The sequence below is a fragment of the Simochromis diagramma genome, unplaced genomic scaffold, assembly GCF_900408965.1.
Source record: "Simochromis diagramma unplaced genomic scaffold, fSimDia1.1 OVJJ01000421.1, whole genome shotgun sequence".
NCBI classification, from domain to species: Eukaryota; Metazoa; Chordata; class Actinopteri; order Cichliformes; family Cichlidae; genus Simochromis; species Simochromis diagramma.
This window is the reverse complement of record NW_024387250.1, coordinates 5,751,079-5,892,750: the sequence shown is the minus strand read 5'-3', so window position 1 is coordinate 5,892,750 and position 141,672 is coordinate 5,751,079. Positions and strand designations below refer to the sequence as shown.

Here is a 141,672-nt window from a genome sequence, read left to right as displayed (position 1 = left end):
TTTTTCTGCTCTTAAATACACGTTAAAAATATGTTGGAGCTGGTTAAATACAAATAAAGTTTTCACATTCAGAAACTGCCAAACCTTATTTACCCATATGTGTGCGTGTGTGCGTGTGTGTGGTCAGAGAAGTGGTGTGTGAGGTGTGCAGGGGAGCGTCAGTCAGCAGGCCATCATCATCACCATCATCATCATCTACTCCTGGGCCTGTGTGCAGCACCGCTCTGTAGATGGCGCTCATACAGTAGGTTACACAGCCCACCACGCTCATGGAGGCAGACAGGTATAGGAAGGAGGGCTGACGCTGCTGAGGCTGGTCGGGTCAAAGGTTGGTGTGGTAAGAGTACTGCCAATTACGCACTCGTAATCTTTTCTTTGGAGGAACTCAATCCGTCAGAAAAGGAGGGGAAAACATGAAATCAAAGGAGATTTAAAGCGTATTCACCTGCATGAGCTGCAGCGTGAGGTTAACATTAACTTCTACGTGTTAATGCATTTTTCAGGTTATCCATCAGAATGGTGTCACTTTGTTTTCTATAAATAGGCTGGATGATAGTGAACTGTAAGCTGTGTTTTCCAGTCAATGGTGTGCCTGAGCAGTCACCTTGCATTCAGCTGAATTTTTGTACGTTTGTTTTTGACTGGCACAGCAAGCACAACAACCGCAATCTTTGGCTGTTATTTAGAAGTTTTGTGGACTTCATGGCGGCAGTTTGTGTTGCGTCCAGCTGCCCTCTGGACACGTTTGAGAACTATTCCTCTTTTTTCCACCTTTTTTCCCTCCACGTTTTTTTTTTTTTTTGTTTCTGCATTTTTTGGGAAGGGAGCTTCTGGTACAATATGTAGCACCATGGGCTGTAATTTCACACATCGATGCACTTTTGCCCTAAAGCTGCTGCTATTTCGCCCACAACACCCCTATTTGCCCCCATACTTCTCTGTAGTGCCACGATGACGTCCCCGTGTCACAGCACTACAGCAAAACAAACGGCGTGATAATTAAGAAACTGTTAGTCCTGACTTCACCCCTTTTAAAACCACAGCCACCAAGGACCTAATACGATTATTGTTTTCGATTTTCCTTTTTTCCCCTTGCCTGATTTACACAGTAAAGAATCTCTGAGCTCGTGGAAAACAACATAAGAACATTTAATTTGAATATATTTCAGAGAATTTTTGTCAGTGTTTTTAAATGATGCTGGTAGAGGTTAAACTGTTTACACATCCTTTAGGTTCGTTATCAACAAATAGGCCCTACACGCTATTGGGAATGTAAATATCAAGCTTGTGTTCTACAACGGAAATTACAGGCTAATCTTGATAACTATATTTAATACGTTCACTGTGTGGAAATGTAAAGACACAGAAGAGAGAGACAGAGGGAGGGTCTGATGGTTTCAAAAAGGACAAGACAAACCCCTCTTCTTCTTCTTCTTTCTTTCCTTCTTTCGTTCTTTCTTTCTTTTAATAGCACATGAGCACCACTATTTTCAGATTGCTGCTGTATGGGACAATGTAAACACACACACACACACACACACACACACACACACACACACACACACACACACACACACACAAATAAAAAAATAAAATAAAAATAAAATAAGTAAGCGTCGATTGCCCACGTCGTATGTTTCTATATAGTCTAATTTCAATGCAAAAATATCTGATTGTAAATTTGCATCTATTACCAGTTGAGAATGAAATAACACAGAGATTGATAGAAATGTGACAATTTTCATCTTCATTAATTAGGCATTTGAAATATACTCGAGGAGTCCTAATGTGCCCCATGACACCACTGCACAGCAACTCCCTGCAAGCGTAAAGCTTGTTCACTTCCACTTCTGCGCAAGCTCTAACTCTAGTTTATTGAGATTTATTAGATTTTATCGAAAATAAATCAATAAAAATCTTACAAATCCCTGTTTGCACAGCGTACATGTCCAACTTCACTTTTTTTTTTCTCAACTCAATGAAAAAACCCCAGGAGTCAGTGAAGTAAACGCTGAAAAAAAACAAAAACAACCTCAAGTGCTCAAGTGCAGTACGCACGGTGCACTTAAAACTTTTACTTCCATCTTTTATCTTTCTTTTTTTTCACAATTGTAATTTAATTTTTCCCCATGAATTCATTTCCTCTTTATTTGTTAACACATCAGCATCATATCGAGAGCCACGTGCAGCATCCCACCATGATCTGGAGTCTCCTGACACCCAAAGCCATATGGGTAGGCTATGCCAAACTGCAGGATATCAGCTGCGTCCTTAGATTGCTTATTCATGTGCTTTATAACAGGAGCAGATGGATATCAATTTGACTCCATTCTCGACACCACCACAGATTGATTTTGTACTTGCTTTTAATTTTTCCATAATTAATTAGATCATTACAACTGTTTTCCATTGATCTTCCCATCTAAACTCAAAATTGAGAGGTGAATTAGATTGTGATCTATGTTTTCAATTAGAGCCTCGAGCATGTAGGTGATGTTGATAGGCTATTTAGCAAAATGGTGCAATAATAATAATAATAAAAATAATTTAAAAATAATAATAATCATAATAATAATGAATTTCATTAAAATACAAAGTTCTTACCTTAATTTCTGATATTTTACGAAAACAAAAACGAAATATAAATGCGTAAAAGCAGTTCACAATAACGAAAGAAAAGCGCAGATTGGTTAAATAATAAAGAATACAAATCCAGATGAGTATTAGGAAGAAAGCTGCATCCGCCAGAGACTGTCCCGCACAGCGCAACCAACACACCTGCAAACAAACGCTGACATTAGTATGAGGCAGAGGGAGAAATCCTTACCTGATCGACCCGCGCTGTGAGGCATGGCTCTCCCTTGTCTAATGGTGCGTCTCTCCGATGCAGACCAGTAGATCTGTCCGGCCTCCTGCGCTGTCTCCCCGGCTGGGCGTCCTGCTTCTCCCCGCTGGTTGTCAGAATCTTTGACCGATCATCCAAAACTAAACGGTTTAGGCGACAACAAAAAGAGGAAGCAACCCTGCTCCAATGAGCTACGAATTGATAAAGGAACGAGGAAGAAAAAAGCAAAGAAATCAAAGAACAAAACAGCGTTGCAGGTGCTGAATTAAAAGAAACTGTAAAACTTGCCCATTAATGTGTATCACCAAAAATAAAAAATAAATAAATAAAAATCGATTTGAAATTGCAAACAGCTGTGCCTTTCACTGTTTTATTCGGCAGCACTGATGTAGATTTATTAACATCATGTTGCAGACTTTGTTATAACTGGACACACTGTGGACTACATATGATTTTCTGTGGAGACTTTACAGTTTATTCAAAAATGTAAGAAGTGACTTGTCAGTCCTACCTCTTAAACACTAAGTTGAGTTAATAAAATGTTGAATTTATGTATTAATCCTATAGAAGAAAAATACTTAAAATTATAAGAGGGAAAAGGCCATTATCTAAAAATAATGGTTAAATGTCAGAATGTGTTGGTAAGTAGGCTGTTTATGGTACAGGCCCCTCTCCCTCTCCCTCTCTCTCTGTGTCTCAGAGTGGGGGACAAACAGGAAATATGATAGTGTGGCTCTAATTGTAAACTCTACATTTTCAGTAGTTGTTTCCACCTGCCTGTCAGACCTAACCTAAAGTGAGATACTTAATGCAGTCAGGTGTCACGCAGATAAACTTTGCCCAGGAAACTTTCTCTGTGTGTTTAACAGTGGAAAGAAATACAAAAAAAAATGTATAAGGGAGAGTATAAAACTTAGTAACTGGAACATTAACAGATGAATAACCAGTAAAAATGCAATATTACAATATCCACAAGAACGACAGAGCGTGGTAAAGCTATAAAATCCAACATTAAAAGATTATGGCGTCTCTATCGGCTATTTAACAAACATTTTGTATTATAAGACTCTTTACAGTGCTTGAAGTTCAGAAATGGCAATAAGACTGCCACTGGACCAAGGACCAGTAATGGATATTATGGAAGCCTTTATACGCAGCTCTTCCTCGCTTAAAATGTCATTTAAACAGGAACACACTTTGCAGCTGGGTGCTGTCTCCTTTTGAAAACATTAGATCTTCATGACACATCATTTAAATGTCTCACATAAAGAAAATATATTGTTTCCAAAAAACAATTGCACCAGATAAGGTGTAATAATTAAGTGAAAGCATTGATTTAGAAGCAGAAACTATTGGCAAATTAATCAAATAATCAGATTTTTTTAATGGTTTTTCAATAGGAAATAATAAAACTATCCAAATTTAGGAAGCTCATTTTTAATTAAATATCTAGAAAATGTGTTTATGTATTAAGCTTTCTGTTATTATAATGATTTCATCATCCCTAACAGTCTGCAGACTGACGCGCGCACACACACACACACACACACACACACACACACACACACACACACACACACACACACACACACACACACACACACACACACTATTGTCTTGTTTTCACAGTGCTATTGTTTATTGCTGAGTATTAAAAATACATTTCCAGCAGCAAGAGCTGAGTCTGCCTTGGTAAGCTTGACATTAACGATCTCACTAAGTGTTTTTTTCCCCTCTCTGTCTGTTCAGGCGACACACTAAGGGTCTGCAGGAACATCCAAATGGGAGGAACCCAAATCGAGGATCTTAAATGGCCGTAAAGCTGTGTGGGCTGTCAGTAATGGAACCTAAGCTCTTCTCAGAGCCACACACCGCATTTACGGGTTATGACCGGCGTCTGCAGGAGAGGCAGATTGAAAATTGAGGGAGAGGAGTGAATTTTGGTTAGACGGAGGTGTGAGGGGGAGAGAGATCTTATGGCAGAGTCCATTAGACTGGTCAACAGTATCTACTCTGTCCAAGACTGCCAAGATGCTGAAAGCGAAGAAGTGTGTGTGTGTGTTTGGTGGTGAGGAGTGCATGTGTGTAGGTGCATACATGTATATGTAAAGGTTCTCCTCCTGTCTCCTCTCCACGGACAGCCAAAGTTTCCACTTCCACTTCCACCCTTCATCCTAAAGCCCCCACCACCACACTGCCACTGCCCCCGCCACCTCTCCTTTCCCGTTTTTAAAAAATAGCGTCCCACTTGCTCATGGGCTGAACATTAAATAAACCTCGCCCCCTTCACCCTTCATGCCCCCCATCCCCCATCTCTCCTTGGCACCAACTCCCTCTCCTCACTCGGAGGCCATTGTAACTCCATGCACCAGGCTGCGCCCATCATTTATCACACCACACTCTGTCGTTACAGTCACATATATTTCTTTCTTGTTTTTTTGTTTGTTTGGGTTTTTTTTTTAGTTTTTTGGAAACTAAAAAAACTGTAATCTTACAGTTTCATCTAACTATTGTTACATACCTAAACAGTAAAAAAGGATCAAATACACAACGTGTATCTTGTTTCTTTTCACCGGGGCGGGGGGAATGGACGGCCAAACTAAGACAACATCGTGACAATATGTTTCCTGCCTGGTGTCTGGATGGTTTGTCGGAAATCTGGGCTGAGCGACAGCCAGTATCATCATCATCAACTCTTGCCAGCTTTTCATATTTAAAGCCAGCAAGGGTTTAATTACCAAATGATGACAGTGTCATATGGTACCATGATGGCACAGAACGAGTGTGTGAAACGTGCGTACTTGTGTGTCTCTCCCTCTCCCCGCTGCACTCATTTGTTTGTGGCGAGTGCGGGAGTGTGAACACCTTTGTGTGGTAGCAGGTAGCTGAAGGGCCTGAACGGATAAAAACACAGTGGGCAGGAGATCTTGTGTGTGTCTGTGCGAGAGAGTGGGAGAAAAAAGAAGCACAGTAAAACATCTGTAATTTGTAATTCCCCAGTATTCAATGGCTGCTCATGGATTAAAGATTAAAATCTATTGTCTTGACAGATGGGAGAGAGAGGGTAAGAAGAGGGGGACACTCATGCACATCCCATTTCCATTTGTATATGAGCTGCACAGTTTGGCTAATCACAGTAGAAAAATAAGCTGTCTGCGTGCCTTTCTGTGGGCAATGCCACCATGAGCCTTAATTCCAGCTGTGGAGACATTAGAGACAGACAGAGTGCTCGTTCTGTTATGATGGCACTGTGTCAGCCGATGAGCAGTATTTGTTTATTAATATTCCAGCGGGAACAAAGCACAGAGGCGCACTGCGATCAGCAGGTAGGAACGGCAGAATAACACAGTACATCCCACCTTCCAATGCTATCAAACCAGCTGTGATGCAATGATCTATCAAGGTGCTGTAGATTTCATTAAGATACAGCACTTAAGTCAAATCTCAAAAGCCCAGCAAAATGGCCAGTGAGGTGTCTATGTGGGTATAATTAGACTTTTCTTGAAATTTTAACTGAAATTTTACATTAAGTAGTTAGAAATGTTTATAATTGTACAGAAAAAGAGCTGAAAATACTGAATGGGTGAGTTAGAGTTTCTTGTTTAGTCTGTGTGGTCTGCACTAAGAGGGCTGTGCATGTGTGTGTGTGTGTGTGTAGGGGGGTAATGGTCTGGTCAGTGGAGTGAAGCAGACCACCTGAGAGTTGTTTTTGGGCATTAGTGTGTGTTCTCTGTCTCTCGCTCTCTCTCTTTCTTTCTTTCTTCCTGTGTGTGTGTGTGATATATGACACTGGCCATCTGAAGGAGGTACCATGCTCTCCCTCTCCAAGCTGCATGAAAGGGAGCTGAGAAGCCTGATGAATTAAAGCCTCTCTTCAATAAAACATCAGAGTCTTTCAGTAACACACGCTTGAGATGCCCCAGTAATTGACTTTTGGACTTTAGAATTTACATGAACCCTCCAAAAGCAGCTTACCTGTGCAGTGATGCCCCTTGAGTAGGCATCCATTCCCCGCTGATGTGGATTTCCATAAACTAGTGCAATCTTTTTTATTTTGATTTATTATTTCATATTTGATAAATGCAAAACTATCCACTGTAGATAATTTGAGGGATTTATTGAAGTGTTTGAATTTGTTTATCATGGCTAAATCTTGCCAAATGAACCTTAATCCATAGATATTTGGCACGGCTCTATTCTAATGTAGCTGCCATGCAGATTTCCCCTAATGTTTGTTTGCTCATTATAGAATTAACAGGGTTTTATTTATCTATTTGGAAGCAAGTATACATACATATAGTGCAGGCTTGCGTGATTTAAATGATTTGAAAGTAAGACACTTTGAACATGGTTGACTAAATAAAGCCTGCACATTAATATTCATTTTTTTTCTTATTGGATATAATAAGACACTTGCACATAGTAAACTGCTACAGTATAATAGATGCCAGAAAAAAGATTATTCATTGAAGTCAGCCAAAGCAGGGAGAACCCAGAAGCTTCTAAAGAGATGAGGGCTCTTGCAGATTTGCACTGAATGTTTTTAATCCTTTCCTTAAAAGTTTCATGTAAGAATCGGTCCTAGTTTTCATCTGAAATGGAAATTCTAGAAGCAAACAGGACAGCAGAAATAAAATATCACCTATCAGGTTGAACGTTTAGAGAATCTATGCCTTGAAGGAGCGTTCCTGGAGTTGTTGTGAAAGTTGTGAATCTTGCACAGCACATAATAAACTCTTTAACAAGATGGGGAAAGTAAGAGTGAAGGAAGATCTATGGGAGGGGCAGAGGAGCTTGGCAGATTTAATTAATCACTGCATATTAAAATGTTTGTTTACAGAAGTGAACAGCTACAAGAGGTCCGATGTTAATTAATTTAAGGCGTACTTCCCCACAGCCTCAGCGATGTGTCACATGCTGCAGAGCTACTCCCTTTGGCAGGGACTCTGCGTCTCATTGGATATCCATCAATTGCTGTGAGGTGTGTAAGAAACAAAGAGGCACGGTGCACAAATTAGACCCAATGTTAACATGATTGCATATTAAGATTTCTAATTAGCGGGCAAAAGGAAAAGGTGAAGAAGTTGAGGAATACTGTATGTGGTGCACGAATGGTCAGCTGAAAACGTTTTTGTCTGTGGAGTATCTATTTCCTGCTTCACTACTGAGATCATCGAATTTCACTCTTCAAACATACACCACTCAGCCCAGATGCTTTATGTCCTAAAAACCGACAGATGCAGTTTCTGGTCAGTCAGAATCCTTAACACATGTGCTGCTTCTCTCTGGTCTCTAGAGGCTCCTCTACGGACAATGATGTATCTAATGCCCCCTCGAGGTCAGCTGGACTGAGTCCAGAACATCACCTGCAATCAATAGTGTTGGTAAAGCAGGCCCAACTGAATGCATGTGAGGGCAAAGACTCCACTCAGAATCCCACTGTGGAAAAAAGGCCTGCATGGCCCATTGCCTTCCTAAAACCAAACCATAGCCAGGCTGTGCACCTGACACAATGGTGTCTTTAGGAGAGATGTGCAAAGGTGGTGTGAAGAGAGACAGAGCTAGAGGGAGAGAGGGAATAGGAGTAAATGTCTTCTATAATATTTTAAAGAGATTTGCCTGTCACGAGACAGCATGTGCTCAAAAACAAACATACAAACAAAAAGCTGTGAGATAAATTATATAGCAACAGAAAATAATTCTCCATGTGAAATATTAGGTGTGTTTATTTACACCTAATGATTTTACACCATGCTTCATTCTGTATTTATCCATCATATTCAGCTCGGGATATTTCTTCTTAATCAGTTTCTCTTAGATTTATTTAGTTGGAGAGCAAGCATTAAGGAGCTGACAAAAAATTAAGGCAGAACGAGAGGCGATGTGCAAAATGATCTTGAACCAGTTAGTGATAGGAGAAGTTGCATTTTATAATCAATAAATAAATTGCAGCATTCAAATATAGTGAAGCTGGGAGCTCAGGTGTCCACTAATTAGGAAGTACGTGACATAGACGAGTGTCTTCTCCATATTTACCCCAACCTCCACTTTCCTGATGCCTGCAATAAAAATCAAAGTGCTAAAAGTTTAGTGGCTTCGCTGATCAATCAGCAAACCAACAAAATAACTTTAAATTCACCTGCAATATGTCAGGTCTTTTTTGTTCTCTCTCATTTTTCTTCAACAACAAAAAACAACAACTTGTGTTGCTTCTGCCCAAACAACCAGAGTATGCTGACAAAGCTGCAACTGCTTCCTCAATCAAGACCTAAGAGTGCCACCGTGCACTCTCCACTGCCACAGACCCTGATGCCTGAGACTAAGAGGCTGAGGGAAGTGGCAGATGCTCTGCAGTGTACGGTGTGCGTGTTTGTGCGAACTCCTACTGTAAGTGGGATTTGAAGAATTGGCACAGTCATCTGAGCAGCGCTCCGCATCTCTCACAAACAAATGAAGGCCCAGAGCCTCAAAGTGAGATTGATATCTCTTTCTGAACTTCACAGGGAATATTCTGAATATGGAGAGGGGTTCCTCGCTCCCAGGGGAGCCAAAGGGCGCTTCATCTCTCCTCTTCTCCCCACCTCCACACCAACAATAACAGAGAGCGGGGGAAAAATGGCCTGGGTACATCTTTTGTGTTCATCAATATTCACTCATTCATCGTGCGTCCTGGCAGCTGAAATGTCAACAACCGTGGGTCTGAAATCCACTTTGTTGCAGCGTGGAGGACGTCTGAAATTGAGTCTGGAATTAAAATAGAACAATCCCCAATTTTTCTGGAGCGGAGGCAGAGCCATACATTTCACTTAGTGACTGAAAACTTTTCAATTTGTGCAGCGGGTCTTCGACAGAACCCAGCCATTAAATAGGTCAAGGATGGATGTACGCAGGCTACAATGCTCTCTGAGTCCAAGAGAGAAAGTTGGGAGTACAAAACATCATTTGTTTCACAGAAGGAAATGCTTGCAACTATAAGAGGTAATGCGCATAAGCAAACGATGTATTGAAGACATAAGTCAGGCCTTTCAAAAACAAACATTGTGCAATAGCAGCAGATAGCTATTTTCAAATCTTTGACTGGAAAGATGACATAAGATGACAAAAATGCAAAATCCAGATGCCGGCACACATATTGGCTGTTCACTGTGTAGTCACATGAAGCAGATTCTTGGGTGGGAATCATCACAGCCAAATGTAACAATTATCAGCCCCCATGGTGACTTTGACAGAGCTGGCCCTGCTCTGAGTCACTGACCTGCTCCTGCATGGGTCACAAACAGGCAAAAGTTTACGACACCGAGGCAGCGGACCTCTGAACACGTCTCTGTTAAAATCTCTCCCTGGAAAATGTGGCGATGTTTGCCAGAATCGATACAACTCTGAAAAACACTTTTAATCATTCATAACTGATTATTTGCTTACTGTTTTCATGGTGGAAGTACGTAATTCATGACACATACCCACTCATGGGGTCAGTGATTTCTACAATTCAATATTAAATAGTCCATTTGTTGCTTTCATGGTAGTTCTTTGTAAAGGATATTCAATCACATGTAAATGGTATATGATATAGCTTTATTTCAGGCTGTGTAACTACTTTATTCATATTTGTAGACATATTTGGTTTGCACTTTTATGACACTGAGGACATGTAAAAGTGAAGCTAATCTCCTTTTGCCTCCTTTTAATCCCACCCTCCCAAGGCCACTTAATAATGATCTCCCCCTGAAAGGTAAATCAATTATATAACCACAAAGAAAGAACCATTTTGTCATAAAATGGTAATTAGTTTGGGTCCTGACCTCTCTCTTGGCACCTCGACTCCCCCAGCTGAGGACCGGGGCAGGTCCGCAGCCCGCACTTAACGATAGGCAGGCGTAACACACTGGCTGAGCATTGTGGGGCCTTTGTCTTCATTCAGGGGGAGATGAAGTTCTTGCCGCCACGTTTATCAATCATTGAGAGGCTCCAGCTGTTCCACGAGCTTCAGCCTGACTTCAACAGCCGGCCTTACAAATTGTCTGTGAATAGTAAGGAAAAGGGACCCCCGACACACACACACACACACGCACACACACACACACACACCACTATGCACATCAAGATGCAGGACACACACACACATAAGGCCATTTACTATAACATATACCAGAATCACACGTATAAACAACACATTTACCTTCATTTACCACCTCCAGACACACACACACACACCACACCACACCCTCCCAAATACATACAAAAGCTTTCACTGCACATGCAGATACACTCAAATACACAATGCCTCCTATTGTTCACGTCTGGTGACAAATGCTTCTCTGCAGCCTTTTCACAGACACGTCCAACCCTGCAATCTGCTCGGCACAATTACAAGATGGATTAACAGCTCTTTCTAGCACTGTCATCATCACCTTGCGTGCCTTGGAGGAATCCGAGGATGCCGCATTCCTGGATGAGAATCATGTCCAATTACAACTTAATGAATGAAGGAGAGACATATACTACTGAACAAATCAGGCATGCTGAAGCTTGTTTGAAATAACTTAGTGTGCAATTCGCAAATTCAAACTGCACTAAGAACTATTACTGGATATTTTGCATTAATGTTCACGTGAATTTTGCTGAAATGAAAAGGAAAGTTAGGTGTGTCAAATGGATGGATGAACATATGAATTAGTTGTTCTCCAAGGTCAAATAGTGATTGGTTTGTTGCTCTCACGTGCCACGGTGTCAGAGCCATCTGCACTCTCACTTTTTCATCATATTCTGCACATCAACAAAATAGCAAGAGGATGAAGTGAGGGAAACAGAAGGAAAGAGATGAGAAGGAGGGAAAGAACAACGCAACGCACACGTAGAAAAGAAAAAAAATGGAGAAAGACAGAGCAAATACAAATTGATCGTTTGGTGGCGAGATCAGTCATAGTCATCCTGGGTGGATGGATGAATGTCTTTGATGGCCACTGCAGGTTCAGGGAGGGAGAGTGTCTGAAAACAAGAGAAATTGGTTTGGGCCCTTGGGAAAAGGAATCAATGTGTGAGGGGCATTTAAGTGCCCTGCTGCTGTTTTTTTGCAGGGTTGTGGGGGTTGTCTAAAGTTTGAGGGGTCTTGGAAGTGACAGCTAAATTTTCTTTTGAAATGTCCGTGTTCTGTTTGCTTCTGTATGGCGAGGATTTTGTGAACTGGGGTCAGAGCTCAGTCTACACTTGGGTCTAAAAAGCTGGTGGATGCTGAACCATCCTCCAACACTGGGCTCTTGTTTTCATCAATAGTAAACTCCATCCTGTTGAAAGTATTTAGAACTCTGGGAATTAAAATTACATGTTTTATGTTTCTCTCTATTTGTATTTCTGGACTTGCAAATTCCCCCATTTTGCCATCCCCTAATCTAAATATTTTAGCTCAATCCAAAGGTAGGATAAGCTTGATACGACTTCAAATTTGCTGGAAGCTAACATAAAAAAGTTTTATTTTTAAAATATAGGTTGTTAAGCTTAAGCTTAATTGAATGACAGCCCAAGAAAAACAACAATTTCCTTAAGTATGACCTGTTGTGCTTATGCAGTGTTTGAATGTAAAGAGAAAAAAAAGGCAGATTTTTCCCACAATTTTTAAAATCATGAGCTTCATCTCGCAACAGCAATGTTTAGATTCATTATTTGACAAATGGGCCTCTCTTGTGTCAATCTAAATACATCCAAAGGCTATTTAAGTATAAAATAGACTGCGGGGTACTCATTAAGTTTGACTCTCACCATGCTTCTCTGACACCTGCTGTCCAGGAGGCCCGAGGAGGTCAGCAGCTGTCCCGCTCACCACATTTCATTTTTTCCCTCTTGTGGAAAATCTTGAAGCTCCAAATGATGTCCTTTCATCATCTTGGTAGGCTTCAGTTTTTAAACTTTGACCAGAGGTAGCTGGCAGGGGAGGTGGTGCGCCAACAGAGACATAGCCGCGAGACAGCCTGCCCGCATCTGTCTGTGGAAAGCCCTCCTTTAAGCTGCAGCATGGCACCAGCTCAGGCCGCTTTACTCACAGGGTTTTTCCACACTAATGACAGCAACTATCTCATTCATGGTGGCAGTAATAGAATTTTATTAACTGATTAGTCTCTATTTTCAGGGTGGAAACAAGAATCAAAATCTCATGCTACTTAATGGAGCCATTGTGACTTGAATAGTTATATGTGTTGGATTATGATTTTTCTGCCAGACAGCCTCTTTGAACGATGATGCAACCAAGTCGACTGTGCTCTGGTAATGAGTCATATGACAACTCCTGGGGTTTCTCCTAACTATCCAGGCAAATGTCAGCAGTCTACCCCCCATTCCCTTTGATGACCTATTAAATATTATGAGGACCCCCTCCTGTGTGCACTGTAGTCTCACTCATATCAAGATGGTGTTTAATGCCCATGAGACAAACAACAGACAGATTAAAGCTATTATACCCTGCTGCACTCCCACATTCACCCTCCACAAAGTGGAGTTGAGATGAGTTGTTTAATAGTTTTGCAGCTTAAAAGCAGTTTAAATGGTAAAGCACGATGTTGGACTATAAATGATGTTGGAGAATTTATAGTTTAGTGATCTTTCAAAATAGAGCAGGCTTACTGACCTTTGGAGCAATTGTATCTCACAGCATGTCAGACGTGGAGTACTTATCTCCTACTGAACCAGTAGTTGTTAATAATAAAGCCATTGAAGCCTAATCAACTTCAAATATTCCTTGTCAGATAGACAATATATTAAGACAAATTATGATTTTTTTTCCCCCTGAAACAAAAGACAGTCCTCAAATTTTTCAAACATGGTCATTTTCTGGCTTGTAAGTCAAGTATAAGGAGATAATTATGTGACGATCTGAGCAAAAATAACTTCTCATTTTCAAGAATAATGGGAGCGCAATGTTATAGATTAATGGCACTATTTATCTTTTTTAAATTTCTGTCTTTCTCTTGCGACGGCAGCGCTCCCCAAGGAAAATATTCATAAAATGAAATTGAAGTCATAACTTAATAGGTTATTAAATTTTTCGAATGCATATCACTTCTCCTTTTGCGGTGCAGTAAATTTAAATTGAAGTTTGTGGCATTCCAAGACACTGGCAGGAGTTTTTTATGGTGGCGCAAGAGAGGGAGGACATGCATCTCTGTCAGTGGGGTATTTGCTATTCTAATTTTATGGCAGGGCAGATTATCAGGCAGGAATGTCACTGCACCCAGGCTGACAGCACCTTAGCCCACAGCTATGTGTTTAATTCAGAGATGCCCGGCATCCAGGGCTTTGCTCCCTTTATTGTTTTCTACTTTTGTCCTTTTTTCTTGACTTAAACTGAGACCCTCTGCATATTAATCTCCTGTCATTTCTCGCCATCTTCTTCCTCCAACCCCACTCCACATATTCTCCCTCTTCTGTCAGTCCCTCCCTGAAGATCTTCTGTATTCGCACTCCCCCTATCTTTCTATCATTGCTCCTTGGGGGGTGGGTTGGGGTCTCAGCAGAGACAGAGGAGACAGAAACACTCGCTTGCACAAATCTCAGGGGGTCGAAGTATAGAGCTAGTGAAGGTGCGATACCCATCTTTAGCCTATGGACACAGTGACAAAGAAGGTAAGATGTATGGAGACGATTGAAAGAGAGAGAAGGGGGGTGTGAAAGAGGCAGAGGGGTCCATCAAGTCAAGCTGGATGTGTGGGAGGTGATTTTTCTTCAAGGTCAAGGGCCAAATTTATTTATTTCCCTGGAAGTTACAATGAAATTTTACTGAGTACTTTGCTCTGATGATGAGAAGAGATCAGTAGCCATAAATTTGTCTTGCCATTTGGTTGCAGTGATGAACCATTTATTATGCTGCCTTCAAGGACACAGCATGGTATTTGTATGATAGTGCTATTCTATATAATGATATCCATTTCATTGTGCCATATAACACAAATGAGAAAATTAAGAGTAAAACTATGTGGCGCAGAGGAAGTCTGGCTTTATTCATAGCTATCTAATGGGATATGTACAGTAAATGTCACATGATATTTGTGATGTCCTTGTCCTGGTTTTACAGTATCGGTTAAAATGTTGATGTTCCCTTTGAAAAGACAAAGGCTTCTTAGACATGAGAAGAGCTTGAGTACCGTTGTGAGCTTGTTCTTTGATAGATTATAAGAAATTACCCCCGCAAACGACAAATTAAGCTCATGTTTGGTTTCTCACATTCATCACTCACAAAGAATAGGGCGTTTGACAGCACACTTCTCCCTTTTCTTCTCTCAACACACGGCAAACACCTCTAGGGTCCCTCAGAGGGCATGATGAACGAATGCTCTGTATTGATTGGCCATTTAAAAGCCTCTTGTAGCCTTGGGAGTATGTTAATACCATGAGGCCCTTTCTCCCGCTGCCACATGGTCCCCAGGGCCTTTGTGTGTATTCCTCAGTGGGCTATCACGGGGAGTTCATTAATGGTCAATTACTAATATCTGATGAGACTCATTGTGTTACAACGGTGCTGTAAGTGGGCATCTGTCTCTCCTGGTTTGCAACCAGACGACACGCGGGCTTCTGCCGCAGCAGGATCGCACACTTCTGCTTAGAAAACGCATGCTGGAGAGACATGTTAGCGATGAGGAGCAACATCCTGTTATTTATGGATCTACAGGCTCTTATGTGGATTTGATCTTGCTTATTTGGCTTCTTGTTCACAGCAATTCATCTTCTCTGTAATTTTCAATTTCTGTTTAGTGATTCTGCAAGGTGAAAACCTTAAAATATAACGTACTGAAGTGCTCACACAATCCTGACCTATTTATGCGTGGAGACTTGATAGGCTGTCAGGCCCCAAGTGGGAAGGGACCCCTAGACGAGGCGAGCCATTCTTTGACTGCCAGCCTGATATTTGTGGATAATAAAAGGAATAAACCAGGCAATCGGGTTGAATATTTCATTTGTTATCCGTATTCCTTATGGGAAAATGATACAGAAATGTAAAAACGGCAATTTCCCCCCCAGCTCCTGCTGGGATTGTGCCAGAGCGGTAGGGTTGTTTTCATGTCTGAAGATAAAGTGCATCTTTACCATCCTATTCTCTCTGGTATAAATCTAACAGGCAGCTTATATATTACCTGATCCAAAGCAGGATCGTTCATTATAAACAGAATAATATGTTATTGTAATATGTTATTATTTCCATTTTTTCCCTTCTGCTCAATTCCTGTCTGTCAACATGTCTCTTTTCCTCTCTGTAACTGTCCCTTTCTTTGTTCCTCTTGCCCTCATGTCCTATATTTGTGCTCCAGAGGACATTATTCAGTCTCTGTGACTTCGGGGTCAGCAGGATAACTTGTGATGACATTATAATGACCTTCACTTTTTGCTCCTTCTGGTGAGAGACCCCTCGAGTTATCTCTCCCTCTGCTGAGAGGTGATACTTATCTGAATGAATAGTGCCTGCGAAGTAATAACCACCATGCATTGTAGCCACTCGGCTACTTTACAAATGGCTGAAATTAAACACAGCGGGGTAAACGTACTGTGCTCAGCAGGCTTTGGTCCTTAAGTTTGGAATATAGTATTGAATGTCACATTGAATGACTCCTTAAACTAAAGGAGTCACTTCAAAGGGCATGACTCCCCAGTTCAACATAAATTAATTAGGGAATAGGCAAACGTTGAACTTAATTCAACAGTGAGTGGTTTTCCAGCACCTTTATCAAATTGTGTAATCAGTTTGGAGTGATCTTTTAAAGTTCAATTACATAATGTTGTAAATGAAACATCTTGTCTTTCTAAAAAAGTGAACTTTTGATTAAGTTCAAAGTATCTACATGGCAAGGCCGAACACAGCCTGTAATGGTCTAAATGGTAAACTATTTGCGCAGGCCTGTGGTGCCAAGAAAAAAGCCTGTTCTGCTGTGTTTTTATGCCAGATCAGCACTCTGTCCCACAGTGCCCCGTCCCATCTGTCAGTGAACCCTTTAGTGGCAAGGACCATGGGGGTGGCAGGGGCTGAAAGCAGGGCAATTGGGATCAGTCTGTGTCCCACAACCATTATCAGTTTTGCCCTGACAACACATCTACTTTTCACTTTCACCCCAGAAATGGGGGAGGCAGGCTGGGCTTTTCACAGAGGCAGTGGCAAGAGCAGGAGATGATGGACATGAAAATGAGCTTCTTTCCCCCCTTCACTGAGTGAATGGGAGAAAATGTGGTGTCATATCTTGTCAGAGCTTGGCTCTTGGCCAGGAGAATATTCTGGCTGAAATACGTCCACCCACTTTTCTGCTTCTGATTTGAGAGCTGAACGAGTTGAACAGGCAGGGAGCGCTACCCTACACGGCAATATGCCGAAAGTTGCAGCAACTATCAGAAGTCAGCAAAAACTTACACAGATGCAGATGTCTCCATGGTAACATATGCTGAAAACTGCAACAATGACACTCAGTTTTCATTTGTCAAACCCTGAAAAAATATTTTATATTTTATTTATATTCATTTTTACCCTGAAATAAATGTATGCATTTTTGAAAGATCTGTCAAATAGGCAGAGCGCTGTGTCTACTTTCCTATAAGGGTAAAGAGTTTAACATACATATTTTGAAATATTATTCCTTTACACCATAGAGGGGAAATCATCATGTGCATCATGCATCTACTTTAGGAGTTGTTGCAAAGCAGAAATGTTGGTATATGGCAGAGATACGATGGGAAGAATAAAGTAGAAGCAACTATAGCAATGTGGCATTTACTGTACAAAGCCAAGAAGAAAAAAATCACAGCGATTACTTGACCTTAGGTGTAATTTTCTGACCTATTATGACTAGTAAGACTGATAAGCCAAGAAGCAAACATGGGTGGCTGTATCATAGTTTTCTAAAAGGATCAGTGAAAGAAAATCTTGGAGATTTCTGCATACAGGCTCTCTGTTTTAGGTTCCTAAAAAGTCTAATCTAAGAGCAGTCATAGTTAAAAGTGAATGTTTTTTAAATGAGTCTGGATCTACTTAGAACCCACTGATTTATTTAAAAATGTGATTCTGTTAAACTCTCAAATTGTCTTTTTCAGCCACAGATGTACAAATCAGACTCAACTGTGTGCCATAGAATCAGTCTTATCTCCTGCAGGGGGCTGATTCAAGTCAAAAGAACAGTAAACATCTGCAAGGCAGTAACAGATGTACTCCGGCGCACCTGATAAAGTAACCATTTAGGCTTTTAAACACGGTATTATTTCTGCATTAGTTTAATTTTACTGCAATAATTTTAAAAGAAAGTGCTGGAAAGTGCTCGGATTAGCCGTGATAATCACAGCTTTACAGCCCAGTAAAATCACAGCATCTGAATTTGTATAGCCTATTTTATTAATTTCTTCACTGAAAGCCTGATTTCATGACTACTGCTGTGAGCACAAATTCAGAAAAAATGAAAGCACAGCCATTTTAACATAAACACCACAGATGAGGCTGTTTTGCATTGTGACTCTGCTGAAATTATTCTTCATGCGGGCAGAGGTGTGGGCGAGGGACCGCTCTTCTGATCATTGATGACCGTCAGCCAGCCCAGGCCTCTGGTGATATGTGGGCTCTCCAAGCTCCGATAGCCTCACCGTACCGCACCCTGGGGTGCAACAAATATCAGCATTGTAATTTCACGCCTGTGATTATTATCGCGAGCTCTATCTCTGACTGGGAATCCTCCACCCATCCTCTTTAGTCCTCCCAGCTGAGATACTGTTTAACAGCCTCTCCTCTGGACCAGCGTACTCTGCACACAAACACACAAATGCATACACTAATGCGTGTACACACAAATGCACAAACTCACACAATATTTTAATGTGTGCCCTCCGTGGGCCCATTTTAGGCTTTTCCATTTCTTCTTCTCCCATCTTCTGTTAATTCACCACCATCTGCCTCAGCATCTGCTTGAGGACCCAGAAAAAAGTGTCAGCCATGGAGGAGAAACTCTGTTTTTTCCTCTCTCCTGCCTTTTTTTTTAAACGTTTTTTTTATTCCTCACTCTTTTGCCCATTTAAATGCCACTGGCACATCCTTTTCAGTCTTTGTCTGGCCTTGGGCTCCACCCCCTCTCCTAACTGGCCTTGATTTAGCATAATCTCCAAAATACTCTGTCCCTCCCACTCAGCTCTGTTCAAACCAGTTTTTTACTGTTTTATATTGCATGTTTTTTTCATATTTTTGATTACAATTGTTTTTTTTTTAATTACATCTACTTAATTAATTAATTTTCCAGTTCAGGCTGTGTCCTTTCAGTTTAATTTTTGGTTTTATATTATTGCATGGATGTGTTTGTTTGTGGTAAAATGTAAGGCTTTCTGAATAAGTAAAATAAAAAGACTTATAGTAATGTAGACACTGCTGTTGCCTTAAATATATCCACCAAACACATCTGGTCTATTTATTTTTGTTAGTTTTGCAAGCATACAATATCTTTTCCATTTTTATTTCTTAATTATAGATAACTAAAATGCTTTTTTTGCTCTTTACTTTTTAGTTCTGTTTGTTAACTCTGTGCTTACACACACTACTTTCATTTCATCTCCTATGAAATAGTAGAAAGTAAACTTCATGCCTAAAAACCCCATTAACATCCAGCAAGAAGGAGTTTTTTTTTTACAAATAAAAATCTCTGCTAATTTCATTGTCAGAAAGCCATTGAAACCTAATCAAACTAAAACTATTATAATATTGCAGAAACGCTACCGCAGGTACAAGTTGACAGATACCAGGTTTTATGATGAGGATTAAAGGAATTTGCTACATGCTCCTTACCGTCAGTGCCCCACCATTAATCCATCGATCCCTGCTCTATATTTAACTGCTTCCACGGTCCTCTCCTTTCAAGTCTTTTCTTTTGGCCTCCTGCTTGCTGTCCTATCTTCCTTCTCCCCTTTGAGGTTTTAAGCAACAATAGGACTGTCCACTCCACAGCCGGCCTGAGCCCCAGGATCCGTCCCCGCCAGAGGAGATTACAAGCATTCTTTCGCCATGCCAAAGTTGTCAAGGAGACTTGAGATGTCGGAAGATTCCCGAGGATGCCTTTTCCAACATGTTTGTGCTTTTTAGTATTTCCCTCTGGTTTCGATCATGTAGTAAATCATGTGTCATGCCATCAAATCTCGCTGTAGCACATTACAATAATATATGAACACTAAGCACTTGGCTAGAAGAGACTGAAAAACTGGTAGATTGCCATAGAATGAAAAAAAAAAGAAGAAAATATTGAAGTAAGTCTTGAATTTTTTAATATTTGTCACCCAAGGTTAGCTGTTTATTCCCTGCAAAAAAAAAAGGCATCAATTTTATCGCTTTCTTTGTCTATATTGCTTCGCTTGATCATTGTATTTCAATTATTATAGCAACTTGATATTGAAAACAATAGGAACACACACCCACACAGCCACCCTTTCTTTGTCTGCCCCCTTTTATTTTTGGCTCCTATTGCATTCAGTATCCTCCTGATGTGTTTACATCTTGAGAATGACATGCATCCTCTCATGATCTCAGGCCCACTGGGAAAGGCAGTGTTTATTTAGCAGCTCTTACAGACCCTTATACTTACACTTGAGGCCCTGCCGCAGGCACGGGGTATTGAAGTCATTTAATTAAATACAGGGCTGGACGTCCCCTGCTCTCTGCCTCCCCTCAGGCCAACATGCATTGGGCAGCTTTGTGCAATATGTTAAAACATATGGGGAACGCTTGGGTCTCATGTGATACTTGACACTGCAGCCGCTTCAGATAATTATGATTATGATACAGTTTCCTCTTCATCATCATATTATATTGTTCTGTCCGTGGGCAATGATGTCTTCCTCCCGCCTTCCCTCTCTCTCTCATTTCCCCGTTCTCTGTGGGGAGCTTTTGTCTGATAAGTTGTCACATTAAGTGCTAACTTTTGGGTGATCGCTGGGCTTTTCTTTCTATCTCTTTATGGCCAGACCCTCTAATAGCTGTCCTCCGGCAGCACCCGAGGCAATCATGTTACAAATAAACAGTCTGACACAGTCATTTACTCAAATCGTCCCTACACTATTCACAACCCTCCCCTGGTGATGATCCTTCGAACAACAATTATTTCAAATGTCAAAGATCCAGGCCTTCAGGGCGTAGACAAATGAACATTAAAAATCTATTACCAAACACTTTAAAATATATATGTAGGTTTTCTTTACTTTCCCAATAAAAGATTAGAGTAAAATGAGCTTCTGCAGGAGAATTTTTAAAAACAATCGAGCAAGTAAGACATTATAGAGCTGAAACAAAATGAGCAATTGTGTCAAATTCTTTCTCTTTTTATGATGTCAGAATGAGGCCACAAGTCACTTATGCAGCAGAAACATCCGCGGTAATGGAGTTTTCCCATTGAGGTTTGTGTGTGAGTTTCATCTTCTTGTTTCATTTTTTGTTTCATGTGACCAAGACCAGAGGGGTGGCCTCTGATTTGTTGTCACACTGAGCTGTTCTACATGACCTCTCATAACCTCATCCCATCTCTCCGAGGACTCCCAGAACCTCCAGCCGACCCTGCTGATGAGATGAAGATATTTCCTCCCCAGCCAAGTGAAACCTCTGGTGGTTATAATGGTTTTTGAGTAATCACAACACTTTGAGTTTGGCCTGTTTCATTCTTTGTTTTAATGTAAACATTGAGAGAAATTATTAATTGAAGAGGGTTTTTTTGGCCTAAAATCTCCCTTTAGCTAACATGATGATTGGCTCAAACACTTCCTGTTTTGCCTTCTAGTCACTGAGCTGTCCAGTTAAAATAGAGTACATAAGCCTAATATGAAAGTATTGCTTGCAGTATCAATCTATTCCATGTGATTGAACCTCATGATGGGCACAAAATCCATTCAGTGATAATGGCATCCATCTACACCTTTATATTGCATGTATTTGTTACCTTTGGCCCACTAGCAATAAATCCAATCTAGTCTCCTGGATGTGGACCGCTGACCACTACGAAGTGGTCAAGGAGAATGGCTACAGTTCATTTCACACCGGCACCTGTCATGATTACAGAGAGATTAAATGTGGGCTTTAAAAATATATCTTCAGTCATATGATATTGTCTCTTGTTGACCTTCGATTCATAATTTCCTAAAATTAATTTTATCAGAAAGTCAACTCTTTTTACCAAGTGTTACACAAATACTTCAATCAATTATGTAAAGACTTTTTCTGACAATGTTAATTTACTAAAATTAAAAGCCATTGCAGAATTTGAATGTCAGCATGTGGCAACAAATGCACTTAATAGGTATACCTGTTCAACTTCTCGTTAACAGAAATATTTAATCAGCCAGTCGCATGGTTGAAATTCAGTGCAATGAAGCGTGTAGACATGATCAAGACGACCTGCTGAAGTTCAAACCGGCATCAGAATGAGGAAGTAAGGTGATTTACGTGTCTTTGAATGTGTCATGGTTGTTGGTGCCAGACAGACTGGGCTGAATATTTCTGAAACTGTTGATCTGCTGAGATTTTCCCACACAACCATCCCTAGGATTTACAGAGAATGATAAAAAAAAAAAAAGTAAAATAGGTCAGAGTGCTTTGAGCTGATAGGAAGGCAGCAGAAACTCAAATCACCACTCGTTACATCCAAAGTCAAATGCAGAACACATCAAACTGTGAAGCAGATGGGCTGCAGCAGCTGAACACCACACTGAGGCCCACTTCTACTGGCTAAGAACAGGAAACTGATGCTAAAATTCACACAGGTTCACCAAAATGGGACAAAAGAAGGTTGGAAAAATGTTGCCTTTCTGCTGTGACTTCTGCTGCAACATTCAGACAGCAGGGTGAAAATTTGATGTACATAATATAAATGCATGGATCCATCTTTGGTATTTTTTTTACATCCCCTTAGTACCACCTGAGCATCTTTCAAATACCACAGCCTACCTGAGTGTTGTTCTAGACCATTTTGACCACATTGTACCCATCATCTAATGGACGCTTCCAGCAGGATGATGCTTAATGTCATTTCAGATCACTTCAAACTGGTTCCTTCAACATGAAATCTAGTTCACTATACTCAAATGATCTCAGATCTCAATCTGATGGAGCGCCTTTGGAATGTGGCGAATGTGTAGCTGACAAAATGTGATACTATTGTGTCAGCTTGGACGGAATTCTCTGAGCAGGGTTTAGAGCACCTAGTTGACTCTATGCCAGAAAGAACTGAGATAGTTCTCCATCCAGTACTAGCAAGGTGTACCTAATAAAGTGTCTATTACATGTTTTGAAATGTACTTACAGCAAAAAGTTCTATTCCATTTCTTTTATTTTAAAGTTGCGTTATTGCTTTGCACCAGATACTGATATTGGTGGTACAAAAGTTTAGTGGTACTAAACTTAACTTGTGAGCATTCGAGATTCTCGTCAGCAGTGATTTTAACCTATCATGACCATCCCCAAGGGATGTGGAGCAGATGGTAGACAAATAGCATGTAGGGGGAAAATGAAGGGGTTTTGCAGGATTTTCATCAATTAGCTGAGCTAATGTATCAATAAGGAGGAAAAAATTTGATTTGTAATGTTTTGACAGGACCATCAATATATTAATAATAGCAGTGTAAGACATCAATCTTTATTTTCAACTTCAGGATGTTTCTCAATGGCATCACACCTGAAACTTCTCTTCTCTTCAATGTATATCACAATTATTGCTGTCACAGCCCTTCTGTTGGACCTCCAGTATATTCCACATTAGCAGCCAACGAGAGAGGTGCTGTTCTGCATTAACACGTTACGGTACACAGAGTACCATATGATGCCATATTCATCTCAGCCCCACATCATCTGATGAGATTGGTTCTGATGGGCTCCACTGTTAAAATGCTGGCTCCTGGATTCATGAATGCTGATATGAATGTGTCATGGCGTCGTAAAACAGTGAGACATGCTTGGAAAGATTAATAAATTCAGACCTATTACAAAGCGATTCCTACTTTTTAAGGCTGTGCCTACAGAGAGGGTGTTTCAGCTGTGGTTTAAAGTCATCTGCCTCGCGTGAATCTGACAAAGCAGATATGCTCCTACCTAAATCAATCCAGCTACCTCCACAGGCAGTGCATCATCTTATGTCTCACTCAGCCTCGTGTGCCTGTAAAACAAAGAAAAGCCGTATCCAGCCTACAATTTCCAGCATTTTGCACAACGCTACAGTGATTGTTAATTTAGCTTGGAGTATTTAAATAAATGCAAATGACCTTTTGCTGTTGATTTGTTAAAGTACTTCTCATGTTGGCCTTCTGTGTAGACATGTGTCAGCCTTCAAACATTGTGAGTGAAACAGACTGGGAAGGGCGCAACTATTTTTTTTCATTCAAGCAGAAAGCCTGCTGCATATAAAGGCGAATTCAAATGATTTATTCAATTCACTGGCTGTAGATAAGTGCCTGTAAGACATGTACTGTTTGTAGAAGTAGCAGAAGGTTGGAGCTGGCCAAAAAATGTGCCGTTAACAGGGCTTCATCAGAATACAGATAAATGAAATATTTAAATACTGACAGAAAATGCAGAGCATAATTGAAAATTACTCAGGCAGCGAGGGGCTAAAAGTGCTTAACAAATACAGTAAAATATATTTTGCTAAGCATGGGGCATGAATGCACTTTGCAAAACCAAATTTGTAATTGAAACAATAACACTGTCAATATTTTAGCTTAAATTAGATATAATTTTACGCACATTGTTTTCTTTTAAGCAGTAATTGGCAGAAATGGAAACATAAGACAATACTTTACTGTATTACCTCATCATTCATGTTCTCTTTAATTGAACGTGGCTTTATTGAGCTTTGCTGTTCTTGTCCTGTTACATGTCTGCTGTATCAGTGTGTTGTGACTGCTCTCTGTCTTGCCCAGGACCTGCTGTTAGGGTTTCCTGTGTTTGACCCTCCGTGTTGTCTTGCAGGTTACTAGTAGGAGGAGTTAATGACTGAGAGCACCTGGTCTCCCTGGAGCATTTAAGAAATGGCTGCCTCAGCCATTCCTCTCTGTCTGTCCACCGATCACCATTTTATCAGTTTGCTTGACTTTGGATATACAAACACTCATCCAGCTGTTCATTAATAGCTTGTTTTTTGAAAGTTCTGGTTAAATCTGCATCTCTCCCATTGCTGGTCATGGCTCATGAGCTGGGCATGAAAAAAACAACAAAAATACAGCAGAGTTTATACATGGACGTAGAAACTTCTCCACATATGGATGATTTCTATATTAAAGAAGCTATAAACCGTAAAGCTACAGATGATTCAAACACATATCAGGACAATCACATCAGTTTTAAGGTGGGCAGCCGGGAAAACAAAACAAAGGATAAAAATGATTAGAATCTCTGCCTAGTTTTTGTTTGCCAATATCATCCAAAATTGTGCACCAAAATCAACGTCACAAATGCTGCTGTGCTTGCTTCAGTTTGTTGTGTACCTCTTCATTTTTCTTTTTTTAATCCTTTTTTATAACGGTGCCATATTTCAATAATGTTGTCAGCACAGGAGCTCAAAAATTCTCGGACTACACAGCTGGAAAGATTAGACTTTCTGGAGAAAACCTGAAAAAAACTTCTTTGCCTCCTATTTATACTCTTCGACTTCTGTGTTGACACTGATGTTTTTTTCTGACCAGCGACATCTATCATTCAGGAAATACAAGTCAGGCATTTCCCCAAACATCACAATCACAATCACAACCACTGCAGTGACTATAAAATAGGCTTTACGGTGTTGTAAACTGTGTTGTTTTGTCACAAGAACATTAAGATGTCACAGTGAATGTGGCTTTTGGAAATACTTGAGATACTTATATTTTTTTATTAACATCATTTGTGTTCATTTAAATTCTTCAGTTACGGGGAAAAGAGTTTTGGGAGTTACAGTAACCATGATCTCTTACAACCAATCTAATCAGTTTATCTTTAAGCAGAAGTGAATCTTGGTGCCGATTTTAAGGAAATTCCCTCGAGACGTTACTGAGATAGCAAAGAAGCGAACTGACAATTGAAAAAAAAAAAAAAAAAAAACGAAAACAGGCATACTTCAAACTCTCAGTACAAAAGTAATTTTTCAGGTTTTCTAAATGTTATGCTCCTTCCGAGTCCTAATTAATATGTTAAGACTTCTGTAATTAAAATGCTCCTGGTCTAAATGCAATATTCAACAGTTCTCCTGACAGTGATGTATTCTACATGGATTATCCTCAGTGATTTTGACTTGCTAATTAATCAACATTATTTATGATGATAAAAGAGGGGGGGGGGGGGGGACTTACTGATGAACAGACTGCCTCAGCAATCATGATGTACTCTGTCAAGAAAACTTCAGAAATATTTATTATTCAATGTTAGCGTTCCAGTGTAGCTGTTGCCATCAGACTAAGACTGTTATTGTCACTGGACTCCTGTGGATTCATGATCACATGACTAATTTATTTATTTATTTATTTTCCCTATGAGACTAAAATATGTTTAATGTGCAAAACTTTTAGCATTTGAGCCTTCCATAATGGGTAATGCTTTAACAACATCCCTGTTTTTGTCTATGTTAACTGTATGGACATTTTATACGTGTTTTCATTCACTTCTAACTCGTTAGCACCTGCAGTTGGCGTTAAAAAATCATGAATATTAATACAAGTTTCTCCAATCATATTTAAATACATATTGATATAGTTAAAGACAGGAAGGAACTTGGTTATAAACTTTTTGAAGTCTGTGAAGTTCATCTTTACCAAGAAATCAACTTAAGTTGAGTTATCAGACATGCTTTATGGTCTTTTTTGGTGGCTTATTGTCATAAAGACTAAACATACTATGGATACAAACAGAGCACATAACTCATGTTATACACCTGAAGTGATTACAACAATTCTTTTGTTACAGATGCTTTTTACGATTAGTAATCATATCATTTTACAAATATATAGATAACAAGCACATTAAGGATCCTGTACTGTCTCACAGTAACAAAGCCAAACAAATAAAGGAGTCCTTAAGTTAGTTAAACAAAATAAAAAGTATTTTCAATTGCCTGTTCCTGGATTTTTTTTATGGCTCCTTGGGATCTTTAATTATGCCAACATGACAAGGGTTAATCTACAATTTTAAGTTGTTCTCCATGAAATAAAGAAATATGCACACCCACTTCCCAAGGCTTCCGGGCTTAGCCCTGCCCGTTGTGTTTTTTCGGCAGTTTGTCTCTATTCATTTGCATTTTTATGCAAGGTTAGTCGTGAGGGACTTCTATTACTGCCGTGAATACATTAAGAAAACCATTAATCACGTTCCATGTAATACAGAGTGAATCAGCGACACACCTGTCCTGCTTGCTAGGGGCCACGCTGCTGATCACTCACACTGGGCAGGACAGGGACGTGAACCTAAGGCCGACACATCCAGACCTGCCCACTCCAGCAAGATGGATTCAGTATAGTCTTCACTGTTTTAAAATGTAGTTAAAATCGATGGAGACAATCATTCATTTATTTCTCTTTTGCAGATGTTCCAGCTTTTTTAACTTCTCTAAGTTTTAGAACAATGTTTTGTTTTCTTATGCAAATTGCATATTATTGTACTGATCAAATCAGTCAGGTGTCTTTTAAATAATCATTTTGTTGTATGCACAGTGATAAGTTCAGATCAAATATGAGGCATTAAATAATTTAACCTGTTGTTGGCCCACTAGTCAACATAGAGGCTACTTTTGAACATCAAAGCATCAGTTACATATTGTTAAAATGCACTTCCACCAAAGAGGAACTAACTAACTGACAATCAAGGGAAGAAGCAAATAAACAGACAGCATAATGAAATAGTCATATGGCTAGTTCATGTTACACCTGCTTTTTCTGTTTTTGTGAAAAGGAACATTAATCTGATGCACCAGTGGAGCTCTGTCTAATGTGAAAATGTAGTTTTTTTTCCTGCTTCTGCAAGGAAGAGGCTTCTATCACACTAATGATAATAAATGGCAACTAATGGGATGACCAAACATAACAAATGGAAAGTTTTAAAGGTACGGGGGCCACATTAAGTCTGCGCTGACATCCTCAACTCAGAGCTGTGTCTGCGCTAAGCAAGAAAAATTGATCGTGGTTATGAGGAAACTTTTGGAATATCATTGTTCACACTAATGTGCATAATATACTGTACATCCTACATAGTGCATCTTTTTACATTTTCTGGAGCTGTGATGAAACCGTGGCACACAATAATGTGGAACTACATGGGAGCACACTGGATGATGCAGATTTCTGTGTTCTAGTCATCTTCAGATTGAGGTCAACTGTGTTAGACCGCTTAAAAAAAAATTCCAGTTTGTTTTTTATGTCAACTTTAGAAAAAAAAGAAAGAAAGAAAAGGTGGCTGATTACTGGAACCACTTGATAAATTCCTGCAGATCATTATCTTTATTTCTGATCCAAGTCATACTTGCATGAAATAAGAGTATTATGGCACCAATAAAGTTACTTTCAGCGGCTCCCTTATTGATTGTGGTGAAGGTGTTTTGGTAGATTTTCATACCAGATGCCCTTCATAATACATTTTCAAGATTTCAAGCACACTTTATTTCACTTTGTCATTATGGGGTATTGTGTGTAGAATTTTGAGGTGAAAAATAAATTTAATCCATTTTATAACAAGGACAATAAAAATTAATTCTTATATATTTTCACTTCACTGTGATACTTGTATTCACATCAGTTCATTTGCTTGTGTGTTTTTAATTTTTAGTGTTTAACTTAAACTAATAGAAAAAAAATCCATGGAAATGGGGTTTTCCGGTCCTTTTAGATGCCACAATACACTGTGTGTACTTGTGTGCACAGAGGATTTTTGTGTACCTTCTGAAGTCCTGTAGTAAGAGTTTCAGGTCCTTGTGCATTTGGCATTGAGTGGAACTGCATTTGTCTTAATGATTGTGCTCCTTGAGCTGATTTTAGTTTCACAATAATCAATATCAGAGTCGCCAGTGGCAGCGTGGTCCAAGAAAAGGGGAGTAAATGTAGAGAGACATTCTTCCTTTGCGTCGGCCTTGTCAATGTAACAATGCTTTTAGAGTTTGGCCCTGAGCATCGAAACACACTCTCAATCACTCCTGAAATCCTAGTAGGCCACACTTGGCTGCTGTTGTAACTTAGATACAGTCTCAATTTGTATGTTGTCTCTCAGTAGACGGGGGGAAAAAATAAATGGATTGATCTCTCGTCCCACTTCAACAGTTACAGCACATCTGTTTTCAGACAAGATTTATAAAAATTGTTCCTGCTGACAAATAAGCAGGTATGTTCACTACTTATGGACTATATTGTTTTGATAGTGTAATACAGTTTGGATGCTGTTCTCTCTTTGGAACAAACTGCCAAACTCCAGATGTTCTGGATAATATCCGAACTTTTTTTTAAAACAATACATGCACATTTTATACAAATGTATATATTACATCAACATGTCAGGTAAAAGACTGGTGAAGGATTCAAACATGAAGAGAAAATGGAGACTAAAAAAGCTGAAAAATTATCCCTTAAATCAGCTTCTTATTTGCTCAGTTTTTGCTACTGATTCAGTAAAATCCTACTTAATCTGCCAAATTCACTATCTTACAAAATCAGACCAAAAAGAGGCTAATCAGACTATTTCATCTGTTATTCGGTATGAAGTGATTCATGTGAATGCTGAATGTGCAAAGCCTTTGGTACTGACACTGAAATTCAGTCCCATTTCCATGCTTTACGATTGTAATCAGGCACATTTGTACCGCGGTCCACCGAAAAAAGAGTGTAAGGGACATGGAGCCCTGTTTGGCCCCTCAGTGACCACAGAGGAGGTGATAAATGACTACAACACTTATCCCTGTCAGTAGCGGGAGGGGGGAGAAGCAGCCCTCCTACCGTGAGCTACATCATCCTAACAACATTATTCTTTTCATGCAGCTTGTCGATAGAAGCCCTGTATGATTGGCATGGGGATCCGCTCAGGTTAATTGGAAGCCTGAACTGTGTAACGGCACGGGAAGCTGAGCAGACATTGTCCCCCTTGTAATAACACAGGAGGCCTGTATGTCTGTGTATCGATTACATCTTAGGTTCATGGCTCCCGTATGGGAATGAAATATCAGAGGACAGGTTATGGATGTTGCCATCAGTGGCACTAAAGAAACGGAGATGGGTCACTTGCACCGAAGGAAAAATTCCTAATGAAACGTTTTTAAAGATTACATTGTAATAGTTACTTTAATTATCATCCCTCATGCTTCCCACCTAAAGCAGAACTAGCACAACTTTTCTTTGAAGCTCAAAGTAAAGTTTTAAGGTAACGGAGCGGATGTGATTTATCAGCTGAGATTCATGCACTTGTTTGGTATGTGACAGGTGTATCTGCCCTCATGGCTGAAGCTCGGTGCTGCAGGAAAACTCCTTGTGTGCCCCCACTCTTTAGTCTCCTTTTGATCAAGAGCCCATAGCTTGCTTTAGATGAGGGACACTTGATACTCCATATAGGAGGTAACCTAAAACATTGCTCCCTCCATGGAAGCATGGATTGCAGTCCTATGGTACAGGCCACCCTGGTCAGGGATGAGATTAGGAACAGAAGGAGTGAATGACAGTACTAATAATCAAGAGAGGGGAGTGAAGACACTTTTTTCTATTTGTTACTGTCAAAGATTTCTTCAAAGAATAAAAGATCATCTTTAATTTGCCCACAGCTTTGTTGCATTACTCAAAACAACCTGCCAAGTCTTTGAAGGGTTCACATCTTCCCAAAGTCACATTCTTGTTATCGTCTCGATCAATCCAGGTGGCGCCTTGATGCATTATTTAGTGACCAAGGTTTTTAAAGGGTTTGATGCCATAACTCAGAATTTTGCTTATTAATTTAGAAATTAATTACAAACACAAAGTGACATTTTACAAGAAATGTTTAGCATAGCATGAATTATCGCTGCTGTAAATTGGATGCAAGCGACGGAGTGCAAAGCCTTGACTTGAGCTCTTTGTGATTAATAAAAGAAGCTTTCACTTCAGTTCTAAAGTCAGTCATGATGAACGATATGAAAGGATGAAACAAAACTCCTCCTCCTGCTGAAGGACAAGCTATTTTAAGCGTGGATGTACATTTAAAAGATGTATTAGATTAAGAGGAATCAGGGCTATCATTTATTGTATTTGTTGTTCCGTCAGACAGTTCAGTGACTAATAGCCACTGAAGGACATAACTTAGGATGAAGGTCACATATTCTCAGCAGATTGTGATTTCTCCCTTTTAATATGCTAAACAAGTCAATGTATGTCAGTTAGTTTTCTTTTCTTTTGCTGATGATCACATTATTGCGTGACATTTTGTCATAGATGAAATGCCTGCATTAGCAACTGTGCAAGCAGGCAATGACTTGGACACCCTCACTCTGTTCTGTGGAACACAAACAGGAGGTCCAGCTTCACCTCCTGTGGAGCAGAGGATCTGGATTCTACATGAGTGACTGAGACACAGCATCCTCCATCCTGCCTCTCATAGCCCCCTCATAGAGCCCCACAAGGCCCACCACGTGGCTCTCAACACTGAGGTCCAGATTGTGCCACTGGGCTGGTACCGGACTGGAGGTGGGCGATGGAGCCCCAATCCATCTCCCGCAGGAGCCCAGTGACGGGAGCATCGGTTGCCCACTCCTCTGCTCTGAGCACAGTCACTAAGATGGATTGGTTGGCCAACTCACCAAAGGAGGCAAAGCATGCCGTTAAGAGCTTGTGCATCACTTGGCTGCTCATATGCAAAGTTTGATGAAAGAGGTTTTTCTGGGAGCGATGAATTAGGGCTCCACTGTGAAATTAGATTTCTGGTGAAAACCTTGCAAGGTTTACAAGTAGCATTGTTTCTTTACCACCACATAGCCCAATGGTAGATTGAAAGTGGGTATTCAGTGATGAATGGTAAAGATTAATGTCAGAATAGCTTTATGGATATTTTAATGATTCATGTAAAATCTGATAAGAAGATGGCGCAGAAAAATAAGCTATATCTGTGTAGCATGTAGTTCTGACATCAAAGAAGGCAACAGCGCACTATTAATGACTTTTATTTACTATCTACTTTATATATCCATCTCAATTAATGAGGTGAAATAAATGACTAACAACTGTCCATTACTTTTGAGCTACACTGCACCAACCTTGTGCAGTATATAAGAGGGAAAACAATAGCAAACACAAACAAGTGGAGGGAATATGAAATATTCCCCTCTGATGAAGTAAATCTTGTGGAAAAATTGTCTCATCTTCAGAAAGAGTCCAAATTGGTCGGCACTTTAACCCGATACACTAAGGATCCCGCCTCCTCCTCTCAGTGACCCAAACCCACAACGGCAGCATGAACACTGACAAATTTGACAAAGGGAATTTGCTCAAAAAACATAGCCTCTATTTGATCAGCCAAGCGGCAAATATGTTGGATGATATGGTTTATTAGGCAATCCATTTCTCCACAATAGTGGGGCCATCTGCAAAGGTTAGCGTGCATAAGGTTCGTATGGCAAATTCTATCTAATCTGCCTTCGAAGGGCCGCCGCAAAAACTCAGTGGCAGATTTTTCATGTACGTACGATTTGGAATGCAAATAGAATAGCTGATGAAAGAGGTGACCTTCTAAGTGCAGAGCAGCAGGGGCTTTGCGGAATATGCAGAGACAGAATAGAATAGAAAAGAATGAGTTACTGCCACTGCCACCTCAGCTGCATTGTAATATACGACTGTGGCTCGGATACAAGTGAACCTGGCCTCAAGAACACCTATGTTAATCTCAGGGGATGGCACATCATGTACTCAGTACAAAAAAAATAGCTGGCTCGGAGAACTGTGTGCCTTTACGCAATCCATAAGGCCTCCAATGTCAAATAAAATACCCCAAAAAGAGTGTATTGCATAATGTGTATTCAAGTATTACATATGAAAATGTCCACATATTGTTTTGTAAGTTTTTGCACAGCTCAACTGATGGCAAATATTGCATGCACTTCTCACTAGATTTATTGTTTGACTTTTGAGAAAAAGTTGACTGACATTAAGTTAGATTTATGTCCTCGTAGCACATTTTGCGTAATAAATAGCGGCCTGTAAGGAACATTAAGTGGCCAATCCAGTTGATGGATGCTCTAACATGTTCAGAATCTAACTCAAAATGAAAGTTGTTACAGGATATTCCAAGATATAAAGGTGAGACTATATGTCAATAGTGTAGTGTACGGACTCCTTTGTCATAGGTAGTGCAAAGCTTGAACACATAGACAAATGGGTGAGGTGTACCATGTTCATTCAGCCGTGCATGTCTCATCTGTAGCCAGCTTTGGCAGAGTAGTCATCTTCATTCCCTTTGTCCTTACCGCAGTAGGTAATCTATCAGTCTCGAGACATGCTGGAGAGTCCGGCTGGCCTACTCGCTCTCCCATTTGAATTGAGAACCCAGTTTCAGTTATACCCACGGTCCCAGTTAGACTGTGCTGCAATTGAGAGTGAGTGAGCTGTCCTTGATTCATATTACTGTCCCAATATGATTGAGCTTCTTTGGTATTGCCAAAGAATGGAGGGAAAATTGAGCACTTGACTTTGCAGGGTTGAAATCCCAGTACTGCATGTATGCATTTTCTCAGGGTTTTTCATGGGACACGCATGAGGTGCATTCCTTAAGTTGTGCTCAATGAGACAGAAGCAGGCCGAGTTTAGGCTTTCGTTTTTGAACACAGCATAAAGCAGTTTAAAAAAAAAAAAAAAAAAAATTTAACTAAGAAATATGAAAAGGTAAGAAAACCAATTTTACTTCAAAATTAAAGCTCACATTAGTCCAGAAAACAGAAGAAGGAGAGAAAGAAAACAGAAAAATGTGTGTTTCTCATGTTTTCTTTCATCTTTATGCTATGATTCATACTGAAAGCTAAGCAGCCTAAAAAATATATGATGTGGGATTTAAAGAAAACATTTTACTGAAAAGAACCCAGCGTAAAGTTGTGATTAACTCTAACCTTTGCTATGCATGGATATTAAAGTTGTTAATAAAAACATAAAAAAGTTATGCAGTGATTATCTTTAAATTAGATAAAATCAGATAAAAATTCTCTATTCTGAAATGAATACGTGCCATTCGGCGTGTGGATTATCAGTACAAATGATCTGATCGTAGATGCACGTGTGACTTGGTTGTCATGTAGCAAGAGAACAACAATACAGAGGTGTTAAGGTTAAAATGTAAGCCATTGCAGTGCATCAGGTGACTCAACCTTTCTGTTGATGAGTAAATCAATACAAGTTTAAAGCAGACTTGTGGGAACACGGCTGTCTTATTTCCAGCAGCACCTCTTTCTGCGGCTGGCTGTTGGATGCGTCTCTGTCACCTGATGGAGAAGGGCCTTCGTACGGGTTTAGACTGAGCGAGTCGATTATGATGCATGTCAATAGCTCCAGCAAATATTGACATGGAAACAGTGAAAGAACAACCCCACGGCTCATAGCCCTTTCTTCCAATATTGGCTTCTTCACTGGCCAAGTATCACACAGATGTACGCTCTCAAAACACGAGGCACCAGCACATACACCTTACAGATATTTTCACAATTATACAGTTGCTTACACTGTGTGCACACAAACCTATCATTCCAGTCAGTGGTGTTAGCCTTATTACCCTGGTGTTTGTGTGGGAGGCTTATTGTTTATTTATGTTTATTTACTTAGAGGGAGGAGGAAGAGACCATTTCCCCTGCCACACTGCGCTAATACTGTCTCTTAACCACCTTGCTGTCTCTCTTTTATCTCCACAGAATCACAGTGCTTCTGCACCTGTCCCTGGGATCCAAGAGGGTTAATGATGAAACACAAACAGTGTTTGCTGTGGGGGGGAAAAAGCAAAGGCGGTCTGTCAGGACTGTGAAGACAGTGCAGAGAAAGACTGGAGGAGTGAGAATGAAAAGACAGGATGGAGGCTGTGTGGGGGAAAGGAGGGGGGTGCTAATGATAGGTGTGTCTGTAAATTCTTCATCCTGCATAGACTGCTAGGGAAACTGCTTGGCAGGGCACTCAACCTTGACTTTACAACTAATCCTGTTTGTAAGTTATTATTTATCTTCGGCAAAGTTTGTCAAACTCAGGCTTTGATTTCTCCCCCTGAGTTCCCTCTTGTGGCCCGCTCCTGCACATGCTCCCCACATAATTTATGACTGCCTCTGGTCCTGATGACAGATTATTAAAAGTAGAATTAGTTTTTTGCTGGGGATTTTTCCTGTGGGAATTGGGAAGGCAGGGCTCTCGGAGGAAGGTCTCTGACGAGGTCTCCATTACTAATAGGCGGATTTTTTTCTTTCCCTGTGTGATGGCAGAGTGAGAAGACTAATGATTTGAATTTACTGTGGCAGCAATCACGTGGTCTGGAAGCCAGCATCGGAGGAGTGGAGAGGTTAAGTTCTTCCCTGTGGAGAGGTTTATTGGATTGTTTAGCACCAGAAGGATAATGTTTTTGTCATAGACTGCTGGTGCTTCTGCTGTCAGACTAGAGGGAGGCCCGGAGAAAATCTTCTATTTGTGTGGGTGCTTGTGTGTGAACTGAGATCAAAAGTATGACTAGATCAGAGAAAAGAAAGGCGGATGCACCAGGAGTTTTTTTTTTTTAACTTAGAGACATTAGAGAAAGGAGGAGGGCACATTTTATGATTATCACTGCAGTAGTTACTACGTGTTGACAGAATTGCAGATATTCACTTTGACTACATCCAGCAAACTGATACAAAAACCACTTCATTCTTTTTCTCTGAAGTTCCAACTCTCTGATCCTCCCCTATCAGCAACTCTTTTGCACCAACTGCACACTTTTCCTCCTCTGCTGACACACAAAGAGGATGCAGGCTTTCCCTTTTCCCCTGTTCACCTGATGGCCGTTTGGAGCCTGTTCCCCCAGCGTGTGTCTGCAGCCTGGGAAGCAGAGGGGAGTCTCAGCACAGCTGAGAGGCTCGGCTTAATCTTATGCATCATTAAGCACTCAGCGGCACGCCGCAGCTCCTCATATACATCATCCACGCTTAATAAACATAATGATGACATAAGATGTAATTCCAGATGAATTTTCATTTTATAGGGAAATGGAGAATTCCTGTAGAAAGGAAAGTAAAAAGAAAAGAGGCACGAAAGAGGGAGAGAAAAAGTAAATTATCTGGGAAGTACAGAATAAATGATGTTTTTTCTCCACAAGATGGATTGTGGGGTTCTGGGGGCAGTTGAAGTGGGAGAGGAGCGTTGGAGGAAGGGAGGGTTAGAAAGGTGAGGGGCCAGAGGGCTACAGTGGTGGTGGCCTGAGAGTAAAGGGGTGGCATGGGGGACAAGGGGATGTGGAGTGGGGTAAGGGTGAGGAGAGGGGAATGTTGGTCATTCCAAGTGTTTTAATCGCGGGGCTTGATGGACAGGCTGAGAGGACCTGAGGTGCGGCCATCCATCATATGCAGGCGAGAATGGAAGAGTGAGGGGTAGAGTTTCAGAGGGGGGGGGGGCTTCTGGGCTGTGGGGGGAAATGGGATTCTGATGAAAGTGTAAGAGAAAGGCGGCTGTACACAGTAAAGGCCAATGAGGGCAAGAGGACCGAAGATTAGCGCCGTTCTTCTGCAGTATGTCGGGAAAGGCAGGCAGGAGGGAGATTTTAATAGCACTGCACACATGTGAAAGTATCCCCGTCCATGTTTTTGTGTTCATTTAGGTTCTGAACAGGTTTTTACTGATGATGGCTCATGAACCAAACCTCATTCACACTTTCAAAGATGTTTGTGCCAATATAAATATACCAAAAGAATTAACAAACAAAAGGAAGGGGAGTCACACGTCGTGTTTGCTGCACAAACATCTGTGTTTGTCTATAATTACTGCAGTTTTTCATCTTTATCTTTCATGTTTATTCTAGTTCTGTATTACATGTGACCCCAATCAGTCGTGGCAAAGTTGGCTGTCTGCCAAGTTAAACTTTAACATAACCCCGACCTCATCCTAAACTTAAAACACATATTCCCCTTAAAATTCAGTGGGGAAGACACATTCCCATAATGCGCCTGTCTAAACAGATTTAGGTCCCCGCAACATGAGTAATACCTTGACCACACACTCACACACACCCTCTGATGCACTTTTCCTGAACTCAGCCCTCACCCAGACATTTACTCCTGCAGACAACACAGGCCAGACACCCATCCAACAAACTAACCAGCCAACCAGGCTGAAAAAAAAAAAACCCAGGAGGGGAGGAGAAGATGAATAGTGAAGAATAGTGAGGTAAGATTTGGAAGTGATCATGTCTCTTACATTCCAGTGAGATATACTCCTCCCACCTTATCAGTGACTTCTGGCACAGGTGAGATAAGATGTTAAAAAGCCAGTCTACAAATCACAGCGTAAATATGAACATTTGAGTCGGAGGTTATAGTTTGATTTTGCACCCCCCCCCCCCTTTTTTTTTTTTTTCCAGTGATTTGGAAATGAGGAACTATTTAGCTATTGCCTGTGAAGCCAGTTTTGTTGCGGGAAAGCAGCATCCCATGCATGCTTCCAGCTGGACCCTGTCCCAGGCTGCCATGCCTGGTTAATGTGGCCACTCTGGGCTGCCAGAATTAGAATTCATGGATTATATTAAACAAACAAATGCACAAACAAGAAAACAATGACACAAATTGACCTTGTATGACCTGAAATACAGTAAGTGATTCTCTAAATTGCTAAAATAACAAATAAATTGAACATTAAGCAAAATATGGATGTTTAACATTATGTCCTCTTACTTCCGGATGATAAATCACATTGTCAGATATAAGCTTTTATATATGTTTGTAGATATACTAGACATTTGATCTGTGGGTTTAGCTGGGGAGTCATGACGGATGTGATACAGTTCAGGATATTAATGGGGCCTCCCACCTCTCCACTGTTGGCCTGTGCTGCACAAAGGCATTTCTAGATTCAAACCTCAGCATGTTCAGAACCAGTGGAGCATACCCAGCTGTGTGCCAAGGTTAGATGAGTGCCAAGGGTGCCACTAAACGGAATCTCATCTTCTGTTCTCTCCTCTCATCTCTCCCAGCACAAAACGCTACAATATAACACAATGCCATATAAAAACTAAAACTATGCAGCAGACACAGTGGAAGCACAAAGCACCCAAACAAAAAGAACTGCACAATGTATCGATTCTGCTTTTTTATTAATCCAACTCAAAGAATTAGTGCTATTGAAAGACTGATAATGCACACATCAGTGGCTAGCCTTGGTAACAGCAAATGCCCACTTCATTTGTCACTTTGTCTTGTGGTTCCTATGCACTCCTCACTTCCATTTTCTGAGCGAATATAACTCACGTGTAATGTCTTCATCAGTGATGTACTTGCAGTGCTATGTTTGCATTGACTTACAGGCCGCACTCCCTCTCTCTCCCACATGCACGCAGCCTCAGTCCGCTCCTGGCACGAAAAGCAGATTACATCTTGTTTCCCAAACTACTAAAAGTGTCAGATGCTGTCTGGCTTATCTTTTATATAGTGTTATTAATGGCAATGAGCACCCACCGCCCCAGTCTTTGTATATGAATGCTTGTGTCTAATTAAATGACCCCTGCTTACAGAAGCAGAGAATGGGTTTGCAAGATAGGAAATAATAATTGCAAATATTATCATTATTGTTTTCATGGCTTATAGAGAACTGACACGAGATCAGAAGGCTGTATTTAAACTGAATTGTGAACTTGCGCAGCAATCATAATAGGTTGCCAAGGTTAGGTTGTAATAGCTGACCAAAGCCTTATGTGTGAAAAAGAAAAGAAGGGCAGTTCATTTCCTTGGTAAGACTTTTTGCACTGGGTGCTTTAGTATTGTGGCAGTTCTTAAGAAATTGGTCAACAGAACTTCTCCGAATGGTGAAAAAAAAGGGTAGTTATTTCTACCACTTTTATATATCAACTGATTGTCGGGGATGTTTGGAGCTGAAACTAAGACACAGTTTACGACACCAAGACCAACAACTTATTTGTAGTTTTTTGTGTTTCACTGAACATGATATATCAGACAGTTTGGTGCACACAGATGAATTCCTACCCATTTTAGCTAAGCCGAGTTGCATTCATATGCGTTTCTATTTGGAATTGTTCTTGACCAGGGTCTGCGACCTTAGGCCAATTGTATACCGGAGCCTTTTCTCAGACAGCTGTGGCTTGGCTGGCTTTCAGCTCCCCCTGTCTTAACCTGAAGAATTATGTGCTCAGATAATTAGCTCTTATAGGTACACTCTCCATTTCTCCACTCCACTGGGCACATCATCTTCCTCGCCTCTTTATTGTTTGGTTTGCTTTGTCAGATCGATGTCTTGCTACTGCGTAACCAGCACTCATATCTCAGGCTGCATAAATCACAACAAGGTTTCTGTCGCTCGGGAGAGTGGTGTGGCTTTGCTGCACACATGCACGCTCATAAACACACACACATAAACAAGTGGGTGGACCACTTTATGCTTCCCATCCAGCAAATCCTCTCCTCTCCTCTCCTTGTTTCCTCCCTGTATCCTTACTACTGCTGAGCGACCACTGAAGAGGAACCCATCAGATTATCCTCTACCCGGTAGCGATGGGTAGGGTGGGTGTAGCAGAATGGAGGGAGGGTAGGGGTCTGTATTACGGCTTATGATTGCAGCACCACCCATGTAATGAATTCAAAAAATGCAAATGGCTCTCCCCATGTAAAAGTTGACATTGTCTCCTGTGATAAATTTTCTGCTGAGGTAAGAGACAATTTAGATGCGAATTACAAACAGGCTCTTTGTCACTCTTCAGTTCCATTTACATCCTTAATTAGCCGATTCTCTCCCGCTTTCAGTAGAGGATGGACAAAAAAACAGACAGACAATAAGACAGAGCGACACTGACATATACTGATAGTACTGGCATCTGTGCTGAGCTCATGTTGCACAAAAGGAATTTTTCATGTCTAAACACTCACACGTCTATCCAACTTCACATAAAGGTGCATAAGCCTTGATTATGGTGCAGGAAATGAGCCAGAAACACCATCACATGTGTTAGGACCTCAGGGTTGATCAGCATCCTTGGGTCTGTGCCTCTGTTAATGCCATCCTTAACAGCAAAATAAACATTGGAGGTTTGTAGACACTGGCTACGACTGTTAAAATACTCATTTACGAAGCCTACTTATCACACAACGGTCCTTTGCTGTGAATGACAGGCCTAAACATGGCATTCTATTAGGAGGTTTGCTCAACAGAGCAATGTTCAATCATTCGCGTCCCTCTCAAGTGCATGGTATGTCTGCAAGACTCCACAAAGAATGTGTGCAACGCGAGGTCATATACTACAGTTTACAATAAGTGCTTGGTCTCCATAACAGTGGAGATTCACTCAAAGCATGACATCAAAGCGCAGATTGGCACGCATGCTACGGCTCCTAACGATGTAAACCAAAGCATGGGGTGAATGTGCATGTTTAGACCAAAGGGTGATGATGTCCTGATTTCATGGTGCAGAGTAGGCCTTGGTGTCTGATTTTGTTCTGCTAACTTTAATGTATACATTTGAACAGTGGGGACTAATAGAGCATGTGGCAGCTTTACAATGCAAGGGATCTGTGGGTGGCCAATTCATTCTGCAAGCTGACTATCTCTAAATATAGTCTGCCAAACACAGTCTGGTTTGTGTGAATAAAGTGACAGTGTAACTTATACTTAGTTCTTTCATATATGCACTTTGCTACTGTAAAAAGGGTTTACTTAAAAAGAGGTTTTGAAACATGAAAACAGTCTCTGACCTTTTAAATGTTAAAATCCAACAACCCCCCCCCCCCCCCCCCCCCACCACCACCACCTGAAATTGATTGGTCCCCCTGGTGCCCTCCCCACCAAAGCCATTGGAGTAGACTACAGTCCCAACACTATAAAATGAGGGCATGGCTAGGGTACATGGAGTACACTCACTCAAGTATTTTACTGAAGTTTAATGTAACTTTATGTACTTTGCTATATTTTGGATGTAGCAACTGTACTTTGGTTTTCAACACAGATTTTATTTTTGTTTAAATAATATGGGCTCAAATTGTGGTCATAAATATTTTGTACTTGTAAATCAGTTTTGTACTTGTAAATCGGAATTTATATGTGTAAAAAGAATTTGTGTGTGCGTAAAAAAATTTGTATGTGTAAAAAGAATTTGTGTGTGTGTAAAAAAGATTTGTGTGTGGACCAACAAAATACATGTGAAACTCAAGTTTCAAGTTACAAGTACGAATTCTGACCCAGTTTTTCTTCCTTTCATCTGATTGGCCAATGTCATGTCATTCACAAATGTAACTATCCAATCAGAGAACAGATGGGTTTGGCTGTCGGAGGGGCGCTGTTTTTTTTTTACTTTTTAAAAACATTTTACACCCTGAATAGGTAATGGAGCGATAGATCTTCAGTCGCTTCAATCCCAATTCTACTTTTTCTGCATAATCCATCATATAAAATGTAATCAAATGAAAAAGTCTCTTTTTAAAACTTATTTTATTAGTTTTAATCTTTTAACTTTATGCATCAAGCAAAAATTAAATTATATGCAACATTCTCTGACTGGAAGAAATTTCTTTAACATTTAAACCTATTTTCTGCACATTCCAGCATATAAAATAAAATATTTTTTTTGTGTTTACACTCACTCTTTCAAATAGATGCAAGTAAAACACAGCAGAAAATAAATAAAATCAAAGAATCAGCGGTCCTGTTGCTCTATTTTCACCTGTTTAGCAGGAGTGAGGCAGGCGGAGGTGTGTCATGGTGCAGGTTGTGTCGCAGCCGTCATGTCAGTGGAAGAATCCGGGAGTTTCTCTGGTGGCAGTATAGCCTACTCCTTGCTTGTGCAGAAGTTTAAGGGTTTTTTTCGCTGTAAAAAGAAGTTTTCTTCGAACAGCAGATGCTTATGTTTTTGTCACTTTTTACAGAATCAAACTCAAAGTAAGGTCAGTACTTCCACGCTTTAAACGCTGCACGTCATACTCTCTCCCACACTCCAGATATTATCCATTGTTGATCTGCACACAGCTGTTGCCACGAACGTCGCACTCGCTTACGTCATTGTCATGAGACGCTCTCGCAAAAAAAATCACGGTTTTAGTAACGCAGCGTGCTCACGGGAATGTAACAGTAATTACCTTTTTTTGCAATAGTAACAGTAACGTGTTACTTGTAACGCGTTGCTGCCTCTCTGCTTATGAGCGAGCGTTAGGCAAGACAATAGTGGGAACAAAATACTCTGTTTTCCTTTTAACAGGAAAAAACCTCCAGCAGAACCAGGCCACCCATATGTATATATACCCCCACCCCCACAGGTCATTCTTTGAGTAGTTTATTATAACCAATAGCTATGTTTCATTGTGACAGCACCCTTTCATGGCTTTATTTATTATAGTGGAAACCAAGGAAAGTGAGTGTCATATAGAACGAGGAGGTCAGAGGAAGGGTTTACACTGAGATCACTATTCTTTTTATCTATTTTAAACTAAAATAGAAACATGCCTTTGTCTACTCATTCATTATTGTCACCATAATGACAAGATTCTTCTATTTTAACCCAAACCCATTCCACACACCCAACCAAGTTTGGCCTTTTTTAAATTAATTTTTTTAACCTCAACCTAACCAAACAAAGTTAGCACATACCTGTGTTATAATTTTGTATAATTGTAACAATTAAAATGTTATATAAAATATAACTTTTGTACTTCTATTGAACATCCACCTGGACATTTAAAGCAATGAACTTTCCTTGGCATGTGATCATGATGAGAAATTTGATGAAATTTAATATATTACAATGGCAACCATGGTGAACACACAAATTATAACAAACAATACAGATATATAGTATACTGATTTCTTAAAATAACTACAGTTACCCAGTTTTTGGATAAAAACTGAACTGATTGTTTGCCTCTGCCACTCTTTGCAAGACCCCTTCCAAAGTAAAGTACCATAACTGGAGGAGAAAATATGGCTACGTGAGCCACTTTCAGATCCATAGCTTGCCAAATTTTTAGTCAGAGTTCATTGGTTTTGTCTGGAATGCAGCTTCCTCCTGTAAGCTGCTAAATGAAAAGCAACTTGTTTGTTATTTACTGTACACACAATCGACCAGAGAGACAATGCCATAATTGACCACCCACTTGACCTGGCGTCATAGATGTAGCAAATCAAGTGGGCCTATTTTTTGAGACTCATATGTAAGTGGTTTATAATTGTGGTTTTCTCACTAATAGGGCTGGGGATGCTTTTGAAGCAAAGACTTTGTTTATGCTAGTGCCTCATTGTGTGGTACTCCTAATTGATTTGGAAGACCAGCACGTCAAAATAATTAATATGATTCATTGTCTCTGATAGCTTGTCTCCCATCAAGATGTTCTGAGAATTTAACTACATGTTTCAAATACTTCACAGCTGACATCATTGTTATCCCTCTGTTTCGTTTCTTTGTCATCTTTTGTTGATGTCAGGGATCTGATATTTTCTTTTCTTGGGGGCTTTAAGTGTGGAGAAAAACCACATAGATGACTAACATGGTGAAGAAACACTGTCATTACCAACATCAATCATCTATAATATTTTCAGACATATTGCTTTAATGTACCATTTTAAATGCAAAGTCTGAGGGGCATGCTGCTGCTGTCCTATCATGGTGTAGGTACATGTTTTTTAGCCAATGTAAAATGTGTATGAACAGAGAGAAGCACGGAAGAGAAAGGATGCATTGTCTGTCTTTTGCTGTCATTAGGCGGCGTCTGGAGGATGATGTGGAAGCAGCATGGGGTCTGGGGGAAGTATTTATGACCCCGCAGGAAACTCGTTGGACTGCGGTGATCGCGGAGAGATAATGGGAGGGAATGGGATGCAGCGAGGTGTTCTGAAGGCACCAACCAGACAAGAGAACAGCCAGGATAAATCAATGTTGGTCATTTTCTCTCCTCCGCCCCCTGGCTCAGTGCACCCACCCAGAGTCATTTACACAATTTATCATTAAGGTCCATCCACGAATTTTTAATGAAACTGCAAAACAACAAGGAAAAAAAAGGGGGGGGGAAAGCAAATTTTAAGTAAAATTGACTGAATCAAACTGTTTTTACTTGAACGGTTTGATGTAAAATGGCAGCATAATAAAGTATAATAATGTTAATTTGATTTAATTCTGACACAGCCGCATGAATGACTTTTCCAGTGACATTGGGAGGCATACAAACAAGACTTCACCTCATTAAACAGGAACAAACTGAGGGGAAATTGCACTTAGTTATGGAAATGGATTTTAAGCATGCAAAGCATTACTTGCATTGACTTTAAGCTGAAATATGAAAAACATCAGTGTTGATGCGAGCTTGGCTGTTATGCCAGCACCATTAAAGGGAGTCAGGATCAAGGTGCAATCTAACCTTTGATGATCAAAAGAGACAACTCATTACAGAAGTATATTGACCTTAAAGATGGCTTAATTTAATAAAGTACTACCTCCAAAGGTAGGAGTGCATTTATTGTTGCTCGAGTACAATGCACACACTGTCATACAAGCGCAGCTAAAACAGATAGATGAACTACTGTAGTGAATTTAGAGAGGTGCTTTTTTATCAGTGGAGCTGAGATAGTTTGCTGTCTAAATACAGCCTAGAGAACAAGAGTGTGGGCTATCAGAATAAAAAAAAAAAATTAAATGTGGCATACAGTACATTAACTTTATGGCCAAGTGACAACATTAAATGCTGATGTCTGTTGTACTGCTGAATTGTTTAAATTGGGTAAACAAACTGTAATGTACCACCAAAATACATATCAAACAATGGTATACAATTTAGGTTCTACAAATGGCTTAATGGGTGACTGTGTCAAATTATAAAGCAAAAAGAGATAACTCTTTTTACACTGATAAGACCAGAAGATAGATCTCATTATTAAACTTAAGATAAATGTACTACGTAGCGTCACTGTGTTTGTTCTCTAACCTTGTGGCTCTTCTTTACTTCTGCTGTTGCCTAGTGAGAGGCAACTTGTCTCCAAACAGTAGCAGTAAAACGCAGACTGAGTGCAATCACTCTCAGATTGCGCAGACTGGCAAAGGTTTGCAAATAACTGCTGTCTTATTTATAAACACAGACAGCTTGCCAACACTTTGCAATCAATCTGAGTCAGTCTGTGCCGATGAGTGAAGCTCATCTGTGACACGTCTTTGTGAGAGGGGATACGACTTAACCAGTTGCCATCCTGCAGCCACTACGTGCTGCAAGTTGTAGTTGAAGATAGCAAATAATTGTGGGTCTGGGCTGTTCTCCGTCTTCAAAGCGACCATTTCAAAGGCAACGTTCATTCTAATTTGACCGTTCTGTGGTCTCCAACCATTGTTTTCCCAAGTGTGACCGCAGTACTAAAATCACAAATTCAAACCATCACCAAAAGTCAGTGCAGAGTATTAATATCTGTTTTCACTGCCTTCTTTTATGACTTTCCTTTATCTGATTTATATGCGTAGGGTTTGTAGAACAAGATAATTTGCATTTGCAAAGAACCAAAATTATTATTTCAATTTTATTTAGGTCAAAAATATTAGAGTGACAGCATACCTTTAAAACGCCTATTGCCATGAAGACAAGCTGTGTTTTTCTCTTTTTGTCCTTGAGCTTGCTTTTGTTTTCCAAGGCACTTAAAGGTGACATTGAACAGGACGGGTGTTTATCTGTTGTCTTCAAACTAATCTGTTTGCATTACCGCTTGTATTCCAATGGCCCCATTATGTATTAGAAAAGCAATTAACAGTTCATTAAACTTCGAAGGTGTTAATACAAGTCATAAGACTAAGCCATCTGTTGGATTCTCTCCCAAGCCCGACTTTGATACCATCCACTAAACAACGTTTCAGACCAATTAAGGTTAGACTTGGTAATTTAAATTTGAAAATAGAACATCTTCTGCTGGTTGTCTAATAATAGGGATACATATGGTGTGGGTTTGGAGAGTGATAATGAGAGAAATAGCCTCCTTAATTTGTCTGATAAATATTAGGGATGGAGGCAGATTGAGGCCTCAGGACATAACATATGTCTGCCTTCAACCTCCATCCTATGTTTCAAGTAAGACAAGGAGGATAAAAGAGAGTAAATCAGTGCTATAGTATCCTCAATTTAATATGATTTTTTTTTTAAAAAAACAGACAATGCATGAACAATGAGGGATCCACCTACTCATTTGCTATTTGTTGACTAGATAAATGTTGCATTTTGTCTCATCTGTGAACACGACAAATGAACAGGGTGAACATGATTCAATTCATCACGTTTCTTGAGGATTTTGTGAGATTTGCTCTCATTAGCGGCTCATCTGTCAGGGAGACACTCTGATCCTGGGGAGGAAAAAAACTGCCTCTCCTCACTTAATTGGAAGCCACACACACAGTGAAAGAGACACAGCAGCTATGTCAACCTTTTACATCCCAAATTTATCTTCCAAAATCAATCCGTCAACATCCTAATTGGCCCTCACTTTATGATTGCTGTGTTGGCTCACTCTCTGAGGATCTAAAACTAAATGGAGTCATAAGCTCAAAGATAAAATGTTGAAATATGCGATGCTTAGCCATCATCTGTTTATATAAATCTTAAACTGAAAGATCGGGTTTAGATGAGTGTGTCTGTTGATGTTCAAGGAAGAGTAGGAGGAGGAGGAGGCAGCTTTAAAGCCCTTCAGAGTTTATCAAATGTTGCCGCTGAGCTTCTACATTACAGGAATTTTAAATTATTATTGCAATATTAGCTTCCTGGACAGTTTGTCAACTGCTGGAAATATGCCTCAAAGAAAGAATCTGTAACACATCAAATGACAGTAAAGCAGGTAGCGTTCAACGTAGCCTGAACGAGTATTGACATATTATTCTTGGTGCTGGAAAAAGAATGAGTCTCATTAGTCTTCTGTGAGTCAGTAATGGCAGATCACCTTTTAGGGTCACGGGATTGACAGGCTCTGGTCTCCCTCTGTAGATATCTGAGAGCTTTTTATTGGCTTCCCCTCCTAACTCGCTCCCACTAATGCTGCCCGATGGCCTGGTTAACCTTGGTGATGGCTCGGAAGCTGGAAAGGTTTCACACAAAGTTCACTGAGTCATTAGTAAAGCAGAGGGGTTCAATTCTGCATGCTCTGAAGTTCATTGATATTTGTATCTGGATTAACGTGGAACTAGAAAGTTTTTTGGAAGCCTGCAATTCTTTACTGTAGGATAAATTCATACTGTTTGTCTTGTGAGTGCAGGAAAGCCATTGAATCTGCTATTTTGTATAAAATACACTGCAGTGAGAAAAGTTTCTTTCTCCTACTTAATGAACAGGTGTCTACATAACACAGCCCACCTCACAGATGGCAGCATAATTAGCAGTCATTATGGTGGTCTTCAAGAAGGCTGGGATCTGTGCGGCCGCACAGAGCGCCTAACCTCTTCACCCCCTGACAGGGCCCACAGGAGGCCGCTGACACGTGTTGTTCTCCAAGTGAAGCCAAAGGTGGAGTTCCCTTTTTATGAGGTGTCATCCTGATGTGCTGGAAACTCGGAGACATGCGTTAAAGGATCAGAATGTCAAGGGCCTCTGTCTGGTCACGGCACCATAGGAACAATGAGCAGAAAAGTCCAGGGCCTTCAATAAAAGGCATTAGCGTTGTCTGGAAGGCTGCTTTATGGAGAGGTCTTCATTCCGAATGATTTAACGTTTACATGTGTATTGTCCTCCGGTTTGATGTTTTGGCATTAAGCAAATCAGAAATGCTTTTCTTTAAAAAAAAACAAAACAGTCTATTATTTTAATTCAGCTGCAGTGTGGCGGTGTATCCAAGCAGCAGACATATGCTTCTGCACCTCACACCGATCTGACCTTTAAAACAACATAGCCTTCTCCTGCCATACAGAAGGTGGCTACAGATGTGGTTTGCGGGGTCATTCCCTGTTCATGTCACTGTTCATGCCCGACTACCCCTCTGTTGTTGGGCCACTAGTGGGGTTGAGCAGAGGCTGCTGTCATGAGGGTTTGGGGGAGGCATGGTTGCCAATAGGCTTGTAATTTCCCCTCACTTAGAAATGAATTCCATCTAATCTCATTCCACCATGTCAAATAGTAGCGCGACATGCTGTTTTATACTGTAACATTTGGTTAAACTGAAGCAGCTGAGTGCTTCTCGCTTCAGCCCGACACCCTCTGGATATTAAAACTCTGTATAATATTTCACAGAGATCTGATGTGGCTTAAACACTGTATTTAGTGTGCCCCTGATAAATACCTCCAAATTTGCTGCCTTACATCTCAACTGTCCAATAAACTTGTCTGACTCTGCCTGTGATTTACAGCTATCTCCAGACATTACGAATCAAGGATGAACTTATAGAAGACATGACCTCTTGCTTTATTTATTTATTTATTTTTGCTTTTTACCAAAGCAGTCTTATTTTAAATAATAAAATCTTAGGAAAAAGAATAGAAAAAATAATTATAAAGATATACTCAAGTCCACTAAATCTAGTCCTCTGCAAGTATTCTTTGAAAAGAATAGTAAACGTTTACAGCATTTGGTGCAGATGCACATTTGCAAAAGCATAGGTGCATATATGTATGATGACATCCTGCAGTTTATATCAGTCATCCCAATCATCAGTAAATTAAGATTACAAAATAAGCTAAATATTATGTTTGCAGTTACTGCATTATTTTTTCCCTTACCTTGAAAAGAGATCTATTTTTTTTTTTCTTTTGAGCAAAATGAAGCCCTGCAGGGATTTAAGATTCTGAGGTTGTTTGCAGCAATAATTTATTCCTTTAAAGTCATAATCAGGCAGCATCAGAGGAATGTAAGAAGTTCAGCTCCATTGCTACCCTCCCATCAGTGAGTCATTATTACAATATTGCTGCTCTTAAGTAGCTCACTGACTGGCTGACCAGCTTTGAAATACACACTAAACCACTTGCAAGTCTGAACAAAATGGCCAGTCGGCTCATTGCTTTCAGGAATAAAATGAAGAAACTCACAACAAGGAGAACACTGACACCTGCTAACACAAAGTTGTTTGTCAGCTCAGACCCGAGGCATTTTGAAATAAACCCTTTAAAATGTGCTACTCAGTAAATTGCATAACAGTAGAGCTTCTATTTTGTTTGGACGGTAGAGTGCAGGGTGGTATGCATATTCACATATTTGTATGTAGAAAGGGCTATTTAGTATTAGTCATGATAGTATTAACAGATCAGCTCAGTTCACATCTTGGGTGAGGATCCTAATTTTCTCCAAACAAAACTGCTGGGACAATATTGGTCAGTTAAATTCAATTTGTGCACAATAAAAGCTTCTTTTAGTTAGCATAATTGCTGCAGGATCTTATTTTGTAAATTTACAAGCTTACATTATTTTGTGGACCTACAGTAAAATTGTTAATAAATTGAAGCAGCATTTGTTGATATAACTCTTCTATTTACACAGCACAGATCACCAAAAGTAAAGGAAGCAACTAAAATGAATTCATTTGTCCTATGTTAAGCTTATTTCCACAAGATGAGGAAACGGAGTGGATTTTTCCTTTTTCTTCCTTTTAATCTTTCGATAGGATTTAGGAACCATGTAAGTGAGGTTTTTCTTTGTTATTTATACCAGGGCCAGGGCCCCTAAGTTTATCCTGCCTCATATGGAGACAGCTTAAAGGAGGCGGTGAGCCCTGGGAACAATAGTTCTTAGTGGAAGCAAAATGACTCCTGTGTTTCATCTGTTGTTATGGTAAAAAGTGGTGGCTCTAAATGACCACTTCTATGCATATGTGGATTGGTGTTTGCCTTTGCTCTGGCAGGGAGCCAGTGGCTGATCCTTCTGTTCCCCATATGGCAGCATTGTGGTGAAAATGCTGGACAATCGCCCCCTTCCTGGGAGAAGCCTCTGGGTCTCGCTGCTGGAAATGAAACTGTTGGTTTCACTTTCTATCAAAACCCCCATAGTGCTGAGACAGCCTGCAGGCATACACACACACACACACACACACACACACACACACACACACACACACACACACACAGTCATGCTCACAATTGCAAACAATCATTGGCAGATATGCATTCGTCATGAAGACAAATAATTTGCGTTAAAGGAGAGAAAAGTTATGAAGGTGACAGAACAGTGCCGCGAAAGTGAGCGTTAAATGTTTTCACTCCATATTCAAAGAATTAAAAGAAATCAAATATACATACGAATGGTGTTTCCTACAAAAAAATCAAATCTATTTCTATTTGTAGTAATCCAATAAGGAGATATTTGAGTTCAATTCAATCAGTTCATAGGCTTACAAATTTGATCTGAGACTTTCCCTTCCTCTGATGAACATCTAAATAAACATCATTACACCACTTCTGTCTTCATGTAATAAATCACTTTGTTTCATTTGCGCCGTACTTGATTAAAAAGGGGAAAAAAAGAAAAAACTAAAGGGAAAAACAGAAAGTGTAAAACTTACAATTCAGTGAGGCCCCTGGTGGAAATACCCACAGGCTCTAATAGCTCACTTGACTAATTTGGAATGAATTTTAAAAAGTTCATTACTATATGTAAATGCATAGCCACGATGAAATCTGCCAGATCTGCAAATATGCTGATGATGCCACGACAGACAATGTAGCCCGTGTTGTTTTCTTTTAATGAACAATGCTTTCCCTGCAGACGGATAATGTGATTACCCGTTGCTCCTCCTCGGCAGTTGGATTGTCTCAGTTTGCTGAAGTTATTGTGTCCTCCCTGTCACTGCGCTCTGTTTGCATGGCTGTCACATCGGCCACCCTTAATGGAGAAATTAATTACCACTGGTGTCATCTCTCATGACACAGGAGTCAATTTGATCATGTTAACCAAATGAAAGGACCACTTGATAAACCCGTCCGTTGTAATCACGATTTGATGGAAAGGATTAAAATGCATTTAGGCTATTTAACAATATTCATTAGATACAACTGCCATTATGTGATGTGAACTATTAATTGATTAAAGAGGTCACATTCTCACTCTTTAACCTTGATAAAGGTGCAGGATTGAGACATCAGAATCAAAAAGAGATCAATTTGGAAGGCGTCAACATTGGAATACAACTTCAAGTAAAACACTGAAAGCTCAGAAAATCTTTTAAAAGTTGTTGCTAAACTGATGCCTTACGGCAGCTAAGGTAGATTTACTAAAAAAAAACCCTATGTAGTTCAATTTTAAATTACTTTAGTACTTGATGTATCTACTGCATATTACATTACGCAACCTCCCTGCAATGTACTTGAAAGCTATAGTTAATAGTTGCTTTGCAAAATAAGATCTATAAAAACAATACGTTTTAGGCAATGTTAATATTATCAGTAGTGCTCATTCTTTAGGGTTCGTGATAACTAAAAAAGCAGTGCAGCTCTTTGTCGCCTTGGACCAACAAAAGTCTAATATTTCTTAAAGAATAATGTTAATAATGACTCAAGTATAATAAAAACATCTTTAATTTTTTCTCTTCCACTTAATTATGACCACCAAGACTTACCTGATGAACCCACAGTGAAGGTCTGACAGTTGGATCATATACGGCTTTAAAATGCTGCTTATATAAATACTGATGCAATTATAATGTAAATCTAGTAAGGATATAACATATAACAAAATATCAGCAATTGGAGAGATTTAAAAATTTAAGTTGTTGCTTTAAGTTTATTTTTCCTACAATAATTTTGTACTTTTACTTGAGTGGTTGTTTTAATGCAGGACTTTTACTTGTAACAAAAAAAGTAAAGTATTTTATTTTGCTTTTGTTGTATTTTCACTTGAGTAAAGCATCTGAATACTTCTTTCCAGACTGTTTGCAGTCCTAATGTATCTTGTTAACCTACTTCTCACTTAAATGGGAATCCCCTGCCTGCTTCATGAAAACAACCAGTACACACACATGGGAAAGACACACACACACACACTAGACCTGTCAAAGGACTCCTTTGTTTATCATTCATTTCTTTTTCTGCCAAAGTTCACCTCTAAGCCTACGCTGGACTTCTCTGACTAGAGCCATCTGAATGTTGCTTTGTCGCTCCTCACAGGATCTTCATAGAACTCAGGCGAAGCTTAACTAATCACTCATAAATGTCGCTGAGCGGACGGCCGCTGCACACGGCAAAACAAATCACCCGGCAGGAACACGCTAATTGGCCTCAAGGTCAGAGGCGAGTTTAAAGAGAAAAACACATTACTGTTTCTGGAGAAAGAGATGTATCATTTTCCTTTCTTTATTCCCCAAATGCTAATGCAAACCAACTTGCAGTATGTGCACACTTATAACCAGCTCTCTCCACAGCCGTACAGCCGTGTGAATTGTTAAAGAGTAACAAAGCTGTTTTGTGCCCGGCAGATAAAAGACCTGTGTATCAGCGAGGTCGGCCACTCCATAAATATGTTGGCTCTTCTTATTACAAGCTGTGTCCATGACAAAGGACAAACAGCTGGGGAAAGAAATGCTACATGGCAGGAATGGACAAGGGCCATTTTCAGCCTGGCTGGTCAGACACCAACCCCTGAGCTGTCCCCGCAAAGGCTGTTTACTTGACCCACAGGAGAGAGGAAAGAGAGAGAGAGCGAGAGAAAGTTGACACGGTAAGCCTTTAGCTCTCCTTCCTCCATCTCACATGCACAATCTCTCTGTCTTTCTCTGATGACAAAGATTAAGCCTTGGAACGATATTCCCAGTGCTGAAAACAGGTCATCAATTACCCTATGATACTCTTCATTACCTTCCACCTGTTTCATCCACCACATCCTCTCAATGATTCGCCTGGCCATGCAATGTTAGCCACACCATGAAGAAATGTTTAAAACAACATGCAGCATCAGGGAATTACAATTTATATTAAAACAGTTTACACTGTGTTTGGGAATTTGGATCTGTAAAAGAGTTTAGAGTCTACACTGATACACATGTTGTACATGGCCTTTGAAATTAGGTAGGAATTTTTGAAACTTTAAATGTATTTGAGTAGTTGAATAGATTAATACTTGGCCACCAGCTAGTGTTTTTTTTTATTGTTAAAAATCATTTCTCCGGGGCTTTCTTTTGATAGGATGTGTCTAAGATCAGAATTGTCTTAAATCCTAAATAAGGCCTCAAAGCTCCATGGATGAACACATTAGTGACTTCTTTTTCATTAATAGCTATTTTTATTTGTAATGTGATAGCAGTTAAGCAAAAATGATGAAGTGACGCAAATAAAAAAATGCGAGCATCTAGGAAACATTATTATTTTTGATGAACTGTTTTGATGTGTTTATGCTGCAAATCAAATCAGATTATTTATTTTCCCCGAGTGGTTTTTCATTTTACTGTGAGATTCTTGCTGTGATTTATTTATTTACTTGTTTGTCTTCTGAGTTAGAATCTAATTTTAACACACGTAAGTAACAGTTGAGGAACCCCTTTAATATAAAGAAATGATTTCTGAAAGAAAACAAACTAATTGGGGGAGGTATGGCTTCAGAAAATGTCAAATGCTAAGCAACTTGTACATAATGTAAGGCTTGAAAACAGAGAGATTGGTGAAACTAGTCAATCAATATACCTCGAAAAATCCATGTTTAACCAGTTTATTAACACACTGCTTTTCATCTGCTGTACTTTCCTTGAGAAAATCAGAAGGATTAGCTACAGCGAAGATTATTTATCGTCTTGTTGCTACATTTTTTTTTTTTAATTCTCGTTATGTTTATTTGTTGTGGTTTGCGTAAATTGAACAACCAACAGATGAATTTACCATAAGTAGATTTTTGGTTTTAGCAGCTGTCAGATAGAAAGTCAAGTTTTTCAAAGTCTGTTTTTTTGGCATAAGGCATCCTGCACAGGGGAGGACCCCTGCTGGAGACTGCCAAATCTTCCCCTATTATATATTCATGTAAAGTATGATCTTCCTTATCTGCGCTGACCCTCTGTGCTTGCTCTGTCTCATTCTGGGTATGACAGCGGGGATTTGTTTATTCAGTTGATTTTGGCTGCAGTGTTTCTCATTTTGTTTCGGATGATGTTCATCAGTGCGGTGCTCTCTTGGGAACTGTGCTCCTGCTTCTCGCTCTTTCTGAGATAAATAATATTTAAAAAGACTTTGAAACCCCTACTTATAAATGCTAATTAGCTGTTCAGATACTGCTTTTAAATCACATGAAGTAGCACTCTCCCAGATGTGCAAACGTCAGAATTACATATAACATTATGTCTCAATTTATGGTGTATATTTCAAATATTTCTCCTTTTTTGTCAGCTGGTGGATTAATGGCAACCAAGCTTTATTATTTTCAAGTGATTTTTTATTGCATATGTCAGTTATTAAATAGCTTACATGAGCTCTAATGGCTGCTCATACTTTTTCTTTTTTTTAAATTTTTGCTGTCTCAATGCTATCTGTTATCTTCAAAGGCCGAATGCAAAATAAGGGGTATGGAGGACACTTCGTTCCTAAGGGAGGGGGATTTGTCAAGGAGTATTTAAAAAGCAATTCTTGTAATTTATTAGGTTATGTTTTTTTTGTAATTAAATACCACCTGAATAGTTGTGGCTCTGCAGCAAAATGGGTGCAATGCTGTTTGGACTAACTGTCTCACAAAATGAGATATTAACTGAATTGAAAACCATCCCCTGTCGCATTTGATAATTTATTTGCATAATTAGGTCTTAATTTTAATTCACTATGCAAATATATGCCCCTTTTAAATTGCATTTAAATGTGAACTGGATCCACTGTCAGGCCTAATGTGAATGTATTTAATTTTATTATCTGGAAAGCATGAGAAATGGTTCAAGGCATAATAATGGAAAAAAAGAAGACTGCTGATGATTTACCAGTATTTGAAATGAAATAGAAAAGTGTTTCAGAACATTTGAGTATTTTAATTGTTATGCCTCAGAAACATATAATGTTTTCTCCTGCAATAATCTTGTTTTCACATGTCCCACAAGAAGTCTGTGTTTGAAACTAGAGAGAATTATACTGTATCCGTTTCTGTTTGGATGTCCTTTCCTTTCAAGGGAGTGTTATCTCTTGTTTCACATTTTAAAAAGGAGTTGTGCTTAGGAAGCATGTATTGCCATCTATTATTCTGTGAATCAAATGAGGGCAGCAACAGGGCAGCTGAGAGAGAGTGAGCCTCCGGTTCAGTCCAATGGTGGCCTTTGTGGACCGAGGGAATACAAACTCTAAGACAGGACAAAGTCAGAGGAAATTGACCTGCTTGATCCTTTCCTTGAGAGGGAGGCGGCTCTCCTCCTTTCATCTTTTCCCAAGGGCCCAGATCTTTGTGCTACACTTAACAAACAAAATACTGTCTGGACCTAACTCTTGGTTGTGGATGTCTTTGGAGCTGGGAGATGCTGATACCCAGGGTGGCAGTGGGCTGGTAAGGAGGAGGAGGGGGTAACTTGAGACAGACAGGCCTCTGGGGTAGGGAAGTAGCCAAAAGGGACAAATTAGCTTTAGACAATAGGGGACCTTTTCCATCACAGGATAATCAAACGTTTCTTCATCAAAGCTGAGACAATTTGCAAGCTGCTCATTTTGTAATTCTATCATGTTTGCCCCTGAGATATTCTTTCTGTATTTTGTCTACCCCCACCACTTAAACCCCTTTTTTCAATTCATCTCCATTAATTCAGATTCTGTTTGATTACACTGTTGGGGTTGTTAATTATACAGAGTTAACAGTGGTCTAATTGAGCTCAGAGGAAACAGAGGGTCTATTGGAGTGGCAACATATATGCTCCCTCTTAGCATACTGCAAAATAGACCTTTGTTAGAACCACTCCTCAGCCCATACTTGTTGTGTTTTCCTGTTGTTACAGGGCAATCTCTGAAGGCAAATGGTCAATGGTAATGGGCCACTGAAGATAAGTCAGACTCAAGTAAGTTACAGTAGATTAAATAAACACTGTGAGTTAATTTATCACATATCATAAAAAAAGAACCAGAAATACACCAAAGTTATAAAACAGAAACCTAGCTTTTCTTTAGTATGTGTGCATCTGTGCTGTGTAGTACATGCCCGAACGGGGGTGATGCATAATATGCATGCCTCTGAATGTGCATATGGGTAAAAGACAATGTGTGACGGGTCTTTTTCCTTGGCCACTGAGCTGTGGACCACAGGGTTTGTTGTGTGCCTTGAATCACACGAAGGAAACTGAATGATGTTGCCCCAGCTCTCTGAAGGAAGGCCATGCTTGGCTGGCTCCAGAACAGCCTTAACAGGATATCACAGAAGAAATTGTGGCTTTTGTCCAGCTCTCCTTTAAAAAAGGCTGTGTCAAAGGGACTTGGGAGGGTGTTTCTTTTTCAGCAGATGCTAGAACAGTGTGTAGTGGTTCTCTGGAAGCCCATATCTACAATGGCGCCTATCTAACCCTGTGACATCATCAAAGAGCGTGCTGCGTGGGGCTGCCGGGCTGCAGTGTAGGATTCATGCATTACAACAGCAGCAACATGTCTCTTAAGGCACCAGTGAACAAAGTTGAGCCCCAGTGCTTTTAGCCCCACTGGAGGCTTTTCTTACATAGTCTTACAACAAGGTAACACAGAGTTCGGATTATGACTCAGACTCTAAAACAGCTGCTTTTTTTGTGCGGCTGCGGAAAATTATTATTTTGCATAATCACCCTCCACAATATTTATTCAATCACCATATACAGCAAAAACCAACATGGTTTTATGTGCCTGCGTGTACAGTAAAGTACAGTGTGCTAACAATATACATGCATTTACATGGGGAGCATTACAGTTTCAGACAGTGTGTTTGTCAGGGAATAGCCATGCTGTGAGCAGCCTATCCCTATGAAAGCCTTAGCCTCGGGGCTATAGACAGACCCCTGGGACCAGCCGGCACTCAAGGGTCTATTTGTTCAACAGAATGTGTTATTCTATCACAGCAAGCCTGTCACAGCAGCAATCATTCAAATACCCATTCATTTCTGGAATTCCGAATCCTCAGGCTTCTAAAGACCATCAAGGAGCTACTTATTTGTTTAGTTTCTGTGCAGCCTTGTGTTTTCGATTCTTAGACACGAAGGGCAATATCAGAAGTTTACACCTTAAGCAAGTTTTTAAGGGTTTAAATGCAATTTCTTAACAGAAAACAATTTTACTTAGAATTAAAATGACTGTTTTTGCTTGCAAAAAACCCCAGACTAGCAGCCTGGTGATTGCTGCCGTCACTTCAAAATTGTCCGCATCCCTGTCCTTGAATGTTTTTCTAATTGAAAGTGATATCTTGGTGCGAATTGTTGGTCACAGCTTTTGAAGGGTGCTGGTACAATAGACCTGTCAGGGTTGATAGATCTCCAACACAGCTGGGACATAGATCCCCACACCGAAACCAATAAGAGCAGCACCGGTATGTAAAAACACCAGCTTGGAGCTGTCTATCTGCAACTCACAGTGTTATATACACACATGTGTGTCTAATCTGTGACATACACACACGCAGAGGCCTGATCAATAGCATATTTTTGTGAGGGAGGGCAGGGTGTGCTTTAATTCATAACAAGGATTAGAGTGAATGACATTGGCTAGAAGTGAAGGAGGCTGAGAGGATAGTTTCTGATAATCAGTATTTTGTGTTGGACCCCTGGAATTATTTTTTCTGTTTGAGTATAATCAATAAAACAGCCCATTTTAGCTCGGCCGGTTGATGATAGCCAGTCATTACAGATTAGCCCCAGTGAGTAATGGGAGTCCCACAGAGCAATATAATGCAATTCAATGACTGCACTTGTGGGAGGGGTTGTGGTTGGTACAGCAGTGATGATGTTTTTGGTCTGGGGAAAACATGTTAACCTGGACAGATTTCAAGAAACATGACAAAAGCTTCATTTTATAGGGTGGTTTTTGGTTTCTTTGGTTTTGTTTTCATCCATGCTTATCTGTAAAATCCCAAATAGAAATGAATATATAAAGATGTTTATTTCTATTCTATAACTTCATTTAAAAATGCCATCACCTGCTGCTTATTTTTCTGTTGTACTACTTGAAAAACAAAACAAGGCACCCCTCTGATGCCAATTAATTAGGAGGATATGAATATTTCAGTGCTCTATGATACACTGGTGGCTGCACCGAGATAGAATTCACAACAGCTCCTAATGGAATATTAATAATGTGGTGACGTTATGCTCTTCTTTTTCTCAGCTTTCAGTGAAGGTGCGTGAGTGGAAAGGGTTCATACACTGGTCACTCCTTGGTAGAGAGTCATCAGCCAAATACAAAAAAAGGCTTCAAGTGCAGAAAAAGTTAAAAGAGTTAAAACCACTGAAAAGCTTCTGCATGAGCTGTAGATAATGTTTAAACAAACAAAAGAAGCTTTTATTTTTAAGCATATTTGGCAGCAGTATAGTTGACTTCAGTAAGTTCATAAGTCAGTGTCATAAACTGTGTATAAAATATGGATGTAGCCACTATACTGTAACTTTTGTTATTCTTCTGAGCCACATGATCACATTTGGACTCCAAATTTATCAGCTAGCAGTAGATATTTATGCATCATTCGCCATTTTCCTTACTTTTCGATGTTCATTGTATATTGCAATTTATGCCAATACAAGTGCATGGTGTATCATTAATAACAATGGCAACTTGTACAGGGTGATATGCTCCATCATTCCTGCAACACTTAAAAGTAAGAGAATGCATGGATGGAAGTATATACTAGCACATGTCCATGCTACATTACTGTCTGGTCATTTAGTCTGTTGTTGGGTGGTTGCTAGGCAACATGATGACTTTGTAATATGCAAAACTTAACTTTTTGGGATATCAATGTGATTTTTGTGATATGAAAATGACGCAATGAATTTATAAAGTATTATAGGCACATAAATGTTATAAATGCCTCATTTTAGCCAGTTGATGCCAGAACATGATGACAGCATAAGATCTGATATAGATAACCTTTAAATTGTAACGCATCAATTTGAAGCTTGCTGTAATAATTTTGGTTGCTAAACTCCTCATGCAGGAGGCAAACAGACAGACAGAGGATTGTGTATTATAGTATAGCTAATACTATTATTACAAATAATAAATATAAAACTATATTTAACTGAATGCTTTGAACATTCTGTCAAATTGATGATGATGCTTTTTTAGTTCTTTAATCTCTCTCTATTTAATCTTTTCTCTTTTTGACATTTGTTGTATCATGTGATTCTACAGGGAACAGTTTACATAGTTGGCTGCTAGGACATTTCCTAAGTTTTTAAGTTAATCACTAGTTTAAAACAAGCTCATGGGTGCACATAATTTACAAAAGATGGCTGCTTTTCCCTGCCCCTCGTTCTGCTGGAAATTTTTTCCTGTTAAAAGGGAGTTTTTCCTTCCCACTATCGCCAAAGCCCTTGATCATGTGTTTTCTCTGTTTTTTATTGATTATTGTATTTACATTACCTTAGGAAGGACTTCTGGTTGACGGCATGTTGGAATAGTCGATCTTCGCAGGGCTCCTACTTTTATCACAACTACTTAATAATTTTCTCACTACCCCCCAAAAAGTGGGGACTTATATTGGTGGTATTGTTTGTCTGGCGTCATAATCTGCCAAGATGACCAGCAGAAACACCAGGAACCAGGAGCAAAAGAGAGATGAGCTCGGCGCGGCTAATGGGGCTATCATGGCTATGCTAAAAACCACGTTGGAGGAGCACAAAGCCTCGCTTTCCAGGGAAAATTCAAAACATCCGTTCAACAATTTGAAAACAAGCTGGACAGCATCCAAACGACTCTTAACACCCATGACCAACGGATTACGTCTTTGAAAACCACGGCCACAGCTACAAATGCGGAGCTGCAGGACGTGGTGGCTAAGCTAGCGGTAGTGGTGGAGGTATTTACATTACCTTATAATATAAAGCGCCTTGAGGCTACTGCTGCAAATAAAATTGAATTGAACTCAATTTAATTTAATACCAATGCTACAGAAGTGTACAAAAATTACTCAGATGAATCCCATAGTACTTTTAAGTATCATCAAGTAAAAACTACTTTAGTAATATTTTCATCTGTAGTCACCTCAGATACCTTTTATGTAGTTCAACTTAATTTTTTTAATACTGACTAAGATTCGCATGAAGGTGTTCACAGATACCACAGGGGAAATTTTTGGGACACAAAAATCATTTCTGTGCCAACAAAACATTTCAAAGCTGTTGTTTTACATTTATTCATTTAATTATTCCTCACTTTCTTGCCAAACCCCTAATTATTTTCACATTAACACCTGCTGCATTTCCCATGTGTGTATGCTCTATCTCTTTAATCTTCATCATTAGGTGGGTTAGCTTTGGCTATGCACTGATATTTAATAAGCTAGAAAGTCAGATACATATACTTTATGCTGGAAACTGCTCTGCAAAGGATAAACTTGTACTTATGATATGAAAGAGATGCAGATTATATTTCCCTTACTCCTCTCTGGCAAGGAAGACACTGCCAGAGCTTGTGTTATTCATGGACAGACTCATTTCCTGCAGCAGCAGCAGCACGGTTCAATAGTAAAGCTGTAAAACAGTTTCAGCTAGCCATAAACACATTTGATGAAAACAAATTAGGAGCGAGAAATATAACTGACGGAAAACATAACAGCCGGCAATGGAATCACATTAGAGGGGACTCTAGATGCCGCTGCAAATAAATGTACATTTAATAAATGGATAAATACAACACGTAAAGCCCTATGTTGCCAAAACTCATTCATCATTTAAATATCTCCTTCTTTTTCCATTAAATCCTATATTAAAACACCTTGCAAATAAATGTGAGGTTTTAACAAGTTGACATTTCACCAGTAAAGTAACCTGTTGACACTCAGGTCCTGAAATATCGCTTGAGGAGAATTTAACGCCTTTCAGATGAAATCACTAATGGCAATAATCTTTTGACAACATGAGATGAAAGTCTCACTGATTTGTTGCTGTGACGCAGTACTATTCTTGTTAATGAATTTTTAATATCCTTAATGACAGGAGAGGAACGATGTAATTAAAAGAGCAAGTTAGGAAAAACGCTGACTCCAACTCTGTATGGGGACCATTTTAATGTTAGTTTAATTGGAACTAACACATTATCTTAATGAACAGATTGCCTTCAAGGAGACCATTTCCCCTCCCCTATAGCAAGCTCAAACTAGCCCCTACGCATATAAAGACATTTCTTTTAGAATCTATGACACAAGGAAGAAGAGGATTTGGGGGAAAAGATACAGAGAAACTTTTGCCTCCCCCTAGCATAATTTACCTTTTGAAAACCTAAACCTTCACAAATTCTTCATGCAGAGCCTGGAATAAATGGATTGGGGTGGTGGTGCAGGGATTGTGGGCAGGCCCGGCTGCAGGAGAAACTTTGTGGCATGAAATAAATGCATAAAGCAAGCCAACAAGCAGACAAATTGACCATTCCACAACCTTGACACTGTTGACACCTGGACACCTATCGGGGCTCTGTCTGTCCATTTACACCCCGTGGAGCTGAGAGGAAGACATGGGGAGGTGGGATTGAGGTAAGGGTGTTTTTATGCTGTGAAGCTTTGGGCAGTTGAGTTTAATTTGGGATTTACAAGTGACATTGTGCCCCCATGGCTGTCTTCTTACTGGGCCTGGTTTATGGAGTGAGACAGCTGGGTCTTTTCCTTGTGATTAGCAGGCCTGCGACCAGCCATGCACAAAGTATTATAGCTCACAGCATTATGTATCAGAGTTTACAGACCCCCTCCATCTCTACAGACCCCCTTCATCAACCAGTGATCAAACCCCCACCTTCACTCACACCTTTGGAAGGTCAAGGCTTTCAAACAAGTCAATAACTAATGAAGATGTGCAATGTCTATAATACACGGCAAGAAACAGCAAAAAAAGAAAAAAAATTGAAACAAAAAAATTACAGGCACATGGGAAAGGCACGCACAAGCCCTCACACACACACACACACACACACACACACACACACACACACACACACACACACATTAAAAAACAGATTAATATTATTAAATGATTTGGAGTTTCCAACTAAGGGGGGAAAGTGGAGTATGAACTGTGAACAGCCACATGACGACCCAGAGGCTTATCTCACAGAGGCTGTTTGGCTTAAGCCATGGCATTAATACACTGATAGCCTACGGAATAGCCAAGCATAAAATGAATGTGAAAGGATGAAGAAACAACAAGAAAAGGCAGGAAGAAAGAGGATGAAAGTGGTTAGGCCTCCAGCTTAACAGACCAGAAATATAGAACTACCAGAAGCATTACAGGGAGGCCCTTATTGATATGAGTGTTATTTCTGAGACATGCTTTTGTCGCTGCTTTACAAACAATACCAAGAAACACTAATAGAAATAACTTTTTGGGAAAGTTCTCCAGGGGCCAAAATATTTAGAAATATGTAATATTGGAAGGGAAAAAGAGATAACGAACTTAGAAACATTCATCAACAAGATGGAACAGTAAAGTGTGCTAAGACTGGTAATTCAATTGAAACAAATATAAAGATCTTTTAAAACACAAGCGATTGAAACAAGTCCTCTACACAGAATCTGTAACCTAGCTCAGTGCAGAGGCTCTTATTCCTTTATTTTATTGATTAAAAAAAATCCCAGAGGCACTAAAACGTACAGTCAATGATTAATGTCCCTCTCAGAAAAAGAAATTATATGGAATAAATTAAACTACTGCAGCAGCAAATTGAAAAATAAGAATGTAAATGAGCTTTGAATACTTAATATCATAGAGAAAAATAGGCAATGAGGCCCAAAAATGATGAGGGATTAGCACAGAAACATGACATTAGCTCTAATGGCAACGAGTAGATTTTCTCTACTGTCAAAATTTAACTGTCGCAACTGATTTTCTGCCAGGTAAATGAAAAATGGGAGACAGTGTGTCACAATCAAAAGCTGTAACCTTGTTCACTAGGTGAAAAATTTGGACTCAGAGCTGCATATCACTACTTCGAGTCTGAAACAAGATAATAGAAAAATAATATGATTTGAAATACAATTATAGGGACTAAGTGGCACTTACCCATTCTACAGTATTGCTGTGTAGTGTACTGTGTGTTTTACAGCTGTAGCATTTGCAGGAATACCAGGAAAAAACTAACTAATAAATAAGAACAGATCGCATTTAGAAACTAAGTGATATTAACCTCTTGCAGCTTTATCCTTTCTTTTTCTTTCAATGCTATATTCATATTGGCACAGGAAGAAACAACCACTGCTTCAATCCTGCATTTCACATTACTCGTTTAGTTATCCTGCAGAAGAGAGGAAAGGTGTGAACTGCATCAAGCCAGGGTCTCTCAGTTGGAACCTTTAATTATAACTTCACAGTATCAGTTACAGCAACTTGCGCAGATGCTAAAACCGTCAGAGGCTTGGCTACTCTACCTCACTTAATCTGAGCGAGACGCAACGAGACAGTGCTGTACCATCAGCCAGTTCAATCAGAAGCTAGGAGTGCATCAGGGACCAATCATAGCACAAAGCATTTTAAGTCACGTGACCTATAGCTACTTAGCATCCTCCACGAGCACCCATTTTCTTTTTTTGCACTGGCAATATTGTTATTTGCCTCTTTCACCCTGCCTCTTGCAGCCTCTCTCTTTCCGGAGAATATAGTGAGGTCTGTGCGTGCAGAGCTAAAGATGCTATAAAAATTGCTGAGGTATAAAATCGAAAGTGCTCAAGCTGTCTGCGACTGGAATTGCTGGCTGGCTAAGGCCTGTTGGAGGTGGTAAAGGATTCCCAGCCAAGACCTGCTAATGTTGTAAATCAGAGAAAGTTTGGGCTTGTTTGTTTACATATTTCAGGCTTTACAGTGGGCCCACTACAGTACACAAGGAGCTATGCTTGGCCCAGGCTATTGTATGGGTCATAAAACTAAAGAACATAATGGCAGTTTAAACCACCCACTCCTGCACTTGTTCACTTGTAATAGGGTTTTGTTCAGATTGGGAAAAACTTGTGTTACAAGAATAAACAACAAAAAATAGCAACAAGGGATTCTATTAGCTGCCTGGGTAGGATTTTTTCTTCCACAAATGCTCAGATTGATTAGTTACAAACTGGAATAAAACAACACAACTACTCCAAAAATACATAAATGAACTAAACAGCTGATATTTTGTTAACAAGTCATCTTTGTTTTTTTAGTGCTGGTAATAATTAATCATTATTTAAGTAATAACGATAAAACCCTTCTTTTTTCTAATTTGGGCTACACAAAAATGCATAATTTGTCAAAACTTTTCAAGCACTTTCTTTAGACAGTTTCTTAGAAGTCAGGAAAAATCTCTCAAAAACCATACAGAGCAGGGGAAAGTATTATAAATGTGTGTGTGAAAGGGGGTGTAATCCCTAGTTGGTTCACTGATATATATACGGCTGTACCATGGTATACAGTATGTTTTAAAAACATCCACTCAGGTGTTACCATGTCTTTCCAGGTGCACTGTGAGCCAAAGCACTTATCCTTAAGAGAGATCAAGCTTGCACGCTATCTTATCAGTGCTTACAGTGGTACAAGTACAGTAGAACTACACTCAGCTGCTCATGCAGACCCTGCTTACAGAAGATCAAACGCAGGTCAGAGACTCCCAGCATACTCCTGCTTATAATCCACACTGGTGTGTCGTCTTATGTATGTGTATAATTGTATGTGTTTGTGTGATAGGGAAAGAGAAAGCGCGAGAAAAGGGGAAAAAAGGTAGTAAGAGAGCTCGAGCACTTTTTTTCGTGTGTGTCAACAGCAGCGGTCTGGTCGTTTTGTGACAGTCATAGGCAGAGCACAGGAAATGTACCACGATGTGGCCAGTCACAGTTGAATTTCTTCAGTGATAAGGACAGATTTTTTTCCTCCTCAGAGGCCTGACAGTTCATCCTTACAGTACCATAATGCATTTTTCTGAGGTTTGATCAGTAAAGCAAAATACACCAGAAAATGTTACACATATTCTAAAGTTACTAAAGTCAGGAGTGGCTTCTTTTTTTTGTTACAAATTTAAATTTTGATTTTGATTTTATCTGGTCTAATTTAAAAGAGTGTCAAGCCTGACCTCACTCAAAGTCATACACACTCAGACACACACAAAAGTGTGTGTGTGTGTGTGTGGGGGGGGGGGGGGGGGGGATGAAGGATGGAGGAAGGTGACAGGTAAACAAATTCAATGTCATATTCTCCTGCTGTCTTCACTGTGCCACTTGGCATTTTAATGGAAGGGAATCTGATGTAACATATAGTGGTAACTACAACAGCAGCCTCGTACCAGAGGGGAAAACTTAACTCCTCAGACCTATGCATTAAACATATTGTAGAATAGAGTGTAACATTTATCACTGTCATTCCTAGAGAGTTTGTGTAAATTTAAATGCGCTCAAGCGTGCTGATTCCCCCCCCCCTCCACAATGTATGCGTACAATGCCACCCCAAAGCCCATTTTCCTGAAATCCCTCTCATTGTTCTGCACGACCATACCACCAAACAGCTATTCATCTTTGGGGAATATGCTGTACAGAAATGTCTTTGTATGTGGGCTTGTTTTTTCTGTTTCTCCGTTCCATGTTTAATAATGCAGAATCTGTCCACCTAGATTTCATGGTTTAATATAACAAAAAAAAAACTTAAATAAGAAACAAAATAAAATATATCGAACAAGATCATACTTTTATTTCTCAGCAAAGCAAATTTGAGAGGTGATTTCAGCAAGATAAGTATAAATGACTTCCTGAAAATGAGTTTCTGTTATAAGAAATATTTTATAGAGGTTATGCATTTAGCCATTTTATAAAAATATATGTTATATTGATTTAGTATATTACTGGATTTCAGTTTTTAAAAAATGCCTGTAGACAATTAAATAAGGCTGAGGTTTATTCATGACAAGTACTTTTCCAGGATTGTGAGCTGGAGTAAAATGGAACAATAATGCTTTTAAGTGTGGAATATATCGGGACAGCAGTGCATGGAAACACCAGATGACACATGAAACATTAAAATAAATTACCTAACCTTTACAATTTGCAGTGCCAATAACAGGAAAAATGACAGATCATGGGTTATTATTCACTGAGAGATCTTATACATAGTAATGATGTCATCAATAATGGCCACGATGTCATGGCTCTTGCAGCTTTTAAAAAACATTTAAGGGAATTACTTTATTTAAAATCATCGGCCCAAGCCCAGGCCTCAACCAGTCAGCTGGAAAAAGGACAGAGTCTTTAAAGGTTGCAAGAGAGACAGAAAGAGAGCCACAAAGAGGGAATAAAGAGTGCTGAGAGAGGACAAAAGAAAGAAAAATGTGTCACGTTAACTTTCTGGTACCAAAAGGAAGGCATGAGTCAATTCCCCACATCATACATCTAGAGCGTTACCTTAACACGTAAGGTTGTGAGAGATCAGCAAACTACAAGTATATTTCATCAGACTAACAGAATTAAAAGAGTTTACAGTCATTTGTGGCCTTTCAGTTTTGGCTAAATGGAATACAGAGCCTGTTAATGTCTATATATGTCTACATTATTATGCTTGTTATGGTTTACTCTCCTTTTCTGAACACAACACATGCAGTTATTCATGTGCTGCATAGCTGACTGCATGTATATATACTTAACAAAGGATTGTTGGAATAGATGTGTGAGGTTGCAGTCATGTTTCTAAATTAACTTGGAGGGAATCAGATTTCTACCTTATTTACAAAATCCCAAAATAAAAGCATAAATAAGCTGAAAAACGTGCCTAAAATGTTTGCATTTTACTAAATCTTAAATCAAGGTCTACTCATTACCTTTTTTCAAACTTTAAACCACATCCTCACAGTTAATAGTTTGCTTTCACAGAAATTAGATAGCAACGTACATTTATCTCTCTTGTCCTGTTTTTTAAAATTGACTTTTTCTTTTAATACATAATTTAAAAAGCTAAAGTTGCTTCTCTACTTTCCAATGACGCCCTACTGATTGATGCCTTCTGTTCACACTGATCACACATTATAGAACACATTACAGCATATTGTGCATTTCAGGAAGGGTCATTTTCAGAAAGCCGTTTACTCTGCCTCTGCAGAAAATCTTTAAATAAATTTAATTGTCTGCATCCACCATCAGAAATGGCTTTATGCATTTTGCTTCATAATTAAGAGCTTTCACATCCATAAACTTAAATCACTGTGCACAGCTGTTGAGGTGTAATTAAAGCATTAAATATGTGAACGATCGACTCCCACTAAACAAGATGACACCCCCGACACAGAACTTAGAGGTGAACCATAAGCTAGCTGGGCTTTTTCTAAAACTAAGACCCAAGCTCCCGGAGTGTTTATCCTGTTTTCCAATTCTCAGATGTCATTCCCATAAATCTTAGTGGTTCGCCTCAGCATTAGTAGCTGAACTGATGCTAACACCATTAGCTGATGATTTAATGACACTGTAGATGAGGACAGTCATCCTCTGTCTATCATTCTTTTTTTCCACCCTTGCCTCCTGGCTGAAGATACAGTGAATCTGTGTGTTTTTGAGGATGTGGGTGGTGGCAGTCGTATGTCATCTACCTCCATAACGCCAAGGTCACTCCGTTGCATTTCTTAATGTGATCAAGGAAAGTGTCACTTTTGCAGTTCTGTGGCAGTAAATAAGATCTGGCTCTAATTTGAATGTAGTGTACCAGAGGCCCTTTATGGGTTGTTAATTTAGTGTTTAAATACATTTAACAGTTGAGAGAAAGTACTGATTAGACTGGCTCTCCAAAGTGAAGGCTATTTTTCTCTCTGACTTGCTGTAGATTATTATTGTTATGATGTGACAGATGAATGCCAAGACTATTTTGAATTAAGAGGAACTCCAAAGGCAAAGAGAACATTGAAACCTGCCCTTTTATTAGGTAATTTTCATTAATTCACCTTTAAATTCCTTATTTATTTTCATTTTAACTAAAAGGTACAAGCTTTTTGCATATACTATTGCTAGGTGTCTCGGTGACCTATACCTGTCATAATGTCAATTGATTATAATAGCTCCGGTTATTGTATTAATGTATGTATTAATTTATGCACAATGTCTTTTTTTTACTATGTAACTGCCCATATCAAATACAGTATGATAAACTTTAGTAACGTTCAAGCACTCGAAACAATTAATAAATCTATCAAATTTAGGAAAAGTGCTAGTTGTGCTTAAACACTCAAAAAGTTAATGACTTTTAAATTTAATCATTTTTTTCTAAGCTTAAAAGCCCAGTGATTGATGTTATAGTATTAAACCTTTTGGTATCAGTTATGTGGCCCTGGGTCAATTGAACCAAAATAATTTAAAGCAAATCTACAGTGTTGGATTTGGTAAAACCACAGAATATATTGGATACACCCCTGATATCTCATAGGGTTGCTACGATACTAGAATTTTAAACTGGACACCGATACCCAGAAAAATAGTCAACAGTAAAACATTAGGAGGCTTTTTAAAAAAAATGAAAAACATCAATTGTTTCATGAACTGCAAAAAATAGAGTGACATACAGTTACTGTAAGATAAATATATTATAAGATGCTCTTAGGTTCTTAGGCAGTGCAAAAACACAAAAAATACAAGAAGAATTTAAATCATTTAGAAAGAAAGAAACGAGCTTTATTGGTCACATACACAATCATACAGAGTACAATATGCAGTGAAATGTGTTGTGTCCGAGCTGCGTTCAGGCTGCAGACGTAGCCGTGCCATTCCAGGGCTTGATGTTTGGCATGGGGGGGCCTAGCCAGGACCCTTACTGGCTACTGGGAGAGAATCGAACTTGTGATTTCCACTCCAAAGGTGTGTGGTCTTCCCACTACACTATCCAGCTGCTGTCCAGCTGTCAGCTCCATTTGAAGTAGTGCCATGTCTCTGTTGACTTGGTACCATCTTTTCATTGCTAATCAAACAGAGTTGCTAAAATAGGTAGCCACTGTTTATGTCTAGTTGCTAGCAGACTTTTCTCTGCTTCAGTATGGGACTTTAGCAAAAACATGACAAGTTTTTGACACAAATAATTTTGTTATACTGTTAAAATTACACCCTCTATTAATGTTACAGAAGGGAATGAGTGCTAATGTTAGCTGTTTAGCTCTCACATGACATTGTTTCATTATTTACCATAGCTATTAGCCTCTGACTTAATAATATAAGCCAGCTATTGGGCAATTACTAATAGTTAAATGGCTAATGTTAATGGCCAGGTTTACATTTTTGATAACTGCATAATATCTAAATATTGCCAAAACGGGAGCTTTACTGGCCTTTAGAAAGTCCTCCTAAAGTGTTGTTTAGGGTTGTGAACATCAACGACTTTGGCTGCAATTGAGGGGAGGGACTGTGTCGCAGATGGCACTGTTGGTACTGATTCTGTTGTTTATCTGACTATTAGTTTTTCAGACAGTCCTAAAGTCTTCTAATTTTATATTAGTAATGATAATGCAATAATGAATTGGTAGATATTTCTCGACAGACTCATCAACAGACTAACATGGCAAAATATACATTTTATATACAGTATATATATGTCTATAGAGAGATAGATAATTGACAAGCTATAAGCCGAAAGAACAGTCAGCACTGTTTGTTGCTCCCTAAGAACCAACCAGCAGCAGCATGATGAAGTCCTTGAGATTCCATTGTCTTTTATTATTTTTCTGTAGCGCTCCACTTTCAACTACTCCCTCCACCAGCTGACAACATACATTGGCCATGAAAGCCAATAAGGCCCGACCAGCCACCTCCACAACACAGATTTCTCCTGACACCTAATGCCAGTTATGAAATTGGGGGATAAGTTAATGTGTCACAGTACCATTGATTTTTCATTTACTACTTGCTGCCCTCAGTCCCAGAGCCAACCTGGGCCTTTCCTCCCAGCTTCAGAATGAATTACTGTGGCCCCCATCAAAACAGAGGATCGTGGGGTGACACAAGAGCCAGAGTGGGTGTTCATGAAAGGTGCCATACCTGATTACAGATGACTTCATACCATTGTCATGTGGCATACCAGGACTTCAGATATCATCATCAGTTTACCCTGTATCAGCATAGACCAACAAAATGGTCTGCAAAATATATGAATATAGTATGTGATACAATATATAATGCACATTTTAAACTTTTAAAATGTAAACTTCGATGCAAGTTATTTTCCCTGTCTGATCTATAAAGTGTGAGAAATTTGAATACTGTCTATGATATATAGAACAATAAAGGGGGCTGCTACAGTAGGGATAAAATGAGAGGTAGAAAAAATCTGTGGCTGCTCCCTATGAAAGGAAAAATACGCTCACGTAACAACAACATGGTGCTCAATGAGCTATGTCCTCAGTTCCATATGAGATTGGTTAATACAAAAGCTTGGTGGTGAAAAACATTGTCCTGCTCCCAGTGACAAAGACAAAGTGCCTGTGTTTGGCGTATGCGAGTCAAAGGGACAGGTGACGACAAGGAGGGAGACCAGGGAGGGAATTTGAATTTCACATCTAGGAGGAGGCAGCATGTCATTAAAAACCCTAATTTCAGTGTCAGGTAGACTTACAGGTGATCCATCATCTTGTCAGTATAATTTTATTTTATTTCAAAGGAGTTCAAAGCAGGCTTTCCAGACTTTTTAGTTCAGTTTCAATTAGATTTAAACCCAATTAACAGAAAAGTCCCATGTGTGCATTCAACAGATACCTGTTTACTCAAGCAGATCCGGGGGAAAACAACCTATAGTACAACTGAGTGCCAAACATTCAGCATAAACAAGAACGTAAAAATAAATATATAAATTATCCACCAGCACAATGAAACTATAATATAATTAATAGATTATTACTACCTTCAAGTTAGATATGACAGTTTTGCACAGGAAGCTACTGCACTACTCTTCATGTACTACCAGCAAACTGCATATCAGCACCCATGAATGCCATTTATTGGTACATTTCTAAATGTTAACGCCTGTCAACTCCAATCTCTCCGAAGGAGGCACTCGGGGAAATAAAATACATCGGAGGGGACCTGAGAGTAGGACACACATTAACCCAGATAAGCTGTGACAAAACACCATTACCCTCTCCTGTTCACACAGCAACATACAGGACAGCTAGTAGTCCCCTGTCCCTGAGAGGAATCCATCTAAATGAGAGACAACACACACAATCATGCACACACGTGCAAAAGATCCATCCTGTGTATATATATATGGAACTTTCCTGTTTCTATAAAGAATAAATCACTAAAAAACATATACAATAGTATCTGTAACTACTCAATATCTTTTCAGTTGGGATTTTGTTTCTTTTTGTATTGTTTTTAATTTGAGATTTTCACTCATATGTAAGCCTCATGCTGGTGGAAGTACAGTAGTATTCAGATTTTGCACCAAAACTAAAAGGAGAAAAGTGCCATTAAAAAGTACTGAAGATATATAAAAAAGTACTTGCAATAGAGAAATTGTGTTGTTGCGTATTTATATGCACTTTTATAATTTTCTACTTTAGATTTTGAACTTTCAGAAGAGGTTTTGGGTAATTTACTTGAGATACACTACCATAACAACAAGACATTACAGATATAGTTTTAAATTCCAAAGTTTCTCTAAACAGATTTATGAGAATGAAAATGTTCTTAAAGTAAACACTCTTATGCAGAATTATTGTATTTAAGAACTTTAATGTTGTAGCTTGTCAGGGTGAAGCTAATTTACGTGTTGTGTGAATGTGAAAGAGATGTGATAAAATGGAAGGTGTTAAAATTGTATAAAAGTACAGGTATGGACTAATATCACCAGCTGGGCTTGATTTGTACCAATGCTTTATGTTTTCTAACTTTTTTTGCCTTTAAATCTTATAAATTATTCAGAATAAATTCTATATGCTAAAGGCTACAAAATTTCAAAAGTAATGTAGAGGATTAAAACGCTACATTAATAGAGTGGAAGAGACAAGTTCTTAGTTGCAATACTTTTAAATTTAGGTATGTAAGTAGTAATATTATGTTATTTTATCTGGAATGTGCAAAAAGAGCTTATTCACTCTGTAGTTTCTTTGTTAAAAAGAAGAAGCACAGTTTAATATACAGTCCCAGATCCCCCGAGTGCTGAATGGTGACAGACCTCAGATGGATGTGACACCAGCAGTCCAACCACACTGTGCTCCTGCTAGTGTCGTAACACTGGATATATAACCACTCCCGTCCGTACATCAGGCTGGCTAAATGGACAAAAATGCCAGGGCAGCAAAAAAATGGCGAACAAACGCGAGGCTTCATTAGCAGAACCTTCCCGGCATGCTTTGCGATGACAAATGATTGACTTGGAACAATATCTAAGGCGATCAGGATAAAGTACCAGCCATTTCAAGGCTCAGCAAAATTCAAATTCTAATTAGACCTTGCACCACATTCCAAATAAAAATGGGTCCCTAGGTGGTTTACCCAATCAGGTGTCTCTCCCAGACCACTGAAACAAAACGAATAAAGAAAATGATTAAAGCGATAACAAAGGCATAAAATTCAAATTATGGCAGCATCACATCTGGGATCTGTATGTCACTGCACTACCATTTCTGCTCTCTACTTCTTTTTCTCGGACTCTCTTTAACCTGTTCACACACACACATACACAGTGCATTCCTTTCTTTCTGCATGAGGGCAACCAAAGAACAGAAAAAAGACAGAGGGTGTGAAAAAGCAGGGAAATTAAAAGGTAGAGAGCGAGATCGCAAATAGGCTCTCAGCTTTAAGGTTATTAATGACTCCTCAAAAATGTGCGACTTTTCCAATCTCTCTGAGAAGCGCTTGAAGGAGCCTGCAGATGAAGCTGACCTTCACAATGTTCTTTGGTCTTTAGTTAAGAAATTCACTCACCATTATGGCATCATTAGGGAAACAAGGATAAAATTACTCCATGGTTAATGACCTATAGGATCCCCACCAAAATTTGTTTCAGATCTAATAAAACTGAGCTTAACACACTTGAATGAATTATGAGGAGTGCTACGCGGGGGTATTAAAATGTGGGGAAATAGATTTTCTGAAGCTAGGAGGACTGGACTTTTCAAATCAGATAGTAGAATGGAATTTTCTGGGCAATAAATTCTACCATGTCTCAATTTCATTTTTTTTACCTCACAGAATTTTTCAGGCTGTGATGGAATCTGTGAGTGGGATGGCCTCTAAAAATTCATTGCCAATTGCCGTCTCCTCCTCTATCCCCTTAAGGTAGATAGATTGATGGATGAATGGCTAAATGGGCAAATAAGTGGAGAAAAGTATAACCGAATGAAAACTCAATGTATGATGGAAATAAATGATTAGATACACATATAGATACTTAAAAAATCCCAGAAGGTGCAAAAAAGAAGATGCGATAAGCTAAAGAAAAATCTCTCTAAAAGGGTATCAAAATCTGCATCGGTGCTTATTATTTTATGTGTTTACATTTTCTCTAGCTTGCCGCTATATTTAGTACATGCCAGGCTAGTCATTAACATAACGCAGGGGCAGTTGAGAGGACACATGGAAACTCATTAAAGAAGACAACATAAAGCTTCAGGCGACTTTGCCTGTGCAACACGCAGCACATACATGCTTTAAAGAGCACACGCTACTACACCCACGAAACTTTGCATGTAATATGGTGAATACTTTTTTTTTTTTAATAAAAAGGCCATTTTAAAATCAGAATTGGTTTAGCATGGTTTGGTTGCAGCCCCGGAGAAGGGGTTTGTGAGCTAATGGCATTTGCTCTCTTTAAACTTTAATCTTTCCTATTAATTCCCTGCAACTGGAGAATGTGCGAGAGTTAATGTTCCATGAACGTGTTTCTCACTCTGCAATCTCTTCAAGCTAATTACCTTCAGGTGCTAAATGGGGGGAAATTGCAATCCATTTGGAAGGGAGAAATTTCACCTCCCCTTTGCCTATGTAACACTGTGGGTGCAGTTAAAAAGAAAGAAAATCAAACATAAGAAGCCAGGTCTAGAGCACATTTAATCAAAAAATGGACACTCAGGCAGAGCCCTGATAGGCTCTGCCATTCCAAGGTAGCTTTGGGAGAGTAAATTGCTTCCTGTAGCTTCCCGCCTCACTGCTTATTTTGCAGGTCACCTAGAGGTCAGCAGGTGCAGCAGTGGACAAAACACTGAACAGATGTTTGATTGACAAAGATCACACAGATTGGCAATCAAAGTTTTCAGATGAGAAAGGAGAGGCTCACTGAACGGCCATTTCATGAAGGAGATACACAAGAAGTCAAAATCCAAATTAAAAGCAGAGTCACAGATGCATGCGCAAAACAGTAAATCTCACAGAGCGACATGGTATTTGTCAACGACAGAATCAAATACATACTAATGGCTCCGGAGTCAATCACTAATCAGTAACGCAGGATGAACAGGCTCGTTGCAGACAAATAGCTTTGATAAGTTTTATCTTTTCAGGTCTAGCTTGGAGAGAAGTGAAGAGGAAGTGGAGAGAGATATGGTCAGGCTGAGTGAACAGTGGGGGCTCTTCAGTCTACCCAGAGGTGTCTAGAGCGTGGAGGGTCTCTTTGTCCCCCGTTTGATCTTTGTCTTCTGATGACACAGCAGGAAACTGAAGAAGAAAGGAGGTTCGGACTACTGTCTAATAAACACACAGACAGAATACCCTTATTTTCTGCCACATATCCGGTCTATATAAGTGGATACATGGGTGATTCAACCATAGACCTGTATTAGCCAAGCTGTCCTGAACACAGTGTTCTCAAGAGAGCAAACTCTTTGCGCAATATCAACTTTAAAAATGTAACTTTATCATTACCGCTTTGTTTTTGCATTCAGTAAAAAGTTACAAATGAAAACTGTCCGTGCCAACATTTATTGTTTTTCTGACTCATCGCGACAGTCTTTTCATAGCAAGGCACACTAAATGGTATTTTTCAGTCATTAGATACAGTGGCTGTGTTTAATTCATCACTGAAAATATTTTATGAGCATATTTAAGAGATACAATGATTTGTATCAAAAAATGTCATATCTAATTTATGTTACTGACTCCAATAGTTAAAGGGAGGTGATGCCCTGATGTATAACAAAAACAGAAACACGTATATATATTTTTTACGCTGCCATATCTCTTGTGTGTAATAATAAATGAATTAGTTGTGGGGAGTACTACAAATATTCCGTGTCTTAGACAAACAGTCATACTGACGGCCCTGAGCTCCCACTGTGTTGAGGAATCTCCCACTAACAGCACTCCCTCCCATTTATCTCAGTGGCTGAGAGAAGGAAAAAAAGAGCGTGGGCTGGGAGCTGAGGAAACATCAAAAGAAGAGCATCCCCGATAACTGTAGCTCTGTTTTTCTAGCACCTAATGAAAAACACTTCCATGCTGGTAACTAAAACCCAAGAAGCTAGATAGCTTATTCGTTTGCACTCTGTGTGGCCTTTGTTTGATGATTTCATGCAGATTGCTTGAAGGCAAAAGTAAACCCTGAATGGCTGCAGATGTTTTCTTGCGTTTTTATTATATTTTTTTTTTCTGAATCTCCGTTAGTGTTCATTTTATCTATCTAAAATGCCAAAGCTATTTGGTAAAATCATTAGAGGTGTTATGGTCGCAGAATGGCTCAGTCGAGCAGCATCCTTGTGTAGTGCTGAAAGGTTATTTTCTTCATGAACACTTGAGGGTCCACTGATCCCTTGTAAGTGTCTGTTGGAAAATGCATTGACATTTTACATGAATGGAAAAACCCTCCTCAATAGACTCTCTTTCATTGCTCTTCAGGTTTCAGGTCATTATACCCGCAATAGGGGACCACTCAACCTAGTTTGGTATTACCTCAGAGAAAACCCTTATGCTACTTCACTTACTCTATTCACAAATTTAGTTTGGAAGTGAGAGATGTAAACCTTTGACCCGAACATGTAAAGGTGTTTGTTTAGTGTAAGCATCAGTGAATATTTCGCAAGATGATAAAAGATGGGCATCACCTACTGTAAAACAAAAAAGAAAAAAACTTTCTATCATATTTGTCAGTGGCTTTAGGCAACTATATATGTGCAAATACTGGGAAAGAATTCATGTGCGTTTATACCTGGATATGTGTTAAGAAGAGTGGGGAAAACAGCAAAATTCATAAAAGACGCACTTTTTTAAATAAGGGTCGAAAACAACAAAAATATTTTTTAAAAAGTTTATGTATAAAATATTAAAAATTATAAATGTAAAAATATATTTGATTATAGGTAGATTAAAGTAGATTAAAATTTTTACTGGAGGCCGAGTGCCGAGTAATAATGTAAATGTAAAAGTGCATATTATGTGGACTGGCCCCTTGGACAAGGCTTTATGTTAATATATTAGTAATAGTGGTAATGAGTTTTTTAAATCTTATATGTATTCAGCATCATAATGCACTGATTTGACAAATTTATCATAAAAAATAAAAATTATAAACAGCTACACAAGACTTTTTTTAAATGTAGTTACTGTGTTATAGTACATTTTATAGGTGTCAATGTCCTCATTCTTTATAGCTGAATTTGGCAGGTGTGTAAAAAAGAAAAGTTACGGCAAAGTTTAATCAAGCAGGGTTTAGATATAGTCACAGGCACCAATCTGAATAGACAAGTCCATTCAATGCAAATGCTGCACCTGCCATGAGTTGGTAAAGCTTTTGCGATTTCAGTGAAAACAGGGTTCTCATCATTTGGAAAGGTAGACTTGCCATTTCACGCACCAGTATCCCAGAAATCCGTAAATACCTGGAGACATTCCTCGACAGGATTAAAATTTTACGATCGCCAGGAAAATGACTTCAGAGCCAAAAAGTCATCCTTTCCCTATCTGCTTTTCTTACTTTGTCCTCCAAATTTTGATTTTAACTGCCTATATGCTATTTCTAGCACATAATGTTTTATCAGTATATACCATACTCAGGAGTGTGAGCATCCTTTCTCCTTTACTGTACTCCTTAAAGTAAAAATGTCACATAACTTCTGCAAATCAGTAAATAAATACCAGCTCAATTAAGCAAACTATACTTCAGGTGCCCACCAGCAGTGAAGAGAGCTACAATACTGAGATGGTCAGAAAGTGTATGGATAGCAGTTGGCCAAGCTTCCCAGTCCAGTCAGGCTGAGTCGGCTCACACTGATAACGTAGGTAATGGTGTTTCTGGAAGAGTGAGGCCAGATGAAACACACCACACGGACAGATACCACAGGCATACTGGCCCCTTCTGTTGTAAAATTTCATTTTTTCCGGCAGGAAGCCATGAATGCTGAGGCTGAATCCAAATCCGGTTTTCCGCACGTTATCAGCGTGTGGCCCACCAAGTGGTGAGATGGCGGGGGAAGTGAAGGACTGAGGGGGGAGGGGGGGGGGGGGGGGGGTGATCCGCTCAGCCGAGACCCTCCACTTTAATCCAATTTACAGCCTCCCCCAGCAAAAGATAATTACAACCCTTAAACCAGCTAGGAGAGGGGTAGAAGAAAAGGCCTCACTCACCAAAACTGTGCCTCTGGCCCCTGAAGTCTCCACCTAGAGACAGAGAAGAGGGGGGCACTGTTAGCAGGACTCAAGCAAAGGCATTGTGACAAACTAAGAGTGTGTGTAGCTAATGAGGCAAAGTGATTTTTTTTTGCAGCAAATGGATGCCTGCTGGGCAGCAGTAGAATGTACCCCAGGACTTCTTTGCTAGCTGATGTTCACCATAGACATAGGGGAGGTATATTTTAGGTTGTTATTTCAGTAAGTGGGCGTGTATCAGTGTATTTCAATAATGCATATTAGTAAATCTCTCTGAAGTCTGTGGTTATCTAAGTCATGCTTGTCTATTTACATGTTATTTTTATGTTTACTTTGCCAAAAGATTCAGTTATTCTTCTTTATTTTGCCGTTGCTTTCAGTGAACATCATTACTTTGGAATGAAATAGTTTTTTAAATGCTTTCAAATTCAAGCATTAATTTCCTGCTTTTTTCTGGACTTTGTATTTGCCACTGGTCTTTGAAGTGAGAATGAAGGAATGGGGTTAATTTTTGCAAAAGAATGCGAAGAAAAAATAATGGAGGGGCACACAGGGGAGCGGAAACGCTGGCCAGTCCTAATTAACAGAAGGAGAGACACTCCCAAAGTCTCCCATTCACAGACTCACAATGGACTTCTCCACCAAGCAGAACCTGGAATGGAATATGGGAGGAGTGAATGGAAACAGGGCAGAAAAAAAAGAGAAAGAGACTAAAGCACTCGTCTCTCTTATTGTATTTCTATTTTATAGCATTAGCCCCAGGCCTAAGGTCCTATAGTCCAAGTTCTATTCACTGAAACTGTGTCCAGAGATTCCCACTGGTCAGTTTTGTAAATATGGGTCCTGGCAGTCCAGTGTAGGCCTCTTTCAAATACTGCTCCATCCCCTCCTCACCCTTTCTCACACTCTCTCTGTCAGGTGCATTAACCGCGGTTAGAGTTAAGAGCAACGTAGCCTATGCAGAGGACAGGCTTATTTTACCACAAGTCAAGAGGGGAGGGGAGGAAAATAGGAGAAGTGTGGACCCACCTGCCACTGATTATCCTCCGAGTTAGAGGGTTTAGTCTTGACCTCTGAACTTCAGAGCTGCCCCACACCACTAATCTGTTAATTAACCGAGAAATACCCTGGAAAAACTTTGAACAGCCATTGTGCATATGCGTGTGTGTATTTAAGTGTGTAAAAAAGGAAGAGAGAGCAACAGAGAAGGAGAGAGAGCCGAGCACAGTGTGGCATGTGCTAACTGTGGGCGTAGCTGGCAAATTCTCTCACTGCTGTTTTACTGGATAAGTAGGACACATCAGTCTTTTTTCTTTCTTTCTTTCTTTCTTTCTTTTTGTTGTCTGTATCTGTGTGTGTTGCCAGGTTATGGACACCTCCATCCCTTCAGCTTGATAGCACTTCATTTGATTGTACGCAATACCTCAAGAAGTATGTACAGGGCATTTATAGACTGCATTTTTTTCTGTGACTTACTTTTTGATATATATTACTTATACAACTATACAACTATTATCTTTACATTTTGTAATACATTTGTTACTATGTTTTTATGCATATATACCAAGCTTGAATTTATGTGGGTTGGGATCACATGAAGGTCTTAATAATAAATCTGAGCAGCTACAAGACAAAAAAAAAAAAAAAAAATCACCATGTGATATTTTCTAATGTTTGATATATTATTGTGATAATCTCTTTGGATGCTTAAATTATTCAAACTACACAACACAAGATTAAGTGTTCATTAAGCAATTGAGCATAAACTGACAGGTAGTGTACTGACTTGCATAAAACAGTGATAAACCCAGAAAAGTGAAAAGGTTAGTTTATCCTTCATCCCCCCCAAATAGGATATAGATATATATGTGTGTGTGTGTGTGTGTGTGTGTGTGTGTGTGTGTGTGTGTGTGTGTGTGTGTGTGTGTAAGGATGAAGGGTATGTTACAAGTTATGTTTATGTCTGACATATTTTCCAACACTGCAACAGCATATTTCTTATGAGTCCCAGTGGGTCTGTCATTCGACTGTGCATGACACAATAAAAAACATCACTAACTAGCTATAAAGTGCAGCAGGACATAAATAAAACAGCATCTATTAATTCATTTGCATATGTGAACCAAAATCTGAACCTTCCAGCTGTGTTCCTTTTCACCTGTCCTCATAAAAAAGCCAATATTTTTATCTGAATTTTACACAATAATGCATTTTATTTATATATATAGATATCTATATCATGTGATAAACATAGTAGTCCTGCTGTAAACAGTCAAAGGTGGCTTTGCTGGTGTGGATGCTTATAAGTAGGGCAACAAAGTCAATTAGTTCTGTGTTTATTAGTATGTGACAGGTGCTGGGTCATGCAGATTAACTCACAACCCTTGGAGGGATGGGACAACAATAATGGTGAAACATGCCCGTCCGACCAGAAAGTAAAGGTAGCAAAAGGAACATAGCAAAGCCTGCTCAATTAATTATGGGGATTAATGAAGTTCTGCTTGATTAAATGTCAATGGCATAAAAAACGCCTATTTTGTCTACCCAATGTGACATAATGGACACTCTTACATAAATAATGGAATCCTTCATGGTTATGGAAACTAACCCATTATATGTTATAAACCACTCCTCCTCCTGAACACTCAATCGATTAATTAAAGCTATTGCCCTTGATTATCCAATCACAGGATTCATAAAGGTTTGACCTCTAACCTTCAACCTTCCCTGACTGGAAGACTATTGATTGAGGTGAATGGTTTATTTTCAGCTACTGGAACTAGAATGACTTTAAAAAGAATAGCTGGCAGAGTTTCTTTTCATTGACTTCCGAGAACTGTTGTGGCTATTGTTTTTGTACTAAGGTTGAATGAATGGCCGAAACATCAACTGTACCCATTTAGACAACTATTACATTAAATTATTGTCAAAACGAAGTGAGGGATCAATAACAGACACTCTTTTCCAAAAGTCACTGATGCAAAAAGTACCAATCCTGTGTTTCCAACAAAATAATACCTGGTGTTTTAATTTAATAAATAAGTTTGGTTTATTTTACTCTGTGTTTTGCATTGCTTTTATAGTATGTCCACTGTATTGCTTTGTGCCAGTTTAGTAGCTAATAACACATCTGATGTTTGTAACTGCAATTACAATTTTATACACATAAAAAAAAATCTGTTCTTCACATCATCCTGACATGAGGCTGCTCGCGACTCAGTGAGGCATAATAAGCTTGGTCAAGATATGGTCAGCCGGAGATTGTCAGTTTCATGGAAACACTGAGGTTGAATCAATAACCTGATCTGGGTTTGTTCACACATCCTTTAAATCAAAATGTGATACACAAGCATTAAACGAGCTCAGCAGGAGTGTATAATTAAAATAAACCTCATATGTGATGAACTTCCATTTATATTAGTCACATGCATGTTTCTCTGAACTAAGTGTAATTATTCATTATCACCATGAGATCCAACTGTAAACAGCACGAACATGTTAATATTTAAACAACCAAAGTCATGACACAAACTCAAAACGTAACTAGATTTGGCCGTCCAAATATCAACTTTTGGGTAGATGGTATACTAAAGGTCACATGTATCTGCTTTTTTTTAAATTTTATTTTAGATCATATCCACCAGGGTGACTAAAATATTAGTTCTACTGCACCAACCCCAAATGGTTTAGAACAGCAAGGATTTGTGTGAACAAAAATCCCCCTGGCAGAATTCGAAACACCACTGATGTGTCAACATATCAAATAACCATTGTGAAATGCCATGGCTGTATTCATTCCTTGTTTTGGTGCTTGTTGAACACGGTGGCGTGGGATTGCTCTCCCTCACCCTGTGGTCTGTCCTCTAGGGCGCAAGGAATATAAGTCACTCACTGCACATCAGGCTTTTCCCCCAGGGGCCCTAGCACTGGCAGAGGCAGGTTAACAAACTGTAAAAGCTTCAACTGAGCAGCACACAAACTGTTTTCTCTCCACAAAGGGATTGGCTCCAACAAATGTCATAAGCCCATAATGAGATAGCTGATCTCGGTAGTAAAGAAGAAAAGAAAAGAAAAATGTTTCCCCTCTCCAGTCAGTGGCTATTAGAGTCAGTGAGAGTAAAAAGGGGAAGCTTCCCCATTTTCTTGGAAGCCCTTGGAGGTTGGCCAACATGACAATGCTGGTCAATTAATTGGTGAAAAAGTGAAAATCCAATTAATGTGTATCAAGCTGGCAGTTTTGCATGATGATGGCTCATTAGGAGTCCAAGCTGAGGGTGGAGGAGCAGAGGGGTGGAGGGGCTTAAACCCCACTCATTAAAGCTCTGTCTTTCTCAGTGGGGTTTTAGGGACTGACTTATTTATGCAACAGGTTCTAAACACAACCCCAATGTAACGCTCATTTACTAGATTTGAAAGTGCTGAATTCCTAAATGGCATGGGTGGGGATTCTTTGCTTGTTGACATAGCTTCTGTACTTACACGGCCTATATTCATACAGGTGGCAACCCACAATAAACAATTTAAATGCACACACAACGTAATGGTTTAAACAACAACAAGAACAAAAATTGCAAATATTGCATAACTTTTTCAATTTATCCCCTTTTCCAAGCAGTAGTTATACAGAAACCAGTATATATAGCAAATGTACTAAACACACTTATCTACACTCTCATTATAATTTGGTGTTTTTTCTGAACATGTTTTTTAGTCTTTGTTTGTTTAGCAATATCTATCCTAAATTTAGAAGCCGTTTACACTGTGGCCTGAAGCCGTTCTTTTATTTTCTATGTCAGCCCAGCTTTCAGCTCTCTCTAAAATCTGTCCTGTGTTAACAAGAATAGTAAATTAAATATGTAACATCAGTAACATCCACTACAGTTCAATTCTATAACAGTTACGCACAAGGGGTGGTGCTGAAATACTCTAAAGTAGGTTTTGGCCTCATCAGTGCATCATAAAATAAGATGATGATGCTCTCACTGCTATTTCTGAACTTCACTATATACTGACAAAATAAAGAATGTGCTCCCATACCGCTGCAGCCAAGCCGCGTTTGTGTAGCCTCGGCCTCTATGTGTAAGATTAATACTCTTGCCACACTCTCATAGAATAATGTCACTTTAATCTTGTTTGGGGCGAAATTCGAAGTGGAGTGTGTCTACTTGTTTCCTGAGATTACTTCATCTTTCTTTCGGCAGCAGTGTGTGACTCTGCCGCCTGCTGTCCCCTGGCGTTGGATGTCCCATTACCCTTCACACGCTGCAACTTTCTGCTGTTTGCACAACACTGGCCACAGGACCCAACAGGAGGCCAGTATACTATTGATGTTTTTAGTTTTTCTTTACTAGTGCCAAGCTCTTTTTTTAGTTGGGCTGCTATAGAGGACGATCGCCAGTAGCTGAGACGCTGTGAAAATTTCAGCTGCTTTAAAGTGTTTCACATGTCAAATAATGTTATGTACCGGCTGTTTCTTCTAAAAATTGCATTCTCATCCAAATAAACTGCACTTCTAATAATAGTTAATGTCAATTTTCTAATCAAGCTTCTAACTTGCAGTAGATTGGGAAAGAGTGTAATTTAATCCTAAATCCTCTTTTTCTAAACCTAACCAAACAACAAATAAAAAAAATGTTCTTTCACTTTTCCAGGTCAAGGTTGGGAGAGGGATTGGAGCCTATCCCAACGGTCAAAGGGCAAAAGGCAAAATACAAAATGGCCCTTAGATGCAGGCCAGTGAATCGAAGGGCCAAAACCAAAAAGTATGTGGAAAAATTCAGGAAAGTCCAAGTCTTCCCTGCTCTTTTTCTTTCCTTCTTTCTTTCTCCCTTTTCTTTTCCCCAGTCAAGTCTGTCCCGTGTTCAGCAAATGAAAATAAATAAACAATAAAAGGAAAGGTGAATCAAATAGACCAATACGGCAAGGCTGGGATGGTCCATTTAGTAAAGTAAATCCGTTGGGCATCTTTCTTTGCCTTTAGACAACAATTCTGATGGCAAAAGAACCAAACGGGACAGGCAAAAAAAAAAAAAAAAAAGGAAAGTCCAAGTCTAGTCTTCTGAGTTAAAGTGTTGTAGCGTTTACCTTTCCTGCCACAGCAACCACCTTAAGTGAAGCTTGTCTGTTTTTAATCAGAACGTCTTTGTGTGTTGAAAAAAATAAGTAAGCTACCCTGGAACCTTAGCGGAGAATGGAATTTAGTTGGGATGTATTTTCATGGGGACAGGGCTGCATATGCTGCTCTTGTTGTCTGTAACAGGAAACATGTTTACCAGGCACAATAGTGAAGCTGTTAAGCGGTGATTAAACTCTGTTGCAGACACGGACAGCTAGAGACACCACGGCCAAGTAGTCATTCCTGTTATACGTCTTTGAAGCACACCTGAAGGGCTCATGTGTAGCTGGTGCATTGTAATATAGAGCCTCTGTGGATGAGTCTGCACAGTCCCACACACACACAACAAAGGGCAGGCATGCAAATGTCTGCTCACTGCCTTGCGCCCGCCGTCTGATGATGAACTTTACGTCACTTAGACTCGAGTGGACCCAGCTGATCACAGAACTACAACACTGGCGTTACTGTTTTCATTTTGTGAGTGTATATGTTTGTTATCATGGCAGAAAGTGAGAGACATCCACCATAGAGGGAGGTTTGGCAGGTGTATATTTTTGGATTATAGCAGCATAGGTTATAGAAACATTGCGGACTACAGACTGTACACAGACTTTACAAGTAACTGCATCAGTACAAAATCACACAAATGACACTTTTTTATTTTTGAAGTAAATACAGGTGTATGGTTGCAGCTGATGTGATGGCGTTGCAAGATGGTCGTGACTCTACTTGCTTTCTGTTTCATACACTAGTAACATTAAACTGAAATTGTGCTAAATATAAAGAAAAGTATTGTGTAACTTTCAAACTGTACAGTTTAAATAACATTTGCTAAACTTATTTTTCCAGTGACTGAAGAACAAACATCTTTGAAACTTATACCTTTAACTTTTTAAGGCAACCCAGGAAAACAGTGAAAAAGCCAGTGTACAGGTATACGGAGCCACAAGGTTTCTTTTTCTGATTCTGAGCCCATTTGCCATTCAGTAACATGTATTTGTGTACTCTTCATTAGTAACTTACAGTAAATATGTTCATTCCTTCCTATTATGTTGACCCCGCATTCTGAATGAATGAGCTACACTGAGTCAGCTATAAATCTCTAATGAGACTCAATGTAAACAAGACAATACAAACCACATAAATTCTTTACGCTACAATCAAGCATTTCCACCTTTTACAAACAGACACAAAACAACCTCTGGTCCAATGGTTACAATTAAGATGTTTATTGAATGTTTATGGTCTCCCATGTAATTACCGTGTTTTCAACCTGCTCTTTAAAAACTGTAAATAATTAATTTGTCTTGACTAATACACAGTAGGTCCAAATGTATTTAGATAATTAAATGTTTAATATTCTTGTTAGTGAATATGAGTTACGATTTATGCCAGCAAATGGACAATGCTGGTATCGCCACAGCTTCTTTATGTCTGAGGCAAAGAAACACACTTTGTATGGTAAGCATTGTGCTGTTTGGAGAAGCAGTGTGTTTTTCCCCTCACTTCCTAATAATCTATTCTGTTCAGCCAGCTGCATACATTGACAAATGTTTCCAGCATTAGGTATTTACCCGGTGAAAGGTAATAGATGCAAGGGTTTAAAAATGCCTGATGCAAGAAACAGCAGGCACAATGGCAAAAAATATCACAACAGGAAGCATTTGTCTTTTCTTTGCAACAGTCTATTTGCAAAAGACGACTTTAAAAAAAATTATATTACAAAAGCAAAGGAAGAAGAACATCATATAAAATACTTGCACAAAGCTTTGTTTTGCTTTTTCCCCCTTCTAATTTCAATTGATTTTAATTTTTTCACATTTTATCACATGGTAACTGTAAAAGTGTGCACTGTTTTATTTAAATTCAGTATCTGACAACTATTGTGTCCTATAAGGGAAAAAGACTCTACATAGAGAAATGCTCAGTGTTTTTTTTTATCACAAGCTGCTCTGTGGTTCTCTTTGACAAACAAGCTAATACACTGCCACTCGCCACTGCCACTCGCAAAGTGAAACACACCATCTCGATAGTTAAGTTTTTCCTAATCTGTTGATTGTGATTTAGTTGGTTTGTTGTAATTTTTTTTTCTTTTACATCTCTTTCTTTCTGGTTTATATTTGTGCACCTTGTTCCTGGGAGTTAATGAAAGCTGTGACGGTGCATTAATGAGGCTGCTTATTTCAACTGTATTCCACTTCCTCCATTTACCTCCTTCACCTCATTCTCCCAGTCCACATTTCCTTTGCAGCTCATGCATACTCTGTGTCATGCTGTTGCCACTCCTTTACATTTTTATTTCATATCTTCCTGAATAATCTCCACATTTACTGCCTCTGACTCGTGTTGCATTCTATAACATGAAACAATCTCACTAATAGTGTTAGCAACATAAATAAATATGATGCTGAATAATGTAATGAAAATAGCTGTCAGTGTTTAAGATGCTCACAATGAGATTTCTGATCATCTATGTGTCTTCTGGCTTACCGTTTATATAATGTGCACTATGTGCTATATTAATATATCATTGACTATTACAAAGGGAGGATTGCCATTGTTCCATCTTTCTCAGTGTACTGTACACACACACTAGTGGAGAAACAAAAGGTGTGTATCATGCATTTATATTAACATTATATTTAGAGTGTTTGATTAGATGTTATCTAAATGCTGCCTTAAAACACTTGAAACAAGTACATTTAATAATGTCACGTGCTACTATCTATCAATGTCATATGTTTTAAAGATTATAATAACCAAGAAGTTAAAAGTAAAAAACATTCAAAATAAATGTCTCAACAATAAGAGATTTCTTCAAATGCACAAACTCTGCTAACAAGGATAAACACAGTTACTGAATTAAGAATGAAAGAATCTGTTGGTGTCGTGTGCTCGTACTCTCAGCCTGCTGGGATTAATGAATAACCTCAGTAAGAAACGCCTCTGTTCTTAGGCAAGGCAAAATGACCACAGGCAGCCAAAGAATTTGGCGGTCAGTAACTGTAGCTGTTTCCCATACATATATTATTATAGCAATAGCAGCAGTGGTGATTGAATTTCTGACCTTTTGTTGAAATGGAAAGGGGGAGAGAGGGAGCGCATTTCAATTTTTGTTGTGTCATTCATGTCTTAAAATAACTACAGGGATGAAAGATCGTGGCTTGATTCAATTACAGTGCTTTGTAAAGGCTAAAGATTACTGTATTCTACATGGAACCTCACTTGTATCTGAGATAAATATAGATGCCGATTTCACACACATGCAGTGGAGTAAAATAGGTTAAGTGAACACTCTTGCTCTTTGGAGCTACTTTGAAGTCTAGAAGTTTTAAATTACAGTATATACTCCCACTCCACAGCTAGGGGAAAAAATGAAACAACACAGTTTTTTCACCCATAAATAAATCCAACACATGGCTCAGCCACTGACATTAAAGCGTGATGATAGAATGGACCATAAGTCCGAACATTTTGACGACAACAAACCTGACACTCTTAACACTCACCATACAATCCACCCAACACTGGAGAAAACAGAAGCCCCAAACCAGAAAAGTTTGGCATTAGAACCTGGCTGGACAACTTTGCCAATCAATAGCAAAGTTCACATTAAAAACTGCTGACAGCTGGGGGAGAGAGTTCCCACTTTCATCTAGCGCTGGCCCTCCAGCTAACCTCACCGTCACCCTCTCCCTTTGCAGACCTCTTTATTAATCTTTGTCGCATCCCACAGCCTGACCCAAAATACTGCCACATTCTGTTTATCAACAAAGCTTTGTAAATATATATATATATATATATAGACTATATATAGTCTAAAAAACAAAATACTTCACAAAGATGCTTAATTTGATAGCCTTGAACCAAGGACCCTCCAGTTGTACAGAAGAGAGCCCACCCAGCAGCTGTGTCACCATATCAACCCGTTTACTGAAAGGACAATGAGCCCTCTGAATGAAGCTTGTGTGTGTATGACAGAAAAAAGAAGATTTGTTTTCCATTTAAACTTACCTTACTTGTTCTTCCTGTAAACCTCAGTTTAGTTCTTAGCTGGAGACCAGAATATAGAGATAAATACATATAAATAAACTCACTAAGATGACTAATGAATAAATACTTTGACTTTAATAGTTGAGCCAATTGAACTTTGGTCCTTTGTTCCTTTTTGTTGTATTCATGATCTTGAAAAAAAAAACAGAGGGCCCTACTTGACAGTCTTTGCTCAAAGATGAGCTACCTTGAGTTAACACAGGTCTCTGCTGCCCCTTAGGGGTGGAAGGCAAAAAGAGAATTTAAGGACTTCCATTAACAATCAGGGAAGCGCAGAACCAAAATTGTTTTTATGTTGCTACGCTGATTAAATTTCACTTTGAGTAAACTTCAGATCTTTTCGCTCGGGTGAGTGAGGTGTTGGGTGTGAGCATGGCAGGTCTAATCACGTTGATGCTGCTGAACCTCGGCTTTAGGTTGCTGTCTCTCTACCAAACCATGTCAGGAATAGGGGCAAAGCATTTCTAACATAATCCAGTAAAATGAGATGTCTGACATAGGAAGTGCTGTAATTGTTGCAATTTCCCTTAGTGGACAAAGTAGTCTCTGATGTACAACAACAAAATTATTATATTTCTCATCCTGTGTATGCACACACTGATTTTCGTAACAACTGAGAGGCCCTGGAGATCAGACTCAAATGGTGAATCGTAACAACTGTGCATATCAAACCAAACACATGATAGAAGAGTCTGCGATCATAGACTGAATCAATGGCTGCTCATCAGAAATTGTTCTTGGCAGGACTGAAAGGAGCTCATGTAGTTCTAATTTTAACTATGAAAAGATGACAGTGCTGAATGCCTGAATGTCACAGAACACCCAACTGGATTTCAGATACTCAGGCAACCACAAGGGTTTTGCTTTCTGTGTTTTGTGGGTCTGGATGAGATCTGCAACAAAGTGGAACTATCTTTTTGGAGAGAATGGATTGGTGAAACCAGTACTGCACACACTTTGCTTGTATGCCCTCTGAGTATTAGCATATGAGTCTCCTAAACCTGGGTCCAATATGCTAGTGTTTAGACAATGTCTGTGCTGTTTGGGATCTCACATGTGTTCTCATGCACAGTGTCCCGACAGGACCACACAAAAGGTTTACAGCTGAAAGCATGGAGCCATGGCGTGATTATTTCCTGAAGAAAAGGTGGTTTGTCCAAGTAAAATGAAGGTTGGCCTACTAGTGTGACTTTGGATCTCTGAAGGAATAATTTATGAGAGAGCTTAAAAGACATTAACCTCCAATTAGGTGCTGTAGTTACAGTATTATGAATGACATAATGGACATAGGTGATCAATGGGCCTTTCATTTTGCCTTTCCATATTATGTAAGATGATAACACGGTAGTTGTGCTATTTAACGCCGGGGATGGTGACCAAATGGAAGGTCAAGAGGAAGTATATGCAGGATCATTATATTCTGGTTTTAAGTTGCTTTTTGTGAGTATTAGTACATGCACTTAACCTTCAATCCCTGGGCATAGCCCCTTTGGGCTTGTTACCTAAGAAATATGTCTCCTCTTTTCTCTCCTCAGAGAGGTTCCCATGAAACTTGTCAAGAAGACAATGTAGAGGGAAGTAAGAGATAAAGTTGCAAGGCTTTCTTTCTGTGCAGTGTTTATTTGCTGTGTCAAAAATTGAGAGATTACACCATTTCTATGCAGCAAGGGAAGAATCTGGTCAAGCATTTCCTCGGGCTAAAACCTTCATTTGGAGAGGCAGAGGAGGATTACTGACACCTGCATTTAGAACAAAAATTTGGCCCATTGGCTTTGAGTAGGCAGTCATCATCAATCATTTATTTTAAGTGTGGAGAGGCCATTTCCACTGTAGAGGCTTTATTTTGGGCTGGCATGGTGGAGTCCGCAAGGCAATTAATAAATATTTTTTAAAGAGTTTTTGCAGGATTCCTTTTACTGTCAAAACACTGCAATAAACATGTTACTGAAGATTATTTAAAATCTCAACTTGATTGTAAGCATTTATTCAAAGTAGATTAATTCATAGGGTAAAATTCATATAATAAAGCAGATTTTTGTTGATAGATGCCAGGTAGTGTTAAGTTTGTATGTCATTTACCACACTCGTGCATACACTGTGCAGCTTTCAAACACATACTGGCATATATTTGATTAACACATGTAGACTGATTCTTATTAGTTGTTGCCTGTCCTGTGTATTGAATCTAAATGCCCACTCTGAGGCAGCAGGGATGGTAACACTAACCCTCATGCTGTCAGCAGTGTGATTGATCACCAGCAGATAAACATCAGATCACTGAGAGAACAGGACAGACATTGATCCCCAGAGGAAGAGAGGACTTGTCACACATCAGCATACACAAACCTCTGTGAAACATCTGTCAAAATACCACAACGAGGACGACAGAGAACTGTACCTGTGTGACTAACATGAGAACCCACGGATGCTGTCAGCTGTTTGGCTGGTTGATGACCAAAAAGTATAACTCCTCACTATACCCCAAACATTATTCTGATTAGAGAGTTGTATTTTTTTAATACCTCACATGCAGAATTAGACAAATAGAGAGTGAAGATACTTTCTAATTTTATCCTGCAGAATAATAGGGGAAACCTCTTCTTGCCCTTAGGCACACAAAACAACAGAAGAGCATGACACATTTCCTGTGTTGTTCATTTCAGCTGCCATAAAGAATCCCCTGTGGCAGTACTGTCCCAAACAGAACACAAAACAAAGCAGGAAATGTGTGTTTTCACTAAATGTCAGTCCCGACTGGTCACATGAAAGTCTTTCACCTGGCTGGGCCCTGAATATGTTTTTCCCGTCATTAGCAACAGACCTCATGCAATGCCATACTTAAGAACAGAAGAAAGAGGGAAAGAAAATCAATGAGAAGTGAATGGTCAGTGCGACAAAAGGGGGCCAGCCTTGCGTTGACAGGAAGAAAAGCATTAGCGCCCTTTATGTGCATGGTGGCGGATTTCCGTGTGCTACACTGTCAGTGTACTTTCCCCTTAATTAAAACAGTCACAAGTTTCATTGAGCGGTGAATCAAAGGGTGGCTACGCCATAAAGCAGATTCAACTCTGTAACCCTGTGTGTGTGTGTGTCTCTGTGTGTGTGTGTGTGTCTCTGTGTGTGTGTGTGTAAAGTTTGGGAATCAAACTAAAGCACACAGAGTGACTAGGATGAAGGGGATTTAAGCTGTGCTCATTCCCATGGTCAGTCACTCAGAATTGGTCATTACTGTCCTGCTTGGAGATGAAAACACAGCGATTAAGAATTACTTGCCCATTTCTAAACATCCCCCTCAAAGACAAGAACAATGTTAGGTTCCTTTGACCTGTTTTCTTGGCAGTTCTTTAGTCAAATAATATAGTTGGGTGTATAAGCTGCACATGAAAGCAGATAGATAGATAGATAGATAGATAGATAGATAGATAGATAGATAGATAGATAGATAGATAGATAGATAGATAGATAGATAGATAGATAGATAGATAGATAGATAGATAGATAGATAGATAGATAGATAGATAGAACAGTTGAATCAACCAAAGCCAATAACTCATTAGAAGTACTAAGTGTGGTTACACAGGTAGGACATTTCTCTTAAACCAACCCCAGAAAGGTCAGGTTGACACTAACGTTCAACAGTGAACTAGGGTAAAACAACACGACTGAATGAGCAGACTCAATTGAGGGAAGGGAAAATGCTGGCCCTGTTTTAGCCAGTGATGGTGAATTGTCATACGCAAGTGTGACAATGCCCCTCCATTTCATTTCCTTGACAGTGGAGGGGCAAACCTGCAAGCCCCCAATCATACCCTCATCAATTATAAATCATCTAGTAGTTGGATAATTAAAAATGCAACATTATTTTTTTCACTTGAGACAAGGCCTTGTCTCAAGTGGATTGTTAAAGAAGGGTGGGATTCTCCTCTCATGTTCTCTCCATCCCACAGTTGGAAAGAACCAAGAGTATGAATTATGTAGGAAGGATACATAATGGTAGAAATTGCTAATCATAACGTATGCAACTCGAGAAGGTTGGACTGGCAGGCTGATTGACAGAGGGGTGCAAAGGAGATGGTACAGGATAAGGTAACAGTGAGAATCTCCAGAATGGATTTGCTTTGGGCTAGCCTTGATGGGGAAGACCCATCACTCAGGGTGTGCTGAGTAGTACTAAACAATGATGGCACTTGGGGTTTGGACAAATGGGAGACTTGAGACTTAAAGAGGACTTAAAATGACTATGGGATAGAAAAATATCATATATTTAATTTTAAATTTCTTCAAGCTTATGATTTGATGTCATGTTTCTTGTCTTGCAGAATAGTTGTAATAACTAAAAATGACAAAATTATCACCTGGATCTGCTTTGCTGAGCTTTATGATAGTTTTCAAATATGCCTAGTTTGTTAGCTGTTCTGCCAGTAACTCCGTGCCTTTGCATCTTATTCAGCCTCGATAGGTTAATAAATACAATATAGCCTACTTTATTTGCTAAGTATCAAATTGCAGGGAAGCATGCTTAACAACAACGCTGGTGAACACTGTGGTGCTTTCAGCAATTAAAGAGCCAGAGATTTCCCCTTGGGAGGTCATAAAGAGACCAAAAGAAAGGCTAAAAGAGTAAACATTGTACTTCAAGATGTGGCAAATGACAGCCACATGACCATCAGCATTGCTCTGTCACTTCTCCTTGTGTAAATTACCAAATCTTTGAAAAGAATTTGTTATATCAGTTGAAAAGGCGATGATTTGTCAATGTTTTGTTTGCAACTTGTTTCCCCTGCCCCCAAGTGGCTGGACTTATTTCTTAATTTATTTGTTTTTGGCTTAATTAGAAACATTACCAGCTGTTACCAAAACCCCGAAAAACCTGTACTGGGGATTTAAAATCGTAAATATGGCGCTGACAACTTATTATCCAATTATGTGCTGTTACAGGTTTGTCTCTGTACAACACAAAGACAGGATAAAGACAAGGTGGTTTGTTAAGCTGCAAAAATGAAAACCTGTACTGAAGAGAATGGGACAAGTGCAAAATATGAATGAAACGTACTCTGCTAATCAAGGTTCTATATACATTTTTGCTCTCTAATGGAAGAAAATGGGGTTATTCGGTTGTGAGCATTTGTGCCATTTGTTGCCAGTCCTCCCTGTCACAATGATGGAGTGTCTGTCTGACAGGTGCTGTGATTTCCCTGACCCCATTGTATTCAAACAACACAGACTCCTCACACAGGAAGAGCAGAAGAAACAATACAGGTGAGTCTGGAAGAATTCCCCCTGAGGGCCTGTCCACCTGACAGTTAAAAGGTAGAGGTGTGTGTGTGTGTGTGTGTGTGTGTGTGTGTGTGTGTGTGTGTGTGTGTGTGTGTGTGTGTGTGTGTGTGTGTGTGTGTGTGTGTGTGTGAGCCTTCACACTCAGCAGCCTCAACAAAATAACAAAACATAAGACCCGACTTTTTAAAGGTGTCTTGAAATCCGTTTCCCTTCTGTGACTCCCGTGACGGTTCTAACTCATCTTTATCAGAAGTAGAAGTGCTGTACAACGACAACCTCATGAGGGACTGCTCTATACCGTCCCAGATTATAAGGGGACATGTGTGTTAAACTCAACCCTGCCTGCCCGTCATTATTTGCGGATTAGTGCTGGCCTGCACCCTCTTTGATGTGGACATGTTTCACACTTCCATGCCACTGAGCTCCAGGGATAAGGTGAAGGGAACAGAAAGCCCAACAATGGATTGAGAAAGAGAAGCAGGCATAAGCAGGAGCCTTCTTCTGCTTGTTTCGAAGCAGCAGGAAAACTTCCGTCTAATGAGGAAGATAATGCGTCACAACAATTACAGCTGTACGGATGAGCAGTCACCAGAAAGAGGCCCCACAGACATGCAAATGCAAATATGCCCACATGCATAATAACGCATACATATATGCATTTCCACACTGCTCACACACATATTGTACAGTCGTATGACACCAACACACACACACACACACACAGAGTCCCATACAGGAGACGCACGTTGATCCTTTGGGGTCTACTGCCCTCTGCAGGACTAAAGCAAAACAGCAGAATTTTATAATATGTAGCCAACATAGATATATCACAGCTTTTATTCAACATTACATATCCAAAATTATTATTGCATATAGCTAAAACAGGAGAATATATTTTAGAATAGGCCAAGTTTATGTTTAGACTGAAATCATATTTATAAGGACTCTATTTCTATTTAGAGGTGGTCCAACAGAGCACCATTTCTGTTCGTGGGCAGGGAATGGTTGAGTGAATCTACCTTGCAGAATCAAACACAAGGCTTCTTTCAGGCACTGTACCTCCAGAGCCATATGAGGGCACTCAGTGTTCCACCCCAACCACAGGATTTATTTACCTTCCAACGACAGGCAGCCAGAAAGAGGAGCCTGAATGTGCTTAAAGAAAAGTAGGGGTGAAGAAAGTGTGTGCATGAGGGGTGGAGGGGCTGGGAGGAAGCATAGGGATTGTGTGACACAGAATTACTTAAGCTAAAAAACTATGTGTCATAATCCTTAAGAAAAAGAAAACTCAACACAGGAACAGAAACAAAACCATGTGATTTCAATTGCGATATGAGTCAAGTAAACTCCCCTATCTGCTGAAAGAAGAACAATTCTCAAAGGAGATGTCTGAAAGAGGAGGAACATGGATAAGAGTTCGAAAAAGTTGATAAGGTGGGGGTGTGTTTCCTGTTGCATTAGCTCACTCTCCACCCCTTCGTTCTCGAGCACAAGCTGACTCATTGAATCTGTGTGTGAATAAAAGCCACTGTGTGAAATGCTGGTACAGTAATGGCATGACAGTCTGAAGCCAGTGTCACGCTTGAAATTTCAAATGTTAGAAATTAAGTGTGGTAGTAATAAGGTGAACATTCAGGTTGTTATGAATTACAAAGATCTAAAAAATAAAAATAAGTGCATCTTTACAAGCTACCAAAACAGAAACTCAGTAATAATAATAAATGGTAAATGGCCTGTATTTATATAGCGCTTTACTAGTCCCTAAGGACCCCAAAACGCTTTACACATCCAGTCATCCACCCATTCACACACACGTGATGGCAAGCTACATTGTAGCCACAGCCACCTTGGGGCACACTGACAGAGGCGAGGCTGCCGGACACTGGCGCCACCAGGCCCTCTAACCACCACCAGTAGGCAACGGGTGAAGTGTCTTGCCCAAGGACACAACGACCGAGACTGTCCAAGCCGGGGCTCGAACCGGCAAGCTTCCGATTACAAGGCGAACTCCCAACTCTTGAGCCACGATCGCCCCAATAATAATAATAATAATAATAATAATAACAATAATCAATTGTGGTGTATGCAGCTATACCTGAATTACCTCATATTATCACAATTGCATGTTATATTGTAAGGTAGACCCTACAATAATCCATATAGAGAAAACCCCAATAATCATATGGCCCCCCTATGAGGAAGTAGTGGCAATAGTGGGAAGGGAAAACTCCCTTTTAACAGGAAGAAACCTCCGGCTGAACCGAGCTCAGGGCTCAACCTCGATGACCGGTTGAGGGGAGGGGAGGAAGACAAGACAAAAGACATGCTGTGGAAAAGAGTCAGGTCATTAAGATAAGATGGGGCCTGATTATTCAAGACCTTGTATGTGAGGAGCATTTTGAAATCAACTCTGGATTTAACAGCCAATGAAGGGAAGCCAATATAGGAGAGAAAGGCTCTCTTTCTAGTCCCTGTCAGGACTCTTGCTGCAGCATTTTGGATTAACTGAAGGCTTTTCAGGAAGTTTTCAGGACATCTTGATAATAATGAATTACAGTAGTCCACACTAGAAGTAATAAATGCATGAGCTAGTTTTTCAGCGTCATTCTTAGACAGGATATTTCTCATTTTAAAGGTGTTGCGCAAATGGACGAAAGCAGTCCTACATATTTGTTTAATATGTGCATTGAATGACATATCCTGATCAAAAATGACTCCAAGGTTCCTCACAGTGTTACTGGAGGCCAAGGTAATGCCATTTACAGTAAGTATCTGGTTAGATAACATATTTCCAAGATTTCTAGGGCCAATACCTTCAGTTTTATCTGAATTTAGAAGCAGGACGTTAGATGTCCTCCAGGTCTTTGTATCTTTAAGACATTCCTGCAGTTTAACTAATTTGTGTTTGTTATCTGGCTTCATGGATAGATAAATAGCAGTGAAAATGTATGCTATGCCTTCTAATGATACACATATAATGCAAACAGAACTGGTCATAGCACAGAGCCTGTCGACGTCCATAAATAACCTTAGTGTGTGAAGAGGACTTTCCATTTATATGAACAAATTGGAGTCTAATAAATAGATATGGAACAAACCATTGCAGTTCAGTACCTGTAATACCTGCAGCATGCTCTAATTTTCCCTTATAGAATATTATAGTCAACAGTATCGATTACACAACAGAAAATGCTTATATTTTTACATTCAAAACATTATATTTATGATTTTATTTAATGCCATTAATAATGCATGTGGCCTGCTATCCCAACATTTCCCCACATGCAAATGCTGAAGAAATCCAAAGAATTTCTTTTCTGTGCTCACTTTGAGCAATATGATTCAATGCATTGCAAATTACAGTTAAAAGAACGTAATTGTGTAATTTTACAAACAGAAGTTCAGATCCCAGATCATCAACAATAATAACCCAAATAATAATAAAAATAATAATAACCCAAAATACAGCCTTATAGTATGAGTTACTTGCTCCTCCTCAAATCTGTGTTAGTCTCCAGTTGTCGCACCAACAACCACGAGTAAACTTTCCAGGGTAGGTGGACAAAACCAAGCAAACAAATTGCTTTTGGAAACAATCCATTTATTTTCAGAACTTGCACTCAGTTATAGTCAATAACTTAAATCACTCAATTATTTATTATTTTGGTCATTTCACCGAGTGAGTGAGTGAGTGAGTGAGTGCAACCGTGTGAATGAACATGATTCGAGTGGGTGATTCATGGTGAAATCTGCGAGATGGAAAATGGGTGGCTGAAAACCGTCTCACATCTTGTGAGGGAATGGTGCATGTTCAGTGATTCATCCTCTGAACATAATAGTGAATCTAAGATCTGAGTGATAGCCAGGGGCTTAAACCAGGCCCAACAAGTCGAGTGTGTCAGTTAAAAACACTTGAAACCAAAGTCAGGAAAACTTTCAAAATATTAGCAATTATAAACACATGGCAAAGTGAAAAGACAAGGTTGTATTTCAGCTCAGTGAGTGTAACTAAGTTGGTCTGAGTTCTGGTCAAAAACACTGGATACCTTGAGAAAACCTGACACATTGCCAGGTTCAACTCTTCAATGACCCATTGTGGAAACCTTTTCTCATTTGCAGGGAAGAAACAGCTGCTGCTCTGCTGTGGAAATAACATCAGGGAAATGATCTGGGAGAAAATCAGCTTGACCAACAGCTGTGCACTCTAAAGTGCTCTCTCTCAGTTGAGATGTGAGGCAGATAGATGGAATGCAGGCCTGAATGGGTTCCCTGTTTCTGCTTTACTCACACTAAGCCTTTAGAGGATCACAGGCAGCAGCAGTGTGTATTTTAATATGCAGCTGAACTACATCAACAATTCCACATAAATTTGCATTTTGGCCATTTCATTCTCAAACTGCTTCCATTCCAAGCAAAATAAGCTGATCGGATAGTTGGATATCAAAGCAATGACTATAGTAAACATAGTGCCAGTGTTTGCTTACCAATTGCATTCTGTACAACTTACTGCTCTATCGTTCTGTCAAGTCAAGGTTTGTCAAGTTTTCCACTGTTCGGTTAATTCAGTAAAATGTATCTAAATAGAAAGCAGACGTTATTTTACTTTGTTACATTGCTGATAACCAGAGGTTTGTGCTTAAGTCAGATTTAATTTACAAAAATGCCAACTTAATACCTGATTCCCCTGAGCACCAAATCATTTCTTGAAATTCAAATATTTATATGCCCCCTTAAATTAGCACTTCAATGGCAGACTGTGCATTTGAAAGAACTACATCTGAGCTGTAAAAAAGAACAATTTTAGTATTTCAGTATTCAAAGAACTAAAATGTGCAACTAACTAAATTAGCCAAAGTAAGACTTAAGAACAGATTTCCTTTGGTGAATTGACTTAGACTCAAACTTTTTCTGATTTTCTTTTTTTTTTTTTGCCACAACAAAAACTTTGAAGTTATGTTGGCAATAGCCTCTGTTCCTTATTAACCTTTTTGCAATCATCCATAAACAGGGAGAAACTGCACATCTGTATTCCTCCCCACCAAAATAAAGGAACTGCATGTATTCCCACTCCGAATAGCTGCATTAGTTAAATGCATACTATGTTGCACTGTGACTACACCCACTGTTTGAGCTACAAAATTGGTTGTTCTGGCTTCAGTATGTCACACATATATATGAATTCATATGTATGTTTTTAAAATGAAGGTAAGTGAAGCTCCGTGAAATTCTGAAACATATGCCTTTCACAGCTGCTTCAATGAAGCCACAGTGAAACTGAGCACAATATTGCCATTTATCTGAAGTCACAGTGCTTAACTTCATATTTTATCAAGACTGACAGTTAAGCCAGCACCATCTGGGTTTCACTTAAAGTCATAGGCTGTATACACTCATCAGCCACTTCATTAGGTATAGTTGCTATTACTTGAAACTAGGGCTGTTCGATATAACGATATTTTACGCTATCGTTTGTTTCGTGGTGTCACAAAATAAACTGTTTACGGCAATATTTTTTCATCATTTTGATGGTCACTGTAGTGGCTATATTCATTTCTTAAAGTTCTCTCTTTCTCTTTCATTTAATATAACCACACTACAGACGGACAAGCGCCTGTTTTTAACGCCATCGCGTGTCCGCTTGTTTATGTTCCACATAAACCTTTCACAATAAAGCTCAAGATCCTGTTGAGACTTTTCAAAACTGAATCACGTGAAAGAGCAGATTATTTACAGATGAGAATTAAAAAAGAGCCGCCAGGTGCTAAAAAAAATAAACCTTAGACTCAAACGTTAGAACAGGCTTTTCCCCGCAGCACGCTGTGTAATAAATACTCACAAAGAAAACAGCAGCCATTAAAACTTATGTCTAACAATGTATAGTTTCATGCATCAGTTAAAACACTCGACTCCAGGTACACGATGCGCAGCTGGAAACACTTCACGCAAGTCGAGCTGCCCGAGATTCACAGAATTTACAGAAAATGTTACATTTTTGTGATTTATATCGTTATCAGGACGATAGAATTCTTATATTGGGATATGAGATTTTGGTCATATCGCACAGCCCTACTTGAAAATTCTTTAGTTCAATGTGTTATAGATTCAACCGGATGCTGGAAGCATTCCTCAGAAATTATGATTCATATTGCATTGATAGCATCTCATAGTTGTTGCAGATTTCACATCTGTGATGCGACTCTCACATTCCACAGCATACCAAAAGCAGTGGATTGAAATCTGGTGGCTTTAGAAGCCATTTGAGGACAGTGACATGTTAAAGAAACCAGTTTTAAGATGATTTGAACTTTATTACATGGTGCTTCTGTGCTGGAAACAGCCATCAGAGGATGGACACATGGAAGATGGTTATCAATAATGCTCGTGATCAGCAACAATATTCAAGGAAGCCTGTGGTGTTTAAACAATACTCAGCTGGTACTAACAGGTCTAAAGCATGCTAAAACACTATCCCCCACACCATTAAACTGCCACCATCAGGCTGACCCATTGACATTAGGCAGAATGAATTTATGCTTTCAGGTTGTTTATGCCAAATTCTGACCCTACCACCCAAATGTCACAGCAGAAATTTAGATTCATAAGATCAGATAACATCATTTTAAAATATTTTTTGCCCCATAGCCTGAGTTTCCTGTTTGTAGCTGACAGGATTGGCATCAGATGTGGTTTTCCACTGTTTTGACCCATCTGCTTAAAGATTCGATGGGTTTTCCACATGCTCTTCTGCATAGCTTGGCTTCAATGAGTGTTTGAGTTACTACTGCTTTCCTATCTGCTCAAAGCCTGTCATGCCATTCCCCTCTGGCCTCTGGCATCAACAAGGAATTTTCTTCCAGAGAACTGCAGCTTACTGGATATTTTCTCTTTTTCAGATCATTTCCCCTGAATCCTAGAGATGGTTATTGGGAAAAATCCCAGCAGATCAGTTTCTGAAATACTCGGAACAGCGTATCTGGCACCAACAGCATGAAAGTCACTTAAATCACCGTTCTTCCCCATTCAGATGCTCAATTTGAACTTCAGCATACATAACTAAATGCATCAAGTTGCTGCCATGTGAATGGTTGATTAGATATTTGTGTTAACAAGCAGCTGAACAAGTGTACCAAATGAATTGGCCAGTGAGTGAACCTACACAGGTCATATCAAAACACAACACATCTTTACAGGGTGGATTCTGCAGGTCTTAATATTTTTGGGTGATTTTATTACTTTGAGTTGTTGTGTGTTTTAAAAGAAAACAAAAAAACCTTACATTTAATGACCAACATAAGAACAGATCAGCTCTCACGCAAGCAACAAAATTAAACAAAACCTACTTGGACGTTTAGAGAAGTGAGAAATACTTTAATACAGATGCAGTTAAGGCTGCTGGCTAGAAATAATAAAAACAAAACAAAAAAAATAGTTGAGTAGATATTTCATATAGATATATGAGTGTTACTACTTCTCATATATCATCTTTAAATTGATAAATAACTCTTAATTTATATTCTCTAATCTCAGAGTTTTCAAAAGAAGAACCTATTCTCTTACACGGCACACTGTTGAGAAAATATCAATGCTTATCATCGAGACACAACATACTTTTCCTGAGTAAGATTTGTAAAACTCTATCACAGCACATCATGTCTACTCGAACATAACTCTAGCAAATGCCTAGACTAATGCTGATGTATAAAAACATGAAACCAGCCAAACTGGGTGTTATTAAGAAAAGGTCTTAGGATCCTCTAAGACAAAATTTCCCTTAGATAACATATGCACATAACTTTCACTTTAAGTTTGTAACATGAAATTCAACCATGAAGATTTAACAAAAATCCTACACAATAATCTGTCACATTTGGCCTTGATATCTATGCTTGTTTCATTTCTAAATGAAATAAAGAGCATGAAACAAAGTTTAATCTTCAGGCTACTCAGTGAACACAGTATGCAAATAAATACTTCCCTTTATCAAGTAGTTTTTCATTATTTCAATGAGGCACATCATTGGCGAGCATCTTACTGTATGGCCTACATGTGAGGCACCTTTGTTTGTATTTTTATGGCACCTTTGTTTAACAGTTTTGATCTGAACAGTAATGGCTTCTGCTGGCTCACATGCACTGCATGCCATGCAGTATTTTGAAGTTTCACAGCTGTATGTTGACCTCCTGATTAATTAAATAATCTATCCTCAAGCAAACTAATGGACTTGTTGGTCAGTGTCGTTTCATCATTCACAAATCTGTACCCGAACAGCTTCATGGTGGGTCCACACACTCTCTGAACTACCTGAGCCAATGTAAAGGGAATTGTAAATCTCCATTTCTCTGCCTGCTCTGATGAGTTCTTCTGAGTGGAGTAAATCCCGCTGGCTTTCTGTGTGGTTTGGGTGTTCCTCAGTATCCACTCCCTGGCCAGGGAACTAAATGGTATCCCTGCAAACTTGTACATCTCCTCTGCCTTTTGCATAGGGTAGAGGGCGATATCCTCGTAGCGGACCAGCATGTAGCGGTTCCTGAGCCAGTGAGGTTGGCTCAGTCCAAACTCTGCAGACATCCTAATGTGATCACAGTTTCCTTTGAGCCTCTTCACCTCCTCATCATCTTCGGGCACCTGGCCGTTCTGCGCCCAGGCCTTCCACGTGTGATATTTTGAAGAGAACGCCACCATGCGCGATGCTAAGATAGCTCTTGGATCTCGAACTAGCTGGATAACTTTGATATCCAAGCGAGGGTCCTCTACCAAAGGCTGCAGTGTGTCCAGCTGATGCACACGAACAGTCTTAATGGCATGGTGTTGTTTGGAAAGGCAGGATTCAGATGCAAGAGTTAGGTTCAGTGGCCCACAGCGACGACTCTTACAGTGATACCTAAAACAAGACGATAACGTTTTTAAATGATAAAAAGCATTTTACAAAACTGAATAGTGGGAATATTAATATTTCATGCATATACTAAATTAATATTTTTTCTCTGTTGTCATGCAGAAGAACATTGGGAATATTATTAATAAGGCACACAGACGATAGCTTAGTGTTAAAGTAGTGTCATGAGCATCAGGCCTTCCTTTTGCAGCTGCATAAATAAAGATTACAGGCTTGATTAGCAGCACAGGGATTTGTAACTTATACAATACCTCTCAAAAACATCTCTGATTACAGGACTGCAGACCCGTTCTTCACAGAGTGATAAACTAGACTCTCTGCGGAAAAGAGATGGGGTGACATGGTCCTGAGGTGGGGGAGAGATGAACTTCTCAAGAGGTGAGAAATCACACAGGAAAAGCCCCTGGAGTACATCTCGGTAAATTCCCGACAACACTGTCCCATTGTTTGCCTCTGCAGCCGGGGTCAGCATGCGCTCGACATGCCACAGTGGCTCAAACAGATAGAACATGTTCTCCCTGTGCTGGTTAAAAAATTCCCCCACAAATGAGGAACCTGTCCGTGTGGTGGCCAAGAGTAATACATGCTTACGGCCACCGGCGTAGCTGTATGTCCCCGAATCATCCAGTTCTTCCTCCTCTTCTTCCTCTGAGAAATTTGAGTTATCCCTCTTTGTACCAGAGAGTCGCGACAGCAGCATTTTGAGTGCCATCAAGGAGCCCTTTTGTGTTATGTTGCTGAAATCCTGCTGCTGCGGCATCTGCCTCTGGATCAATCTGTCAGAGACCCTGACAAGATAAATAGACTTCATTATAAAATATCCATTGGCAAACCATAAGGTGTTACATTTTATTCTTTTTTATATATATTTTATTTAGCTGATAGTTGCATTTATGTCTGAGTTATAACTAAAACAACCAGCAAGGGTGAGAGCACTTTTGAGGCACAGAGGATTTTTATAAGGTAAAAAAATATATATATAGATATATATATATAGCCTACAGGAAAGCAGAACCCCGATCAGTTATCAGTGACACTGACACATGAGGCCACCTTCCAAAGCATGGTACAACTACAACCCAGTCCTTTCAAAATAAAAGTACATAACAAATTAAAACAAAAGAAATTATAAATTTCCTTCACAAAAACATGACTAAAACACACAACAGTACAAAAACACAAAATATTTACAACTGCTAAACCAAGCAAACCTACCTAAAGATCTACCCTTTGGCCCCCAACTTGATTCATAGATGACCGATTCAGAGAAGACCATCTCTGAATCGAGGAGGGGGCCTAAGGATAGATCTTTCACCATCTTACAATGCTGTGATTGCAGCCATTCCCCAACTATCTGTGAATGGTACTCATGGCCATTGATCAATGGCCACTGATCAATGGGGTTGTTGATCAATGGTCATGACAGTTTGCATATTAATGATCAATGAACTAACCTCACAGCCCATTGTTTGTCAGTGGTGCTGGTTTCAGTCATTGTGCAAATGTATTGTTTATAAGGTTGGGGAAACCTGCAGTCCGCTGAGACTAAAGAAGTCACTTGGATGAGTGCCAAAACGTTTCTCCCACTGAAAACGCTACGTCCAGATGAACAGACTCAACCTTTTGGAATTTACTTACCTGGATGATTGAGCATGCATCACGACATTCAATCTGAGTTAATTATGTTCAGCAGTGTCTTGTCCTCAAGTCTGCCTCCTCTGGCCTACCAGCGCTTACGGTGTATATTTTTATATTTCTGTCTATTTGTCCTTCTTTTGTGTGTGTGCCTTCACAGTGAAGTGGCTAATACATTTTCTTGGCAAGCCTCAGATCACTGGTTTGATTCCAGCTGAAAGTGTCCCTGCATCTACTCTGGCGTGATCCCTGTTTGAATTCAGTTTTCTTCCCTTTGACCTAAAAAATGTTAAATTTTTTTTATTTTGACAACCTTGAGTCCTGCTTTTGGCTCCTTACTCTCTACACGTCTTACAAGTCACACAGCACTTCTGACACCATGTGTGATTCTTAAACTGAATCTGAATAAGTACGCGGGACCACTGTGTGCGGTAAGACCATCTCTTTTACTTCCTGTATTACCATCTACCGGCATGCATTGCCAGTGCGTAACACGTAATTACACAATCAAACAGTGAACACATACTGCCCATACAACAAATGTACCAGAGACAATTATGAATACACCACAGACACTGTACCATTTTTATCTTTTTTAGATAGGGTTTCTTATCTATAAGATTTTCTCATTTCAAAATCTGCTGCAGGGTAGTTGAGCTTCTCTACTACTACTGCTAAGAATCAATAGACTGTGCTTGCGTTGTGCCAGTATTTAGTAGGGGTGCAACGATACACAAAATTCACGGTTCGGTTCGGTTCGATACTTTGGTGTCACGGTTCGATATTTTTTCGATACAAAAAAAATGTTCATGCCTTTTTAATTTGTCATTTATTAAAATTATGAATATATATTTTAACTCAAAAGTACAGTTTTTAAATTTAACCCTAACCCTTGTGTGTGTTTTTTATTTTGACAGCAAATGCACACCTGCGGACCACTTATGTGCAGCCCTGGTTATTTAGCTCGTCATATTGCAGCCACAGAAATTCTTTTGTCCATGAAACCATAAAGCTGCACTTTCTTTTTGCCTTATAGTCTGATTTGTCATAACTTTTCCGTTTTGCGGTAAGCTTTTCTTTGGCTGTCACTTCTTCACCCTGACCTGTCTTATTTGGCTCAGCAGAACTAAAATATATATCCTGCTGCTTTTACACACGCACTCACATAAGCTCAGCGATTCTCTGCGCGATCAACCTCTCACATGTTTAAGCTGCGGGAGATTTCACTTGTCATGTTTGCATAGTAAGCTAACGATTAATAAGACGATGTCAGAGGAATTGGTGCACAAATTATCATCACTCACAGATCAGTGCTGTTGCTCTCTATACACAGTTCACACAATTGCAAAGTGAAAGCAAAAAAACAAGCGCAAATTCAAACGCGATTTCAATATGTCACATATTGACAGTGGCTCACCGATGCCAATGACATAATTACCCAGCTACATTTCTGAAAGAATGCAAAAGCATTGACATATATTTTTCCTTCCTACAATAGCCCGACGGGCAGGGAAGAGATAGATTTTGGTAGCCCGACTGAAAAAATCGCTAGCCCCAGGACGTCGGGCTAGCGATATTGCGAGCCCTGTATCTGATTGAGGAATCACTCATCTTTGGAAAAGAGAGTTTATTACAGAGAAATGTCTCTTTCCAAAATAAAAGCTATACTATACGCTTCTTCTGGGCTATATTCTCAGCAGCATAAGGAGAATCATGTGCTAACAGCTGTCTAAATGACTCGGGTAAAGTTTGTAGCATGCATGCTTGTTGTTTTTGTCTTTGCACTAGGATGATGTCGGCGTAAATGTGCAGTCATATTCGTTGTGTTCCCACTAGTGCTTTCAGGTTAATCTCGTTGAAATGACCTTAACGCCACAACACGGCAAATCTCCGTTAACGAGCTACCGCCTATCGCCCCGTGCATGGGGCTAGACGGCCAACACGTTAACGAGCTAACTGCGCTAACACACTAGTTCCCACCCATGTAATTGAGCATTGCGTGGCACATCCAACATACTGTTTTACTTTAGTCCATGACTCGCTTACCTTCAGGGTCATACGTCACATGAAAACCAAAATAATTCCAAACGCCAGATCTGAATGAGGGTGGGGAGGTCCATGTTGCAAGGAGAGCTTAACTTCTGTCTTGCTAGCTTGCCCTGCGCTCTTCCTTCTGACTATGCTGTCTGTGTTGAGCGCTCAGTGGATCTGCGCTCGACAATGCAGCCTAGGCGGAGTAGTCGAACGCAGATTCACTGAGCGCTCAACACAGACAGCATCGTCAGAAGGAAAGTTGATAAAATAAATTACAAATGTTGTATTGTTCGATACATATGCGTACCGAACCGAAAGCACTGTATCGAACGGTTCAATATCGATACGAATATCGTTGCACCCCTAGTATTTAGAGATTCTGTGTCCTTAGTGAAGAACACAGTCATCTACCGTCAAAGGTCAAAAGTTTTCATAATTATCTTAACACAGTTTTTCTCAAAAAAAAAAACTTCAGCATGGAAACAAAAGCTTAATATGATAAAGGCTTGGAACTCTCCCTGTGAGACAACTCACACCTGAGAATTATATCCTCCCCGGCTTTATGCTGCTTTAGGGTTAAGATTATTGTTCTTATGATTGTTAAATCAAGAAGGTGCATTCATCTGAAGCATAGAAACATCTTGGCAAGCACATCTGGGCAGGGCAACGCCACATCTGAAGTCTTTACATCAAGGCAAGCTAAGCTAAGGTAGACTGCTGGGTCTTAATATGTATTTTTATTGGTAAGAAAGGAAACACACCTCCCAAAAAGTACAAGATCCCTTTAGCTTTCCTCAGATTTGCACAAATATAATATAAAATTTAGCAGATTATTACACACTCTTCTCCATACTCTTACCTAGAGAGGATGTTGCTTTCCTTTTCAATGATGACCAGGGCCACAATACAGATAAAGACGATTGCATACTTGGTCTTCATTCTTAAGTCTTCCCTTTGCAATGTGAGCTCTACAGTGCTGTTCTTTGGGTCATAGCTTGTCATGCAGAGGCTTCATTCTAAAGAAAGAAAAAAAAGACAAATAAAAATAGGATGTTAGTTCTTGTGCTATTTGTGAAATCACAGAGCTTCCTTAGTGCTTAAAGACAAACCGAAACATAACCAGTCTATTTTTAATCTCTAACCAATATGTGGTTGCATTTGTGCTGCTCTGACATTTCAACTATATTGAGGTGCTTGTGCAACAGCAACAGCTTTTACAAATTTGTTTGTCTTATTTCTTAGAGCAACAGAAAATGACACTATTGGTTTTCACCAGGATTGGAGAATGGCATAAGTTAAAAGACAAATGTTGGAACAGGCAACAGAGACCTACAGCCGAGGCCTGGGTTCAAATCTGTCCCACTCTGCATGTGTCAAATAAAGGCTAAAAAAAAGGGGGGGGGTAAACAAAAACAGGAGGTACAGGGGCTAAAACAGTCTGACTGCAAAGTAGTCCTTTAACACTCCCAGTGATTCAGCATTAAGCCAAATACAAGACATCGTGGGAAACTGAGTAGAGCTTTACACATATTATAACTGTCTCTGTTGATGAATTGGGTCATCTTATCATCATCTTATCACCAGCATGTCCTTCTTAGAAACCAAAAGCTTTCCCATGCTGTGGAGTAACCTTTAAGACACAAGCCTCAGCAGGTTTTCAGTTCAGTAATCTTCAATTCTAACTCTCAATTTTTTTTTTTAATTTATCAGCATAGACAGCTGGGTAAGTCGGAGCATGATATTTTCCAATTCTATTCAGTGTCATTAGCTAAAGTAGTAATCCTTCCATGCTTTGGGAATATTGAGCTGTGCTGGCATGGATAACAAGGAAAACCAGTTAGGAAGACATACCACACTGGTGTCATAGTGCTCCTCTGAAAACAAGTTAACCATATTGACAATGAATTTTAATTGAAATCATTCAGCACAACAAATTTCTTAACTCTGAATAATGCCGTTTCCGTGTTGCTGAGAAAGAAATGTAGACACGCACGCACATGCCATTTGGTCCTGTCAGGAGAGTGAATAATTTCTACAAAGCATATAATTAAAGGAAAAAATACAATTTTCAAGTAGTTTGTGAAATGATTGTGTGCTCCGTGAGTAAATATCCCCCAATTATCTTAGTTTAATACGGCAAAGCCGTCAAACTGTCAGGCTGAAGCGCTTGAGATGAGCACTTTTACATATTCAAGAGTCACTGGAGCGTTTGGCAAATCTGACTATCTGCTCAGGCAGAAACACACATCACTCTGTTTATCATCTCACTACAAATTACATTAATGGCTGCCTTCAAAGCCTCCGAGCAGCATCTCATGGAGATGTTAAAAGCCAAAAAGTCTCACTGAAAGATTTGCTGTTCCTGCAGGAGTGCAAGTGTAAACAATAAGGTGCTATAGGCAAATACTGAGAGCCATTATAGTTTGCACAGGTGTTATTATTTCTATGTAACTGACTGACTTTAATTTCACTGTTTACCACTGTTTCACACTTGCACCCCTCTATGTGTGGTGTGCTCAACACTATGGCACTGGCAGTCGTTCATGGGGGGAGGGGGATTTTAATTCAGTGTAATTTGTACCATCTACTGATCCAGAATGAATACAGACTACTGCATACTTCTGCACAGTATTAATACAGTATATAATGAGCAGGAATCAAAGCATTATTCCTTCATATATTCGATTTATTTAAATAAGAAATTGATATGTGTAATGGAAAGTGGGCTAAACGGAAATGCAGCTTATTGCAGCATATTTCTGCTGTTATCACAGAAAACAAACCGCGCATTTGAGGTTGAAACAATAGGTTAGCAAACTCAATTCAACATCCTTTTTAGCAAAAGGAAGAGGATGTTTACAAGCCCGTGCGATTCGACGGCTCTGCATATGCGCTGTTTAACCATTTCGCGATTTGCAGCCACTAAAATGAGAAGCGGGGATGTTCAGATGATGTGTCTTACAAACCTTTGTTTGGCCTCTTGGTGAGTTCAAGTGAAATGTCCCCGATTTGTGAGAAATACCGTCCTTTCGTAGCATCCTGCTGCTTTGTCTCGGAGATGGACGCACGGCTTCATTGTACTATCCCCGGTTTCGGGCTGCTCTCCTCCACCAGATGTAGCACAGAGGCTTCGTACAGAAACATTGATATACGAAGACTAAAAAGAGTGACCAGTGCGAAAGCATATGTATATATATCCTTTTTTAAATTAAATCTGACTGATTTAAAAAAGTAAAGCAAAAAAAGAGGAAACGATAAACCGCATAAAAGTAATTAAGCACCGGTGTTGCCTAAATCTAGTTAAAGCGTAGTATTTCCTCTTACAAAACTTTTTCTCCAACTTTTCTCTCGTGCTGGACACCACGACACGAAGAGCGAGCTGGCCACGCTTCACAGCACCCCTAACTCTCACCCGGACAGCCTGTGTTGGTTGACAAGGTCACGTGATTCTAACGAACCTTTCCTATTAAAATAACCTCCTGTCAGAGGTAAAGCCTCGTGGCGCTGCGCGAATCATTCATGCTAAAGTGGGCTATAGTAAAACTTATTGTGTACTGAAATAGCTCCTAAAAAATTGAATGTATAAATAAATGTACTTTGTTGATGTTTGTCTTTAAGTTGCAGTCAATGTGGTCATGACATGACTAAGCTGCTCACCACACCGGATCATCTGCCTCCATCTCACCCTATCTTACCCTCCTCTGTGACACCAGTCTCCTTCATGTCCTCCTTCAGTATGCATGAATCTTCTCTGTGGTCTTCCTCATTTCCTCCTGCCTGGCAGCTCCATTTTTAACATCCTTTGTTCAACGTATCCTTTATCCCTTCTCTGTACATGTCCAAACCATCACAGCATTCCTTCTCTTTGTCTTCATACCACTCAACCTGAACTGTCCCTGTGATATATTCATTTCTAATCTTGTCCTTGTCCCAGTCACTCCCAATGAATGAGCTGAGCCTATTCTTCTGCTGTAGACCACAAGAAAATAATTCAAACAAAGAAAAACGAGAAAGCACTCTTTGCTTTCGATTGTTGCAGTGTAAAATAATTCATTTCTTACAGGTGAGACTTTGCAGATGTACTCCTGTGTATATCCTGCTGCACTGGTTTGATTACTGTATAGCTATATTTGGTAGGGGTAGGTTAAGCAGCTCGTTTTATTAGCATCCTATCTTGCTACTTTGAAGAGCAGTGCTGACCTTTACACTGCAAGAAACAACAGAGCACAGCAAAAAAGGCTTTTTGCAGATGCTGTAGCTTTCATAAGTTATTTATTTCCTGTTATTCAAGCATGTCACAAAAGCAGGTGTGTGTATTTAGTTAGTATTGCCTCAATTTCACAGAGCCGGTCGATTTTCAAAGAACTTGCATGGAATCATAATGCAGTACTGTGTACAATGTACTTTCACATTGTCTGTGGGGTGCTGGTAAACATTGCTATTCTTATTATTGTTACATGTATGCTTATTATTGTTACGTGTATGCTGGCAAAAAGGTCCAGAACACATCTACAGATGTGGTTGTATAAGTATATAACAGCTGGATACTCACTACTACAGTTGACCCGCTGTTTGAGATAGATGCTTGTGTTTTGTTTTTGTTTTTGTTTTGTTTTGTCATGTCTCTAAACTGTATCCAAGCAAACGCACGCCAAATAAACAGACCTGTTTATTTTTACATGTAGTGTTTACCATCTGATTTGTACCACTTGGGGGCAGCAAAGTAAAAGCAGAGTATGGAGCAGTGCATCAGAGAGCAAATGTTTAGTTTGAACTCCTCCATAGGCTCCTGTCAGGGCTTAAAGTGTTTAATTCATTGTGATTTTTTTTTTTGTCAGATTGCATTGTTATCCTCATTAAACATTTTGGGTTTAAAAGAATCTCAAGCATACCAAAGAATCATATATTTTCATTCCCTGAAAACAACAAACTAGGTAAGCACACCATACCCATATTTTGTGCATTTTTCTGCATATGTTAACATTACTTTAGGTTTTAGTTTAATACTGTTGTGAATACTACTTTTTTTTTTTTTTACTGATGCTGTTTTCCTAGATATTTTTTCACTGCTAAACCCTCATTTTAATTTAAAATTTCTTTTATTTATTTATTTTTAATGTAGTCAGGACCCATCCATAATATGGAAATAAAATGTTAATAGATTATATATAAACTGCTTATTGTACAGCTGCTAATGATCATTTTAGTCCAAAGTTACTCCAGCAGAAAAAAATGTGCTGTGTATTCATTTTGCAGTTTATGAAAATGAAAGGCTGCTAACCTACAGTATACTGTGGATGGAGAGATTAAAGGCATGACCCAGTTTTAGAGTGGACCAGGACTGAAAGCAAACCTTTGGCCTTGGCAAACCACACTAGAGATTATCAATAATAATCCAAAGGGCCAAAGCTGAAGTGGGGAGCTTGAGAACAGGTGCTCTTGTAGTGATACAAGTACTGTTCAGTTTATTCAAAGTTTCCCTTTCTATTTTTGGTAAATCTCCTTTTCTGCCCAGGTAAATACATGACTTTCCTTTCATTTATTTTTTTAAGCAGGGGGGAAAGGGCAGCTTGTTTTAACTGGAATTTTATCAATTTATGTTAAACATATCAAGCTCTCCAGATACCGTATAAACCCACAAGTCTGTTTTCAGGGAATAAAATATATGATTTGAGTGTATCTTTGGTATGCTTGAGATTCTTTCAAACCCAACAAGATTAATCCAAAATATTCTTCGTCTTAGTGATAAACATATCTACATGTTCACTAGTCCTTTTTCCAGACTCTCACGTTTCAGAGACATGTACAGAAACAGAGCCAAACTAATTCTACATGTAGCTCTCTCTGTCAACATCGCATCTTGATAAGTGGCCAAAAACGTGTTCTAAATATGAGCTATGTACTCTAATCCTGTACAACAAGCTGAAATGTTCATGGCAGAAACATTCAGTCATATGATCATCATTACATGGAATCTGAAATAAAATGTATTTAAATGCTTCAGCTATCACTTTAATTTTGTAAAATAGTCGGCTATAGTTTTAGTTTGCTTACTTTCTTTTGTGTAAATAAATAATCAGTGTTTTCATTTATTTGGCATTTTATAATTTAGGGTTTATTTTTTGTCACTAGATAGTAGCTGCAATATGTGAAAGGAAAAATCCAGTGTAACTGTAACACTTTATGGAGAAATAATGAAACTTGAAGAGCTTCCCCTTTTTAATACTTGGTTTGAACGATTCTTCATGCAGGTGTTTTACACATATTCAGAAGCTATAAGTGATTGAATCCATGTTTGACCTTTATTTTGGAAAGAACTCTCTTGCTGTGTTTGCTTCCCTGATTGTTTTGTGATACAACATGTTCGTCTTCTGCTGCTCTTTATTCCTTAAATTTATCTTTTTTATGGTTTCATCTTGATGCTAAATCTTTTATGTTAACATAAACCCATTCAAAAATGTGGTATGACAAATGTGACCCATCTGGAAGCTTATCATTGTCATTTGTTGGCAGCTAGTACAAATGGTTCAGGTTACACTGAGGCAGGTTTAGTCTTAGTGATTAGGTATGGCCCTAAAATTCCTTTGGGCATCCTTATGGTCTGTCACCAACAATCAGAAGCTTATCACATATGTCACAATAATTGAAATCACAATACTAGAAACTATAAAACAGTGAACTTTTAGCCATACTTTTTACACTCATCATTGGGAAGATATAAAAACCTTCATAGCATTCATATGACTATTATTAAATATAAGCACACATATAAAGTACTTGTTTTTGAACCTACATAAGGTTATGTGCCATAACTCAGTTGGGCTTTTTTACAACCACAATGTAAGTGCTAACCGTGCTTCATATTTACATCTGATGTAGTTTATATTACCAGAGTTAGGCTCCATGCATCACATGTGTACAGTTTAGAGAACAGTGGTTTAATGCATGCCATCCGTCAGTATTACAAAAATTAAAGCTGGAGGCATGACCCTAAGTACCAACACAGAAGTAACTTGACATGTGACCATTTTCAGTAAGTATATTGTGTAAGAGTTTCAAAAGGCATGAAAATGATTGATCTCTTTGAATGCTGGATATTTACATGCCCAGTCCGAAAGCTTTCATCATATATGCTGAGAATTTAACTGCTGTCAGAGGTCAGTGATATTAAACTGTACTGATGCTCCTGATGTTCTGCATCTGTGTTTTGTGTTTTTATGAGTGAAAACATTCGTGAATTACGCACACACTTAGAACATGTTATCCACTATAAGTTCTAGGACAAAAGCTCAGATTATATATAGTAGATTTAATATCAGCACGAGACTGGATGCTGAAATGCTTTATTCACGTGTGTAAATCCTCTTTCATGCAAAGTGTTTTAATGGTATGCATAGAAATTAAACAATGCATTTGTATACTTGACCTATTTTCCAAGTGGGGAAGAAACATATAACATCTGCCAATGAAAAACAAATGGGATTTTTTTTCCTTCTTGTTTTTTGGTCTGCACTTTGAGCTTATAAAGTAGATAGTAGATAGCTATGCAATAGAAATGTGGATATAAAAGGCTATCTATAAACACACATCAGGCATAACACTGACTATCTCTTCGCTTGTTAGTGAGTGGGATACTGTTCCATCCCATATTAAGGAGCAACAGAACATTTTGCCCTAAAAGTTGATGTGCTACAAGCAGGAAAAATGGGCAAGTGTAAGGATTTGAGTTTGATGGCTGGATGATTGGGTCGGAGCATGTTGAAAACTACATCTCTTGCAGGGTGTTCCTAGTCTGCAGTGGTCAATATCTATTGCAGTGGTGAAAGAGCAACAGGGTCATGGGCAGCCATGTGAAGGCTGGGCCGTGTGGTCCGATCCAACAGATGAGCTACTGTAGTTCAAAATGCAAAAAAATTTCATGCTGGTTCTGATAGAAAAGTGTCAGAATACACAATGCAATACGGTTTGTTGTGTATATATACCTGCAGACTAGTGAGGCCCCTGTCCACCACCAAAAGCATCAACGATGGACACTTCACCATGAGAACTTGCCACGATAATGGAAGAAGGTGGCCTGGTTTGAGAAATCATGTTTTCCTTTACATCACGTGGATTGCCCACTGTGTGTAAATCACTTACCTGGAGAACACCTGGCACCAGGAATAAGGTAAACTGGTAGACAGTGTGATGATTTGGGCTCCTGCCATCCATGTTGACATTACATTCACATGTACCACCTACTTAAGCCCCGTTGCAGACCATGTACACCCTCGTACATTATATTAGGCCTCTTTCAGCAGGATAGAGACAGCGAGTTTGAGGTCTTTACTTGGATTTTTAAACATTACTGCACTCTAGAGAACTGAGAAAGAATTATTAGATTATTTGAGTCACTTTAAGTGATGTTGACTGACTATTTGGATTAGTGAAAAAATGAATTTAAAACTATCAAATTTGGAAACATTTATGTTTTGTTTGTAAATATTTGTAAAAAAAAATAATAATAATAACTACCTTGGTAAAAAGAGGACCTCTGGATAAGTATTATATAACATTTGTTTACAGGAGATTTCCACCTGCTGGAAAATGAGATTATCAATCAAGAAGATTAGCCCGCTTTAGTACTACATGTGATGTTTTTAGTTGTAAAAGTTCAACATAAAAGCTACTTGCATAGGTAGTGAAGGTTTTTTATGTTACTGAAACATATGGTTGTAAAGTCTGCATGGCAGATTGTACCCTTGTCCAATATAAACAAATCACTGACTACAGTTACAGTATAGAATTTACATCAAACATAGTTGGTCACAATATTTTATGTGAAATGGTCATTATATTTAGTACGGGGGGTGGGGGGGTTACATAGCTGAGACTGCGGTCATTCAGAGCAGATCATAAATCAAAGCTTTAAAACTAAAAAACAAAATTAACATCCTGATCGTTATGTTTCACTGTGACCAGTGATTGTAAAAAGTGCGATAATAACTTCACATTTATGAATTATCATTTAGACAACATCAGAATAAAACAGATTTCTGTATATTTCTGGCTAGTAATAACACAATTTACATTAAAAGTTGAAAATGTGAAGAATATAGCTGTACATCTACTGCAAAGTTGTAGACGTACAGCTTTTGCAGACAGAGTCATCTCCTTTGGCCTTTTGGTTGCTAAGGCCCAGTTGGAGACTACGGGGGCCCTGAAGCAGCTCTTAAGATGTGTCATTGGATTAGTATGTGAGCATCTGCGTTTAGCCTTCTCCAGTTGCCAGAGAACACCTTGAGAAGTGTAGCTCATGTAGAGGTCTCTTGACGAAGCCGTCTTCATGGTGCGATTTCATGACTTTATTCTTTAGGATGAAGCATGTAAGGATACCACATTTGCTACTACTGTTTGTGTTTGTGCATGCCTGCTTTGGTAAGTTTACCTTATTGTTTGTCTGTTTACTGTTTACTAATCCTGATGCGATCAGATTGTGAATGATATTCAGACTCTGGGCTATTTTATGTATTAATTTTGTAATTCTGTCACTGTTATAAAGAACCTCCACTCAGTTTTCAGTTTATTTATGTCCTGGGTTTTCCAAATGGAAATATAAGTATTTTTTTAAGATACCGGTACACAAAATTATTTGCTTGTTTTATGAAATTAGTTTTAAAGCTGATATGCAATAGTAGATAAAACTGTTTTAAATAACGGGAATCGTATTACAGGTAAAAGCAGCAGAGATCGCAGGTCTATGTATAGAAAGAGTATCTTAGGAGGTTGATGTAATGCACCTTTAATCCCAGACAAACTGCAAAGAAAGAGGAGGTTGTGTATACAGTTTACATAGCATTTCTTCTGCCATTTTAGCATTTATAGAGAGAGAACCAGTTAAAATTACAAATTCATATCAGTAGTATGTGTACAAAACACTCAGTAGACTGATTCAGTCATAGATTAAGGTTGTGCTTTATTCCCTCCACTCACCGATAGTTCAGGGAGCACAATTTCTTCTTTCAAAGATTATGCCAAATAAACCTGTGACATTTAAATATTATTCTCTCTGATTTATGTGTCTGCCGGCAGCACAAGCAGATTTTGCTCCATATTTCTACGACAATGGACCCTACAGTTACAATGGAAACCTGGCCTTGTTCAGCCTCTCAGAGGACACTGCTGTTGGTGAGATTGACCTCTGTACTGGGGAACATTTAGTGTGAACAGCTAATAGGACTGTAGAACAACCAATCATCAAAATGGTGTGTTGTGGTGGCCAATATGTGAGAGTCCAGGATGTTAAGTAGTCTTTGATAGATGAACAGATGTTGCGTGGCGTGTATGCACTCACACTAACATGCTCATCTGCTGCTGCCACCTGTTGATGTCAGGGACAGTTTGCTGGCTGCGAATGCAGTGCAGCTGTCCCTCTACACCTTGCATCAGTCTGGATACTCCAAATGGTACTTAGTGTTTCAGCCTGGTTTGTTCCACAGCAGTTGTTACCAAAAGAAACGTGCACCTCATAGTAAATGGTTAGAAACTGTTTACCTTTCCACGATTTGTTTCTGTGAGGGGATATTTACTCTTAATAATGATATCTCTCTATAGGTACACAAATTTATCGTCTTAATGGCACAGATCCTGAAGGCCAAGAGGTGAGGTACGGCCTTTCCTTTGATCCAGGGTCCAAAGAGTACTTCAGGGTCGACTCCAAATCTGGAAACATTACATTAGTAGAAAGGCTGGACAGAGAGGTAAACTTTACAAAGATGTACAGATCGACAATTCAGTGTTTTTATAACAACTTGGTTGATGTATTAACCTACTACTATTATTTACTTAGAAACAAGACTCTATTGATGTTCTTGTCAGCATCACTGATGGGCAAAGCAAGGTATCAACTTTTAGCTCCTTTTAAAAAAAGTCAAAATACTAAACTTCAACATGCTTTGTGGTTTTATCCTACTGTCGGTTCTTGCTTTTAGGTTGTGGAAAGAGTGACAATATTTGTAATGGATGCAAATGATGAAAAGCCTGAATTCCAAAACATGCCTGCGATCATTGATGTACTGGAAGTAAGTTAAGCCGAGACAACAGTATCTGTCTCTCCAAGTGAAAAGGGTCTTGTTAAGCTCTAAACGTTACCTTTTCTTTCTTGGACATTGTAGACAACAGAGTCTGGAAGCAGTATCTACAAAGTTGAGGCAGTGGACAGAGACACAGGCTCAGGGGGCTCGGTCACCTACTACCTACAGGTATCACTTTGCAGTGGGAAAATATTGCCCACTCACACGCCCTTCCTTACACAACCCCAAAGGGATTTGTGTCACCTCCCGGGGCTCTTTTACTTGTTAGGTAAAATTGTAAACCGCTAAGTTTTTTCAATAATCTGCTTTCAACACTGATGACGTATAGTTGTACTAAGCAGGGGTTACATATATTTTCCTGTGTTACTGTGTATTTGTGCCTGAATATGTTGGTGTAGTTATGAAGATGAGGATTAAATGGCAGTTACATTTTTGTCGGCGAGGGGTGGCTCAGCGACACAATGTTAGTTTGCACTTTGGACTATTAAGAACAAAGAACAGCTGGCTTGGAAGTAGGAGACAGGCAGTCCACATCTGGACACAACAGCTTTCACCTGCCTGCTATGTCTTTGAGCATATGGGTACTTTACATCCAGATGGGCAAAGACTGGATATTGGAATTGGCTTATTTCAAGGAGCTTTTGTATGGTTTTATTCTGTCATCTGACCACTTTTCATGTGAGTGTTTGTTAAAGGGTTTTAAGAGTGCCAGTGACAGGCTTTTGCTCATGTAACCCCTTATTTGTGTTTCTGCGTGTGCTTTTAAAATCATGCATTTGTTCCATTTTCTTTGCAGAGTGCTCAGTCCACTCTGTTTGCCATCGACAGACACAGTGGAGTCCTTCGTATCAAATCTGGAGAAATGCTGGACTATGAGAAAGCAAAGACACACTTTGTCATTGTTATTGCAAAGGTGCTTGGTGTATTATACTCAAAGATGGACATAAAATCATGAAACATGATTATAGCAGAGGAACATGTAAATTAGCAATTTCTTGATCTAGGAGACTTACATTTAAAAATGCAGATTTAAACTGTTATTACTTTTGTTCTAGGATGGTGGTGGGAGCTTTAATGGGAAGGAGCAGTTTATGTCCTCCTCTGCTACCCTGACAATTAATGTGATTGATGCTCAAGACACTCTGCCATCTTTCATTGGGACTCCCTACTTTGGCTATGTTTACGAAATCTCAGTGCCAGTGAGTATGAAAACGCTCCCCCGGTGATTTTATGCACTGATTTTAGTCTAGAGTTGAAATACGTGGCAGTTAGCACAATGGCTACATTTTTGTCATTTTCTTTTTCGTTTAGGACAACTTAGTTACACTGCTGTCATAAAGCGGCATCATGTGGAATGATTAGGTTTTATATTGGCAGTATAAATAATAACTAACAAAAGAGCCCAAAACCCAAGGCACATCACATCACATAGCTTTAATTACTGGCATTTCACTGCTTTATCACTATTGCAAAATGTCACAGCAGTAGCTCATCACAGCAAGTTTACACAGTCTGACTTTCATCCAAATGAGAATAATTAGGAGTGTGACATTTAAATGAGCCTTTGAAAACAGGGAGAAGGTTAGATTTTGGCGATTTGTTGTGGCTAACTGCACCAGACACATGGTGGTTCAAAAAGAGGCTTTTGAAGATCTATTTTTTATAGATGCATGCCACCACCAATTTATTAAATGCAAAATCTTTCTACCTTACTCTCTCTAGGGATCTGAAATATTCACTGTTGAGGCCCGAGATGGTGATGTGGGGAACCCAAATCCAGTCCGTTATTCATTCGATGATGGTGAGCCATTTTGTCAAAGAAAGCTACAATCATCTTAAAATGAAGGGAGAAATATTTATATAAAGGTTCATCCATCTAATATTTTTCACCAGGTGATGACGGTGTTTTTAGTATCAATAAAACAAGCGGTTGCATCACCCTGTTGACTCTCCCCATTTATCTGAAGAGAGAAATCTTCAACATTAAAGTCAGGGTAAGTTGCTGTTCAGTCACCAACTCTGTTTTGCATACATTCTCTCCTATATTATTTTAATATAATAACTGCTTTATAAATCAAAGCCTGATCTTCTCAGACAGCTATTTTCTAATGACTTGCATGTAAACAAACACTTTGGGATTTTTTTGTACTTCTGATTTTATTTACAAGTGCTTGTGTCCACACAAAAATGTTTATAGACCTAATCAAAGTGCATTGATTAGCTGAACAGTGGCTCAATGAATCTACAAGGAAAATTAGGGGGAAAAACACGGTAGTAAAATTGGTAGATAAAATACCCAATCGGCCCATGTCTCTGATTCTAAGAGTGATAAATATACCTTGACTTTTACTCCATCTGTTCAGGCTTCAGAAGTAAGTCCCGAAGGCAGACTCATGGACTATGAGGTCACCACAGTGGTGATCCGTGTTGTGGACCTAAATAACAATCCGCCTACTTTCTATGGAGAGAACGGCCCACAGAGCACGTTTGAGTTGACCATGTATGAGCATCCACCCGAGGGAGAGATCCTCCGGGGGCTGAAAATCACCGTCAATGACTCTGATCAGGTGAACACCTTTGTTGTCTTATTTTCTCTACACTGACTATGACAAGCTTCAAGTTTTCCTTTTTTGCAGGTATTTTTCAACACTCGTACTACTCATGATTGTCTTTCAAAGGTGCCTTAGCCAGCCAAGAGTAACAATGACTGGTTTTTATGTAATAGCATTTGTTTTCTGTAATAATTATAATGTTATCTAATGAGTAACTGATTTAGTCAACATCAATCATAGCATCATAGCACAGCATAGTGTTCAGGACAGAGTCTGTGTTTCTGTCCTCATAATGACTTTAATCCTGCCATTATCACAGTCAATCCTTCTAAAATTGCATGAGTTTGAAAGGAATCCAACACAATTAAAAGGTGCTTTCTGTGCCATTTGCCAGCTTACGCAAGTGTCTTTGTGTTTTCAGCTCTGTGTACTTTATGAGCCATATGACTGATTTTCACTAAATATATTTTCTGATAATAATGTTGCAGCGTCAGACAGTATCTTTCTGTGTGAGCCAGAATATTATTGCTGCTACTCATCACTTTTATAAGAGACTTTACTACATGCCTGCTTTTTTTTTAGCTCTGAAAATAATGCAGATTATTATGTATTAATAGATCTATGCATATGAAGCATAGATATGATATGATAATTATGTGGTTTTGCTTTTGCAGGGTGCAAATGCTAAATTCAACCTGAGACTGATTGGACCAGGAAGAATGCTGCGAGTTGTCCCTCAGACTGTACTCAACGAGGCCCAAGTCACAATCTTAGTAGAAGACTCTGCTGCCATGGACTATGAGAAATACCACTTTCTAACATACAAGGTAAATTATTTACAATAGCATGCCAAAATATACATGCACTACAGTAGATTAAAATTAGGTTTGAAAAATGCATGTATATTTCTAATATTTTTTTCTTCCTCAGCTCCTTGCGGTTGAGATCGACACACCAGAGAAATTCAGCGCTACAGCGGACATCGTCATTCATCTCCTGGACACCAATGACAACGCTCCCAAATTCTCTTCAGATTACTACATTGCCAGAATTCCAGAAAATTCACCCGGTGGCTCCAATGTGGTCACAGTCACGGTGAGCCAGTCTCTTCATCCTGTCTAAAAATACATGCCATCACCAATGTACGTCACTCAGTGCTGAAGAGGAATGCTGATTTTAACAAAATGCCCAAGAGGGCTATTAATCCCCTAAATGTAGACTTTTTGAGCGGGGAGGGTTGGGATAATATGTGAAAACATGTAGATAAAAGCTAGGCGACGTAAGCTGCCAGATGGCTATCACTTTCATTTTGTTGTGTAACACCAAATTCACAGACATGTTTTTTTTCTCTGATGCTTAGCAGCACATGCCTCTACAGCATCAAAATATGTACTGAAGTAAAAGGAACACTTAAGGACATGACGATTTGATTGATACTTGGATCACATCGTCTTTTGCCCTTGTCTGTTCCTGTCAGCCCCACAGGGGCTCAAAGCAACAGGGAGGCTCATTATTAAATCCTGACCTTGCGTGAACACCACAGGGGTTTGTTGCCTTGATCCCAGGCAATTTCAATCAGATAGAAGAGCAGCCAACAACTGACCTTGGACGCATAGAGACAGTGAACAGGCATCCCAGCAGCTACAGACACAAAGATTAGCCGATGATGATGATGATGTTCCTATGACATCAAAAATCTGTCTTTTTATAGCTGACCCATGAAACATCATGTTCCAGTTGAGCACATTTTCATTCAGTTTACTGAGTCCATGCTGGCAGACAACACGAAAGTGCAGATTTTTCTTCATTCATGACGAAAACAGATGCAAACTAAAAAGAAAGAGGAAAGAGAAAAGGCAAGTCAACACAGTACTGGTCATTGGCCGTGCTTGAATGACAGTTTAGTGTAGGATAGGTGCTGCAACATATTAAACTCACTGCTGTAAAACTTGTGTTGAACTCAGGTGTTTAATCTACAGCCAAACATGACATTTTATTCTCTATGATCTATCATAGCTCTGTCATTCACTTACACGGCACTATGTGGATGAGACAGGGTGCTAAATGTCTATTAGGTTGTACATTAAATATTGATAATTGCATGGACCCTCCTTCTCGCCCTGTGGTTGCTCAGATAGATGGATGGATGGATATTTGTATCTAATGACATATTAAAAATAATACTGTTACAATACTAGAGTAGTTAAATAATTATTAAATAATTACAAATAATTAATGAAAGTATAATTACTCAGTGCATAAACATATTACAATAACATGAATCTGTGTGAACGTGAATTTTGTTTTTGTTTTTCTCATGTGAATATGATGGCTTTTGCTGATTTTGTCTTTACTTTATGTTCAAAATAAAGATTTTATTGACTGATTGATTCATTGATACCTGTCTACAGGCATTTGACCCAGACTCAGGACCTTGGGGTGAAGTGAAGTACTCTATCTATGGATCAGGGGCTGAGCTGTAAGTGCAATAAATGAGCTTTATGTTTTGCCAGTAGGACACAGCAAAAATGAGTCCTTTTAAATGCTGTTGTTCCATTCACATATTCAGATGTAACATCTCTGCAACATCTCCACAAGACCGCCACATATTCACATTTATTGGTGTAGAAACAGCATTAATTTGATTTTAGAATATATGTTTTAAATGTTCAGAGAATAACTGAATAACTTTTTCGCCTTCACTGTGTCTATTCATCAGTCTTTGGATAGTGATCACAGAAGAATATTTTTAATGTTTATAGTCCAAAGAAAAAAGAATATATTTTACTATACTATAGTAAAATATAGTAATTCAACACCTGACATGTGGGGGTTTTTCCAGTAGTGAAACCAAATTTTATAGAATAAACATATCAAATGTACAATTGTGTCAAGAAGCTCAAATAAAGTAAATCTCTTCAAATAATGCACTACACTGTAAGCATACACTGTAGCAAAAACACATCTGCCTGAAAGCTGGACAGATATGTAAGAGCACACTAGTTTTTCATATCACGACTTGATTCTTTTTATTTCCCCTAAGCACTGTAGCCCAGAGGATTTACTGGTGTTTTTCACTTTTTATTAGTTTCCCAGCAGAAATCCATTCTTCAGATCCAAGACTGCACAGTTCTTTCTGATATTACAGAGTACTGTATATCCACAGCTTGCATTTACTCGCACTTCAAATACAGACACATCTTGCCATTGGGATCTTTTATTTTTTGGGTTTATATTTATGTTCACTGTCTGTTCAGCTGCAACACAAACCCACAGGCACATGCTGGTAGGAATGAGGTTACCATCTACTTTGGTTGTTCAAATGCAAGGGGAAAGTATTTTTACACCCCTCTGTAGCAATAAATTAGAAGAGATATGTGATGTCACATCAAGGCATCAAGGACAAGGATTTCCAAAATAAGCAGAGGAGAGAGATTTAGCTTAGTGCGTGCTTGTTTAGTCAAACTGATTTTGAAACTGTGTCACCTCAGATTATTCTCGAAATTGCTGCTTTGATTTTAAAATGGTTATGAAGCAATGCATGACCACATGCTTTGGCTCTGCATCTGAAAGAATAAAGCAGTTCATATTGCAGACTTTACACTGTTTTACACTCTGTGGTTGAGCGCTTAAGTGTACACAAGAGCAGACAGTCCTTTTGCCTGCCCGCCCTCGGTCTGCGATAATCCTTTAATGGGATTGGAGGAGAAAATAGACTGCTCTTTGCTTCTGACTAACTTGTGCTGGAACCTTGTAGGACAGCTAAACAAGTCAGTTTGTGAAACAATCTGTATCTTTTACTGTATCTTATCTTTCCAGCATCGCATAATTAAAGAAAATCTAGCACTATAGGTTGAAGTTTAGTAATATGAGGTCTCCATAACAGCATCCTGCTTGTTTGTTTCCCCCAAAAAGTATTCTTCTTATTTCAATTTCATATTTTTCCCCTGGTTGTCCCCACCTCATCAGGAGTGGTTCTGTGCTCCATCAGTTGAGCCTACCCCGAGAGTTTGAGAACCAGAGTTTGACCTCGCTCACTAACACCTCTGAAGTCACCTTTCAAACTTGTTTTATCTTGTTCGTTCAATTTAATGACAATTTTTGGATTTACGAGAAGTTAGGGCAACCTTTCAGTGAGACAAGACTCCGAAAAGCATCTGCACGACTTCAACTAGTTCCAGTCTTTATACAACGTTAAGCTAGCCATGCTAAGACTTGCTGTTGCTGCATACTCTATACTCTTAATCACAAAATCATTCCATTGAATAACAATCACTTCATAATGCACCAAATGTATGTGTTTATAAGGTCACAGGACCAGCTGACGAAAACAATCTGGCTTCTAGAAGTAATAAGATTTATTTTGTGTTAGCTAAAAATGAGGTAGGTTTTTTCTGGACCTAAATGACACTCTAAAGATTTGAGGTTGGGGTATTAGCAGCCTACATCACAATTATATTTCAAAGCTCCAAAACTCACAGTCTGTGTGACAAAATCAGTGCCAAGATTTAGCAAGAAGTGCAATCCAAGTGCTTAAAACAGATGACTAATTGTTTAGGGAAAAAAAGTATCATATAATCTACAATAACAAATACGTATAAAATGTTCATGGTGCATGGTGTCTTGATATCCATTGTCCAAAGAAGTCAGTTTACAGAAGACTCATCACTGTACACAGGTTCCTGATCAAACCTGACTCTGGGATCATCTACACACAGCCGTGGGCAAGCCTGGATGCTGAGGTGAGGTCCAAGTATAACTTCTATGTGAAGGCAGAGGACACAGAGGGGAAATACAACCTGGCTGAAGTCTTTGTGACTGTGTTGGACTTGAATGACCACTCTCCTGCTTTCTATGATAACTTCCTTGAGAAGACCATGGTGATTGGCGCTCCAGTGAAAATAGAGGTATGCAGCTCTCTTTAAACGAAATGAAACTTGGTAAAAGTGAATATTTTCAGTACCCTTACTGTCTGCAGGCTGTGGATGATGATGCAGAGGTCCCCAACAACGTTATCGAGTATGCCATCATGAAAGCTGAGCCAGAAAACAATATCTTTGACATTAACGCTGACACAGGCGAGATCATGCTGAAGTCCTACATCAAGTCAATGGCCATCATTCAGAACATCACCAAGAAGAGAGACTGCACCTGGTCGCTGGTGGTGCAGGCCCGTGACCGAGGCCATCCATCCCTCACCACCACCGCCGTCGTCAAGATCGACATCACTGAAGCTGTAAGTTGAAACAAAGCAAAAGACCAGCAATATGACAATGAAATCTATGTGAGGCCTTCACGATAAATCCACTAAGATACCAGTTTTTTATGCATCGACATTGTATAAATCATCCTGCACAGTTGCGATGTTAACAGCATGATATCAAACAGAAGATCCACAGTTCATTATTATTATTTTTATGCACATTCATCAAATTTGAAACACTATACAAAGTACAATACCATAATATTTTAATTTGAGAATGTATAGTGATATACAAAACTGAATCTCACACAAATGCAATTGTCATGTTTACAGATCAAATCCAGATTTTTCTCATACTTCATGGGCCTAAGGAAACGTCCAGGGACAGTGTTTGGGATTTGTTTGACCATTGTCAGCTTTGCCATTTCACTGACGGTCTTCATTTCAACTGTTATGTACTGCAGCTCTTTGAAAAAGACACGTGTGCAACCTCAGGGCAAGATCAGAAAGATTATAAGGAGGCCTGTGCCATAAAGGAAGCTCGCCTTGAGCTCATCAGCACAGCAATGCTATTGTTATTAGTATGTGGTACCAAGAATTTGTAGCAATCCGTGTCCAGAGGATTTTATTTCAGAACAAGGCTGTGTCTGTAAAAGAGTACAGGAGCACAATATAAATGATCCTATACAATTTGTTTTACCTGTATTTCTGGTTTAATATGACGCTACGACCAAATTAAACAAATTATTTACGTTTGTGTTTGGGTCACACATAAATTCTCATTTTCAGAGAAATAGCCGGAGCCCAGTTCGTTGTTTGTGTGCACATACTTGGTCAATAAAGCTGATTATGATTCTGATGCTGAATGGTCTCCGCTAGTTTCCCAGACAACCTCTCTGATCTTGTCTTGAAAAAATATAAGAAGAGCAGAATACTAATTTAATAAAAATTAGTGAAGTAGGCAACAAAATCAATCGTCCATCAAGGAAACTACATTTAATAAATAAGCGACTTTGTTTTTCTTTATGTCTGTGTAAATTATAATGGCACTAAAGACTTATTTAACACATCTTTTACCAAATGATGAACGCACAAAGTGCAACAAAACATACACAGGACATATTTTTGTGTGACAGAGTATGACTTCACTCCCATGGATGTGAATTCTCCCTGTGCTCTTTTACAGACTCAACTCAAAGGGGGGCCTTTGGGATCATTTTTAATGCAGAATAGAAACAAGCCTTTGCAAATCCTAGGTATGCTTGCTGGTATCATTAGTCTCATGATCATAGTGACAGTCCTCATCTCCACCGCAACATTCATGCGCAACAAAAAGTCCAACCGGATCCTGCCCAATCGCCGTGTGAAGAGAAGGCTGAAGACACAGCACACCTGGCTTTTTAAAAACCCCTTAAAGAGACCCGAAAGGAACGAACAGAAATTTAAGGTTAAAGAGGAAGAGCAGGAACCAGAGGTAATCGTGGAGAATGTCAACCACAACAACAATGCTGGCAGGATTTTGAGACAGTGGCCACCACCACCGCCACCGCCACCCTGTGCCCCTCCACCACCTTTTTGCCTCCCGGTGGAGAGGCAGTGGGTCATTCCCACAGTCTCAGCAACCGTGGCACCCAAACCTCTAAAGAAGGCAGTGGTGACCAGGCAGGACTCTGTGAGCAAAGCGCTGGTTTCAGAGCTCAAGATGAGGCTGGAGCAGAAGAGAAAGTCAGATCATTAACACTATTTAATCAAGGTTCTATTTTTACTCTCAGACCTGAGGCCATCTCAAGAACTTAGAAAGGACAGACAATCAGACAGAGTTTCGTTAAGTCCTGTGTGATGATAAAAAGCTCCAGAGCAGCCAGCAAATGAACCTGAAGGTGGGATTGTTCGGTAGACTGATGCTTTCACAACCTACATGAACAGTGCTTTGTGTGTGTGTGTGTGTGTGTGTGTGTGTGTGTGTGTGTGTGTGTGTGTGTGTGTGTGTGTGTGTGTGTGTGTGTGTGTGTGTGTGTTGAAATATACTGAAACAACGAAGAGCTTCACTCCTTGTAAATCAATAACACAATTTTTATTAAAACAGAAAAACATTCCTGGCATGTTTGTCATTATTCAAACCATGTTTTCAGTTCACACCCTTTGGCTTTTGTATGACTCTGAAACAATTAGATCCCCCTTATTTATGTGGTGACACACCAAATTTAAAATTCCTGAACGCAAACTTGGTTTTGGAAATGAAGTCATTCAGAATTCAACAAATGAGACTGTTTGTTTAGGATCTATCCAAGCTCCTTACAAGAGATTTCATGACACTTGAACTCTATGACAAGATCAGCCCAGGTGAAGGAGACCAAGTGATCACATAAGAAGGGCCTTTAATCCGACTCTGCAGGTGTGCTGTACTGTTTGGATCACTGTTTTGTAGCAGCTGCCATATGTTTATTTTCTGGGTGTTTCTTTCTTCTGTTTTCTATGTGGCAGATTTTGGGAATTTACTATTAATAAAAGCACATTGTTTTTCCAAATACATGCAGTTTTAGTTAAATAAAGTAACAACACACGTAGCAACATTAAAGTTCTCCCTAAACTATATTATCAAATTATAAGCTGTATGTTATAGATACAGCTCTATTAACTTGTTAGTTTGCAAGATGAGATTACTTTATTTAGGTTACAATTATTTAGAGTTACTTTGGAGTAGAGTATTTCCCCTTCTCCACCAGCAAATTTAACTTTTCAATGAACTGTAAAATTTGAAAAGGTACTTATTGAAGTATTTATAAACATACTGATTTAACTGTTCAGGCATCCAGACTGCAACATAGTTAATGTGACATGTATCATCACTACCGGGTGTGCCTGTCCAAAGTAGCCTTGAAGGCACTGACACAAACTTAAACACAGCTTTGATGTCATTAATTTAAGACAAATGCCGTCTTAATGAGCTTGCAAACCGTACTCTACTGCCACTTTCTGGTAACAGTAGAAGCTGCTTAAACTACTGTCCCTGAGGTGAAACACAAAGAAGGTGTTTAAAAATACTTCAAAATGCTATTCTCAACTTTGCAAATGTTCATGTTGCATCATTTGTTGTGATATTGCCATAGTTCGAGCACTAATAGTCTTGGAGCACGATGAAAATATGAACAACAGGAATTAAAATGAGATGCTTGAAGAAGGCCTTACACAACAATATTACACATGTGCTGTTTGTTTTTTTTGTTTTTTTCATTAAACCAGATGTTCTGCAAATATGCAGAGGTGGCAAAAGCTCACAATAATTTCTGTTGAGTACTTCAATAGATTTTCTCAATGTACAGGCTGTGATTAGCTGACCTGCTGCTCTTTGAGGATGTACACAACTGAATTCAACCAGATGTGAGCAGGTGTTTCATGAGTTGTCCTGGCTCATTTCCATCGTCTACACTGACAGTACACTGTTTATGTTAGTACACATATTACACCCCATGCAGCTGGTATGCAGCTAGAATTTGATGAATGAATCTAAGCATTATCAGCTAAAGTTCATATTAATCTCTAGTACTCTTTATGTAACTTAACTTGACCATGAGCACCACACTCACTGTGCACCAGTCACACACACTTTAAATCCAACACAGTACAGGAAACTAACCAGTTTATCGTAGTCAAAGGAGCTTGCAAAGAAAAGCATCTGGACTTCTATAAGTTGCTTGAAGACGTTTCACCTCTCATCCGAGAAGCTTCTTCAGTTCAGTTCTTCAGAACTGAAGAAGCTTCTCGGATGAGAGGTGAAACGTCTTCAAGCAACTTATAGAAGTCCAGACACTTTTCTTTGCAAGCTCCTTTGACTACGATGACCTGGATGACTGAGAACCTTCACAGACATAACCAGTTTATCCTGCACTAAACTGCAGACTATTTTCATGCAAGCTTTAAGTAACACAGTCAGCCCACCTCATTTTATTTTGCATAATATAAAAATTAATAATGTCACACACAAACAGTTTGTATGTTTGCTGATGTTTGTTAAGCTGGTAGAAATGCTGCATTTGAAATTACCTGCCACAAAATATAACTCCCTTTATGGTCACTCTTCTTCTGTAGGGCTAGCTAGATGCTGAAGTACCGCTACCACAGCTTACCTGTGGACACCTGCAGTCGTTCCGACGCCAAAACCCCCAGAAAACAAATAATTTTTAAAAAAAATCACTGGCTCACTTTAACCCCAAACTGTGGCACACAGTTTTTTTTGCATCTTTCATCTCTTTTTACCCAGCATCTCCTGGTGATTAATACACAGGATTGCCTTTAATGTGTTACTGCTTAGGCTCAAATGGGTTTGATGTTTGAAGGCCCACAATGACATGAAATTATAAGTCCCCTCCAATGTTAAATCAAAAGTAACGAGTTAAAATGTTAGAAGTAGAAAGTGCAGATATTTGTTTAAAACGTAGGGCTGAAAGTAAAAAAGTTTCCATTAAAAAACTACTCAGATAAATTCTACTTAAGTGCAGTAACAAAGTATTTGTACTCTGCAAATATGTAATATACTTTATTATGCTGATACAAGCCCTTTTGCTCTGCTCAGATTCAATGTCAATGTCAGCACTACTAATTATGAAGTTACACTAAACCAATCTCTGGGTATTTGTGTAGACATCAGGCAAACATGCACACTATTTCAGAGTTACATAAAACATGAAATTTGCAGATTACCCTCTCTAATCCAAAAAAACAACTTGTTCATCTTTGCACAATATTGCATAGCGGCCTAAAACGCAAAGTCCATCTGCCCTGATCTAGTTTGAACCGGTAAGATGTGTGTGACTGAAACTGAACATTTTGCAGCCTCACCTGACACATTTGACGTGCTTATGCCTCCAGTACGATGGAGACAAAACTATAATAAAATAAAATCCACATACAAAAACGGTTTCACTTTTTTTGCAGGTCAGGACACTTAAAGTTTAAAGTTTTTTGAGGATCCAAACTCACATTTTTCCCCCCGTTTTTTTTCCAATGTTGCAAGCTGTTAATGCTCTGGAGTGAAATGGGGGAATATGAGGAGAAGCCCAAATGATCATGCATTATGACATGTAAGAGGCAGCCAGGATTACTGGGCTATTTGACAGAGGATTACAGAGTGGAAAGTTGCAAAGAGCATTGATGCTTTAGAGTGAAAGAAAGCATGAAAGGTTCAAAGCACCCACAATATGTTTGCAGCAACAAAAGTTTTAAAAGGTAAATAAAATGTTAGTTTTCCTTACTAAAAAGAAAAAAAAAGGCTTTTGTGTAGAGGGTTAACGTTTCTTTTATTTATGTTGCTACTACAGAAGTCAGTAATAATAATGCACTGCTTTAGGCAACATTAGGGCAAGTGGGGAAAAAATAAGATAAAATCTTGTGCTGTTCTGTGCTGAAGTAGCTGAAATTGTGTGTTTATAGAATTCTACATTGCATTGTGTCATGGGCAGTGGAAAAGGATTACAACAAAAAGCAGCATCAATCCCCCACCCACAAATCATATAAAGACATCGGAACAAGAAAGAAAGCAGATGTATCTGTGCTCCAGAAAATGAGAGCTGCCAATCTCAGCCAGTCATTTAAAACCCTGATCTTAAGTGAATACATGCAAGCCCCGTCAGAGATGAACTGATCTTCTTGCGTCACAGGGGACAACACATGGAGTTGGAGGAGAGGGTTTGTGTGATCTGATATTAAAGTGACGGCAGGAGGGGATATTGGAGAGGATGCCAGTGTTTGGGTATTATGTCAAATGAACAATGCCATTGGCCAAAGGATATCTGATGTGCCATCTGTGCGGGTTGGTCAGTGCAGATCATGTGTGATACGTCGTTGCTGTGTTGCGTGTGTACACAGAAAAAAACGGGAACTGTGACGTACATGTACAGTGACTGAGATAGGATTTAAAGAAATCAATGAATAAAACTAAACTGAATGCCTTTCAGCACATTATCCACAAAAAGGAAACTTCCTCTCTGCATAACCTAATCCTATGAATGAATTTCACTCAGATGCAATCAAGCGCAATTTTTGCAATTTGATCTATAGGCTATGCCTATCTTCAAATATGGAACACACAACTTAAATAATAAAACAATGAGATTCAAATAAACTTGTGTTTTCTGGTAGCCGCAAACTACATAAAACCAGACTCAAAGGTAAGGTTTTCTCCCTACTTTGAGATTTTCCCCTTATAATCCTGCTTTAGCAGAACTATAAAAAGGGATAAACAGACACTGACAACAGACAGTATGTTTTAAAGCAAAATATATTTTCCGATGGGTATTTGTAAGAATCTATAGTAACTGACACAAATTCTGCATATGTGCTTGCTTTATGTAAAACCTTTGTAGAATTTATAGAAAATGTAGTGAAACAACCACTTTAGTCTGCACACATGAAACATGTTGAGGTATATATGCACTACCACACAAAAAATGTAACTAGAACATTTTCTATTTACAAGGTGTGAGGTTTTTTCATATAATAACCATCTGTTTTTCTAATTAAAAATCCATCCTAACTTACACTTTTGACATGACAAGAAGAAAATGAGGTAAAATTAACACGCATGTAAATCCATAAAATAATGCTTAAGTGCTAACACATAATAGTTGATAAAGAAGCTAATATCCATCATTGGAGAAGCTGGAAAAAAGTCTTCTTTAGAAAGTCATTTGATATCGTTCTGATTGAAATCAATGGCAAAGGCTTTTTCTTTTCTGTTTCAAATATTTATAAAATGAATTATTACTGATAGTTAAAACTGCTGCATTGTGATAACAAGAGAGATGCATTATACTTCAGTCTGAAAAAAATCAACTTCAGCACAGCCTCTACCCTGGTGCAAATCCTTGACATAACGGCCATCATTCACATCTTTGCAACAACCTCCTCGGCCTAGAACAGAGGAAGAGATGAGATTAAAAGCAAGGCAGAAAATATGATCATTCCCCTGAATATTGTAGTAATATAAACCTAACAGCACTGGATCTTGAGCCACTCCTCTTTTCTGCATGTTTTGCTAGGATAAAGGGAAAAAAGTGCAACAATTTTTTTAAAGCATGCCCACATTTTTAGAATTATAGTATATAAGACAAAAACAGAGTTTGTAGAGTTCTAACAAGCTTTAAAGTCAATAAAAACCTATACTTTTCAACGCATCCTTAACTCTATGAGACAAGCTTTCTTGTAATTTAATTTAGCAGTCTTCTTTGGATGTTGGCTGCCTTTTGTTCTGTTCTCTGTTCTCTTCAAAAATTTGAGGTCTGGGCTCTAGATCTGCTGATCCATCGACTCTTCTAGAGTCGATGGATCGACTGAAGGGCCCAATGCCTCACTCAGGGCATGTGTCAGGTCTTTTCTTTTCTTTTAAAGCATATACTGCACAGCATGCCTAGACGTTTTCAACTAATAGCACTTTGAAACTCACCTTGTTGAAGCAAACATATTTTTTATGTCTATCCAACTGTGTTAGCTTTGGCTTTTTTCATAGACTAAAGAAATGGGGGGAAATGATCTGTTTTTGCAACAGGCTGTTCGAAACAAAGTGCCTAAAGATAGAATTTAAAATAGGTTTGTTACTAAGTTGTTTGTTATGTGTAGGCACAAGTGTCTTTATTATGCATGGATGATTCAGGTCAGTGTTAGGTGGCTTAACACACAAAAAAAAACATTCAAAAAACAAGCCAAATATCGAGAAATAAGGGGTGGCTCAAGACTTTTTCACAGTATAGTAGAGCTAGTATTTCTATTATTTATTCCAAAAATAGAAAGTAAGACATTGTTCTATAACAATGTCACTGCCATGTTTTCTGTTGTTGTTTTAACTGAGGGTTTTTTAATATAGTTCAGCTGTGAGTCTGCTGTGGTCAGCTTTGGCCTTATTCAGTCTGTCCTCTGACCTCCTCCTCACCTTCCTGTCTTCACTGGAACCTTTATTAACCAGGCCCTCATCACTGGCGGCCTGCAGACTGTCGAAGGTACCCTGCCTCTCCCTTTCCATGCCTCCTGCTGAGCCTCTGTCTCTCCTTCGGTTCTTCCAGCTCTCCATTATACCATCCAAACAGGCCAACCTGGTGTCAGTGGTGCATGCATACATGCCTACAGGCACTGCCAGCACCATGGCTAAAACTATCACTACTATATGTATCAGCTTCTCCCTCTGTTCCATCTCAGTGATGTCACTTCCTGTTACAAAGATGATGCACTGTTCTGGGCGTGGTGCGTGATTCTTGAGGGTTACACAGATTTCATATTTAGTCGCAGGCATCAGGTCCGAGATGGAGTAAGAATTAATCCCAGGTCCAATGTAGATTATTTCTTTTTTATCAGCATCTGCACGACCAAAGTGGATTGTGAACCAGGTTTCAGTGGGGCGTTCTAGGGCAGCGAACCACTCAATGGAGATACCCCGTATTGTTTGCTTGGCGATGCGGATGTCGATGTAGACATTTTCATCACCAGCCCGCAGTACAGCTGGGAGGAGTGAAGACTGGGAGCTTCCTCCAGAGCGCACCTCTAGAAAGATGCTGACGGAGGAGTTTCCAATGAAGTTGACAGCGATGCAAGTGTAGACACCATGATCAGCTGCATGGACAGAGGGGATCACCAGGAGGGATCTGATGGTGTCATCATCCACTCTTTCTTGAGATTCTGGGATGACATTAGGGCTGTTATTTTATGGGAACAGCAAGCTTACAGAGTAAAATATTTTTAAAAATTAAATAACATTAAATAAAATTTAATAAAAAGACAAAACAAAAGTGTCCTGCAACTGATCTTCCACAAACATACATAGAATTAAAGAGTCCTGTACTTTATTAGACAGTCATAGATACACATTGTCTGTTTTTTTGTTTTAAACAGTTAAACAGTAAAATAACAACTAATGTTCATTATATATTGTGCAAACCTAAGCTGAAGTGATCATTACCCTGATAGGAGCTAAAAAGTTCAATTTACTGTAACCTGCACTATATTTCCATCTATAACAAATCCCAAGAATTTTGCAACTTGAACAATTTTGTTGTTCTTAAGTCAAAATAGAGGATGGTTTGTTTTGCTTCATCCACAAAATCGAAGGTTTAAAATAATAATTATTCTCCTGTGATCTCACATTGTAGACTGTAGTTATTATACTTGCATGGCTCAGTATTGTTATAATGTTTGAGAATATTTCTTATGAGCTAAGACAGATGAATGTCAGCAGCAGAAATAGTGGTGGGATAGCAATGGGGGCAGTAGTGTGGTTATTATGAGTTTGCATGTTGTTTGATTGATCTGCAGTAAGCACTCCTCTCAGCAAGTTAAGTCTAATGACATGCCGGTTTATTTAATTACAAGGTGGCCAAACAAGATGGACAGCAGTGTACACTCTTAATCAACACTGACAGTGTTGTGCAGATTGGGAGATTGGTGGTGCTTACATCACCATGTGCATACACTGAGTTTTAATCCTCTTGATCTTAATAAAGGTTTGCTGCGCCACCATTGAAATGTGTGTTTAAGTATCAGATGTGCTGTAGTTTATTACACGCTATGGACACCACACTCTTACCATGAAATCCTCTGATTATCTTCAGACCATATGTCCACCACACTGAAGGGTCAGGCCTTGCTTTGGCGATACATCGCAGGGTGACGTTGGCGCCCTGTGGCAGGCTGATGTTGGCTGATGGGGTGCTGACTTCGGGCTTCATGCATGCCTGTAGCTCTATCTCATGGAAGAACTTGCCCACCCTAAAGTCCGGCCCTGAGCAAGTCAAGTAGGAGTTCATCAATATAATAGGAGGGCTCAGAGACCTGATGAACTCCACGAAGCCCTTTAGGCGACAATCGCAGAGCCAGGCGTTGTCGTGGAGTGCCAGGACGACGTTTGGCCCAGATGTTGTCGCCTCCCGCTCCTCCATGTTCTGTAATTTTTGGTAGAGAGGCCAGTTTTGGAAGACCTCCTTCGATATCACCGTAAGACGATTGAAGGATAAGTCTAAGTAAGTCAGACCTGGCAAAAACCTTAACGCATGCTCCGGTAGGACGTCCAGCTGGTTGTGCTTCAGATCCAGGATCTTGAGAGCCGGCGTGTCCTCGAATGCTGTCCATGGTACTGAACGTAGCTTATTGCCTTGCAAACGGAGCTCGGTTAAGTTCCTCAAACCCTCCAGACCCTTTGAGTTTATCAGTGTGATTTCATTAAAGTTCAACCACAAGTTCTCCAACGTCAACGTTTTTGAGAAAGCCCCTCTGGGTATTTCAGTAAACTGAGACTTTTCAATTCGTATTTTTGTCAACTCATGTGGAAGGTCTTGTGGTATAGCCCCAAATGCTCTCTCCTCCATACATATTAATGACCTAAGATTAAAAGAAAGAGTTTATATGATGATGTTATTATTTATTGTAATATCTGACTGACTGCTAGGATCCGTCAAAAAACAAATGTTACCTTCTGGAGGCAAATAACTATATAACTATATATTATAACTATATTCTGTATCACTGACTCGTATACACCCACTGACATATAAATAAAACAGAAATCGCCAGGAGGACTGAACTACTTGAAACCAGTTCTTACCTTCCATGTCGGTCTTCTACACAGCTGCACCCGCGTAAACACTGAGAAAAAGTTTCACAAGCCTGAATGTTTATTAAAACTATAACAAGCAGGTAACAAATTATGTCCATAGTCCACAAAAAAAAAAAAAAAAGATCGTGAATTTGAGGGCTACATTCGTGCTCCAGACATGCCGAGTGCGGCAGACCAGAGAAGCCTATTAAGCTTAATCCCTGACGTACAGTGCAGGAAGAAGTGACATTTAAATCTTGGGCAAGACACACACGATTAACACTTAGTGTCACTAGGTCTGACCCACTGTGCCTTTTAGATAGCTCTATATTCTGATTAGTAAACTATAAATAGTTCAAAGTTTGATATTGTCCAAGAGATTAAATATGCAGATATATAAACAAAATAATTTTTAATGAACTTTGTAAGTGAAGATTACAGAGACCCATAGTATCTCAGAACCAAAGTATGGAGACTGATTATTATTGTGAGGTGAAGTAGAGTTATAAGAACACACAATATCACTCAAGTACATGCAGTATAAAAGTTTATTTAACTATATTCAAATAGGTAAGTATCATTGGAACGAACAGATCTACTTTTAATGGGGTAATGATGCCTCTAGGTGGCACAAAATAGTCACATGGAAAGATTTTAAGTACGTGCCTCATTGGGGGAATATAAATGATTTAACGTTTCCTTTTTGCACCATCTCCACCCTATTTACATTGTGTCATAGTTCAGTCCTTCAGTACTTCTCTCCAGCTCCAGCTTCTCTCCATTCACCAGAGAAATGAACCATGCCTATGTGTATATCTTCTCTCAGAACATATGACAGATATATACAGAGGCACAGAATTAACTGCATATGTATATGTGTACATAATCTGATAAAGTATTTACAAATCATACACATACATATATGATATAAACAATGGATTGTCTACCATTGACTTCCCTTTAAATTAAATTGGATTGGAGAGGTTTCTTCGCTGGGCCGTGCACGTGAGGTGGAATAAAACTTTACAGTGTTTGCTATGCTCTTTCACTTCATGCATCATGTTTTCTTCTTACAGGCTTAGTGATAAAAAACATTCTTTTAGACATAAAAGCATGAGCGCGCTTGCAGTTTAATATTAATGGATGAATATGTGTAACAGTCCAGTGAGTTTCACTACATCTGCAAGAAACATGAAATTTTCCAGATCTACGCAGTTTCCCAAATTCTTTAAACTGATATTTCCATTATTGTGCAGCGTGCAAAAGTCCGTTGATAGAAGTTGGCTCTCTGTGGCGGTGGAGTTGGTGGCATTATCCAGCGAGGAGGGATGGGAGGGGGTGTATGGGAGCGCGTTAGAGGGGGACTGACGTCAGGATGCTGCTGAGGGGGAGAATATGGGTAATGCTGGGGATACGGATGTGGGTTGAGATGGGGATGAGGGTGCCGGTGGGCATGTGAACGAGTTTTGGGGTTTGGACTGTGACGTGAGTGTGGGTGAGTGCGGGGAAGATGACGTGGAGCAGGAGCCGGAGCTGGAGCATGACGTCAGCAGAAGTACTCATTAGGCTGTCCCTCTATTTTAGCTGTGGCCTCGGAGTCCAGGCTGGAGCGGGCTGACAGCAGCCGGTTGGACTCCTCGGGATTCAGTCTGTTCAAATACTCACCCTCGAGCCCTTTGGCCTTTGTGGCGGGTGAGAGTGTTTCAAATGTAACATATGAATCTTGGATGTCTTTTGATTTCTTTCCCCAGTACTTCTGAATGCGTCTCTTCAGCGCCCCGCAGCATACAATAACAGTGAGCGGGACTGCAATGATACAGGCCACTGTGATCACAATAACATTAATCAGCTTCTGGGTACCAGTAGCACTAGCTGCTTCATCAGTGGAGAATATGACACACTGCTCCTTCTTGGGGATCAGACCCTTCACACACACACAAGCAATGTACTTGGTCCTGGGCACCAAACCATCGATGGTTACACGGTTCTGCCCAGCTCCAACATTGATCTTTCTCATGTCCCTCTCTCCAAACACTGCATAGAGCACACTAAATGCTGTTGTGTTTTTGGCTTTAGGGGCTCTCCAGTTTAGAGAAATTGTATTGTCTGTGTCCCCTACAACTTTTACTGAGCGGACCACTCTGTCCGGGTCCTGCTGTAACGATGAGGCGTTAGCTGCCAAGTTACTTAGATTAGTCTTTTCCAGATCCAGCAGTGCATCTGAGTTGGGGGAGGTGGCAGGCCCTGGGGTGGCTCCTTCAGTCAGGCTGTAACTGGATAGTCCAGGATCAGGCCCAACACCAGACAGGAGGCCAGGATCCAGGGCCGGCAAGGATGAAGGAGCAGAGGTTGGAGCCACATATCTGGCCACCAGTTTCTCCTGGTAGGCAGCTTTGCCCATTTGGTTTGGTTTTTTGATTTTGGGCTTCTTGTCATTGTTGGTTTGGTTCCCCTCTGGTTTTGGCGAGTTGGAGACAACGAGGGAAATGACAGCCTCTGCATTCCCTGCGTAGTTAGTGGCCTTGCAGATGAATTTCCCTGAATCACGGTAGGACACTGCTGGTACACTGAGGATTGACCAGGTGATTCCTTCCTTTGAGGTTTCCTGCTGGACTGTAGTGGCAGAGATGGAATAACACAGTTATAAAATAACAACAGAAGAACGATTTAAAAAAAAAAAAAGTAATTTGACACCCGAGACGTCCCCTTTGACAAATGTGAAAAGAGACAACAAGCTGGTGATTACACAATGTTGCATTGATGATCAGTGTTGCGTAACTCACTGTGTTGGCAATAGATGTCACTCAGACTTACTAACTCCACTCGTGGCTCTCTATTTAATTAACAGCAGCAATACAGAGCACACAAAATCATCTTATCTCATCTATCCAAATAGCTGCTGACTCACCTGTTCCATTGAGGGCTCGTCCATCTGCCCTGCGCCATGTCAAGTCTGGGATGGGGACGCCAATGGTCCCACACCGGAGCAGCACATTGTTTCCAACAGCGCTCCTTACTCGTGCCACAGCTGTGTGGATACGTGGAAGCTGACAGCGGCGAAGCTCTGCGTCGCTGAACAGGACCCCCGACACGCTCTCTGGAGCTGAACATCGAAGTCTCGTGTCGATGAAAGCCACTGAAAGAGTCGGAGACTTCTGGAACTGGACCAGGTCATAGAGCCGGCAGTCACACACCCAGGGGTTGTCATGGAGACCTAAGGGCAAGGGTACAAGTGAGGCTACAGGAGGAAGACAAGTGTCCAGCTGTGGACGAAATGATAGACCAGCCTACAGATGGTTGGTGTGGATGTAGGGATGTTAATCCTGTAAGAGGATTAATATTTAATTCATAAACTACATCATGGCCATGACTATGGCAATGATTGTGATGATGACGATAATGATGATGATGATGATGATGATGATGGTGAAAATTGACTAGACATCAAGATCAAACTTTGCTGTCATTTCACACTCCCTACAAGAAGATTATAAGAAGACTCGTTGTTGATCACAACACCTCCACCAACAGAGTGCATAGAGTTGTGTGTATTTTTATATATATACAATTTGAAATGTGTTTTTCTTTTTTCTTTTCTTTAATAAAATGTAACTTAAATCCACCCATTATAAGAGATAATGTTTTAAACAAAAGCATCTTAAATCTGCTATGTTACACTCTAAAAGCATGTAATAGATGTCAATATACAGCCTGTTAATATTAGTTATTAAATATGGAATCTAAAGATGAAATATTAAATATTATAAGAGCTTCAGAAATTATTACTGAAATTGTTACCTTCATATTAAAGACAAAATGTTACTTTTTTCCAATGTTACTTTTTATACAATATGTTTTTACTCACCAGAAACAGCTTTTGTTGTCAAATTATATATTGCTTATGTAAGCTTAAGATGCTTTATTTTTAAAAAAAAAATTGCTTTGCAAAAAGTTAGCACACTTTCATTAAGCTCAGAAGAAAACAATGCACCTAAAATGCACTTTAAAGGATTTAAAGGGAGACTTGATGTCAGGATGAGCACTGCCTCTCACCGAGTATCATCTTGGAGCTGTCTGGCCCTTGTGCAGGCTTTGCAGCCAGCCAATTGGACAGCACTTCTGCAGGTAGGGTCACCAGACTGTTGCTGGACAGATCCAAGTAGGTGAGGTTCTTGATGTAAGTGGTGGCCTCCGCGGGCAGGGAAGTGAGCTGGTTGTTGTGCAAATCGAGAAGTCTGAGGCTGGGCATATCCATGAGAGATTCCCAAGGAAAGGCGGTAAGGGCATTCCCGTCCAGCCGAAGCTCTTCCAGGTTATAAAGCCCCCGGAAACTGTCCGGGTTCAAGGCGGACAGCGTGTTAAAAGACATCCACAAGAATTCCAAACTGGAGAGGTAGTTGAAGGCTTCGCTGGGTATCCGCTGGATGGATGTCTTCTCAATCCGCAGCTTGGAGGTGTCAACAGGAAACCCGACAGGCACGAGAGATATATCGGGATCATTGCAAATCACGCTCCTAAAAGTCGGAAATATTTGTGTTAACTTCACAAATTCCATTTGTGCATAGTTTACGAATCACTAAGACTTTAAACTAAATCGACAATTAATGACAACAAATGTGTATTCAAAAGTTCACAAGCAGCAAAAGTTATGTGGATAATGATTTTTATAAAAACTTAGCCTGAAAGTGCCTTTGAAAGATAATCCTGCATTAAATAAAATTGGAGCGGCATGCACTCCCTGAATTATCTTTTGTACACGTGTTCACCTCTGTGCAAACATCTGTCCTCATATGATGATGCATCACTGTGCAAAAAAACAAATAAAACAAAACAAAGAAACAAACACACAAAAAATACCACACAAGATACATTCATTTCACTTTGGGCATCCAACTTACCTCGCCTTTGATCCATCACTCAGGTTATGGTAAAAGCAGCTGCACTGCGAAGGGCAGGCGTTCACTGGGGGAAAAAGTTGACCCGTGGCCACGTAGAGCCCCAGCAGCAGGACGAGGAACATTTTGGCCAACTTTTATGCATACGCAATTTGTCTACATGCGCCCACTTTGCGCCCACTGAAGTCAATCAGACTATTTTTTTTCTCTTTCATTTACAGGAATGTCATCCGTACGGCGCTGTCCCACCGCTTCGCTGCCCCATAGTGATCAGACTACTATGAGTCCCGAGATAAAAAAGGATAGACAAGGATTAGCGAAAAGGCTGGCGTTCGTTTCATCTGGATGCGTATTGCATCCCGGAATCGGATAGGCTGCGCAGAGACGTCCCTATTTATTACCACAGAAAAACACTTCCGAAATGGTCATAATCCACTGTGATGTTTGCTTTTTTTTTTTCTTTGCCTCAAATGTAGCATGTTTATTTGAGCCCTGCCGTGACTGTTAATCTGGGAGTGGAGTGGACCGTGTTTTGCCACAAGGTGGCCCCTATATCATACCCTATGGCTCCTACGTCGGGACCTGTGCCGGGAAAGTCCTCATTCAAAGTTCTATTATTTGTGCATCTTTTTCACCTGGATAATTAAAATTAGCACAAAGATCTTTTATTGCTTCTATTTACAAGCGAATTGAAGCAAAAACGGGGGTTTTCAAATGCATGTTTAGGTAAATAAATTCCCACAAATTCACATCAGAATATATCACTTCCCTCACATCAGTGATGTCATCAATGTAGCTACTTTTATATATATATAAACTAACTATCAACATGGATCCAAGTAGTGCCAACATATTTGACATAATAAAAGAATAGAAGAAAAATACTGTGTTTCCAAGGAAGTTTGAGTGAAAGAGACTCCTCCTGGCCTTTAGATTTCACCTCAGTGACCTATTTGGACTCATTCCCACACTAGTAGGTAAATATCTCCAATTGTTTTCCATTGTAGGTAAATACTACACATTGGTTGGCACCTGCCCTGCATTCCCTAAGCTTTCATCACACTGGAAACTAAGCATTACAAGTCTTTAGAGTGTTTGGCAACCATCCTTTTCAAATTTAATCCACATTTTATGTCATAGCCAGGTCAGAGCAGTTAGATTTTAAAGGTTTGATAGAGCAACAAACCCTATAGATTGAAAATAGATAGACAGAGAGTGTGTGCATAAGATCAAATAAAAATAATTTTTCATTATGGGACACACAAAATACATAAATACACTCTAAATGGATCCACACAAATCAGGGCAAAAGCATATGGGTGAGAATTTAGAGTATTTGTGAATCCATCCATGAGTATAGTGTTTTTCTTTGTTCATTGTCCTCTGAGACCTTTTGAATTAAAATCTCTTCAACTCGCAGGTTACATATGGTTTAAGAATTGCAGAGGTCTGTTCTGTGGCTGTGAAAGTTATATTTCTGGTTGAAAGCAACCAGAGCGATCACGTTCCCCTGTGCTGAAAGGAGAAATATTCCATATTGTATGGCAGGCAAGTATCTCATTTACAGAAGCCAGTAAAGCCGTCTTTACATGTATGAACCAGAGACATTCTTTAAGATGCAATCTCATACTTAGTGTGCAAAAAGCATTTTCTTTATTATACACTATTATCAACGTCAAAAGAAGTAGTGTATAAACACCCTCAATTGTGAAAGGATTAAAAAGGAATCTATATATCTAATACATTACATAGCTACACAGACTTTGTTTTTAGAAAGTGCCATTTGCAAATAACACCTCTTGCACATTTGGACTTCATTATGAGTTTTTTCAGTAAGTAGCACTTTTTTTTACATTAACATCTGAATTTATCCCGATTC

The 141,672-nt window shown here is 39.4% G+C and overlaps 4 protein-coding genes and 1 long non-coding RNA gene across 5 annotated transcripts; 2 read left to right on the top strand and 3 right to left on the bottom strand.

The window, feature by feature from the left end:
• Window positions 1–54,396: 54,396 nt before the first annotated feature.
• On the top strand, window positions 54,397–83,257 carry LOC120715027. Its single transcript, XR_005691537.1, has 3 exons — window positions 54,397–55,339; window positions 55,782–55,841; window positions 82,690–83,257. It is a non-coding gene; the product is annotated as an uncharacterized LOC120715027 (long non-coding RNA).
• Window positions 83,258–100,481: 17,224 nt separating this feature from the next.
• On the bottom strand, window positions 100,482–109,202 carry chst3a (carbohydrate (chondroitin 6) sulfotransferase 3a). The gene is made up of 4 exons (XM_040001678.1): window positions 108,465–109,202; window positions 106,358–106,514; window positions 102,081–102,617; window positions 100,482–101,814 (listed from the first exon to the last, which is right to left on the bottom strand). Exons 2-4 carry the CDS (start codon window positions 106,498–106,500, stop codon window positions 101,118–101,120), a joined length of 1,377 nt encoding a protein of 458 aa, XP_039857612.1. The 5' UTR covers window positions 106,501–106,514; window positions 108,465–109,202; the 3' UTR covers window positions 100,482–101,117.
• Window positions 109,203–110,631: 1,429 nt separating this feature from the next.
• cdhr1a (cadherin-related family member 1a) lies at window positions 110,632–126,897 on the top strand. The gene is made up of 18 exons (XM_040001677.1): window positions 110,632–114,275; window positions 114,530–114,915; window positions 115,570–115,665; window positions 116,092–116,237; window positions 116,327–116,377; window positions 116,469–116,558; window positions 116,652–116,738; window positions 117,367–117,483; window positions 117,626–117,769; window positions 118,293–118,371; window positions 118,464–118,564; window positions 118,934–119,137; window positions 119,797–119,949; window positions 120,053–120,217; window positions 121,534–121,601; window positions 123,801–124,029; window positions 124,101–124,358; window positions 125,512–126,897. The coding sequence occupies exons 2-18, from the start codon at window positions 114,837–114,839 to the stop codon at window positions 126,061–126,063; spliced, it is 2,619 nt and encodes an 872-aa protein (XP_039857611.1). The 5' UTR covers window positions 110,632–114,275; window positions 114,530–114,836; the 3' UTR covers window positions 126,064–126,897.
• A 4,161-nt stretch (window positions 126,898–131,058) lies between these two features.
• lrit2 (leucine-rich repeat, immunoglobulin-like and transmembrane domains 2) lies at window positions 131,059–135,158 on the bottom strand. Its single transcript, XM_040001996.1, has 3 exons — window positions 134,908–135,158; window positions 133,894–134,684; window positions 131,059–132,989 (listed from the first exon to the last, which is right to left on the bottom strand). Exons 1-3 carry the CDS (start codon window positions 135,015–135,017, stop codon window positions 132,175–132,177), a joined length of 1,716 nt encoding a protein of 571 aa, XP_039857930.1. The 5' UTR covers window positions 135,018–135,158; the 3' UTR covers window positions 131,059–132,174.
• Window positions 135,159–135,432: 274 nt separating this feature from the next.
• Window positions 135,433–140,372, bottom strand: lrit1a (leucine-rich repeat, immunoglobulin-like and transmembrane domains 1a). Its single transcript, XM_040001212.1, has 4 exons — window positions 139,797–140,372; window positions 138,952–139,412; window positions 137,807–138,112; window positions 135,433–137,511 (listed from the first exon to the last, which is right to left on the bottom strand). The coding sequence occupies exons 1-4, from the start codon at window positions 139,916–139,918 to the stop codon at window positions 136,445–136,447; spliced, it is 1,956 nt and encodes a 651-aa protein (XP_039857146.1). The 5' UTR covers window positions 139,919–140,372; the 3' UTR covers window positions 135,433–136,444.
• Window positions 140,373–141,672: the final 1,300 nt, after the last annotated feature.

Coding starts and splice junctions, on each gene's coding strand:
- chst3a (XM_040001678.1), bottom strand. CDS start 106,500: ATGACAAGCTATGACCCAAAGAACAGCACTGTAGAGCTCACATTGCAA. Junction 102,618..106,357: donor GAAAGCAACATCCTCTCTAG/GTAAGAGTATGG, acceptor TTATCTTGTCAG/GGTCTCTGACAGATTGATCC. Junction 101,815..102,080: donor ATCAGAGATGTTTTTGAGAG/GTATTGTATAAG, acceptor GTCTTGTTTTAG/GTATCACTGTAAGAGTCGTC.
- cdhr1a (XM_040001677.1), top strand. CDS start 114,837: ATGACTTTATTCTTTAGGATGAAGCATGTAAGGATACCACATTTGCTA. Junction 116,238..116,326: donor TAGAAAGGCTGGACAGAGAG/GTAAACTTTACA, acceptor TTATTTACTTAG/AAACAAGACTCTATTGATGT. Junction 117,770..118,292: donor TTTACGAAATCTCAGTGCCA/GTGAGTATGAAA, acceptor TACTCTCTCTAG/GGATCTGAAATATTCACTGT.
- lrit2 (XM_040001996.1), bottom strand. CDS start 135,017: ATGGACATAATTTGTTACCTGCTTGTTATAGTTTTAATAAACATTCAG. Junction 134,685..134,907: donor GTAGAAGACCGACATGGAAG/GTAAGAACTGGT, acceptor TTTTAATCTTAG/GTCATTAATATGTATGGAGG. Junction 132,990..133,893: donor GATAATCAGAGGATTTCATG/GTAAGAGTGTGG, acceptor ATGTCATCCCAG/AATCTCAAGAAAGAGTGGAT.
- lrit1a (XM_040001212.1), bottom strand. CDS start 139,918: ATGTTCCTCGTCCTGCTGCTGGGGCTCTACGTGGCCACGGGTCAACTT. Junction 138,113..138,951: donor CAGCTCCAAGATGATACTCG/GTGAGAGGCAGT, acceptor CCTTGCCCTTAG/GTCTCCATGACAACCCCTGG. Junction 137,512..137,806: donor ACGAGCCCTCAATGGAACAG/GTGAGTCAGCAG, acceptor CTGCCACTACAG/TCCAGCAGGAAACCTCAAAG.